Source organism: Mixophyes fleayi, chromosome 8 (genome assembly GCF_038048845.1).
Source record: "Mixophyes fleayi isolate aMixFle1 chromosome 8, aMixFle1.hap1, whole genome shotgun sequence".
Taxonomy (NCBI): domain Eukaryota; kingdom Metazoa; phylum Chordata; class Amphibia; order Anura; family Limnodynastidae; genus Mixophyes; species Mixophyes fleayi.
Window position 1 is genome coordinate 23,565,341 of NC_134409.1, and position 144,179 is coordinate 23,709,519.

Here is a 144,179-nt window from a genome sequence, read left to right on the forward strand (position 1 = left end):
TAATGAGGGTGGATGAGAGACGCACAACGGAGTTGCCGAGTTGGGAGATATTTTGAGACAAGAGAAGAGATGTATGTTGGTGCAGCCTTGTTGATGGCCTTGTAGGTTAGTAAAAGTATTTTATATTGGATTCGGTAGAAAACAGGCAACCAGTGTAGAGACTGACAGAGTGATTCAACAGAAGAAGAACAATTTGCAAGGAAAATCAATCTTGTTCCAGCGTGCAAAATAGATTGTAGGGGTTTGAGTCTGCTTTGGGAAAGACCAGTAAGGAGTCAGTCAGTAATGAAGACACCTGTGCTCCAGCCAAGAGATATGGAAAACATGCACTGTTAGGGGTCCCTGAGGACTGGGTTTGGGAAACACTGTTCTATGGTGTTTGTAAGATATCATATGGAGATTGTGTGCAGAATGGAAGTTGTATTGGAAATTGTAATGGAATCTGGGATACATTCACACACACATTTACACGATGAAAGTATTTATACACATATAAAAAACAGGTCAAGGAAACTTGATAATGTATTGGACCATCTGTACTACACTGTTTTATATTATGTGTAAGACTATTATTGAAGATTTTATATTAAGAAGAAGATATATAACATCTCAAATGAAGAGTCATCTGTATGTAATCTTTCCTGATATAAGTATCAAGTCACTAAGATGTGTTGTCTGTATTCAGCGTACCGGCAGCAATCTGCTGCACCGGTGCAGAGAGAGCTGTGTTTTAATAACATTGGATTTGGAACATGCAGAGGTAAAATACTAGAGAGGAAATCCTTGTTAGTCAAATTTCACTGATTCGTTTCCCATTCAGTCAGAAATGAAGACACTTATCAAATGTTTATGTCCAAATTATTTTATTACCTAAAAAAGAAAAATGAAACAAAACCAAAAGAAACATGTTCCCATTAAATTGTGTCCTCATTTATCTATCCACCATATGGTACTGGCTGCTTGAATCATAGGCAGCAGTGAATAGCGTCTGCTGATTGTAATGTTAATATGTCTGGTCTGAAAAGCGCTTCCAAAGCTAAGATATGCAAATAATTCAGTACTTCACCTAGTTCACTTGTAAGCTTCTTTTCCAAAAATCATGTGCAACTTGAGACGTCTATTTAAATCTTTCTTGATACGTGCAGAAAAATCAGTATTGACTTAAAGTTGTTTTTCCACTGGTAAAATCTAGGAGGCCAGTGATTTAGCTGCACTTTGTTGACTGCCCATTATATGGTGCTTATTATATGAGCAACATAACTTTTTCGTCTTAATCATATTGGTCTGATGACTTTAGATAACGGTCTGATGACATTAGATACCTTCCATGCCCAATCATACTCTCCTACAGCCTTATTTAAACACTTTCTGAAAACCCATATCTTTAATAGAGCTTACCCTACTCCCACCTATACTACCCACACTAATGCACCCTCACAACTATCCCCATCTCCACTCTAAACCACATTTGTTTCTCTTGTTTCATCTGTGCCCTTTTCCAATTACAATGTGAGCTCTCTCATCAGCAGGGCCCTCCATACCCTGTGTTTTCATGTCTGCATTTGTTTTGTCAACCTTGTATGTCCCTGTTTTATGTATGTCCTGTCTTCCTCTTTGTCCGGCGCTGAGGAGCACTGTGGTGCCTTACGAATCTACAATAATAATAATTATATAGGTGTTAAAAGGTCACATTGAATTCCTTGGGGTTCTTATTAAAATTACGCTTCCAAGTCGTACAGGACACGACATACTGCAGTCTTATTGCTATCACGGGAGTATTGCAGGCACCAAGGGATTCATGGCTATAAGCAGTTATCTCAAATCTACACACATAAGGATATCACACTATTTGTTTTTTTTTAATCATTCGCTGCTGTTCCACGTAAGAGTCTGGTATGTATACATGGAACACATATACAATGGGGTTAAGTTATTAGTGGTGTACCACAGGGACTGGTATTGGGCACTGTCCTTTGTATCAATGACCTTGTAGATGGCCTGGAATATAAGCTCCTATGCTTGCTGACAACACTGAGGTATATCGGGTCGTTAACACAATACAGGATAGTAATTTGCTTCACAAAGATTTAGACAAACTGTGCAGCTACATGGCCGATAGAATTTAAGATAGATACATGTAGGTTTATATTAATCACACATTAAATACAGACACATGGGATACAAAAGGGGGAAAACTGAAATAGAAAAGGGTCTTAGGAATACTAGTTTACAGAAAGCTGAAAAGCAGCACACAGCGCCAGGCAGCAGCTGCAAAGGCAAATAAAATCGTGGGTTGCATAAAATGTGATGCAAACATAGTATTTCCATTTTATAAATCACTAGATAGACAACATCTTGAATATGAGTTACAATCTTGGGCACCACACAGTAAGAAGGGCATAGGAAAGCCCGAGAGGGCTCAGAGGTAGGCAACCTCATTGAAAAAGGGAAAGGAAGGTTTAAATTATGAAGAAGGGTTAAAAAACTAGATTTGTTTACTTTTGAAAAAAAGACACCTTAGAACTGCCCTAATTAATATATATAAATATATTCAATATCAATACAAAAGCTTGGTCAAACTTCTCGTACCAATAACCAAACAAAGGACAATGGGTCAATAATTGCGAAAGATAATTTCCCCATGAGCTTAGGAAAGGGTTCTTTACTGTAAGAGCGGTTAAGTTGTGGAATTCCTTACTGCATGAGACGGTGATGGCAAATTCACTATAAGAATATAAAAATGCTTCCATATGGTATCTATAGCTATAATTAGTAGAGAACATAATGGGGGTGATTGATCACAGAGATCATCTGATTGACATTTTTGGGGTTGGAAAGTCATAGCTGTCACACTGAGGATTTTGATTTGCCTTCAACTGATTAAACACAATTAGAATTTATTACCAGTTGAACTCGATGGACTTTTGTCTTTTTTAATCTTACTATGGTATACTTGCAGAACATTTTATTTAGCATAACTGTTTGTAATATTTTACCTCTTTATTAGTTTTTATTAACCGTTTATTGTTTTCACTTCATCTTTTGTTTTCCCCGACATGAATATAACACCAGCATTCATTTAAACTCCCTTATTATGTAATATATCTGCACTGTGAAAGATGGAGTGTAACTGTCCTCTGACCACAATTGGATATGGTCATACAGAGTGGAAAGATGTTTCAGTTGCTGGTAACCAAAGTGGTAAGAAAGATCACAAGCCCCCAAACATATGTCTTGCAGGATACATATATAACAAAGAGATGATTCTAAAAACTCTCTGTCGGTGTAATTTGAGTTTTATAAATTTGTTCTATGAGACAGGTTATTTTGCTTTGTCGGTATGATTCCCGTTTACCAGACAGGTGATCGTATCTGATGATACAACAGACATCAGTCTCATTCCACCTCCAGGCGCAGGGCAGTTCTGTGAATGCACATAGGACCTGGCGAGCTCGCCAACGTAGCGCCAGGTTACACATTAGTCTCCAGCTCACTGATCTCTATCGTACAGTGATCTTTATCTGAGCATTTCTCTGACGGTTCAGGGACTTCGGGCTCAGAGTCCACCTGGACCTGGTGAAACTCCTGAGCAGTATGAGAGAGGTGAGGGGCACTCCGACTCTTCACACATCCATTCCGCTGGTAGGCCATGATCTGGTGGATGCTTATTGGTTTGGTCTCACAGATCAAAGGAACCTGGATAACACACAAAGCAGCTATTGGAGTAGAGAAAGCACTTACACATGTCACTTCTGATTAATAATCCTTACACATACATGTAGCTTCACATTTCAAGGAACACAGACAGAACCTGAAGAATTCACACTCTAAATGTTTTAATAAGAGACGTCCGAGATTCTTTCGCTTCCCGAAACATTCTCCTGACACTGAAAAAGTTATTCAAAGGTCGCCTTATGTATAATATTCTCTTTCTAGGTCTGTTCCATTTATTTCCACTACTTGACAGTTTGTACCCCAGCGGAGTGACTAAGCTTGCCAGTGTTCCCTTGTTACTGAGCTCATTAACACACAGCCCTTTGTTTCCTTCCTATCCCACCCTGTAGATCGTGCCGAAAAGGGTAAATTAACTCCTACCCTCATTGAGTAACTATTTTATTTCATTGTAGGCACGGCCGGGGGTTAACCAAATCCCGGCTGTATGCAGAATCTAGTAGATGAACAACTTCTTTTATCCTGCAGCTCAGAGATTTAGGGTCACTCCAAAACACCACTCACTGTAAATAAGTCTCACTGGATGGAAAAGGTTAATATAAATATATCTTGATTTCCTGTCAGAGACGCCCAAACTAAAGAACTTCCAGATTTCCGTTCTAACTCACAACAGGTTGAAAGATCAGTCAAAATAGACCCAGACATGAGGAAATAAAAGCACAGACACAGATGGAGGGGAGAGGGTGAACGAAATATATAGTAAGGGTGGGGGGGATTTATTCTGACAGGCAATAGCAATAGTACAAAGGAAAACGATGAGGGGAGACCACAGATTTCAAGAGAGATTGGATGTATTGTTGCAGGCTACAAAATGACAGTACATTTGGTCCAGTTAAAGTGTAATCATAGGTGGGAGTTCAATTGGCCGCGTTACTGTATAAAGTAACGTGGAACTATTACCATTATTACGGTAATAGTGCGCTTAAATACCATTATTACGGTAATTTTTGCTCGCAGCACCCTGAGCTGCCAGCAGAAAGCTGGGTTAAATTTACCATAATAACGGTAGTAGGATTAACGCTGCGCTAATCTGGGGGGAATTGAATTCCCCCCATAGCTTAAAGAGAGTGGAGGAAGCGATTTTAGTGGGCTGAACCAACATCCACAAGAATGCAATCTATGGATTCCCTATCAGCCACTGCCTTCTGAGGAATATTGGTTCAGTCCACAAAATGGCTTCCTCCAGTGTGTCCCTCAGTAATGCCACTAGTTCCTAGTAAGCAGGTAAGCTGCCTTACGATGAAAATTTGGGTCCGCCCACACAATGGCACCTTCCACTGAGCTTCAGTAGTGCCCCAGTGATGTCACGGCTTACTAGTTAATTGATAGGTTACATTCTCATAATTATAGATTCAGCCCATAAAATGGCTCCCTCCATTATTATTATTATCATTATTATTATCATTTATTTGTTAGGCGCCACAAGATTTCCGCAGCGCCGTACGCAAAGCAAACAGTAGACTATACAGGGTATAACAATACAGAACAATAAACAAAAATACCAATGCTTCAGAAACTCCAGTTAGGTCAATGCAGTAGAGGCAGAGTAGAAGAACAGGTGTGGAGACAAGAGGGAAGAAGGCCCTGCTCATTCGAGCTTACATCCTAAGGGTGGGTGAACGAAACAGACACAATTGGAGGAAGTTGAAGTGTGGGGAGAGGGACCGGGAGGAGAGAGGGTAGAACGTTTGGAGGAGATGCGGGTTAGGTAGAAGGTTGGTAGGCTTTGAGGAACAGGTGAGTTTTGAGTGCTCGTTTGAAGGAGCACAGATTAGGAGAGAGATGGATGGAGCGAGGGAGGTCGTTCCAGTGGAGGGGGGCGGCACGGGAGAAGTCTCCATTACATGTAGATGCTGTGTGCACTTCAAATTTATATCTACAAGATACCTAATTAGTGTAAGTAAATTTATATATACATGGAACTTGTATATACACATATAAAGGCTTCATTGCAGGTCATTTATGAAGCGTAAAACATCAACTCCGCAGTCCAAAGCCAGATCAGGGCCTGATGTGCTCCTCAATGTGAATGAGTGCACCAAGGTTTCCGTACGGGTTTACAGAGCACAACAGCAGCGGCTGCAGAGGAGCAGACGTTTCGTGGATTGAAGGTGTTACTAGCACAGTAGGGAAACGGTACACTGGTGCGTCTAGTTTTATGACACAGGGAGAAAGATTTACATTTGCAGAGAGAGATTATTTAAATGAGATCAATGGGTGGAAAGGGAGCATTTTCAGGGGCGTTCCTTTCCACTCCACAGAAGTACTTGAATTTTGCGCCAACTCAGAGATGGCCGTCTGTGGGTCTCATACTGTTAATGGGACAGGTTTTGCACTTCCATATTACACTAGGCGGGGAAGTGCGCTTGTAGCAGCGCCCCAAGAAATGTAATACAAATATTCACACACACACACACAAAATTGTCACATATAATAAAGAGGCAAAACTGAGCAGTGTTTTAGGAAAAAAAGCAGTAGGATGTTTTCACTTTTACAAAGTGCTTTTCTGGAGATTTCTATCCTCTCCGTACACCAAGGTCACTTCTAGTTTGCGGCAGCATCTCCCGAAAGCGGAGAGTATACATGCACTGTGAAGTGTGCAGTATAGACCATAGAGATGCATTGGTGCAAAACTGAGGTGTTCTGCAGAGCGTTTCATAAATTACCTTCACTGCATGTGAGTTGAGCCACTTTTATTTTTTTTTAATGTAACTATTTTTATTGACTCTGTAGCACTTAAATCGCTGAAAGTTACAAACTGATGCAATTCCAGCGCAGGTATATCTGTACATATGTGTCATTTATACAAAATGCCACATGGAAATGTGAGGCCGTACATATTAATATAATACATAAATAGAACATCTTAATAGAGTGTCAACAAAAACAGGCAGCAATTAACAAGTATCATGCGCTATAACGTGTTGTCTGTAGTACATTCAGTTGGGGAGAGGTGCAGCAAGTTCCATCATTACCCCATCCCTCCTGTGTCATCATGGGGGGAAGGGGGTGGGGGGGGGGGGAGGGGTAACCTGCCTAGTCAAATATCAAACCATGTACCAGCTCTAGTAATTAATCCACTCTTTCCAGGTCACTTATTTTCCCGAAAAATAGCTTTACCTTTACCTCATCACTCTGCCTGGCAAAATCCTTCCTGCAGATATGGGCCATGATCCCGGCTGCCAAGGCGTCTCCAAGCACATTGATCATGGTCCGGAACCTGTCTCTGGGAAAACACAATTTTGCCAATTATTCTTCAGCTCTATCAAATTCATATCTTGTATGCAGGTGACTTTCTAGGCACTTCGGTTTTTTTTTATATATATTTTGTACTCTGCCTTAAAGTCTAAAATTCTACATGTGGCTTTATGTTTTGTATTGTCTGTTAAATCCCGCGCTCCACCAGATTTCCATTTGCTGCTGGTTTGTAACATTTCCCAATAACATTGCCAGCAACACATTTTCCTTTTTATTTGATGATGCCTTTTTTATATGTTTTTAAATGTTACAATGCAAGAAATTAAAAACAATGCTACAAACAATGAGAGCACACATAGGCGTTGACAGTGTAGATGGATAGATTTGGACGAAAACTTCACAGAGTGGTAACACTGGATCCCAGAAGACACATTAGGTGGTTGAGATCCCGGTCAGACCTCCTGTTAGTGTACGCTGGGCAGAACTTACGCTGGGCAGAACTTTGACCCAGGGAGCCTGTTCTGACCCATCCACTGGATGGATTTGGATGAAAATTTCACAGAAGGTGGCAATTGGTCTGAGTTGCCTATGAAAAGAGAGTCCCTATAGATGAAATCACTTAAATGGCAGAAGTGTGTGCCTCTATAAGCTCACACTTACCTGCATGAGTTAATGTTCAGTTTCAGGCCGACCAATGACTGTCTCGAGGGAGTGTCCTGTTTTTTTCCATACCTCCTCTCTCACTACCTGTCCGCCTTATTCTTCTTCACAAGATCCCGCCCATTTGCACCACATAGCGTTTTAGTACTTTGAGTGACTGTATTAACCCATGTTATTTCCATCGTCACAGAGCAGGCACAGTTGGTAGGAAGGCACCACGATCAGCGGCTGATACACACGGCGCTATCGCTGACTGGCCGTAGGTCACTGCCCCCTTCGAGGTAACGGTAACTCTTGGTCCCTTAGTGAGGGGCATCCTTTGACCTGCTTAGTGAGGGCACAGCATTGTGGCATTAGAGGGGGAGCATTCACTCTGATGTGAAGTTTAGCGCCGGCCAAGCAGTTAGGGATTAGTTCCCTGTGGTTAGTGGATTCACGGCGGTCTCGCCATCCACGCTTGGTTGGGAAATCAGTCTGGTCAGCTGTCCCGCAGTGCTCTTTCTCCGCCACCAAATTATTTAATAAACCTTTGACCTATAAAGCCACTTTACAATGTCTCAGAGACTTTATTTTAGATAAGTTAGTTTAAGCTAATGAAGGTATTTGTGAAGGGGAAGAATGTCATCCATGGTATGCAATTTATTGGAGTGTTTGGGGTCAGATGTACCACAACGGGAGGTTGGTGTACACTGGGCAGAATTTTCAAACAAGGAGCCTCTTCTGGGCCTTCCACTGGATGGATTTGATTGGCATCTTAGCTGCTAATTATTTTTAGAATGTTGACAGTTCCGTCCAGGGGCAGGCTGGGCTGGGGGCCTGGGGGGGCTACCTTGGGCTGGGTTGAGTCTTGCCCCCCAGGTTAAAATTTGCCAGCCCTCCCCTGGTTACATCCAACTCATTGATAATTTAATAACTTGAAGATTTAAATCCGGGCAACGTCTGGTACTTCAGCTAGTTGTTAATAGATTTCAAATTGGCCCAAGAGTGTGCTTGCCGCATCTGTGTGCTTTTGGTAGGGAAATTACATCGCAAGCCCCGGGGACTGATGAGAATGAATAAAAAGTATCTGATTATACAGCGCTGCCTAAAATGTTGGCACTAAAGCTACATAAATGAAGGATAATAATTATATTATTTATTATTCCAAGTAAAAACAGTTTGGCTGTGCGGCTAGAAAGCTCAACTTGTTCCTCAGAAAAGCACAGATTGTGTTACAATAGACTATAATCCCATGGCAAGTCCGGGAACATGCGCCCTGAGTGGTCTAACATCTAAAATATAGATTATTGGGCTTAATGACTGTGGAAAGGACCGTCACAGGCACATCAGTCCAGACATCCTCAGTACGTGGTGGGATATCAGCAACATATTTCCTTTGAAATCCGTATTTATAACTCCCACACGATAACATCTGGCCCACATAACATCAGCTGTGGATGAGTAGGGTACGGAGCAGACAGCTGTATGTAGAAGGATTTGCTATTCCCTTGTACGTAAATCAATCACGGTATCTAACACATTGTTAAGTAATTGCTTTAATGTCTGCACGTACTATATGTGCTCAGTCTGCTGTCATAACATGACTGCAGCCAATATAAAGTAAATCCTTTGCTGGAACGCTCATGAATTACGTCCCTCCGTATATGATAGAGAACAAGTGTTGGGACAGATTCACTGACAAACTCTTAAGCTTGGTTCACACTACAGACTTGTCACCCAATTATCATGCTCATCACACAATAAACAACCATTGGTAAGATATCGCATCAGTGTGTACGCTACCACAATCATGTTTTATCAAACCAAAAAACCAAAACACATTGTAATGTTTGATTTGGTTTTATAAACTTTCTAAAAATCACGACCAACGATGGAACGATGTCTGGCAAATGGAAGTGTGTTCACACTCATGGCCAGCAGTGTAGGCAGATCTCTGTAGAATGTGCAGTCATGGGGCCTGATTCATTAAGGATCTTAAATTAAGAAGTTTCTTATTTAAGTCTCCTGGACAAAACCATGTTACAATGCAAGGGGTGCAAATTAGTATTCTGTTTTGCACATAAGTTAAATATTGACTGTTTTTTCATGCAGCACACATATACTTGATAGCTCATTTGCACACTGAAATTTAAAGTTGATATTTGTGTGCAACATGAAAAAACAGTCAGTATTTAACTTATGTGCAAAACAGAAAACTAATTTGCACCCCTTGCATTGTAACATGGTTTTGTCCAGGAGACTTAAATAAGAAACTTCTTAATTTAAGATCCTTAATGAATCAGGCCCATGATCTTTTCAGCAGATGGTTATGAGAGGTGAAGAGCACAGATCTGAGTAAATCATGTAGGTGTGTTCACATAAAACTGCATGCACATTGGGACTTTCAATCATTTGTAAAATCGTTACAGAAATCGCATCTGCAGTAATTTTCTGTAGTGTGTACCCAGCTTTACTTCACTCTACAAACGAGGAAATCAGGCCGCAAAAAGGATTTGATATGCCGGATATAAAACTGCTGGCAGTATACGATGCATTGGCATTAACCTATGAATTTTAGCTCCTATTTGTACATAAAACCATTGGGATTGTTATATAATACGATTGCTAGTAAAAAGGGCTACTTATTGGAATAATTGCAACAGAGTAATCCAAATGATGTTCACTTGAGGTGATTTGAAGTGCTAAAAAGATGCATGTATACAGATTTTAGCAGCAAGCAATGAATGTACATTGATAATACTCACAGCGCCCAGTCAACTGCAATGATCAGAGTGATGTCATCAGTGGGCAGACCAACAGAGGTTAATACAATCACCATGGTTACCAAGCCAGCTTGAGGAATCCCTGCCGCTCCGATACTGGCCGCTGTCGCTGTGATGCTGTGAGAGTGAAGCAAAAGGCAGACATGTCACAGGAAATACTATATACAATTTGGCGTCTGGATCTACATCTATTTTTTAAGTTTGCTGTTTGTTAGGCATTGGATTTCTTAGCAATAGGACATTTCACCCTCACAGGCTATCAGCATGTCATGTAATGGCAGAGGGGGCAGAAGGAGAGGGAGGATTTTACAGTGCGCAGAGCAAATGGATCTCAAAGCCTCTCTGCGCACTATATCATGTGCCATGTGACTGTGGTTGCCATGGCAGCCACATGACTGTGCAAACCCTGCAGAATTATAAATCTTTGATTATCAAACCAAGGAAAATATTTATTACCGAGATTATTCTTATAACCTGTCACAGCGATTTATGTTAAAAACACACCTCATTTCTGTCATGGGATTCCTGGAAAAGCACAAATATTTGCACTCACCACATCTCCATGTAATATTGAGTTTGGCTACATTATTTGTCTTCAGTAATTTAGTTCTTACCAGCCTCTGCATTAACACAATCCAGCAATATTATTTATATTATTATTTGTGCAACAGCCAAACATTACTTCTAATCTTAGATAGCTGATACCTATGTATTAAATGACTGCAGAAATTGTACTAAAGTTTCAGTTCTGGGTGTATGTACAAAAGGGAATCACAGTTCACCTAATTTGGACATAATTTCAAAAAAGTAATTGCAATGTACACTGAGTTTTAATACATAGGTGATTTTTCAGCTATGGTCTATCACAGTGGAAAATTAATTAGTTTATTTGCACAGGCAATTTATGAGCGAATTTCCGCTGCTCTCAATTGCTGTTAAATAGTTTTTTACTATTCTAAATAGTTAGCTTTTTTTGGGTAGTGACTCACCTGATGGTAATGAGCTGACCAAAGTCTAGCTCATAGTTGTTTACTTGTGCGATAAAGATGGCGGCTACTGCTTCATACAGGGCGGTCCCGTCCATATTGATGGTGGCCCCAACCGGTAACACAAACCTAGCGATACGTCTGTCTATGTGATTGTTCTCTAGCAGACACTTGAATGTTATGGGCAGTGTGGCAGAACTAAGGAGACACAAACAGGTGATGAGATAGGGATTGTCGTAGTGATGCCCCACAAGAAACTACCTGCAATGTGCATAAAGTAGAAGAGATTCCTCACAACTTGCAAACAAGTTTTATTAGGTAATAATAGCATTCTATGAAAAATTACACACATACAACCGAGTATATATATATATATATATATATATATATATATATATATATATATATGGGTTTGGACAAAAGACTGAAATAGTAAAGCAAAACTTGCATAATTGGGAGCAGTTTCGGACCTCTTTATCTATGCAGTTCAGTGACCCATATCTATGAACTTTTAGGGGTATATTTACTAAACTACGGTTTTGAAAAGTGGAGATGTTGCCTATAGCAACCAATCAGATTCTAGCTGTCATTTTATAGAATGTACTAATTAAATGACAGCTAGAATCTGATTGGTTGCTATAGGCAACATCTCCCCTTTTTCAAAACTGCAGTTTAATAAATATACCCCTTAGGCTTCCGTGCACTACATCTAACATCCCTCCCCATTCCAGAGCTATGCAGAACTGTAGCCTGCCATCAAACAAAGATTTTCAAAAGGAAACATCCCCAAAAATAAATAAATTGTGGGATGAAGAGGTTTAATTAAGTAAACAAAAAACCAACAAAGTTATTTCCGGTTTATTATTTAGCTCAGTGTTACCAAACTTTGATTTACCGTAAGTAAAATTTTGAAAGAACCACAAACTTTCACATATGTCAAATGGAATTTATGCCCTCCTTCAGTAAAGCATTAAAAGCGTGACAGTACTATATTTAACTTTAGCATGCTGTGAAATAAAACTAATAAAAAACAGCTGGGTTAAAACGTTGGAAACCAGAGTAACATTATGTAACATAATATAAAACAGGTAGAGCGCCGTTAGTGCACACATGACATCACTTCTCCTTGGGCGACTGTAGATAATTACGGAGGAATCTACACAGCATCTCAAAACTCAACAACAAGCTCAATGTACAAAAAAAAATAGAAAACCAAAATCAGACTTAAAATATACTTTCACTCAATATTATCAGACTTTTGTAACATTTACGATTTGAGATATTTGGCATCGTATTCACAACTGCTTTGCAGTTAAGGGGAAAGTTATTGATGTTTATTTACTGGCTGAAAGAGACAGCAGTATTCTTCCAAAGGATTACTGACAAGAAGTGTGCTGTGCATAGGTTAAAATGCAACCCCCAAAATCCCAGCTTTATCTCAAAATATCCCCGTTCTGCTCCTGTGACTGTGTTACTAGTTATATACAAACAAAGTTGTATTTTAGGTTTAGTGGCAATTTAAAGTATGATTATAATGGGGGTCATCTAATAGAGGACTCGTATATGCTCAGAACATACATAGGAAAAGATGCTTGTAAAAAAAAAAATAAAGTATAGAAGTGGTTTGCCATTGTTCTTGGTAAATTCTAAAGTTATATAGGTTTTTCATTTGTACACAATGTAATGATATAATGATGTGTTATATACACAAGAGAGAATATTGTCTTGGCAGTGTTATTAATCAATGTGGAATTCTCATTTTCAATACAAAATGTAATTGAATACAAACACAAACACAAATATAAATTCAATTAAATACAGACATCTGTTGTTTCCCATGTAAAATCCAAAGGGAATATTATTTCCTGCACTAGCCTAAATGGAAATGGCAGATGAGCAATGTGAATAGGGGGCAGCAACTTCATATAATAACAGCCTCTAATGATTTCAGTACTAGAGGGGTCAATAGACAATCAGCCTATCAGCAGCAGCTATGGGCTGATAGTAATCATCATCATGGTGTATCTATGCACCAGCAAGAGATACACCCCCTAAAAGGCGTATCTGCACAAGTGTCCACGTCAAATTGTGTCCCAGTTACTTACCTGCACCTCTCTGCCCCTGTTCTTCCCCTTTCACCTCTCCAAGGAGACAACTTAGGTGGAGGAGGTCATGTGGAACTATAAGTTTGTTATATAGCTTTTTTTATTTGATACGCATATATACGTGGATGTGATATCTATAAACTAAAAGTTCCACTGAGTAAACATGAATAGAGATTTTTTCAGGGAATGACCAGGGAAATGGACCCGAAAAACAATCACTGTTCCGCTCTGATTTCCAAGAGTTAATACAGACAAAATCATAGGGAAAGAGGGTAAACTCACACCTGGTTCTCCAGCTACACTGAGCCCCATATTCCTACTGAAAAACAAAGTAGAACTATTTAATTTATGAGACTGTTGGGAATCACTGGTACACTGTGTAATATAGTACATACAGCGAAGGGATCTATTATTCGGAATGTTCAGGACATAGGATTTTACAAATAAGCCCCCACCCCCGTCATAATTACGAGTACAGTGCTTAATGCAAAGCTACATTATAAATGACCTCATTCTTTCCCAGACGGCTCCTAACATCCCCTGTTCCTCACTGTGTAATCTCTGCTGACATTGAGTATGGGAGGGGTGCAGTATATCTAGGGGGTGGAATATGACCAGGACACTTACTGCAGTGAGGGGTGACATGATACACGTCAATGACTGCATGTGGGGCCCTCTACCCTCCAAAAGGGCCACACATTACACTTTATCTCAGAAATAAGTTAAAACTATACATTTAATTAAAGAAAGAGACATCACATTCCCTTAAAATAGATCCCGCATGCCACAGAAATACCCACACTTGCCTCTTAAATACTGCTCAGAACACCCGCAATGTCCACCCACCAAAAACACCCCAAAATGCTTTGTAGAGCTCCAATTTTCAAAAACACCTCTTATATATCCCACCAGTCCTAAAACACCACTCACCTCTCAAATTCAACATGTCCCTCAGATTACACATAAAATGCTCTTCAAACACCCCAATAACCCCTCATTGTGAGGACCAGTGACCCATTATTACCCTAATGACTAATAAAACAGTGCCTAAAAATTCCTTTCCTTGCTGTAATGAAATAAGCAGGAATCATGCAGCTCTTCCCAGTGGAGGAGGGAGATCATGTGTTATAGACACTTCTGGTCTTTGGTACAAGGCTGAGAGATCACCGTGTGTTGTGTGGAGGAGATGTGTGATGCAGGGGAGATCCGGCTGCTCCAGAAAATAATAAGATCACATTCAGACTTATCCTCTATTTTATTACCTACTTTATCTTAAATATTTTTTCATGTATTATATTGGCTGAGTAAACCATGTCCATGTTTACTGTTCGCCATGGTGTGCTTTGCACACTGTAAAAGTCTCCCTGGTTTTCATCATCCCAGGATGACATCTCTCGGTGGGCGTTATTAGCGGTATGTCTTTGTGATCCTGATCCAGAAGACAAGGTAATTTGGGAAAGGGAGGCTGAATCCAAACACTGATGGCACACCATTGTCTACCTCTGGCCACAATGAATCCCATATATTAAAAACCATCTAACACAAATTGTTCACTGATGAGCCTGCTAGGGAATCCCTCCCTCTACTCTTCTAAGTATGCACGGAGGCAGCGCATCTTTGTGAGGCCTCATACTCAGAAGACCAGAAAGGTGGCCTCTTCTGAGCATGGGCAGCAGTGGCACATGCTCGAGGAGAGCAGGGGCCTCGAGATGGTGGATCAACTTCGACAGGCCATCCCCCAAATTTTGCTATGGGGCTCGGCGATGCCGTGTGCCACCCTTGTTGAAAAGCTTTAGTTTCTAGACCAAAATTTCCACTTTAACCGCTGAATGTACCCCATTATGGTTGCCATGTGTGAGTATTTTATGACAGTGGGATTAAAATGTCAGTGAAGATATTTTTGCTTAGTGGTTCTGTTTAGTGCAGTCCACCTCAGCCACAACATGGACTGTCTGTGAGATGTAACTTTGCCTAGTGAACGGGGCACCAGAGATACCACCAAAGACCTGGGTCTTATTACTACCAGGGAGTTTTGGAGGGCAGAAGATACTAGGGGGTAAATTTATCAAGCTGCAGGGAAAAAGTGGAGATGTTGCCTATAGCAACCAATCAGATTCTAGTTATCATTTATTTAGTACATTCTACAAAATGACAGCTATAATCTGATTGGTTGCTATAGGCAACATCTCCACTTTTTCAAACCCGCAGTTTAGTAAATATACCCCCAGGAGTCAACCTGTGGTCTATTTGATAATAATAAAAAGGCAGATTCCTTCAGAATTTGTCTAACATTGTGTCACTATTTATAGAGATTTTGAGTCCGGTTATAAAATCAAATCAAGCGATACGATGAGCTTTGGTTCGATAAAACATGATCGTTGGAGTATACACACTAATGCAATATCGGAACTAACAGGGGTTTATTGTGTGATTGACACCTGTATTGTGTACCCAGCTTTACTCAATAAGAGCTCAGGTTGCTGGCTCCTGCTACTGTTCTCACCCTTCCTGGTTAGATGAGCGGCTGCACCAGAGATCAAAGGGGGTGTCCTGGTATGTGTATTGCTGGCCTCTGGGTCCATCAAATCTACTGGACATTTAAGGCCTGCACTATATGTTTGACACTTTAGAATTTGTTATATGCTGGACAATTAGAAAGCTCTATTATACTATGCTGAGTGGTTTATACAGCCGGTCAATGGGGATGTATTACATTCAAAACAATGTTTACTTTATTATTATATACTATATTATTTTTAATGTGGTGCAAACCAGGAGGAGCACAGTTACTGTAGTAACTATTCACAGAACAGACCAGCCCAGCCCTAGTTTGTGTTCCAAACCCATCCTGCGTTCATGCCATTATTTGAATTACACTACAATTTACATGGCCACGCGCCTATCAAAAATTTGCATATAGTATATTTATCTTTTTTTTTCCCCTGAAGGACTGAAAACTGCCCTAATGCTTGGTTATATAATATATGTATGTATGTATGTATGTATGATATGATCATCAAGCAGCTGTAATTATACCTTTTATAACGTTCTGGTTTTCGGATCTCTCTGGATATCAGATTTAACAGTCCATTCTGAGACCCATTACTGTCACTGCTTTCTGTCTACAGCCGATTTGAATATGTCACGTCATACCGATCCCGCACTGACATCTCATTACTTAAAATTTTGAAAAAATTCTATTTTAACAGGCAGAATATATTAACAGTCCTCCAGCTAATATGATATTAGCCAGAAGAAACTAGATACTCCAGCTTTGTTTTACAGATGCCAGACATACCTTGAGGGTCACAGAGGAGCATGAAGAATATAGAATCTGACACATTCCATTTAAATAAGAAGCATCAGTGATGGTCTATGCAGAGTAACATTGTAATTACACCATCATACCTGGAAGATGTGGCCAGGGCTATGAGCAGAGCCTGCAGCACCCCTCGGATAAAGACAATGGGGTTCTTTTTGGTGATAAGTAGGTACATGAGGGGGAGGATGAAGAGACCATGCACTACTAGACCACACACCACAGTGATGGCATAAAATCCAAGCTTCTTCCCTATGGCTGTGGGGTCATCCATCTCCAGGATCTTGCCCGCAATAAGGAAGACAATCCCGAAAGGGAAGTACCTGCAGGGAATAGGGAAACCGTGAGCACCGTTTCGGTTTATCAATACTGTAAAGTCAAAACTATCACTTTTATTTTTAGGATGTCAAGCAGAGTTGGGAAGGGAGGGGGGGATTTTTTTAAATCAAGAATAATGGAGAGAAAATACACCCCCCAAATATCACATAAGAACGCCAAACTTACCACACAGCAACAGCCACAATCTTCATGACGGATTCATTCAGGCACTGACATACACTGACGAGAGGGACTCCGCTTGTTCCCATGCGGCCCAGCATTATCCCTGAGGATACAGGTAAGCTGTACTATTTCACCACACACCTCACGATGTAATAGGTCTATGTTTTCAAAATATAATCAATAAAGGAATACCCGACAGTCGGAACTAGTGATGGTTTTGAAAAACAATGCTGGGACTGAAGAGAACCCTGAAACCAAGATTGTAATCTTGCAAAGAGGAGCTTTTACAGTAAACGTGGTACAAGGATAGTCTACATATGGGCAGTTTCTGTGGTGTATCATGGTACAAATGTCACTGAAAGTCTCAAGAAATCCACATTTACTTCAATGGATACATTGTGATATCTATCTACAACCCACTATAATCCAAATAAAGATAGAAAAATAGTCAAAAAAGATTGGAGGGTTGATTGATGATGATGAAAGGAAACCGGAGGAGCCCGGGTTTTGCAAGAGGAGATAGAGGAGTTCCTCAAAAAGCTAGTCAGATACCCCATTTGAAATCTCTGCCAAAAACATGTGACCACTTGGGAAATAGCTGGTGGACTTGTGGATTTCTAGGATGCAGGAATTAAACAAATAGTGGAGCTAAGAATGTTCTCAATAAGTTTGTTCTGGTGTTTAGTAGACTCCTAAATTAGGAGATGAAGCTGAGTGAATTTTAGGCAAGGAGGAATCATCACTGTTGGTGGTGGATGAAAAGAACATGACAATGGAAAATTGTGACCGTTAATATTTTAGGGGAAAAGAGGAAAAGTTCAAGTGAATTAAAGGGTTATAAATGTGATAATAGGTAATATTGCCAGGTGTAAATTTCCAGCAAAGTATCGTCGGACCATGATATTTATGTGCTGAGCTGTAAATTAGACATAACTGTATATTACCAAAATGTACAACACCGTCACGTTCTACCAAAAATAATATAATTTGTAATTTGTATCAGAAAGAGACACAGCATACCCATGGTGGCAGAAAATATGACAATGCCCAGTACGTTCATCCCCTCACTGGTTCCAGGCTCTGACTTGTAAATGACATCGGGGGACGGGGTGATATCCAGGGCAAAGTTCTGTATATGTGATCCATTCTCATCCTGGATCCCATAGATGAGGATTCTGTGAGTTATACCCTCCGAGGAAGTCGTCTTCCCATTCTTTACCACCGGCACGTTCTTGGTGCGGTACTAAAAGAAAGATAAGTATATATGATTGATTAATATAAAATAAAATGCAGATTCTGGCTTTCATCTGGGACAGCTACCTAAGGGTAGGACAAGTGTCCTTGAGACAAGAGGCTCAACGTGGTGCTAGCTGTCCAGTAGGTTTATTACATCCACTCAAGCGAGCCACACTCATACATACACTGCGTTTTCTCCTATATAGTGTAAATGTTGAATTTCAGTGACACATGGGTATCATGTAGAGTCTGACTCACCTGCTTAAAAGTTGCCTCCACGAGATTTGAAGGAAACATGTTCCTAGGTAAAAGGAATTGAAATAGTTTTCAGTATCAAAGAAACAAATATTTAAGAATAGTAAAATAACATAATCCCCTCATGTTATATACACAATAAAAATAAAGAAGTCATGCTCTACAATAATACAGACACATGCTCTTTATGCAGTCCAATATGATAAAAATGCATAGCTGGTATAACACATAAAGATGCCTACTACCAATATAGATTCAGAAGCATCAGAAGCATATGCAGTACATCCGCATTCTGCAGAACTCTGCCATTTTGCTGGTTGTCTCTGTGTGATTTATAGTGGCAGATCTAGGCCAGCTGATGTCCCTTTAACTGTATATTGCGCTCAGACCCACTGTTCAGTGCCTGAGCATCATGTTTACTTGAGCTTGTCCAGTCTTTGTGTCTCTACCAGTTGTTTCTGTTCTGACCATCCGTTACTGACCTTGGCTTGTTTAGGGACTGTGCTTGCTAGTGATCCTGACTTTTGGCTCTTTGTACTGATGACCTCTGACCTGTGTGCTAAGGCCATCACTACCACGTCCGTCCTTACTAAGCATGCTTAGTAGAGGAAACAAATTTCCATCCCTACACGCGTGTTATCCGAGGTCAGGGACTATGCATGATGTCCACTAATCTGGGCCTTTTCCCTGTATAAAGAATATATATATGAAAGTAGATTGTTCTCATAGTCTTTATAGCGTCTGTAACATGGGTGTGACCAAATGTAATGTCCGCTCGGCACTTTCCTACTGCAGAATGTATAAGAATGTGTAAATATTTCAGACTTCCTACATACACCTGTAGCTAAACGGGGACCGTTGGCACATGCCTAGGGCAACATTGCTGAAGGGGCAGACAATGGATGGATTTATGTGGATTTTATTTACTTTTTCTGTTTTCAATTTTCTATTCTTAAGCTTTCACCAATCACCTGATTTTCCCCACTAATAAATAATAGAGAAGATTAGTTGCCAACTTTTACTAATTTCCACGTACAGTTCTAGATTTCAAGATTCTATGTATCCCTGAAGATGTCCCTGTTTTTCAGTATTGATCAACTGCACAATACAATTCCTATTTTTCTGCATGTTAGATGCAATTCTTACCATCCGTTCTTGTTGTTTAGGCTTTAGAAATTAGTATTTATTGAATAGGAATATTTAGAATGCAGAAAAGTACACTGTTATCACATTCGGGAAACATGACATGCTGGGAATTGTAATGCTCCAAGATACGCTGAGACTGTATTACATGTAACTATCCTAGGCTCTCCGGCTCAGCGGCAAATGGCCCCTAGAAAATGTTTTAAAATGTTATGCCATGGACAGCGTCAAATCTAAATGTGGCCATACTAATTATTAGATGGTCAATTTATCCCCACATTAGAATCAGTTATTAATACAATGTATAACATTCTACTGGAGCCATGGGTAACAGGGACATGGCTGATTTGTTCTGGTGTACAGATATTTTGCCAGTCAAGCTACATGGTGCCATTTGCGGAAGAGCAGAAGTTTATACTGGATGGTACGAGGAGCTGAGCGAAGCATAGAGTAGACATAGCAGTGCAGTCCAAAAAGTAGAATTATTTTTTTCAGGTTATCGTAAATTTTTTATTAAAATCATTTAGGTTAAAGAAGATTCCCCCCCCCCTTCCCAAGCTACAGTTAAGTAAGTTATGAATGACTATTTCCTAACAATTCTATAAATGTAATGTTTATATACTATGACAGTACTTTGCACACCTGGGTTTAGCTCCACCCCTCTTGCACCTCAATAGGAGGAGTTATAAGAAGCAATGATGTCTATGTATCAAAGCAAATGTGGAAGAAAGGGAGGAGATTTCCCACTCTTTATTGCATATACGCTTCCTGGGTGGCTAATCAAATCATTGGGGGCATGGCCAGAGAAGGAGTCATGGCAGACCAATGGCAAGCACGTATGGTAATGAGATGAATCATTACCATGCCGCTTGTCACTCCCTCCCCTCTTCCCATTACAGTAATACTCAGAACTGCATTATATGTAATGCCTATATATTACATATGGAGTTGTGGGGCTCTTATGTACGTTAGTATATAGAGACCATTATGTTTAAGATAAAACTGCTTACTTACAAATATATGGTTTCAGGGAATGACTATATGGAGCAAGAGCCATAGGGACAGCATGTAACAAATATGGTCATCTACAGAATCAGAGAACTGTTTGCATAATTTTCTCAACACTCAGTGCTATATACTCCTCCTTGGACAACCTCTGACAAACCTCTTCCATTTGATGAACCTGCTGAGTTTTACATTATAACTCAGCCACGGGCTGCGCAGTTACCGGATCAGGTCCAGCAGAGCGTCCGCCGAGCTCATAACCGGCTTCCCACTGTGTCCTGTGTTCTCTTTCTGGGCCGCACCCCCTGGGTGGATGATGGATACCATGATGATTCCCACAATAACAGCCACAAAGGTGGTCCACAGGTAGTAGGCAATGGTGATAATGCCCAGGCGACTGGATGTCTTCGCGTCAAGGGCAGCCAACCCTGACATCAAGCTAGGAATTCACAGAGAGAGAATCAGGTTATTATTATTATCCATTATATATATAGCGCCAACATATTCCACAGCTCTTACGGAGAATGTTTATCTATTCACTTCAGTCCTTGCCCCAGTGGAACTTACTCTGAACTCTCTATTACACAAACACTAAAGACAATTTTGTCAGAAGATAAACAATCTATCAGTATGATTTTGGACTGTGGGAGGAAACCTGACCAAATGTAGAGCGTCAACATTCTTGGGACTCTTTAACTACATAAATGATCTAATATATCATCAATCATAGTCATGCAATAGAACCTTTACACCTTTGTAAGAATATGTATCTGAGCTCAAATATCAATGAGTGCAAGTAATTGTAAAGTAGGAATAGTCCCAAATGTGCCAAGTACATGATTCATCATTAAGTACAGGAAAAATCTGGTTGAAGTCACTGTTGCTAAAGGCATACTTACCAACTTTGGAGATCTCGCCTCCAGGAGGGGAGATCTCCATGCTGCGTCTTGAAGGTGTGGTCATGTGAATCACATCATTAGGCCCCACCCCTCTGCTAAACTGAACCAAATTCGGCCTATTACAGCAGGGGTTGGGGACAATATGCTGCAATTAGACCCGCCCCCACCCACTTTACCAACAACGCGGGCAGTATGCGGGAGGTTGCCCTGCTCTCCTGGCAGTCTGGAGTTACTCCCAAAAATTTGTGAGTCTTCCGGAGATTCCGGGAGAGTAGGCAACTATGGCTAAAGGATCTATAGCCAGTGTCTAAGGCTAAAGGTTCACTTACATTTTTTCAGCAGGCAGTGAATGTTAGATCATTGTGTTCAATAAGGACAAGATAATGTACAATTTGTGTGTTACTTTAATATTGTAGTACTCAGTGGTCGAAGTGGGGGTGTATAAGGTGGTATGCCATACCGCCACTTCTCCTACTGCCTACATTGTAAGACTATCAAATTCCATTGACTGACATTCCCATTACCTTTTTCATACCGCCACTTCAAAATGTCTATACCGCTACATCTATGTTTCTACTTCAAACACTGGTATCACTATAACCACTTAGATGAAGGGCAGATCCCATTTAGGTTAAATTAATGCAGAAACACAGATCATTATAAAGCATAACCCAGTTTTCTTTCTCTCTCTCTCTCTTACTATATGTAAGGGCTCAAGTACAGGAGAGCCAGTTATTATGATGACCACTGTGCAAAACTCCTTTGTACACAATGACAGGTCTGTGCAGCGTGGGACTATTTTCTATAAGGTAATGGGAAATGAAGCAGGATGCTTGATGGAAAATAGGTGAACACTGCACATGAAAATTTCTATGTACAATAGGGACTAATGCAATGGCAGTTGTGTGCAAAAGCCCTACTACAAAAAACGTCTGTTGTCGGTTATTTACTGTGACCTCTGACCTTAGTTAAACAGTTTTAGAACTTTGTGACATTTGAATAAAACATATTGGATGCTGAGCCTTTATCTCAGTTGTAGTGATGAAAATTTTGATTTTATTATTTTCTTGTTAACATCTACATTTCTAATTACAATATGACAACGAGGTGTGCACAGCATTTGTTTCACAAGCCCGAATAGCTGAGAAAACTGGCAGAGAGTTTATAATTTGACCTGTGAACTAATGGTTTCTGTAATGCTTTCCCCGTCTTTGCACCTGTTTCCATACAATACATTGTTGTGTTTCTACACTTGGACTTAGAAAGAACACAAATCCCATGCAAGCCACCATCTGGACACTGAACTGAAAAACACGTGGATTATTGAAGAATCTGCCTGGCTCGTTTGCACTGATCAGAGATACTAATCTCCCCTGAAGATAGATCCACCACATCCATCTTACTGTAAACACGACACTAGGGAATACCTAGCTCAAGGAAGGAAATCTCACACCATATGTGACCCAGGGGGAAACCTGGCATTCAGCAACAAATCTCACATCCTGCGTGACTCCTGGTAATACCCTGCAGAAAGGTTTACATTTCACACTTTCTATGACCCAAGGGAAAACCTTACACACCATCTGCATCACACAGGTCTGATCTTCCTCTCTCACTGCATCACTTTGCAAATCCCCACACTGCCGTCCATGGGATCACCAGATTCCGATTTCAATTACTCACCTTTACCTACCAAGCCCACAACAACTTTACCTCTTTATACATCTCAAATCTCATCTCAAAATACTTTCCCACTCACCCTCTTAGATCTACCTCTGACCTGAGCCTTGTCTCTGGTGACCACTGCTCACTCCCACCTCAATGTCACAGGGAGAACACAGTCTCTAGCTTGAGGAGGACGAACAGTAACTCCTAAGCCATCCTCCTCACTGTTGGTTGGGAGGTGGCGTTTTCCCGACCTCTGGGGGACAAGATTTCAAATAGTGGCCTGAAGCACCACAATAGATGCAGATTTTGTGCTTGACCCTCCGTTCACGCTCAGCTGGCAAGAGCTGGGTCCTGCCCAATTGAGGGTTCTCCTTAAGGGGGAGAAGGAGACCGGATTTGAGGTGTATGATGTGGCTTGATATACTCTGAACCCCTTTTCTCTAAATTTCTTTCTCGGAACCTCAGATCAATTCGATTGCACAACGTGATCAGTTCATCCAGGTTAGTGGGCAAGTCTCGTGTGACTAACTCATCCTTAATGCGGTCGGAGAGACCTTGCCAAAACAAAAGGCTGCCACTAGTGCATCATTGTTCCATTTGAGTTCCGATGAAAGGGTTCTGAAATGGACCACGTATTGTCCTACAGATGATTGGCCCTGTCGCAAACACAGGATGTCGGCAGCGGCAGATGATGATCTCCCAGGCTCGTCAAATATTCTCCAGAATAGGGTTAGGAACACCTTGATGTTGGACAGAATGGGATCAGACTTCTCCCAGAGGGGAGATGCCCAGGCTAAGACTTGTCCTGATAGAAGGGAGATAATATAGGCAGTCTTAGTTCGATCTGTAGGAAAATTAGTCGGCTGTAGCTCAAAGTGAATACTGCATTGGTTCAGGAACCCTCTACAGTTCTTTGGGTCTCCATTGTATTTGGCTGGCGTAGGGAGAACTCTCACCTTGATACATTTACCCCCTGGTGTTGTTTCTCTGTGTACCGGTTACTGCTAGTCTCCCTTCATTTTGCTACCTGGCATCTGCAATAAATTCTTACTACTCTGAGCTCAAGTCCTGGGGGCATCCAAGCACTTGTGAGAATATTGCTTTCTACTGGAAGGGCGGCTTACTATAGGTAAGGACCTCTCCATTGTCTGGTTCTAAGGAGCACTATTACTACGGTAAATGTGTGCAGTCTTACCGTTAGTACGTTAATTTTAATGCTGATGTTTGCTCGGACCGCAAGCAAAAATCTGGGTTAAAATGACTGTATTGACAGTAATACAATTAGCGCCGCATTATTCCTACACTGATATGGCCGAATTGAATCGGCCCCTAAGAATGTATCTATGTCAGTGGGAGAAATTACATCTGCAAGAACAAAGAGAGGTGAAACATGAGAGGGAAGGGGCAAACTGGCATTGCCCAAATACAGTAAGAATGCGCTAGACTCCATGGGGTAGATACCGTTACTACAGTAACAGCTGCGCATTATTGTTGTTACTACGGGAATTCCTCCACTGATTTTTGCTCGCAGCTTTCTGAGCCGCAAGCAAAAATCTGCGTTGAAATTACCGTAGCAAAGGTAATAGTGCGCGGGTCGCGTTGTTCTTAAGAACAACAGGGAATTGAATCTACTCCAAAATGTAGTATGTAGAGTGGGCAGCAGCCGTAGATGTGCCTGATGATCATCAGCATTTTGTGTCAAAAATGAACAATAATTTTTAAAAAATGAGAGTGCCTCCAAAAATGCCAAAACCAGCATTAGGTTATACCAGCCACCGAAGCAGGGAAACCCTCAGTGTGGGGTCTTCCTGCCATGGTGACAAGCAGCTCCTGCCAGTACGAATTCAGGCCCAGCCAGCACGGGGCTGATTTACCTAGGGGCATCGGGCTTGCAAAAAAAAAAATGTGCCCGACCCATCTAGGATTAACCCCTCTCCCCTGCTGTGGTCGGTGTAGGGTAATAAGTAAACAATAGATTTATTTTACGAAGACCAGAACTTTTACAGCAACATGCCAGCTGTGCCAGCCTGTCCCTGGTTGAGAAAATAAAGAGGGTTAAAGAGGGTGGCGTGGAGAGGGGTTTTATTTCTATTAAATGATTTTGAAAATCTGCGAGTGAGTTCTATTTACATTGTTCTCTGGTGCGCCACAAGACCCTGGGTGCCAGGGCATGCTGGTGGTTGTATTAGCTGTCAATGTATTATTTACCCCGCTTCCCAGGATTGTATTCGCCTTTGCAGCTGCTCCCTGGCAATGAGTGCTGCTACTCAGCATTCTCTCAAGTTTTCCATCTCAGTTTTCTTCTCATTTCAATCCATGTAATGGATTAGTTATTACCACGACCAAGGTACATATTTCCAAATCTACATCTACATTAAATGTAATCTTCCATTTCACAGCCCAGTTTGGCATTTTGTCTAAATGTTTCTGTAACAAGTTACTATTCTGCAATGTGTTAATAAACCTACATAGCTTAGTGTCACCAGCAAATGTCAATTTACATTCAAGGTCATTCACAAGGTCATTGGTAAAGGGATTAATAAGGACAGGGACCAATATTGATCCATGTGAGAGACCAGTACTTTAGCCCAGTCTGAATATTCTCCATTTATAACTATCCTTTATCATTCAATCAGTACTCTACCTATGTACTTTTTCCCCTAGAACTAGTACTTCCCAGATTGCTATAAGATACAGTATTGAAAATACTTTACAGAGCTAGGCTGCATTTTTTTAGTCATGACTCTCCCTTTGTGAATAAAATTATAAAATTGTTATCTACAGTATATTTCAGAATATAATGCACAAGAAGCAAGTGTAATTTTGCCATTATATAAATCACTTGTTGGACAGCATCTTATAATATGACATACTGCTTTGGGTGCCTGTGCAAAAGAAAGACATTTGGGTACTTGAGAGGGTTCAGAGTTGGGTGATCTTATTCATAAAAGCAATGGAGGGGTTCAATTATAGTGAAAGTCCTTACAACCTGGGGCTGTTTACATCGGGGAAAAAATAACTTGGAGGTGACTATATTAATGTTTTATATATTCAAGGATAATACAAAGATTTGTCTGACAAGAATGGACTGTATAGGTGACAAGGGGGGCATGTATTGAGACTGAAGGAATAATGTTTTCACTGCTAACATGGTAGATTTTTCAGTGGTAGTTACATACTGTACATTGCAGAGGGGGTAGTAATAGCAGAATCCTTGGATGGGTTTAAAAAATTACTTGGATGCCTTCCTTACAGGGAACGGGGTCAATAGCTCTGGACATGATTCATGTTCAGACTTATGTCCGCTTGTGTGCCGTATCGTAATAGCTCTGCGCATGCTAAGAAACTACTGGGATTTCCTTCCTCAAGATGTAACCTGCTCCTCCAACAAAATGTGAAGTTTACCGAATATCTATTGAACAAACCGGCTGCCTGTCCCTGAAATGGTTACGCACCTCCTAGCTGTAAAATCTCTGCTGTTAGTTCCTGTTCTCCGCATCTGTAATTAGAATGACCCCGGGTCCCTGGTATACTTCCCAAGCACAACTTCCATGTTTGTGTTTGAGGTCGCTCATTGATCACTGAGCTCGGGGCTCCATGTGACCCTGCTGTTTGGCCCAAAGACTGAGCAACTAAACATGTAGAAGGTGGTCCTCCAAGCAAGTGATTAATGTGTAGCTCCAGTTGTTAACAATCAGCTTGAACATACAGATACAATCATGTGTGGCACAATCCTCTGCATACATGGACACTACCACTCACAGAGATGGGCATATGAATAAGTGTTTGTATTGCTCTTAGAAAATAAGTATTGTGTTAACAATACCATGATATGCACAATAACATTGGGCCTGATCATCAAGGCACATATCTGCTGATGTTTTGCCTATCATGCGTAAAATCACTCTGTGCATGGCCATAACCGGACCATACACAACTAAACGCAGCAATTCAGCTTCATAAGCAAAGGGCACTTACTACAGTCAACGATTTCTGGGAGGGAACGGGGTGGGGAAATGGCATTCGCTCATTGTCAATGTACAGTATGTGCATGCCAAAGTCAATCTTGTTCCGGCTACAGGTCTCGTCTAAGTGCTGATTACTGGTGATGACAGTCTTGTATGCATGCTATAATATGTTTGCAATCACGAGCAACTGTAAAAACATAATTATGTTCAGTAGACATTAAGATCATCCTAATAAATGTATTTCGGGGAAAACAAAAATATTTTTTTTAAATTATTTTGTAGTGTTTTATCATTAATGGCTATGAGCCCGATTCATTAAAGAAAGTTAAGAAAAAGTAAGTAAGTAAGTAAGTAAGTAAGGCAAAACCATGTTGCATTGGAGGGGGAGGTAAATTTAAAATGTCATGGCAGATTTATAGTTGGGGTAGGGCATGTCCTAGATTAACTACAAATAAGCTATCAAGTATTTGTGTGCTACATGAAAAAGCAGCCAGTATTTTCCTTATGTGCAAAATAATAAACTAATTTGCAGCCCTTGTATGGCAACATGATTCTGTCCAGAAAACTTGAGTAAGAAAACTTACTCAGTTTTTTTGCTTAACTTTCCTTAATAAACCAGGCCCTGTATTATTAACAGGTGACATTAATTAAAATTTTTTTTTTCTGTGTGTACTTTTGCAAATTTATATTCCACATAGCTATTGGCCGTATTCTGCAGTGTCTTGTGTTGTAGAGCAGAGCAGACCCGAATTCATCCGTGCACATATCAGATTTGTTCCTTGTTGAATTCAGGAGTGTGCAGAGCTGATTTACGTGCATGTTTAAACAAACACGTTACGCTCAGGATGCATGCCTTGATGAATCAGCCCTTTTGACTTAAATTGTTGTATTTCAGAGACACTGCTTGTCACGATGTCCTGTTACTATGAATCCTGCTATCTGATTTCTAGAAATGTTCACCCTGTGTCGTGGTGCCTGACACCAGCTGGACAGGTGATACATACTAATCCAGCTTACTCCTTGTCTTACTGCATGCATCTTGTTTGTGTGGATTTGTTTTAATGCTCTTGACCTTTCACGTAGTTCAGTGCCAGCTTCTGGACACAGTATTAGCAATTAGTTAATGCACTATTCTTTGCTATTTATGATGTGTACCACCTGATCTAAAGTCAATAGGTCTCATCACACAGTTAATTCAACTTGCTATGGGATTCTTCACAGCAGCCAGGTAAAGCAGATGTATTAAGGTCATTAATCAAAGTCCTGTTTGCAAGTATGTACCTACACTGTCCCCTCTATGATGTGGCAATTTGAAAATTATAATATTATGCATTGAATTAGTGAGTGGTCAGATGTCTCTGTCCCTGCAGTAATTGGACAGTTCCCCGCTTGATGTCAATAGCAGTATAGTCAACAGGAAATCAGATGTGGCAACAGTATTCGATGTCTGAAGTAATACACCTACATATGTCCTCATCTCTGAGGAAGCCACTGCTGTTTCATATTTTGAGTTACACGTAACCTTAAGATACCTTAAGAAGAACTTCATCTAAGGGTGCTTGGAGATACCGGCAGGCATGTGAGCATCCACCTGCCCGGCTCCCTGCCATACCTCCCCCCGGGGTCGAGCGCCACATTGTCGCTGTCAGCCATCTTGATACTACTGTTTACAGTACTTGATTACTGGCTCCACCAGCTCCTTCGGACTGAAAACCATATCACTTTGACTGCTATACCTATGGTACACTACCACTTCTGCCAAAACCCAAAGACAACGCTCGGACTTGATAAAACCTGAGGCCCTCTTGGATCAGAGAAGTTCTGAGGTTGTCAACATTTCTCTGTCATTCTACCTACCTTTCCTGAGCTCCTCTGGCTGTTTTCCATGCTCTCCTTGAAGGAAGCATCGTGTGGTGGACCACGTAGTGGATGGACCTCCACCGGCTCTCCCTGGACACCTGACTGTCTTAATGGACTTGGAACTGTGACATCTGCTCCCATGTCTATGAGATCCCAGCGGACATCTTCTTACTAACTGTATGTAAGTGGATGCCTCAGTGCCCTATACTTTTTCCCTGCTCCCTGGAGAGGTCAACACTCTGTCTCTTTCAGTGTGCTTGACTTCTTCTTGCTGGCCCTCATTTTCTATATGTTATACACCGATTGACATTACTTCTGGATTACCAATCCTCATTCCTGTCAGTAATTAGATAACCTTGTTCTCTACTGTGATATCATTTACTCGGGATCCAATTTACTTCTACGACTTGACTTCTATGTGTATATTACTACCCTATTTGTGTTTATATGGTCTACACTATGTTGGACTACGTTTGAGGACATATCTGGATAACCCATATTACTTCTTAGGGACAGTTTACATCTGCTTGGTTCACTATTGCCACCTAGTGTTCACTGTTGACATTATCGTCCCAGCATCATTCAGCTGCTGTCCTCTTACAAGACCTATTTATTTACCTCTTCAGTGACTGTTGCCCCAGCACAGTAATCAGACACTGCATATGGACTAATTTCTTCACAGCCACTGTACTGGATACTTTCAATGTGTTTCTACAGGTTTCCCCTGATTACTAACCACAGGAATGTACTCCATCCTCCCCGGCATCCCCTTCCTCTATCTTCCAGGGGAAGACAGCCTGCTCTCCCCTAGTATGCTAACTACTCCCTCCGCTATAGACGCGGCTAAGGAGATGTCTCTCATTATTATGCCTTTACGTGAACAAAACCTTAGGGAAATGTAGACCTCCATTGCCTCTGTACAGACCTCTCTATCTTCCATAGCCTCTTGCCTTGATACTAATGATAACTGTATGTCAGACCTTGACCGGAAGGTCAGTGACATTGAGGACTCCCACACTGAAGCCCTTAATCTTATCCTTTCTCAAAGGAAACCATTCACTTTTTAACTGACAAAGTCGATGACCTAGAAAACCATCATAGCTGTAGTGTTTATCAGGCTCCCAGAATCCATTAAGGGACCAGAGCTCAATGATCTGTTACAAGTAGAAGCATTGCGGATTTGTAAGGACAACTATACTATAATTGTCGAGAGCTCATAGGTTAGGGTCAGATCGACATACTGTAGGCAACACTTAAAGACATTAGGTCACCAATTTCAAAGGTGTTATGCTAAGGTTCCTTACATCTTGTATCTCTTGTTATATGTATTACATTGTTGTTTTTCCGCTACTGTTTTTATTCCCTTTTACAAATTCTGGAGGATTTGTAAAATTGTATGCTTGGAGTAACATTGTTTTGTTACAACATTCCAGGCGTGGCCATAGCAACCGTCACATTGTTCATCATGGTCAACAACATTTTCCCTCAGCTAGAGGATACCCTACTATGTCCCGCACACCACACAGTCACTCCCCTCCTCGTAGTCTCCACCTTGTTTCATGCAAAGTAGGGGACTGAATAGCCCACTTAAACATCGCAAAATCTCTACACATCTTATATCTCTTAAGCCAGTTGTAGCATTTAACCAGGAAACCCATTGGTTGGCTTCACAGGGTACCACTTTGCACGACTCCTGGATCAACAGATGTATTTCTGCACCCTACAGGCATAAGAACAAGAGGTGTGGTGATTCTCTTTCGCTGGCACCTCCAGTATGATGTTACAAGCCATGGTGATCAACAATGAAAGGTTTACCTTGTTGGATATCTATGCCACGAACTCCCCAAAATTGAGAATTTTACACCTCACTTTCCGAACTTCTACATCAACGAGACTCCCCCAATTTAATTGTATGTGGCGATTTCAACACTATTGCTAACCTTAACTTGGACAAATCGCACCCGCTGCCCCAATTTGCCGGTTCCCAATGGGAGCGCAGACACCTTTTGAGAAATAAGCACACCCTTACTGACCTGTAGAAGCCCTGTAATCCCACTGATAATACAGACACTTTTCACTCCCATTCTCACCACACCTTTTTGAGGATTGACTACTTCCTGATTGATAATCAACTGATCCCCAGGCTACAAACTACTAATATTAATAGCATATTGTTGTTTGATCTGTCTCTATCACGCAAAGGGCCCACACAGATGTTCCTGGTCAATTCACTTGGAGGTTTCCCTATTATTTAAACCAATCAGAGGATTTTCGTGATTTCTTAACTTCCAAATGACTTGAGTACGTTGATGATAATTTATCTCACTGGGATTCTGGTGAGAGGTCAAGTGATATTGTATTAACCAAGAGAAAATAAGACTATCACAAAAAATATGACCTCTTACACAAAGCCATGACCAACGCTTTTACAAATTATATGCCGAACCCCAATGACGCTACGCTCGCTCTTAGAAAGCATCTAACTCTCCAATGCTTGACTTAAACTGGTTTACTCAAAGTATAATAACAAAGATGGGGAAATAAATCGGGTAAACTACTCGTGAACATGATAAAAACACAGAAACAACGTAATCAGATAAAGGGCATCAAAAACAGGCAAAATATGATATTGTCTTTGCATTTCACACCTATTATGAATAGCTTTACATTGTTACCCCAGATGACCCTGCCTTACATTTTAAAATATTGCATGATGCAAGATTACCGTCATTACCTCAGCTCAAAGTGAGTTGTTGATCACCGATGAAGAAGTAATAAGTATAAGTACCATTTCAACGCTTCCCAATAATAAATCACTGGGACCTGATGGATTCAATGTTGAATTCTATAAAATCTTAAGCCCACATATGACCTTTTCTTACTATTTTGTACCAAAAACTGCATAACGAATGCCCCCTTTAGTCTACTTTTATTGAAGCCCATCCAATTTTTATATTGAAACTTAAAATGAATCTGGAGCTGATCTCACCCTACAGACCAATTACTTTTCTTAACCTAGACTTTAAAGTCTTTTCCAAAATTCTAGCCAACAGATTACGCTTCTTTCTACCTAGTCTTCTAACGCCCCATCAACTTTTGTTCACACATAGAAGTCTGTCAAAGGAGTTAGTACCGCGATTGCTGCTATTTTGGCAGCGTTTCAGTCTCATTCCTCTATGGAGAGGCTACTGAGCCTTGGCATTGAGAAAGCATTTGACGAGGCTTCCTGGATGCTTCTTCAAAACATAGTTGTACCCAGTGCCTTTGACCACACTTTTTCACAGTTTATCAAGTTCTTGTATGATTCTCAGTTACCTTTCTCAGCGTCAAACACTACATGATCAGTCAGTGATTGGTCGGAAAATATTAAGCAGTATGACCAACCAAATGAGCCGACAATCGACACTTTGGAAGGACTTTCGACCATCATGTCACTATACACACTAAAGCTGGGTACACACTACACCGTTTTCATCCAATAATCGGCTCAAACTGCCGACATACGACCGCTCATTCAAAAGTCGGGTCAGTGTGTACAGTTACACGATGGTCGAAAGTCTGCCCAAGTGGATGATTCTCGCCTCATTTGTTTGGTCGTACCGTTTAATATTTTCGTTCCAATCTCGTTTCCGCTGTGCAGTGTGTATGAACTTCTGACGGATCCACGACAATCCTCCGATACTTCCTCGACCTGGGGGGCGTGTGTATGTAAATTTTTGATGTCAATCACAGTCCCACGTGGTGCGGAATCTGCACATCAATGTGTTTTGTATTGATGTGTATTGCACCTGTCTGGCTGTAGACTGTTACACGTGTAGAAAGCACGTGGGTTATTACCCTTTGGATGTTTGTTGGCATTCATTTTTCATTTATCCTCTATAAAGTTTCAAGTTAACTATAGTGCAGGGTCCGCCCCTTTATGCTGTCTTCGGTATCTCGTACATTTCCCCGAAAATGTTGCTGCAGTGTGTACGGAATTTAAATCATTGTTCATGACAACATGGCTGTAAAAAGTCGCTAAAAGGACGTCCGCTCTTCCGTTTATCATCCTAAACAAGGCTAGTGTGTATGCAGTCCATGGACCGAGCGATCGGACCATCGATCGCATGTAAAATTGCTCGGCATAAAAAGTTGGTCGAAATTTCTGTAGTGTGTACCCAGCTTAACTCGACTTCCGACCGAACAGTCGTATGTCGACTGATTTACCCGATTATTGGATGAAAACACTCGAGTGTGTACCTAGCCTAAGGTCAATTTGATAGCAGCCAATTAACCTACCAGTATGTTTTTGGAGTATGGGAGGAAACTGGAGCACCCGGAGGAAACCCACGCAAACACAGGGAAAACATACAAACTCCACACAGATAAGGCCATCAAACTCATGACCCCAGTGCTGTGAGGCAGAAGTTCTAACCACTGAGCCACCGTGCTACACCAAGTAAGTACACAGCATTCACGTGACTATGGTATTTTGTGATTCCTAATAATAACATTACTTTCAGAATAAACAGTGTTTTCTACCGCCTTTCTCCAAACAGTTTCTGTGACATGCCATTCCTAAATCCCACAAACCACTGGTATAAGAATCTATATAATTTTCACAGGCAAAAGAACGGTCTCTCCCTCAGAAGTAAAAGATGGATGGGTGAAACTTGTTACATACAGAAGTGTGTTTGATACCACAATCTTCCAGCATCCATGTCACATCACTCCTATATGCTGGTGTTAATGCTTAGATCAGTGATATAATCCTCCAGAATGTCCTGGAGATTCCACAATTAGGGGAAAACCCTCCAGACTCCTATCGTCTGCAAGGGAGCTTACCTGTGTGCAAGGCGGACGAGGATGTGTGACAATGGTCGGGAATTGAACCCATGACCCCAGTGTTGTGAGCCAGAAGTGCTAACCACTTAGCCACCCTGTGTCTCAGAGATAATAGATGCAATCCGGTCCAGTTTATAATAAAGGTTCTATCAGAGGGGATGTCCCAGCAATAACTCTAGACTGAAGTTTCCGTGGCTTGCTGATCGGCATCTTCTGGATTCTCTCCCCGGGTGAATTGACAGCGCATGCACATCACTAATACTGCGCACGCTCCAAAAACGTCATTAACTACTGCGGTACTATGGTCATAAAGTTCAGTTAATAATGCTGTTCACACCGTCTACAAACTACAAGCTACGAAAGGTTCATCTTTTCGGAGCTTGATAAGTCACTCCAGATCGCAGTCCCCATTGCGTTTATTAAATTGCTCCGATACTTATATATATTTGCTGTTTCTGAATGTTTTAAGGACTCTTAATATTGCATTTCCAGCATAGTTTTTAGGATGATTGCCCGATGAAAGGAAAATCCACTCCTGGTAACAAGCACTTTATTTTTAAGTTCTAAGAAATGTATCATATTTATGCCACTTTTTTAATTTAACAACAAAATATACATGCTTTTTCACTGGCGGAATTCTGCGCAACGCCATAGTGAAGTAACAAAGGAGCACATTTATCAATCATCGGCAAAAATGAAAAATAGTTATCAATCCTTATCGCATGGATAAGGATTGAACTATTTCTCAAATTTATAAAAACGGATCACAGAAACAGCAGTTCCGAAAAACTGCTGTTTCTGTGATAAAAAAAATCATACTTACCCCCTCTTCGGGACGCGCTGTCTCAGGATCTCCTCCAGGTGTTCTTCGCTCCTCTTCATCCTTCAATTGCGCATGTGCATTTCGCACAAAGATCCCTGCTCTGTCTCTGCAACGATCGTTGCAGAGAGAGAGCGGTGAGTGACAGGGAGGGATCATGTGATCCCTCCACACATGCGCTGTCCAGCTCTGCTCTTTGGAGCACAGCTGACAGCATTGGATTTTTTAAATTATGATAATGTACACCAGCTTCATGACAAGTTTCCGAAAAAAAACAAAAACGGAACTTGTTAGATTGCGGCCAGGAGCAGTCACCATACTGTTGAATGGTGACTGCTCCCAAAAGCGAAGAGGAATGCAAAGCAGCAGATATCCACGATATCTGCTGCAGTGCACCTTTCATAAATATGCGGAGGACACAGAGGGACCTTAATTTCACGGTTTAGTGCACTATCGTGGTTTCTTAAATATGCCCCAAAGAACTGTATCCATTAAACGTAGAAAGATAATCTTCCAATTTATTAGTGCTGCTGTAGGATATGAAGAGAACTTTTGAAGACATTTATATAAATATCACACAAGCCCATGCAGTCCACCATAGACATAGCTAAAACCAAACTCCTGGGTGTAATAAAACAAGCTCCGTTATTTCTGAGATGCGAGCACAGGCTGAATGTTTTCCTCCAGACTCATTGGAACCATGCAATTGTCTCTCATTACAGATACGTCCCATGTGTATCACATTTTCCCATAGTCTGCAGTTTCAGAGACCGTGAATCATGAATCTGCACAGCCTCAGCCCCTCGAAAAATTCTTCCTGGATTTAATGTTCTGGAAAAATGTTTGTGGTATTTTTTAGAAGATCTTTAAGTTGTTGTTTTATAGATTGCCTCACGTGCGGAATATTATGGAAAAATGTGGAGATTAGTGACTAGCCTTTCAGTGTTGGGCGAGGCAGTAAGTGTTTTGCACAATATTTATTTAAGCTCTACAATTAAAAGGAACATATAAGAAAGACTGAATTCCATCCTCTAATTATATGCATCTGGATTCACTAAAACATGGGTTTACAAACTGTGATATTCTGGAAATCAAGAAATTCATGTCATAGACTCACTAGTAGAGATGATCAAATTATGCAAAGCAGTTTGAAATTCGAATGAATTTGGACGGTTTGAGGGTCTCAAACTTGCTGGCGGTAAAAAAAATGATGCCTGTTCAAGCTCAAATTACTTTATTTTATTGTACTTAGAATGTTTTTTCTTTTTATTTGTACAGTGAACATTACTGTGTTTGAATTTGAAGTCAGCATTCTTATGTAAAACCGTTTCAGCTTGAACCTGTTTGAGCCTGGTCGCTTGTCTTGACATTTGTTTTTCTTTTAGATGTTTTTTATTTTGTACTGTATTTTCAAAAAGAAACAGACATTGAATTATGTTTTTTTACAAACAACAATGTAATCTGAGTACGGTGCCTTATGTATACAGCATACATATACATACAATCAAATAATAAAGACATTAATCATCCATATATATTCATCATCATTAATTTATTTATATAGCGGCACTAATTCCACAGCGCTGTACAGAGAACTCACTCACATCAGTCCCTGCCCGAACAGAGCTTACAGTCTAAATTCTCTAACACGCAGACTAGGGTCAATTTTGATAGCAGCCAATTAACCTACTAGTATGTTTTTGGAGTGTGGGAGGAAACCGGTACACCCGGAGGAAAACCACGCAAACACGGGGAGAACATGCAAACTTCACACAGATAAGGCAATAGTCGGGAACCGAACTCATGATCCCAGTACTGTGAGGCAGAAGTGCTAACCACTGAGCCACCGTGCTGCCCATAATTTAGTACAGCAATTCAAACTTATACAACACTATTGCAAGACAACCAAACAAAACATTAATAATTAAAATTGTTGAATCCAGTTAAAATATAACTTCCACAAAAATACCTATGTCCACATACCAAGACAACACAAAGTAAAGGTCATAGGAGCGGTAGGAGGATGGAGGGACTGAGGAAGGAGAGGGGAGAGGAAGGACGGGAACATACCAAGGTACAAGGTCTTAAGGGAATGTTTACCCTTCTCCATTAGTCAATGTTATTCTAAATATCTATATAAGTACAAATTAGTAGATTGAAATATTTTTATGATTTTACCTTGAGCTTCAGAATCAAGCGTTTAATTTTAAGGTCCCTATTCTGTGTAGAATTTTAACACAGACTTCTCTACATCTGGGTATGCTGCCGTTCTATCATAGTGTAAGGCTGGGTACACACTATAGGTTTTTCACTCGACTATTGGGCCAATCACATGATAAACGACCATTCAGCCCGATATTGCATCAGTGGGTACGCTCCAACGATTATGGTTCCAAAGCACATCGTATTGTTTGACTTAATTTTTAAACCAGATCAAAAATGTTTTTCAACGATGGAACGATGTCGTTCCAATCCTGCAGTGTGTACGCACTCGCACCCAGTGTCCATAGATCTCTATGGAGTTTATAGAGTCACAATCTTTTCAGCAGATGGTTATGACAGATGAAGAGCACAGATCTGAAGGTAAATCTTGTAAACCGTGTTTAGTGTGTACACATGAATCAGTAGCTGAACGGGACTTTTTTTTTTCTTCAGTTGTTTGTAAAATCATTAATGATATCCCATCAGATGATGTCTGCAGTTTGTACCCAGCCTAAGATGTCTAACAACTAATTCTTCAATTCATGGAGAAAGGCTGGGGTTGGAGAAGTCTATTTTCTTAGAATAATTTGTTTCACCACCGACATTACTACTGTAAGTAGCGGTTTAATATCCGCTGATGGAAGTTCCAAGATTCAAATTTACAGAAGAGTATAGAGAGGGGCAGGCTGGGCATCTGCCCCCCGAGCCGGTCCCATAGTGGGCTACCTTGGACTGGATCACTGGGCCACTTGCATTTTTTTCCTTTAAAATAGGCTACTTCGAGTCTTGCCCCCCAGGCTAAAATTTACCAGCCCTCCCCTGATTTGTAAACACGACTTAAAATTCAGTTACATAGAAAACAAATACTTGTATTTGTTTTCTATGTAACTGAATTTTAAGTAGTGTTTACTGTTTACAAATGATATCACATAGTCCCAGAATTGTTTAATCTTTATGCGTTCCCAGAAATTATGGAAGAATGTAGTTTGCTCCCTTATGCATTTCAAACATCTACGGTACCTGTCTCTTCTTCAACCATATGTTTTCTCTGGACCTGATAAACATATGCCCTATTAAGCGTCTTTAAATGTATTTCCTGGAGCTTTGCCGACTGTTTCATAGAGTTTCAAAATATCTTAATAATATCTCAAGGTTTTGTAGTTCAGGAAAGTCTTTTCGCTGAGCCTTGTAGGTGTCAGCCAGCTTGCTTTAGAAACTTACAATAAATTTAATATATAAAAATACCTAATTTTATGTTTATAGCCTTTTAAGAAGTGCAGTGTAAGTTATCTAGTTCATCTGGGGTAGGCCAGATGGGTTTATTTTGAGTTAGGGACATAGTATAGGCAAAAATATAACATCCCTCCTGGATCAAATATATCTTATATTGAGGCAATGCCCTTCTCTCTCCATTCCAGAAAAAAAGTTTGTTTTGCATTCCAAGGACAAAATGAAGGTTTCCCCATATTTTTATATATTTTGAATTTTGGTGATTATGTTTTGCAGATGTCTTTAAACCATACTTGCCAACTCTCCCTGAATGTCAGGGAGACTCCCTGAAATAAGGGTGATGTATCTCACTCCCTGAAGAGTCTGGCATTCTCCCTGATGCTGAGCCAGTACAAGACGTGGTTGGCTTCGCCATCTGTAGCATGATGATACAGTTCAGAAATTGTGTCCTATGTCTATGTATTGATGCCTATGGAGGTGGCCATTTTCATAGAGACCAAGGTTTAATCAAAGACTGACAGGTAAGACAACATGACTTCAGTAATGGAGACAGAAATGTAAAAGACACTTCAGTCTCTAGAGATTCATTAGCTGCTTTTCTTTAACGCACAAGTGCCTACTCTCCCGGATTATCTGGGAGACTCCCGCATTTCTGGGAGACCTCCCAGTTCTTGCCCCCGCAATAGATAAGTTGGGGGGGGGGGGTTAATGATGCAAATATTGTGTTTTCTTAGCCCCGCTCCCTGCTGTAATTGGCCAAAAATGTGACAATCATTTAGGGAACGGGGACAAAATGATGCGATTTGTCAAGCCTCGCCGTCACACGACCCACCTCCCCCGGGATCTCCCTGAAGCCAACGAGGAAAATTTGGCAAGTATGCTTTAAACAAAATATTATCTAGCACCGATCTAGGTACACAGGAACTCAGCATATGTAATAAAGCTTCTGCAGAATATGGATGGAAGAATTCACAATCTAGTTCCTTATTAGTGAACTGGTTTTGGTCTAATGGCTAACTTGCTATGTACCTAAACAGCGCAGGTTGTGTAAATGTTACAATGTTGGGAGACTTATCCCACCTCCCTCTTTACCTACTAGTAGTTTATTTCAAGCAATTCTTTTTACCTTGCTATAAATAATGGGTAAACATTTTGGAACAATAGTTCTTGCCTGCTTTGGTCAGGGTTATAGGAAGCATTTGCATTGGTAGGACAGCTTTGGGAAGATTACAGGTTTAATCAGGGCATTCCTTCCTAGCACGGAGAGATTTGTGTTCTTAAACTTTTTAAAAGTATCAGTAATGTTACTAATTATTGATGAGTAATTATACTTATACAAATGCTGAAGTAATGTTGGGATATAAATTCCCAGATGCTTTAATTTGTTTGACCACTGTAAATTGAGATAATGTTTGGTCTAAGTTATATTAAAGGTGGTCCAGCATTAGATAACCCCTTTTAAGAACATAATAACATATAATTTGTATTACAGGATTTAAGGAAATGCCAACACTTATGTTTTCAGAAACAGAACACTCTACCTGCCCCCTCCGAAAAGTGGACATGGTAGCCTCACTCTCGGGGCGTGGCCGCATAATGATGGGTGATGCCACAACCAATGGGGGGGGGGCACGGTCCTCTGGTGAGAACACTCCATTGCTGCCGACCCCAGTTCACTCACAGTGGTGGTAAATGAGACCTACCCCACCCAACATTCCCAGCAAGTAAGGACAAACGTACTGGCTGCCGGGACGGCCGAGCAGAACCCCACAATCAGGACTGTGCCTCCTATATTGAGACAGTTGGGAGGTATATGAATATTGAATTGGTTCTCATGAATATCGATTGGTTTAGCCCACGAGAAATTGGTTGGAAAAAAAGTTGAATAAATAAATATGAAAGAAAATTAAAATGTGTTATGTTGATTCTTTATTGTTCTTTCATTTTACATTTGTAGACAGCCTGAAAATAGTTATAACAAAATGATATTGCACAGTAACATGGAATAAGGTAATATAACTGGAGTACATACTGATATATATCTTATACATTGTCCTGCCATGTATATACTGATCCTACACTCCACAGATACATATAGTGTATAGTTAAGAGCCATAATTTTTTTTAAAAAAGATAAAGTATGCAAAAATAATCATGACATCAATACATTACATCTTGACATGCAGTATTCCAGCCATAGTTCTTCCTCCTGACAGAAGGGAACATTCCTGTCCTTCACTCACCCCTTCCAAACCTTCACATTTCATATTTATTTGCACAAACACTCATATGTTTTATATTACATTACTCCCTTAAAATGGCTAAGGTTATATATATGGCTAAGGTTATATAACCTAGAATCAGGGAAACCAAAGTGCACTCATTTACATTAATGAAATGTCTACATCTCTGTACTCTGCTCTCTCTCAAAAGATTTTTTTCACTTGCAAGCATTTCTTTAATTTAAAGGTGCGCACCTTGGTTTCATTGATTTTAATTTGTTTTTTGGGGAGTCAGACCTCTTCCCTCATAGGTTGCTGCACACTTTGAAAATGAAGACTTGGGAAGGTCTTAATTGTAACACCCTGAGTACACTTGCTGCTACACAGGCTGGGGACTCACCTACAGGAGATACCTTGACGTTGGCAGGTGAGCTTATCCCAATATAGCTGTATTGTGCACAACATTCTCCTTCTTTTTTATAAGTATTAATATTATTATTATCTTTTATTTATTAGGTGCCACAAATAGTCCACAGTGCTGTCCATAGAGCATGGGACAAAACAGAACACAGCATACAGGGCAGTACAAAAACAAACTCAGGTAAGAACAGATGCAGAGGGCAAGGAGGTGGAAGTGAACTACAGAACAAAAAGAAAATAGGAAAGGGATGGAGGAGAGGTGGGAAGGGAACTAAAGCAAGATGAACCTGTGCCCAGCAATGTGGGCACAGCTAACAGGATCAGGGCAGTGATGAAGATGCGAGGGCAAGGGAGGAGAAGAAGAGAACAAAGGGCAGGGGTCAAGTGTCAAGGCGCAAAAATGAGGCTGGGGAGTCGTAGGCAGAGGTAAACAGTAGGAGGACATGAGGTTTAGAGGGCCCTGCTCAAGGGAGCTTACAATCTAAAGTGGAGGGGGAGACTTACAGGAAACACAAAGAGGGGAGACATGGTTAGCGGACTAGAACTGTGAAGGGAGAGATGAACAAGAGTGGGTAGTAAGAGGAACGAAGGAAGAATGAGGGTATGGTAGAGGTTAGTGAAGAGGGGTAGAGGAGGGCAGGGGAGAGGCTAGACAGAAGAAGACTAGTCATTACTGAACAGATATATCTCATATGGGAGTGAGATGTGGTAACCAGATGGGAGGTGAGGCGGCGGTCATTGGCTGACCTAGAGGGCTACAAGGAGTATGAATGGAGATTAGAGAGGTAAGGAGCAGTGGAGGTAGAGAGGGCTTTGTATTGAGGGTGAGGAGTTTGAAAAGCATTCTGTAACGTAAAGGGAGCCAGTACAGTGCTTGACAGAAAGGGTAAGCAGAAGTAGACCGGCGAGAGAAGAAGATTAGTTGGGCTACAGAATTCAGTATGGACTGAAGAGGAGCGAGTTGGTAACAGGGGAGGCCAGTAAGGAGGAGGTTGCATTATTCAAGGTGGGAGAGGAAGGGTTAGATCCGGGCAATATTGCGGAGATTGGATGTTGGGGGTGAAGGAAAGAGAGGAGTCAAGAATGACACCCAGGCATCGAACTTGCGGAGAGAAGAAGAGATGTTGGTATTACTAATAGTGACAGAGAGGATGGGTGGGGTGGAGTCTCTTGAGGGAGGAAAGACTATAAGTTTAGATTTGGCCATATTGAGTTTAAGGAAATGTCAGAGAGGCAGCAGGACACCTTAGTGAGGAGGGAAGGGGAGAGGTCAGAAGAAGAGAGGTAGATTTGGGTGTCATCGGCATAAGGGTGGTACTGGAGGTCAAAGGAACTGATAAAATCACCCAGTGAAGAGGTGTAAAAAGAAAAGTACAGACAGCGCCCTGATGGACTCCTACAGGAAGTGGGGAAGATGGGGAGGAGAAGCCAGAGAAAGAAACAGAGAAGGAGTGGTTAGAGAGAGGAAGTGAACCAAGAGAGGACAGTGTCAGAAAGGGCAATGGTGCAAAGGGTGTGCAGCAGGAGAGGGTGATCAACTGTGTAAAAGGCTGCAGATAGGTCCAGATGAGAAGGGAGTAGTGGCCTTTAGATTTGGCAGACAGAAGATTATTAGTGACTTTAGCTAGGGCAGGTATGTGGAGTGGAGGGTGCAGAAACCAGATTGCAGAAGATCGAGAAGGGAGTTGTCAGAGAGGTATTTAGTGAGACGGCTGTAGCCTAGCTGTTGAAGCAATTTAGAAGCAAAAGGGAGGAGAGAAATGGGGCGGTAATTGGACAGGGTGGTGGGATCAAGATTCAGTTTTTAAGAATGGGTGAGACCAGAGCATTTTTGAAGGAAGAGGGAAAAATTCCAGCGGAGTGACAAGTTGTAGAAGTAGGCTAGGTGGGAGCAGGCAGTAGTTGAGAGGGATCTAAGGAGGTGGGACGGAATGGGATCTAGGAGGTAGGTAGAAGAGGGAGAGGACCTAGGTAGAGAACAATTTCCTCACCTGAGGAGGGGCAGAAGGAGCACATAGGTTGATGGTTGGAGGGCAATGGGGGGGGGTGAAGCAGGGGGGATATGAGAGTAGTGGGAGGAGGTTTCGATTCTGACGGCATCCATTTTGCTGGTGAAGAACACTGCAAAGTCAGAGGCAGTAATGGAGGGAGGAAGGGGAGGAGGGGGATGGGAAATTAAGAGAATTGAAAGTGGCGAAGAAACGACAGGGGTTGCATGACTAAAAAATTATGATAGATTTGAAGATGGATTGTTTGGCAATGGAGATGGCAGAGCTGTAGGAGGTGAGGTTGAACTTATGTATATGCTGACATAATTGGTGGCTTCAGTTAAAATGTCTCTGTGTTCAACAAGCAGTGGCCCACACAGAATTATTTGCACCACACATCACATATTTCTGTCAGGTACTACTACTACCATATTAGAAATCAAGTGGTTACTGGAGATTTTATAAATAGACAGAAAAATAGCGCTGTAGGAAATGGCTACAGGCATACGTTACTAGCAGTCATTCTTACAAATGAGAATAAGGGATTGGTTCTTAAAATAAAAACAAACTTTAATACACGTCACCATAAAAAATACACATACATAAAATCAAAATACAATTCTGCATAAAAACCTACTATTGGTGTTTAGGCCAAAGCTCCTTTATACTCGCTCCCCTACTTCAAATATGGATTATATATTCAAACATAGACCACCTGGGTACTTAAAGTTCAACATTTTCTCTTCATGAATCCTCCATTATCATAGTTAGAGAACCACATATATCCCAAAATGGCGACAATGTGGTGGAGATCCGATCACAATTACTCTCTGAGAATGAGCCATTGATCTTAAAAGTAAGTACTCCAATAAGTGCTTCAAACTAGGTTGCTCACCTCAATAGGTGGTTGTATAACAGCATCCTAGTTTCCAAAAAGAGACTGTATCTTACCAGCAATTGATCTTAATTTCTACCCTTCAGAAGGATCAATTCTGCGTGAGATACCGCCAGTGTTTTGTTCAAATGCTCACTCCACCAGCGGCACTGACTGTTACCTTCTCACTCTTCTGTCCAGAAACAGGTTAACATGTGTAATCAGTTCCACATTAAAAGTTCCTAGCTCTGCAGGGATATAACAGGAGCCAGCGTCCTCTCCACTGTAATTAATCGTTTTTTCGTCTAGTTTAAACAAAGCTCCAAATCTTCTCCGAACCTTAAGGGGGAGTATCCCCAGGCTAAAGGGGAAATTCTTTTGATAGGACTCCTGTAAGCTCAGTTTCATGTAAACAGATCTGACAAAGCTCATCCAAACAGCTTTGAAATTTCCTTTCCAGTGTACTGCTCGCGTCAACTCCTTGCATGCATGAGAAAGGTAGCCAGGAACTTAAAATCCCCTTCTGCAGCAAAAATGTGTCCCTGGTCTGGAGTTTAGGGACATCTGTCCTTGCGGGACCCCCCTGGAGATTTTAGGTCACTTTTGGAGGGTCTGAAGACGTTAATTTCAAAATGTGAAGGTCAGTAAGAAAAAAGGGGAAGTCAGTTGATTTTAGGGGGGTGTTGGACAGTTAGGTCATCAGGTACAAGCCATGGTTTGGCTCAATCTGGTCTTTCAGGAAATGAACGGGAAGATTGGTATAATATTCATCCTTCTTCCATTGGAACAAATGGGATGAAACAAAGGAATATTGTAATTTGAAGAGGAGCATAGTGGTAGATGTAGACATATCTGCAGGTCTTTTTTTCTTTAATTGATCGTTCTTAATTGGCTATGCGCCTTTTCCCGCCCAGTACACTTCCCGAAATCGTAGGCTGTAGTAAATGCCCTTTGCGCTCATAACAGAACAGGAGTGCGTTCCGCGAACATATCTCCCGATTCTGGCCATGCGCAAAGTGATTTTACATACGATACTCTCAAAATCAGCAGACACATGCCTTGATGAATCAGGCCCTCAGTGCACATCTGCTGAGTCATATAGGGCTCACACCTCAGAAGCAGTTGTTCTGCTATTTCACGCAGGTGAAAAATGACATTGTGAGCAAGTTCTACTACTGCTCTTCAAGCTGTTATCCACCAACTTCCCCTCAATATGTCTGTAATGCTGCCCTCTACTGGTTTAACTGGTTGTTACAATAACACCTCCTTCAAGATCTTGTATATTCGTTTTAAGACCCTAACACACACACACACACGTCAATTTAGAGAGCAGCCAATTAACCTACTAGTATGTTTTTGGAGTGTGGGAGGAAACCTGAAAACAAACGCAAACACGGGGAGAACATACAAACTCCATACTGATAAGGTCATTGTCAGCAATCAAACTCATGACCCCAGTGCTGTGAGGCAGAAGTGCTAACCACTAGGCAACTGTGCACATTTATACTATGCTTGCTGGGAAAGGGTTCACACATTGCCCGTCCAGGACTGCTGATCATACACCCCCGTTTGTGACATACTTGCCACTCCATATTTTACATGCAGACATATGTTGTCTCATGTAAGCATAACTTATGAACATACGCACAAAAAAATGTGCATACATACGTCTGTATGCAGATTAATCCGCATATCACACCTAGGACTCCTTACACTTAGAGGCGGAATGGAGGAGGGAATGGGTGGGCAAGTGTAGACCACCTACACTAATGGCGTGTTCACGTAATTACGTCCTGGAAACAACTGCAAATACACCTGTCAGCAGCGTCTGCTGGCAAGAATGAAAATCTTCAACAAGGTATAATGATAGTAGGTGGAGTTTTATACTGGATACTTGATTCAGAATTGAATACTGCTAACAGCTCACCAATATGGTCCTTTCAAAATAATTCTATGGAAATACACATGTTGCCTAATCACCAGGTGCCTGACAGTTGGAGCCTACAAAACACAGTATCTACATAAGATTAGATATCACCATATCTACACAAGACTAGATTATCTCTTCATAAATCATAGACATTTACACCTACTTCAAGAATCTAAAATAGGGCAAACTACATGGTCTGACCATGCTCCATTTTCGCTCGTACTGTCAGCAGAATGAGCTTTTGTTGCTAAATCTAGATTGTAAACCAATTAGAGAAAACAATGGATGATTATATGGCTATAAATAATACTCCAGGAACGGCAAAGACTACAATTTGGGAGGTCCACAAATGTAGATAGAGGGAAATGCATCCAATTATGATCCATGCTAAAGAAGCAGCAAGAAAGCCCTTCTTCCCAAAATTAAATCCTTAAAAATAAAACATAAATGACCTGATTGTGGGCAGCAAAGTGATCACTTGACAACTCATCGTTATCACAGTCTTATCAATTCACTAATTACTGAGGCATAAGGTACTTTGTTCCTTATACCTCATTTATGTCAGTAGTTCACTGTGAATTGGGCAGCACAGTGGCCTAGTGGTTAGCACTTCTGCCTCACAGCGCTGGGGTCATGAGTTCAATTCCTGACCATGGCCTTATCTGTGTGGAGTTTGTATGTTCTCCCTGTGTTTGCGTGGATTTCCTCCGGGTGCTCCGGTTTCCTCCCATACTCCAAAAACATACTGGTAGGTTAATTGGCTGCTATCAAATTTGATCCTAGTCTCTGTGTGTGTGTGTCTATATTAGGGAATTTAGACTGTATGCTCCAATGGGACAGGGACTGATGTGAATGAGTTCTCTGTACAGCGCTGCGGAATTAGTGGCGCTAAATAAATGAATGGTGATAAAGGAGCATATCTGCCGATTTTGTGCGCATCATACACACAATCCCTGGGCATGCCCAGAACGGAGAGATACACAACTAAACACAGCAATGTTTGATGCATCTTTGTACGCAAAGCACACTTACTACAGCCTACAAATTCTGGGAAGGAACGAGACAGGGAAGGGGTGTTCTCCGTTAGTCAATGTACAGTAAAGGCATGCCAAACTACAGCGCACGCAGCCATGGCCAAATCAAGTTTAGGGCATCTCAAAGTTATTTTTTTTCTGCCGTATCTCTTGCTCCAGCTACATGGCTAGTCTAAGTCCTGATTACTGGTGATGACAGTCTTGTATGCATGCTATAACATGTGTTTGCAATCAGGACTAACTGTAAAAATGTATTTTATGTTCAGTAGACATTAAGAACATACCAATAAATGTATTCCTTGGAGGGTAAAAATATTTTTTAAAAAACAACTTTTTAAAAAAATAGTTTTGTCATTAAAGCTTATATTATAAACAGGTGACATTAATTCAACAGTTCTTTTTTTCTGTGCATTCTTTTGCGAATATATAATCCACATAGGTATTGGACGTATCCTGCAGTGACTTGTGTAGTAGAGAAGAGCAGACCTACATCCATATTCATCAGCGTACGCATCTTCAGATCCGCTCCTTGTTGAATTCGGGAGTACACAGAGCTGAATATTTGTAACTCAATACGTGATTGGTTCATGTCCAGATCCTTGTATATGCAATTCTCTTTGCCCTCATCCCTTTTTTATTTGACCAAATTGGGGAAAATCTTACCTATACCAATCAGCTTTATGTGAACTATTTAGCACTATGCATCATTTTTAAAAGGTAACACCTTGATATTGAAAATGACACGAGTTTACCTCAATTATACCAATCATTAGCATTCACCACATGTATACGGGATATATGTGATAGAATTTATTATGTGACTCATTCATGTCACTGCTCTTTAACCATCAGTTTCCAGACTGATTTCTATATGTGCAATTGTTCCTTACTTACTTAATCCAGTTGCATTTTGAACTTCTCAGTACTGTTCTATTCTGACTCATACAACTAACCTAATGCCTGCACTGAGTTAATGATTATAGGATGCACCTGTCTCACTTCACTAATTAAACCAATCAACATTGGACTACGTGCACCTTCAATCAGCGGTTGCTTTTTACATATACTGGTAGGGACGGCCAGTATATATACACACATCCCTGAGGAAGCCCGTAATCTTATATGAGGGCGAAACGCGTTCGATATATAACAAACTTTATCACCAGAGACGTCTATCAAACAAAAGCAAAGAGAACAAGAGCTGGTTTAAGCTGCGCACAATAAGTCCCAAAATTATTGTCCAAATTGCATGAAATACCCTGTCTATATATTAAAATATAACCTTTATTAATATATTAAAATAATTGTATTAGACTATCAGAAAAATATTAAATAGTATTAATTAAAATATAGGAAGGTGCTTAGGATAAATGAACGTTTTAATAATTAGTATACATAAACTATAGAATATGTCAAGCTTAATGTACCATACGGAATAGATGAATATATGTAAAATCATTAGAAGATTTTCAATATATATATTGATTTACTGTATTACGCAATATTAAGTATTGACTTTAGAGAGTATTTTTTATTCTGAGCTAAACACTTGGTGGTTCGCGGTTTTTATATATGAAGAACTAATTAATCTATTTTTTACCCGCTGGTGGATCATGGCACCATGTGTTCATTCCTGGACATACAGGAAATATTTGCTTAACCATGAGCTTTGGACATACACTGAGATCAAACAGTTTTTAAATAAGCTTAACAAAGAGAAAGCTTTGGGCAGGAACTGAATCTCTTTGAGACACCTCTTTATCAGGGCGCAAATTGCAAGTGAAAATTTGTATGTGTAAGGACGCTATATTCAGAGGTGAAGGTGCGTCCAGGTCTGAATGAGTCGCAGATGGGTCTGGTTGACAACAGACACTAGCAAACGTGTACAAAAAAACATTTATTTTATATGTTAAAAATTCATTGCTAAGAAACATTATTTAAACTTGAACAACTTAGCTAATACAACAGGTGCAACTTCCTGTACTAAAAAATAAAAATTAAAATCTATTTATCATTGCTATAACACACAAATCTTAATCTATGGGCGAGCGACTACTAACGTCTCAAAAAGCATTGGCAAATAATTTGTAAACCTCTAATTACAAACGGTTCACTTGCTCCAGTGTTCGTCATCATCTGGTACTTACGCTTACCTATAGCCACCTGTGAATAAAACCACAGTTTCAGAAGGTATATGTGACTGTGTCCCAGTCTGAATTTGTACATGCCTTTACTGCACATTGTCTGGAATGAACACCCCTCTCCTCCATCACGTATCTTCAGTCGTAAGTGGCAAAATGTCACAGGTCTGAAGTATATGTTCCTGAGCATGAGCAGTCCGAAAAAACGCAAAGATACGCCACGCAGTCAGACATGAGTCTCACTCTGAGTCAGGGCCACCATCACTATATGTAATTCGATTACAGAAGATCAATATTCCAGTCTTCCTAGTGAGAGTGTAGCAACTGGAAAAAGGGTCTAACTATAGATGAAAAGCAATTGGAAAACATTTCTGTCACTGACACACATTACAGTATCAGTGGCTTAAAGGTCTACACAAAATATTTACAGGGCTTCCGAATGAATGTTGGAGGTGTGGTTAAACCCAATGCACCTGCCATTGTCTGGTGGGAATAATCAAACATTTTGCCATTTGGGCAATCAACAATCAAAATGACTAAGAAAATGATAGGGGAGGAGGTGCTGTGTTGGCCTCACAAGGAATCTGATTTGCAGATCCAAAAATGTCATTTATAAAACACTTAAATAATGCAGCCAAAGCAATTATACCAGTCCATTGGCAAACTTCACATCCCCCTGCTTATACAAGACTGGTTCAAAATAATTGGTATGTTTATGGAAAGATATCCCCCTGTCAGCTCCTTATAGATATTCTGGATGAGTGGACACTTGGTACTATTGGTTGGAATTTAAAGGATCAGTCAAATTTCAATCTTACATTAGCCGCTCCTAAGAACTTGGTTGGGTTGATGGGGCTTCTAATATATTATAGGCCCAGGGGCTAATAACGAAATATGGGTCTTGGTGGGGGCTAATAGTTTCAGATAAGGCGACTTAGGGGGGTGGGAGGATGCCTATTTAGTAACTGTGGCTGATTTAATGTCAGGACTGGTTGGGGCTGGGAAGGAGACCAAGAGAGTGAAAGCCTTTCCCTTTTTCAAACAGGCTGTCAACATACCAGCATACCTCCCAACTGTCCCTATTTCAGCAGTCCTAACAGTCCTAATTTTAGGGCATGGTTCCGCCAGGGGAAATGTTTGTCCCGCAGGTGTGAATGCTAGGGGAAGGGATGTATGTAATAGGTAGCCTATCGCTTTACAGTGCTATAGAGACCTCAGGGGGGCGTGGTCACACCCACTTGTGCCATGGTCACACCCCCTGTCCCACCGCCGGGGACAGACATGTTTGGTGGTATGTACCAGGATCCAGACATGTAGCAAGAGAGCTTAACACACAAGCAGCCAGCAGGTAATCAAAGCTGCAACAGACAACCTGATTTCGGTGACCTGTCTCGCACAGTCAGGACTTTAAAGGTGAAACCAGAGCTCTCCTCCTCCGACACCACAGCAGGTAGGAAAATGTTTGGGAAATTCTTGTGGCACACATCAAGGGGAGAATGGGGGCATTTGTCACATGGGAGACGCTTCCCTGATTACATATGTTGCCCCACCATTCTCCCCTTGTTATATATGTGGGGGGAGCAAGCACACAGGCCCAATAAATAAAAAACTCTCACCTCTTTGTCTGTTTTACCCAGTTTGTTTCTTACTTACTGTATTTGTCCCCAATTATAAAGCACTACGGAATATATTGGCGCTATATAAATAAATGATAATGATGATGAATAAATAAAAAACTCCCCTGGTTCTCCCAATTTATAAATAGTATCATGGCCAAATCCCTACTCTTGTCTATAATAGGACTTTGGGGTGTGTGTGGGGGTCTTCCCTAAGACCCCACTGTTTTATTTGTAGGGCCCTGTACTTATTGATTGGCCTCTACTAATCACCTTTGATACTGTTTAAGTGTAATATCCCTTCTGTCGTTGGGTATGGAAATCAGATTACAGTACTAAGTAATGTGCACACACCTTCCCACGACTGAAGATCATGTGGATGTGTAGGGGAACCACAGGGACATGGTTCAAGAGCTGTGAGCAGGTTCATCAATTAAATACTCCAAATAATATCCTCCGGTACAATATAATATATTGTACAGGAGGTAGACATGTATTTTTTATTTCAATACAAATAATTCAGAAGTTGCTCACTGTTCACAGCCATATTTCTGTGAAAGTCTGCATGCAACTAGTTAATCAATTAACTGGTTAGCAGAAATTTGTGCTGCGAACTTCACTTTAAACTTTCCTTTATGCAATTACACATTATATTTACATTATTACATGTTTTTACATGTTTTTCAAATGTTTAGTTCCACATTAACCACTATCACTAGCATAAAATGTACGTTTTGGTTTAGTACTAGATATCCATAACAGTGTCTGTTTATTACATAGGGGGTGCTTTGCTCCATAATGTTTCTACATAATACTTAACTATCCTTTTTCAGTAAACAGCAGATAACAAAGTCTGTCAGCCAGCATTATAACATGTATGTGAATGTATAGCCAGTAACAGCTGTTTCCAAAATACTGACATGATATTATTAATCTGACTTAAATGTTAATATTGTCACGTTGTATTGGATTGGGGTTTAAAATTATTATAGATTAAAATAAGACTGAGCGTTGATCCCTCTCCCCCACCGAGCCTCCAGATGCTCATGTCCTGAATGTGCTAGTTTATTTTGCTGACAAGATTGCTGTACACAGCTTTATGCAGAATTCCCTGTTTTCGGAAGTCAAAAAGGGTCATTTATGAAGCTGTAAAAATGTGGGTGCACCACTCAAATTCTGTTCCTTCCCCCTTTGTGGTGCCCTGCATGCCTTCATGCACACTTGTGTAATGTTGTATTTTGAGTGGTATTATTTAGGGGATCAAAAATACTTTGTTACCTTCCCTACGTTCACAAAATTAAATTAACATATAAAATATACCCTTTTATTTTATTCTGTGGCTTCTAAAATAAATGGCAAGCATGTGTATTTTATAGTAGGTTTGGTATGTGTTTTGGGCCATAATAATAATAAATTACATGAGTATATAAACGCACACACACACACACACATCGATCGATGATAGTTAAAACCTTTCAATAGAGAATATTCAGCATATACATGGATAGATAAAAGATAAACAGTGAGTCTAATAGACAAAGCAGCCAGATGTAGTAATGTGCAGTCTATGTTCTAAACCACATCAACCTCAAAACAGGTGCTTAACTTAAAGTCTCACACTAATCATTGTTGAAACAGATGACATATATTCCCATATAAGTGGCCAGTTCACTTGGTTGACAACAATGGGCTAGATTTACTAAGCTGCGGGTTTGAAAAAGTGGGGATGTTGCCTATAGCAACCAATCAGGTTCTAGCTGTCATCTTGTAGAAGGCACTAAGTAAATGAAAGCTAGAATCTGATTGGTTGCCATAGGCAACATCCCCACTTTTTCAAACCCGCAGCTTAGTAAATGTAGCCCAATGTGTTTATTGGCGACCCAGGTTTATGGGATCTCCATGCAACTGTTCATGGATAACATGACAGCAGTTCAGAAAAATATTTTTCTAATAGCTGCATATTTACTGAGGGAACTCAACAAATTGACAGATTTGATCTTTTGCCACTTGAGTTCCATGGACAGGGTGATGCTGAAAACTTCTTTTTTCAAAATATAATACACACCTTTGGAAGTCTAGATTTGGGCTTTTTACAAACCTTTCCAATGTGCAAATACCTCTCTTCTTCTCCAAAGTATGGGCGAAGGAAGAGAGATGTGAGGTCCATTTCATGGAGGAATTTGGGGCCTTTCGTTAGCCAGCCCTGTGGTCTCCCTACCTACCCACCAGCTGATGCTAGGTATAATCCTATGTCCTTACAACTAAGCAAATTAGCAGTTTGTAAATTCCTGCAAACTTGTATCTTCCTCTTCTATTACCTTTTCCTATTGTGTTGGGAACGCAATGGAGCTAAACATGGCTCATCAACCATTTAGAAGACATGTGAGTTTCAGACACTACAAATGAAAGGGCCACATCCCTAAGCAGACCCTGAGCAATGATGAGATGTACAGTTAATTAGTATTAATAAGAAGTCATATGTACTAATTCCCCTCTGGCTGCTTGTCTCTCTACCCTATTCACCTTGTGGAACAGGGTGTGGGAATGATAATCACATACTTATCAAGAGGTACCTCCAACCATATGTTTACCTATACAATACTATAAAGGAATAATATACCTATTCAACTATAATACCACAAAAAGCTCTACTTGTACAGAAACAAAAATGCTTTGGTTGAGCACAAAAGGAGAAGTCACAAAATCAGGATACACCTCAGGCGGTGTAAAGGGTATCTAATGATCTAATGGAGCTCTTATATTCATTCAAATTGACAATTGGTGTAATTTCAATTTAACTGATAAAAATCAAAGTATCAATATGACCGATAATCTGCTTTCACATGTAAATATCAACAATTTCCTTTAATTGAAGTCAGTATGACGTTTTGGTAGATACGTTATAGTTTATTGCAATACATTTCTTCTTGCATACAGATGGAATTACTAGTTTTTGCACCTGTCTGTGTATATGTTTTAGAGACTGCCTTATACGGGAGACTGCCTTGTACGGAAAACTGCCTTATACGGAAAACTGCCTTATACGGAAGGCTGCCTTGTACGGAAGGCTGCTTTATACGGAAGGCTGCCTTATACGGAAGGCTGCCTTATACGGGAGACTGCCTTATACTGAAGGCTGCCTTATACGGAAGACTGCCTTATACGGGTGACTGCTTTATACTGCAGGCTGCCTTATACGGAAAACTGCCTTATACGGAAGACTGCCTTGTACGGAAGGCTGCCTTATACTGCAGGCTGCCTTATACGGAAGGCTGCTTTATACGGAAAGCTGCCTTACACGGAAGGCTGCCTTATACTGAAGGCTGTCCCTTTCGGAAGACTGCTTTATACGGAAGGCTGCCTTATACGGAAGACTGCTTTATACGGAAGGCTGCCTTATACGGAAGACTGCTTTATACGGAAGGCTGCCTTATACGGAAGGCTGCCTTGTACGGAAGGATGCCTTATACGGAAGACTGCCTTATACGGAAGGCTGCCTTATACTGCAGGCTGCCTTATACGGAAGGCTGCTTTATACGGAAGGCTGCCTTATACGGAAGGCTGCCTTATACTGAAGGCTGCCTTATTCGGAAGACTGCTTTATACGGAAGGCTGCCTTATACGGAAGACTGCTTTATACAGAAGGCTGCCTTATACGGAAGACTGCTTTATACGGAAGGCTGCCTTATACAGAAGACTGCCTTGTACGGAAGACTGCTTTATATGGAAGACTGCCTTGTACAGAAGGCTGCCTTGTACGGAAGACTGCCTTCTATGGAAGATTGCCTTGTACGGAAGGCTGCCTTATACGGAAGACTGCCTTATACGGAAGACTGCCTTGTACGGAAGACTGCCTTGTACGGAAGGCTGCCTTATATGGAAGACTTGCCTGCTTCTGCTGTACAGATGTAGCAGTATTTGTTAATACACTTGGTGTAACTTGAAGCATAACTGTATCAGAAGTATATAAATATAATTAAGGAAAATCTAGAATTGGATCCATAGTATATACTCGTCAAAGTCACAGTAAAAATATATTTTGCCCTAAGGAGCTTGGCTAGATGTCCAGTATGTGCCAGATAATGTTTATTTAGCTCTGCCCACTCATATGCACTATGTAGTTACATACAGTCAGTTATTATTAGCCATATTTGTTGATATTTCAATGCATAGAACGTGCTGATGCTCCAAAGAACATGGTCCCTCTTCTCAGATTATTTGAGTAACCAAATGTGCATGGAAAGAACTTCCTACAGTCATGTTCGGACTTCATTCTTGTTACTTTTAACTTTTAAGTTTTTCCCTATTGATACAGTTTACTTCATTCATATCTTACATGGGGTCTACATACAAGTAGCCAATGACAGCAGCTTTCTGATGGTCTAGCAAAGCCGCTCTGTTTGGTTAATTGTGGACAGGCTCCTGGCCTGTCATTCGCATGCGGCCCTGCTAGGAGCAAGTTTTGCGTCTTCTATCGGGTTTGTTTTATTTCCCACATTGTATCAATGAGGCTCATTGATATACTAAGTGGGGTGTATACCAATTAGCCAATCAGAGAGGCTTCCTTACATGAAGCCGCTCCACTAGGAAGTTATGTGTCATCTATTGGGGGTTTTTGATTTTTTGACACTAGATTAATGGGGAAGAAAGAAGAAGGAAAAGAAGACGAAAGAAGAAGGTCCCCAGGGATTTGGGGGTGTAATTAAGAGTACAACATGGGACTGGGTGAGTCTTTATTTCAAATACAGGAGGACTTTAAGATATAGTGATACTCATTATCAACATGGATCCTTGCACTGTGGATCTCTGAACCAGAGGATGATTACCAGCAAGAGTTATGCTTTGAAACAGTCGTAACCGGAGATAGGGCTTACGCACAATACACCCATTTCATGGGGTGCGACAAGCTTATGTGCACACCTTTACTGTACTTGAGTAACACATGCACGTCCCGTTCTACCTCTCCAGGCAGAGGGAGCTGTTAGTACAACTTGCGTGGATCTCAGTATTCCATTACATGCCCAGTAAAAGAAAGCAGAATTTTACACTTCAGAGTTAGACGTCCAAATGAAGCCCCTAGTATCTAGCAGTTTACTCATCTCAATATAGTGAAGTTTAGTTATCTCATTTCTAGAGCTCAACATCATAACTTGAGATAAGGTCTAGCACAGTGATGGGCAAACTACGGCCCGCGGGCCAGATCCGGCCCACTTAGAGGTTATATCCGGCCCGCCAATATTTTAAAGAATTTCATTAAAATATGCATAAAATTATTAGGGCCAACCCTGTGTGTCAGAACCTTCATTTTTATGCCTTCCCAGCTATTTCCTCCATTACACTTCATTCTCCTTCCTAAAAGGACACTTCGTATGTCAATCAACCTGCCCGCCCCCTAATGGCTGAAAGTCATGTGAGAAGAGATGGGTTGGGCCATATACTAAGGCGGATTTCGATTGGCTGCTGTGTTGTCAGTTAGTGGCTCACCAGAAAGACGGATCTGCAACATGCTGCTGAAATAAGTGCTGTGTCTGTACGATCGCTGCACTTATAGGGGCATATTCAATTGTCCGCGGAATTGCCGAAAATCATGCAGTCCGCGCACGATTACCGATATTACGGTAATCGTGTGCGGAAAAACATGTAATACGGTAATTTACTCGCTGGATTTCAGCTCGCAGCTCCCTAAAAAATAGAATTAAATCATAAATAAAATCACCATTTAAGATATGCTATGTTTACATGGCTTGGGATAAATGGTAACACTGGAAGGTTGAGTAATCTCAAGAAAATATCTGAATATTGTATTGGATGGAGTATATCAATGTTGCACACTTATTTTCAAAATGGAAGAAAGTTTTCCCAAACGACTTCAATGTCTTACCTGGGCTTACAATAACCCCGTCATATTCCATCTTATATGGCAGCTGTGGCAGTGGGGAAGCAGTGTGACAATACACTTTGCTTCACTCAACACAAAGACAAAGAACATTTTTAAACAACTCCCACCACGTAGCAAATAGAGGAGGAGATCCTTCAACATTGTACCTAAATCCAGGAGCCTCTAGGAGCCAATCTGTTAAGTCCTCTTTAAAATCATTAAATATAGTTTCTATTCAGTACTATTGAGTGGATTGACTGAATTTAGTACCACAATGTACTATAGGTCCCAGTTCCAGGTAAGGGAGGCTGTCTACCCACCACCACCAGATTTTCCACATAAGGGTGCCCAATGTGGACAACTACTTTAAATTAAGGGCAATTCCAAAGTAAAGGATGTAACTCTCAGGTACAATGTTTGTGATAAACATCTGGAGTTCTTCAAATTTAAAATGCTCATAAAGAAGCAAATTTTACCACAATTGTATCTACCACTGGTGACTAAAAATATGAAGTGTGAACAAGTCCCACCATTGTTGTCTGCTGTATATAATAATACATAGTTTAAATGTAACGGATATAACCGGGGTAGGACACAGCAATTTCTGAAATAAAATACATGTCTGATTTCTCTGAAACTACAACAGATATTTATTACAAACATTTTTTACAATAAAGTATAAACCACACAGATTGTTTTAGTACAGTTTTCAGGAAAGTCATTCTTATTACCTTGACAGTATTTAATGGAATGTATGTGTAACGGACATAACCTGAAAATCGTCACGGACGTAATTATCAAATACATTAATCAGGAAATGATAAAAGGCCCCTTGTATTAACTGGTACAGGGTCATTTACCTTTCTAACAATGTTTTCAGATGGGTACCATATCTCATCATCTTGTGTTGGCCATACCCACCCACCTCTGGCTGGATGCATCACCCGCACACAGAACTCTCCATTCTCATTTATATCAGCGACAGTCACATAAAATTCGTCATTGTCATACTTTACTACAACAAAGTCCTCTTTCTTAGCCGTGACATTTGCATCAACACTTTGTTGTACATCAGTGTATGTCTGATGCCTGGCAGCCATTACTGAAATAAGACAAAATGGCAGCATGTCATGTGACACACTGTTACCAACCCATGTATTAAACTACTATAGACTATGACTGATGCACTGGGAAATTAATTTTATGAATATCCCAACTTTTTTGTTTTATGACCCATGTCCACTTTTTGTTGGAATTGCCTTTACATTTGACCTGTATGGGATGAACACAAATGTATACTTCCTAGAAGACAATAATTACAAGGGGCCAAGCACATGGACCAAATGGTCTTTATCTGCCAGTGAACCTATACTGCTTCCATGCACTGCAGCAAATGCACTACTGCAAAACGTGGCTCACAAACAACAAACAACAGTGTGATATATTAAATATTTCAATAAACTTGATGAACATTTTCTAATACCTTCCTTGTTTGCAAAATTGCATCCAGATAGACAAAAACATGTTCCACGAATCATCACACAGTCATGTGGGCATATTTGAGACAAATCTTTATATATTAGACCTGCGTTAACACAGCCCTAGTTTCGAGGTCTGAGGTGTAACAGAGATACCATGTTCTCCAAAATAGAATAAGAACTTAATTTTGTCTTTTTACCTTGACACGACAAGGGGCAGGATCAACATCTTCAGCATCCGCATAAGGAGTTCCCCAGGGAACTGAAAGTAACTAATCTCCTGTAAGACACAGGACAAAGAGGGGTCCATTAGGGTCATGTGACTCCAACACAGGTCTCACTCATTTGTTTTTATGTGACTGCCTAGTCTATCGGAATGACCTATTATTTTAATAAAATGTATGAGAAGCATTGCTCACTCAGCATTATTGATGTAAATGCTAAAGAAAATGATCATTAAAGGACCAATAAACACCAACAAAAATCACTTTTATTAATATACCCCTCTCCAAAATTACCCAGTGATACATCTCACCCTCCTTCCACTGTGCAGATGATTAGGAAAGTTCATGGAGTTGGAACATCGACACCACTGCTGCCTGTTTGAGTCAGGAGAGAGGATCACAGTACTGGACTAAGGGGGTCTGACAGATTTTGGTAATGCAGCCCCAAAGTGGAATGCTGCATTTTATGTTATCTTAGCGAATTCTACCCATTTGGTTGGTAATCTTCTTTACCCTGTCAATTCACAATGTATCAATTCACAAGGAACTACTGACATAACAGAGGTATAAGGAACAAAGTACCCTATGTCTCAGTAATTAGTGAATTGATAAGACTGTGATAACGATGAGTTGTCAAGTGATCAGTGAAGTTCATCAGATAAATACGTCCGGAGAGAATGAAGAACACACGCACACAGCACTGGTGTTCTAAGAAATTTGGTTTACTAAGAAAGAGTCATCACTTTTTGAGGTACAGATTACATAGACATCACGCTGTGCAGAGTGTGCAGCCTAAACTGCTTTTAGTTTTATTTCATACTTCTTTGTTTTTAAGCAAGAGAAACAATCTCGAGTTAACTCTTTCAACTGCATTCTTATGAATAATGGTTATGCCTACAGAATGATTGCATCCTTTGTCAGTAGGTGATGGCCACATGAACAGAAGATGTTTAGAGACATTCTAGACACTCAGTAAATGCTCAAGAAGCGCTAAAGTTCGACCCCTTTAGCAGGCTGCCAAAATGGATTTGGGTGCTGAATGTTAAGTTATTGTGATGTACAATCAAAAATCTAATATCTACACTAACATTCACAAGTAATAACATATACAAAAGTTTCTACAATTTGAGATATTTAAAATTGTAGATGCTGGTGGTAACTAGCCGAGTGTAATTTTCCTTGGTACTGCTAGCTTTATATACTGTTAATGTCTATAGTGCAGAGAGAAACAGGAAATCATATGAAACATTGCGGTTGATCTATTCATTATAGAAGTCCATAGGTAGATTTCTACAATAGGCTGAGATTGTGTTGTCCTTATCCTAAGTAATTAGTCAATAGGCCTGTACCTTGGTATTAAGATGTATACTTCTCAACATTTCAAATGGTCAAAGGGGGAAATGTTAAAGTTGCATTTGTTATCTCTAGAAATGGCTTGTCACTGTGCTAACAATCAATAGCTAGTTGTATTATCGTGAGACAATCCAATTATTCAAGCTGATCATTCTTTTTTTATAGAATGTCAAAGTATTGATGTTTGTGGTGACAATCTAACCAATAAAATTAAAGGACGTTGGTCAAATTGATCCAAATCTGATTGGATTAGGTGGAAAATTTGCAGCCCAAAGGATCAGATTGGAGATGACTTGATGAGGATGTACTGTAATCATCCTAATAGCTCAAATGATGCTACAACTCTCCATTTTTTTTATATACTGCAATTGTTTTTGTGTTCTCAGTCCAAAATTATGAGTGTGATCCGATTACTGATGATTGGGTTTAAAATGATTGGATTGTGATCTGTGAGCCTCAATTGTATATTGATATGATGAACAGAATCTGTTGTGTTCAGAAATGCAATTATTTAGAGAAAAAAATGTATGCTTGTGGAAAGCCCTTTCAGCAAATTGGTAAAGAGACCTCTTCATTTAAGACATACCTCCCAAAATTTGGAAACTGGAACATTTTAGGTAACACCCTTGCCAAACCACACCTTCAATTTGATAGGTTCAAACTCTAAATTCCATAGCCAGACCCTATTGTTGCCCACAAAAATCTGGAGTGTATACATTTGTCCTCCACCCAAATAGATTCTGAATCAATCAGATGGAGAGAAATACATTAACTTAACAGTTTATTTTTGTACCACTGATTAGACACTGACCTATATTTAAAAGCATAGAAGACACGCACACAGATTATGCTAATGTTAATTTGAGTTGACGCAGTTCCTGACTGTTAACCCTTACTTGCCCCATTGGTTGAGGGTTGTCCAATGAAGTCAATAAGTGCAATTGACCAGCTAGCAATTTATGGTAAACACATAATTATTCAGCTTTGTACTGTGCTTGTATCTGCCAGTGTTCCTCCAGAGTAGAAGCTGGACAACCCAGTCAACAGAAACTGTGATACTGACCTGCTCAGTGAGTCGCCGGGTCCTGAGGAAGAATCCCAAGAGACATCCCACAATAACGGACAGTACCGAGAGAATAAGCAGCCCGTTCCTCTTGCATACATCCTTAGCTCTGGCCAGCACTGCGTCCAGTGCACCTGCCATGGTGCCCTAAAAACGTCCAAGGGAGGATCAGTGTCCCACAGGGACTGAGCTGCTCTGGTAAAAGCCAACTCACGTTCCCCAGAGATCAGATCAAAGCCAGCACAGGCTGGCCAACCTGCAAGGTCGCCCCTCACCCATAAGCCACGCAGCCTGCAGCTGGCATTACTGTCCCAAATTAATACCCCCAATCCTATTACTGACTTCATCATTAGGAGCCTGAGAGGAGATTAGGGAGCTCTGGATAATTTGAAAAGAATATGACAGCACAAGAATAGACGATGTAAGACAAGAAACACACAGGGGGGAGCTCTCTGTGATTGTAGCTAGAAAACAAAAATAAGAAAAAATAGAAAAAAATGCGTATTAGCTAAATAGTAAGCACAGTGTATGCTATATTACAGTATTGTTGAAAATTATTAGTTTCTTGCAGTATTAACAGTCTTGGGGGGTATTAAATTGACTGCAATATTTTATTTTTCCTGCAGCGTTAAAAAAAAATCCTGCGCTGGTTTTTACCTGCTAGAGCGACTGTTTTTAGTTTAACGAAGTGTTAAAACTCGTGCAATTCAATTGAAAAGCAGGTAACGCTGCCCCGTGCGTTAATCATTGGTGCTTGCGAATTTTTAGGGGAGTGAAGGAGAGGGTTTAATGCGGTCATGTATAAAAAAAAAAAGGATTGGCATACATTTGCATACATTAGGTTGCATTACACAACCTTTCTATTTTATAATATCTACATACAGGACTTTTTTTTTTACTATCGTCTATACCATGTCAAAACACATTAGTATATACATATTAGTACAAAAAACATACATAAGTATAATTAATTAGTGATTTTTGTGTTTTTTTATCTCTATGGTTTTTTTTTCATTCTTTTTTTAAAATAAAATCAACTTTTTCATGTTATGCATTACTGATAAACATAATTTATCTTTTTTTTCATTATTACATGATTTTAATTAGTAGTTTTTTTATTTTTTTATTTTTAACACACCCCAAAGAGGTGCGAGATAAAACAGCATATTGGCCTGTTTAACGCACTGCGTTAAAAAACAACTGAATAGCTTTTAACACGGCTGCCTCTCGCACACCCTATACTTTCAATAGATCTTTTACTTGAGCGTGATTTGACCGTTTGAGCAAAAAAAAATGGTGCGTTAAAAATTTAATTGAATAGCGGGTAAAGTTAACGCACTCCAAAATGAAGAAAAACCGAGTTAAAATGATTTTTAACACGGTGTTAAAAAATATCTTGCAGTCAATTGTATACCCCCCTTGGGATCACTGGTTCTGAACATGCATCACTGGTTCTGAACATGCATCACATCTAAGCAAGGAATTTAGCATACATTCTCATTATATTCTCTCTCTCTCTCACAATAAGGACATTTCCTGGAACAAATGTCTAGAACATGGGACTGTACCTGGAAATTAGGGACAACTGTCAACTAATGGTAATCATAGAATACTGCTCCTGGTCACTATGATAATCAACCCAGACTGAAAAGCAAAATATAAAATGCACAGCTCAGAAAGTGCCCTGGTATATCTATATCATGTGACTATAATATCCAGAGCAGCTTTTCTCCTAGGCATATAATTGCCATGGTTGGTAAACAACCAAATTACCGAGAAATTCCGTGGCAAATAGGTTGTGTACTGTGGTAGTGGATGTTCACTCTTAATCTAGATGTCATTTTTGGTATTTAAGTTAAGAGTGGTCATGTAAAGTGGTACTGACAGGGACTGTACCTTGCTGTAGTAATGACTTATTTGCTATCTGTCCTGCTGAGGAATTACAAGGAGCTGTATGGCTGACTAATGTCATTGGACGTATTAATCTGTGCTGTCAGTCATGTGCTGTTTGAGTAGAAATATGGAAGCTGCATGCATCCACCCTGTATCCGGAACACACGAGTGTGGGAAACGTTTCCGGGGGACAGGATTACGCGTTGCACCTATATTTGGCTTGAAGCCGGGCAGGAGAAGAGGGCAGGGGCAAAGGTAAGAGGGAGGGGGTGGGGAAAGTGGGACAAAGGTAAAGGGAACGGTTTAGAGGTGACAGACGCAGTGACAGCTCATAGGACCTGGCTGCAGGAGCACACACATCCTGGTATGGCGGGGGGGCAGTATCTGGCAGGAGCAAATAGATATGGGGGGGATCTAGGTACCTACCGGAACATAAAGAGTGTTGCACACCTGTCAGTGTTAGGAAAACAATGAATGGTCAGGTGCTGGGGATCTAATGACTGACTTAGTTGTTGCTGAATGTGTATTGGAAAACTAAATTAAAGCTCTTATATATAGTTTTCATAAGCTGAGACACACTTTGAGAGATTTAAAATAATATTAATGGAGTATTATTAATGAAAAGAAAAATATGTCCAACCTAAGAGTTTTATGGAGTTATTGTTTAGTCTGCTGTACTGTGTTCTGCAGTACAATGTAATGTAATGTGCACTGTGCTGTAAGGGTTCTCTCTCCTGTCCGAAACCTGTTTATATATCTGCATTTCTTCCAGATTTCACAGATCCTGTTGACCGAAAGTAGTAATGGCTCGACTCCTGGCAAACTCATGTTTCTGGAAAGGGGGTTCATCGTGTGCACCGGCTTCTGTCTTACTCAGGGCATACAGTTCTGTAAACAGTGATGCAGACTATTTGCAGAAAAGCATCGTCCCAACTATGCACTTCCAGAAAAGTCTACCCAGGTGGGAATATGGATTATTAGAGGGTGAATATTTTTAATGGAAACTGTTCAACAATTGCTGAAGTCATGCAAGGCTTCACTACATAATAGCTTTCCATTGTATTTTCCTTAAGACATCTGTAATCACATGATCTATTTTGATAGTATGATTAATGTTCTGCTCCTGTTTCTTCCTCACTTAGTTACCTGGGCTGGATTGATTAATTAAATCTAATAAGCATGAGCATCTTGTATAAAACTTCCCCATTGCTTTCTGACTAGGCAGACTATCCCACAAACAGCTTGGGTCCTGAAGGTGGGACTGCACAATATTGCTACTTGTTGGGGTGGCTGTCTTTGTTTTTTGTGGGACCTGTTGAGCTCGGCTTTAAATATAGTTTAATTAAGGCTTTGCTTTTGAAGGTAAATTCTTAGCATTTATACATACAGACACTAAGGGACTGATAGAGCTTTGCTGCTAGACCAGTGTATTTCTATTTAACACTTTAGTGTAAGGTTTGGCCAGTGCATATGTGAGGAAGAATTGGTGGGGTGGAAGGTTCAGCTGTCTTCACCAGTCTATCTCTAAGTTTCTATATAGATGCATGGTTTCTTTTGTATTAGATTAGGACACACCGATCTTTAAAAAGGGCAACTCTGTTCTCCCTCCATTAATGTCTTAAATTGATTTTAGTATTTGCACATTGATTATTAATTAAGGGTTAAGTGATCATTTTAGTAAGATTTTCTTTTAGTCTATCTTGATAAACCCCCTGATATTTCCTCCCTATTCCCATTTTCTTCCATGGCCGTTATCTACCACCTAGCGCCCTGGTAAATTCCTGTAGACTTTGTCTTTAGGTCCCCCCCCCCCTTTTTTATTTCTCTATATAGATACTGCTGATATTGGAGTAAATTTGTATAATCAAAGGCAAAACAAGTAGGCAGACATAGACAATGCAGATCTGTATTACGCCATTACTTCCATATACAACATGTTTCTGGTTCAACCATTTGTCACTATATTCCCAAATCTTAAACCCTGTCGCTGTGGTTAGATGGCTTAGAGGAGAACACCAACAGTTTACTGCAGTGTGGTTTGTAGATAGACTGTATTGGGACTGATTAATTGATTGTATATCTATACTAATTAGCTATTGGTTTCTCAAAATTGTTACAGGATTGCTGTATTCTTATATAGTTGTGCTAACGTGAAATCCTTTCCTCATGTCTCCCAGGCTGCCAATTCCTAAACTGGAAGACACCATAAAAAGATACTTGAACGCTCAAAGGCCTCTTCTAGACGACGAACAATTCAGGTACAGGATCTATATCTGGGAAGTGTGGAAGGTGATTAATATAGTTCATGAACTGGTTCTAGTACTCAGAACCAAAAACTGTGGTGATATCTTTCAGGAACACGGAGCAGCTGGCGCAGAACTTTCAGAACGGGACAGGAAAACAACTGCATGAGGAGCTGGTGCTGCAAGATAAACAGAATAAACAGACGAGCTACATCTCTGGTAAGAGTCCCATGGCGAATGAGAAATCTCCTTTCTTCATACATCGAAATATGTCAGCCTGATTCTTTACTAAGAGCTAGCTCCAGCCAAGAGGTTTGTTATACACTAGGGGGTTGAGTTACTAAACCTTCTAAACAGAAAAGTGGAGGTGTTGCCATAGCAACTAACAGTTCAGATACTATCTATCATTTTCTTGCTGTGGACAACACCTCCACTTTTCCTTTATAGAAGTTTCCACCTCTAAATGTATCAAGCTGCGAGTTTACGGCAGGTTTGAAAAGTGGAGATGTTGCCTATAGCAACCAATCAGAATCTAGTTATTTATTTAGTACATTTTACAAAATGATAACTAGAATCTGATTGGTTGCTATAGGCAACATCTCCACTTTTCAAACCCGCTGTAAACTCGCAGCTTGATACATTTACCCCCCAGGTGTCATTTGCTAACATAGTGGAACTGTGCCATAACCCTCTACAACCTATCGCATTTATTAGTTCATTGTCTAAGTCCCAGTTTAATCAAAACTTGTGGTGATACTGATTGTTTGCTAGTTAGTTAGTAACATTTGCAGTTTTGCAATTCGGTTGTAAATAACCACCTGCATAAGACACGGCTAGCATCTGTTAGTGCGTGGCCATTAGAAAATGCTGTGTGATAAAATCTTAAATGTATTGTTATCCTTTTTTTATGTCATTTTCATATTAACAAAGATCTGACAAGTATAAAATCAGAGCAGACAATAACACATTTATAGCGAGGATATCTACAATGTAAATACGTTAAATTCTGGCACGTTAGTAATTTAAATATATATTTGTCAGTGTTGCAAGATACTTTTGCAAATTGGTTCATCTGTATTTTAGGCTCAGTGGGCATTTAAATAATGATCATCTTTACTACTGTTTTGTATGACTGCCTTTTCACCTGCAAGATAACAATTTTCTACATCACTTGCAGGTCCTTGGTTTGACATGTATCTCTGTGCCCGTGACTCCATCGTGCTTAATTCTAACCCCTTCATGTCCTTTACGCCTGACCCAAGGACGGAGTATAACGACCAGCTTCTCAGAGCCACAAACATGACCGTGTCTGCTATGCGTTTTCTAAAGACCATTCGAGGCGGTTATCTGGAGCCAGAGATTTTCCACCTTAATCCGGCAAAAAGCGACACACAGAGGTTTAGGAAGCTCATTCGTTTTGTGCCCTCCTCTCTGTCCTGGTATGGGGCGTACATGGTCAATGCGTATCCCTTAGATATGTCGCAATATTTCCGTCTCTTTAACTCCACCCGCCTGCCAAAACGAAACAAGGACGAACTGGTGACACATGAGAAAGGAAGACATCTGCTGGTCCTCAGGAGAGGGAACTTCTATGTATTTGATGTATTGGACAAAGATGGGAACATAGTGAAGGCATCAGAAATTCAAGCCCATCTCAAGTACATCCTGTCGGACTCTAGCCCCACTCCAGAATTCCCCTTGGGGTATTTGACCAGTGAAGACAGAAACACGTGGGCAGGTGTAAGGGAGGAGCTTGTAGACAATGGGAACCAAGAAGCTATAAAGAAAGTAGACTCGGCTGTGTTTTGTTTATGTCTGGACGACTTTCCTATTAGAGACCGTATTGACTTATCGCACAAAATGCTTTATGGTTCTGGTTCGAACCGCTGGTACGATAAGTCGTTCAGTATCATCATGGCAGAGGGTGGAGCGGCAGCGGTTAACTTTGAACATTCTTGGGGAGATGGAGTCGCAGTCCTACGGTTCCAAAATGAGGTCTTCAAGGACAGCACAGAGCGGCCGGCTGTATCCCCACAGAGCTCTCCTGCTCCAGTGGACTCCAGCAAAGCTGTGCAGAAGCTTACCTTCAACCTGAATGACTCTTTAAAAGCTGCAGTAACTAATGCTAAAAATAAGTTTGATGCAGCAGTGGGTTCGCTCACCATTGAAAGCATGGAATTCAAGAGAGGAGGGAAGGAGTTTCTGAAAGCTCAGAAGCTCAGCCCTGATGCCATATCGCAGCTCTCCTTCCAAGTGGCTTTCCTCAGGCAGTATGGGCAAACAACCGCCACGTACGAGTCCTGCAGCACAGCAGCCTTCAAGCATGGCCGGACAGAGACCATCCGACCTGCTTCTACTTATACCAAGAAATGCTCGGAGGCTTTTGTGAAGAATCCATCTAAATATAGTTCAGCTGAACTCAGGCAAATGCTGAATGAATGCTCCAAGTACCATGGACAGCTAACTAAAGAGGCGGCAATGGGTGAGATTAATATTCCTATGGTAGAGATCTAAGGATACTTGCACACCTATGTGTTTTATAAACCACACTAAACCTGGTTAGAAAGAAAATATTTAAACTGGTTACAATAATAGTCATTATGTCAGTACACAACATTGAAGGTATTTACCACAAATGCATTGAAAGTGCATTCAATAACTGCCTGTGCTTCATCATCATCATTTATTTATATAGCGCCACTGATTCCGCAGCGCTGTACAGAGCACTCACATCAGTCCCTGCCCCATTGGAGCTTACAGTCTAAATTCCCTAACATACACACAGACAGAGAGAGAGACTAAGGTCAATTTTGATAGCAGCCAATTAACCTACTAGTATGTTTTTGGAGTGTGGGAGGAAACCGGAGCACCCAGAGGAAACCCACGCTAACACGGGGAGAACATACAAACTCCTCACAGATGAGGCCAATGTCGGGAATTGAACTCATGACCCCAGCACTTTGAGGCAGAAGTGCTAACCACTAAGCCACCGTGCTGTGTTTCAGTGTGTTACAGAAAACGTGTATATACCCTAAAACTTTGGAGACACGGCTATACCCAAGCTATAGTAAACCACAAGAAAGTCTGTGTACATTTGGTGCGAGAGAAATCTCGGTGGTAATGGTATAGTTAAATATACCCAGAATGAAAATTCAGTTTTGGGTTGAATCCTATAATTTATGCATTATCACAGACTATGTTTTACAAGATGTCGGTGATTCTCTTGCCAAGGATCAGCAACACACTATCAGCAGGAACGAACAGTATCGCCCGACAATTCAGACATTATGTGATGTTTTAGAAAGGTCAAGTAATAATATGTGTATAAATCTATAACCTATGGAACTTAACCCAAAACTGAATCTTCAGCTTTGGGTGGAGTTATTTAATCCAAAATATTTGTACTTTGACTGTAGAAGAACACAGTCTGTGGTATAACTGATCCCTCTATGAGAACGCACTGAGTGCAGAGACAGACCTTTCTTCTCCCCTTAACTCCCTACAGCCTGGATAGCTGTACACACATTCTCTCCTATTTTTCGTTGCCTAAGTCCATATCGTCCTAAACTTTTCTGCTTTCTTCTGTAGGTCAGGGGTTTGACCGTCATCTCTTTGCCTTACGATACCTGGCCGCTGCCAAGGGAATAACCCTTCCTGAACTCTTCCAGGATCCAGCCTATGCACGGATCAATCACAATGTCCTATCTACAAGCACCCTGACCAGCCCAGCCGTGCAGATTGGAGGCTTCGCTCCGGTGGTCTCAGACGGGTTTGGGCTGGGCTATGGCGTACACGATGACTGGATTGGTTGCAATGTGTCTGCATATCCAGCCCGCGATGTTAAGCAGTTTGTACAATGTGTTCATCAATCCCTGGAGGACATTTTTAAAGTACTGGAAGACAAGCCTGTGAACAAATAGACGAAACACTGAATGATGTAGTGGCCTTTTCACTTAATCTTACCTCTGCAGTCTGAGCTTAGTCTGTACACTGTTTCATATTAATAGTAATGCAGCACACCCAGGTTCTGGGGACATTATGGGAGCTATAGGCTTAATCGGGAAAATGTACCAAAGTTCAACTCTTCTTATTGCATTATTTCACATGATTTGGTTGGTCAAGCTGGTAACGCTATTTTATAGAGTTCCAGTGAGCAGACATTACAGTCTGAGAACTGTGGCTTACACAACCTGTATGTGAATATTTGCAGCATTAAATGAATCCTGTTTCATATGCACAGAGGAAGCAGCTGTGTTCTGGGCTCAATTAATTCTGAAAATGCATGTGATCCATTTACTAGGAGCTAGTGATGCTAGTAAGGCAGGAGACACTCTGCCTCCGTGATCTCACTAGTTCCTAGTGAATTGATTAGGCTGTATTCTCGCGTACATTCATTCAGCCAAAGAAGTAGCTACTTGTGACTATAAGATTGGTTCACTTTAAACACAAAAAGAGTAGATTTACTAAAGCTTCCGAAAAGGAAAAGTGGAGGTGTTGCCCATAGCAACCAGTTTGTAGCTATTATTTAGTACATTCTATAAAATGATAAACGGAATTTGACTGCAGATAAGAACCACTTGGCCCATCTAATCTGTTCAATTTGTAACCTATAGTAAATTCAAACCCTATTCTGATCATTTAATCTTTGTAGGGATATCCTTACAATAGCTAGAATCTGATTGCTTGCTCTGAACAACACCTCCACTTTTCCTTGTAGGAAGCTTTAATAAATCTACCCCAGAGTCGCTCTCCTGCCTCATATCTGTAGTGTGGGGTAATGTAAAGTTGTTTCTTGGTAAAGCAAGGTAGCTATCCTACCATTTTTCGTTTAGCGGGCACACAAATATTAATAAATTCATATGTGCCAAGTTGGGGAGCATGTGGTTTAGGGTTCTTACACACAGGAGCTTCTCATGTGCCCAATCAGCCACAGGGAAAAAACAATGACTAACACACACCTCACTGGGGATCATTGAAGCCCAAGAAGAATGGGTGGACATTACGCACGCACTTTACCAATGCGTTTATCACCTGCCATGTTTGCACTGACTCCTCAGGCATACTGTCAGGACGTTCTTGGGGGTTTATGAGCTTTATTGTGATGTACATTTTAGCAAGGTAGCTAAAACCACGCAACAGACCAATGGTGCATAACATGATCCTGTGTGTACTAAACATTATCAATGGATAATATCTATATACAGTATTGTGAGAACAGCGTGTATCAGTACAAGTCCTCCAGTGCTGTCACTCACTCTTTCAGAACTAGCGTGTTGGGACAGTGTTAGACAACCAGAGGCTCTAGAACTATGCAACCCAGCAAGCACTACCAGCCAGCAATCGGCATGACCGGACACAGTGTCCTACAACAGCATGAAAGCCACAAGTTACCTGCACCGTTCTTAGACAAAACCTACATACTTTATTTTATGACTGTTAATATGAGGGCTAAGATAAGGTGCTATAACAGCAAATTAAACCAATACTCTGTGAATTTGCCATTTAACGAATTGTTCAGTGTCCTGTATTAGGTCTTGCATAGGGCAGCTCTTGGCACTGTACTTTTCAAGATTTTCTATATATTTATGAAAAATCTGACATTAGCCGGAAATATTCAGCCAGGCATTTCTACACCTCCATTCCAGCATTAAGTGGGAGAGAACATTATATGGGTCATTTTATCTATAGCAGCAACAAATCCAAATAATAGAATTTCGGGAGAATTTTTAAATATTCAAGATGAAGCCGTTTAGATGCAGATTACTATCATTCTAGAGGTGTATAGGACACCTAGAAATAAACATGTCTGTGTACACAGGGCCTGGAGAGGCAAAGGGATGTTTCTATGTCTGAGAACAACTTGCACCGAGATTCACTGTAGATATAAAATAAAGTTTCTCATAATGTCCGAATATGCAGGAAGTTTTGCACACACATATTTGAATGTATCAAGGTGCCTCCCAATACTGGATGAATGTTAATTTAGGACAATACAATTTCTGACCTACAGATGTCCACCCATCTTGTTTTAAAATTTGATACCTAATTCTAGGAGGATGTTCAAACATTTTATCTAAAATAATTTTTTAGTTGTCCTGTTAAAAAGTAATATTTGAATATAACCCTGTTAACTGTTTCAACACCGGGATAAACTAAAAGCCACCTGTCAAGTTGTAGTGTAGTGAATAGAGAGGATGGGTGTGTGGGAGCCCAGACTGCTACAAGCTGTAGGAGTCCACTGAATTCTCTGTTCTGCAGGTAGGCAGATTAAAGGACTCTTGGGGGTATATTTAATATGCGGTGGTTCCGTACAACTGCTGATTCCTGGAGTTTTGAAGTCGTTTTCTTCAAACGGCAATTTTATTACAGACAAAACCTGATTGGCTTTGTCTTTTATAAAAGTGCCGTTTTAAAAAAAAAATCTTTAAAAACGCTGGGAATCAGTGGAACCGCCGCAGAGTTATATCTGAATTGGCTTCATGACTGTTAGTAGTTTCTAATTTATATTTTTACTTTATTATTGTTTATTCACATAACACAAATAAGAATAATAAAAAAAAATGGTATTTGTGCAATATTAAAGTCTGATTATTTTTTGTATTTGCCTTTTTGAATAATTTTTTCACATTACATTTTTCGTCTTTGAAATTTGGGATTACTGCAAATTAACCGTTATGAAAAAGTATCATCTCCTTGGGTAGATGTGGAAGAGACAGCGCAGGAGGAGAAAACAAAAATAAAATCACCCAAGAGACAGTCACACTTGACAATAGGAGTGAATCTTGGAGAGGAGCGGATCCCTTCTTGTTAAAGTTCAATTATTAAATGGTCTTATTAGTTGGTGGTACATAATCTACTTCAGAGAAGTGAGTCATAGCGACCGATACTTTGGGTCCAGAACAATAGGTTAAGAATCTCTGGATTACAAACAACTAACAGATGTGTTTACTTTTGCACCATTTCGCCAAGAGAAGATTAACATTGTGTAAATCATATTGTTATCCACTTGAGAATATGGATACAAAAGTATGTAGACTTCTACTAAAACAATTAAATAAAGTATAGATGAAAACACATAACACACACAAAAAACAACTGAATAGAATCCACCAGTTTTATTTCACTGCAGTTTTGGAACCAGAAGACTTGAGGTATTTACAGATCTGAATAACTTGTGAGTTGTGTAACTGAATGTGAACGTTCAGTAATGTCCATACTGGATGGTAGGAGAACCTCTCTGGCGCTTGGTTTACTACTGCAGCTCTGCACAGGCCCAAGTGTTTGAGTTCAGATCACACCAACTATTAACATTTTTTAAACTGATGTGACACCTCGTAGACCCCCACTGATTCCCGCGCCTTCTCGTCATAATCTGTCCAATCCTGCGGGAGAACAAATGGTTGTCCAGATTAATGCACCTCTGGTAAATAGATCATTTGTTGCCATTCATCAGCAGTAATTAATAGCATAGTTGAAGATTAAACTCTTACACAACCTGATATAAGTCTAATTGAACATACATGCATTAAATAGACTAGTTGTTATTACAGTTGTGATTTTTTTTTTATTGTATTTCCTTTGTCAGTTTCTCCTATGGTTTTGTCTTCAACAGACATGGGGGGGATCTGGATATTTCCACAAAATTTGCTGAATCAGCCCAATCACAATGCATGCTGGAATTTGTAGTTCAGTGATAGCTGAAGAAATAGGGGCTGCCTCACATCGATACAAGAATTACCATATTCATATTTACATTATAATTTTTGTTAAAAATATGCAAGTATATTTTGTAAATATTTGATCTGCAAGTGTTCATTAAATGATAACAGTTTGGTAATAAGGGGTCTCAGCTTCCTTCAATCCCCTCAGCATGAATATAGTGCTGGTGCTATCGCTGCCTATAGAATATTTTTCAGGGGTGAGGTTGCCAAACTAAACTAGATACACAACCAACCCCCCACATTACTGGTTTTACCAGATAGTCCCAATTTCCCAAGGGCAAAACAGGCTTGGCCTCTCAGAGTGGAAGACTGGAGGTATGGCTGGGGGTGGGCGTGGTCTGGGCAGATTGTGGGAGTGGCCAGTTTATGCAGATGTAATTCCCCCATTAGCTGCCCAGTGATAAATATGCCACACAAACCTTTTCCTGTAAGTTAATGTCATTGAAGGGCGTTCCAGTGTCTGCTCCTTCAGCAGCAAACCCAGCCTGCAGGAAGACACAGGAGCAATTCTCAATCATTACACAGATGTTCACAATACATAGATACATTGGAATAATAACTCGCCTATTTACCCAGACCTCTATGTGACCCTCTACTAAGACAATTGTATCATACAGTGAACCCGATGCTTGCTGCAGTGTAACATTGCAATGTATCCTCATTTCTATCCTTTATATAGATATGATATATCTGACAACAAGAGGGTATAACAGAGCAGAACACAGTATTATAAACATACTGCATCCAAGCGAAACCAGTGTTACATGAAACAGCTAAAATAAAAAGAGGGGAATGGGGGCGAGTGCAACTGTGTCTTTTTAACCCTATTTTTTCTTAGCCATAATTAATCAATATATTATTTATACAGTTCATCAGAAGCCCATTAACCTACCAGATGGACTGTGGGAGAAAACAGGAGCACCTGGAGGAAACCCACAAACACAGAGGGCGTATACAGGCTCTACACGGATTGTGCGCTCATTAGCGTATAACCCGTAGCCCCAGTGCTGCAATGCTAACCACCGTGCCACCTTACTCATATAATCACAGCCAAGAAGTCACAGGAAACTAAACAGCACTCTAGATGTACATGGAAACTGGTACAGTCCTAGCTGGTGTGATTTAAATATGACCTACTGGCAAATATGACATATGGTACAGAACTAACAACCACGTTGTGTAACTCAATATAAATATCTCTTGATTCTCACAACCCCACCAGCGTTCCCTTCTACGTAATAGATTATTTTTAGTTACAACACGGTAATAGAGCAGAGACTAATCTGTGATCCAATAAAGGGATTAGGGTACAATCTAAGAGCGACTTGAGAAATCAAAAGAGTCCACAGAAATTGCACCCTTTATTCTTCCCGTTACCATAATGTGCATTAGTAGGTGTAACAATTAAAGACCAGAGGCCTGCTGGGACTGGTCATACAGTCTCTGCTTTCCTGAACGGAGTAAAGCTTTCTTCAGCCCTCTCCTGAAATAACTCCCTACAAGTCAGATGTCAATATTTACTGTGCCAATCAATTAGATAATGATATCTGTGCATGAATAAGGAAATCCTAAAATCATGGATTGTTGGGTCATTGAAGAGACTGTTTAAGGGCATAGCATAGAGGTCTCTGACATTGATAAGGCAATTTTTTGCACTTATTTTTGTGGGTGATGGGCAACATTCAATCACAGGTTTTAGAAATACATGATCCCCATGGCACCCAGAGTCATGCCCACAGATAGTGATAGGTTAACATGGCCACAGCTCAAAATAACTTCATCCTGCTTGTGTTGCTCGCATTTTCCTTAATTCTATATCTGCTCAGTGAAGGGAACAACAAGCACATCCGCAAAATGTACCTGTGGTTGAAAATCAATAGGTTCCAGACCTCGACACTCAAATTCCACTATAGTCTTAAAACGGTCACTATCTTCAGCCTGAGTAAGATATAAAGCCAACAAAAATAGATTACAATGGTGACGTAACTGTCATAACACCCAACCAAGGTGAAGAAATGTATAATACAAAGTCTAGCCCCTCAGACAACTCACTTACATTGTACGGCTGCAGTGAGGTGCTCAATATATCTGCACAAAAATAGATAAATGGGCAGGTTAATACACTAATGCCTCATTACTGATGTCTCTATGGCACAGGCAAGCAACCAGCGACTCTCCAGCTGTTGTACAACCAGAGGCTGGCAAGGCATGCTGGGATATATAGTTACACAACAGTTGCAGCACTGTAGGTTGCCCATGGCTGATCAGTAGGAAGAAACCCACTGCTAATTGCATATAATTATAGGTATATATCTTTTCTTACAAGTTACCCACCAACAACATGTTGAAACTGATCTGCTGCAACTGTCCTAAATGTCTGCAAAGTACTGAGTTTTCTGGGGAGTAAAGAAAGCTCTGCCCCTTCCCCAGTAACATCATCCTCCAACCCCTTTGCCTAAATGATGTAATCCCTAGATTGAATGCACTGATAGGCCAGGAGAAGTACAACATCACTGGGGAGAGGACAGTTTTCTTTACCCATCAAATGCTGCCATAAAGCCCAGAGGGCAGAAACTGGCAAGGCTACCAGCAATCAGAAAACCTCCCTTTCAGCTTATCAATATGTACCTATTGTTAGTATGTACACTACAGAGAAGCCTGGCAGCACATACACAGGGAAGTTAGTGAATACCTGAGACCCCCTGAGCCACAAGCGATATGCAGAGAGCCCCTGATGTCAGCACTTAGCACAATCACAAGCAATGTAAAGAGGGTAACAAGGCAGTGCATGATGGGAGATTAGTCTCTGTATGATGGGGGTTGTAGGTTAGTCTCTGCCTGTAAAGCAGTGAAGGATCCCTTGCTGTGATCCTTCCCCAAAATGTTATATCTGCTGGAGTAAGGGGGAGGCAGAAGGAAATATAGGTATTCAAGCATTTCAATGTATATGCCTTTAGATACATTTTAATAAACTGTCCTTTTTAAGAATAAAGTGTTGGGGACAACAAGTTACAAGAGACCTTTAGCCTCTGACAGCAACACAGCATAAGCCTTATTTTGGCATTACGATGGAAACTGAAAGAGACTAGGGAGTAAATGTATCAAGCTGAGAGTTTTCCAGCGGGTTTGAAAAGTGGAGACGTTGCCTATAGCAACCATTCAGATTCTAGCTATCATTTTGTAGACTGTACTAAATAAATGATAGCTAGAATTTGATTGGTTTTTCAAACCCGCTGGAAAACTCTCAGCTTGATACATTTACCTGTAAATCTTTAAAAATAAATACCGCCTTTCATTATAATGACAAGTATTAATATTAATATATTACTTGGTTTGTAACTGTGCTAAGTTATAGTTTTCTACAATCTTTGTATTAATCACCATGCATGAAATAATTCAGTTCCCAGTGTACATTGTGTTATTCTGGTCACCATGCAGATTGATGTGACTCACCTATGGAGTTCTCTCGGGAGCACAGCTTACATTTCTGTACCATACTGGCACTGCCTCTCCCACCTTTCAGAGGGACACTGTCCTGCAGAGGATTGGATGGGATAAAGGTGTAATCACTAGCACTGACACACTGCACTGCAAAGGTCTACAACACTGACAGTGTACTCAATCATTACATCAATAATAATACACTCAATGCAATCATCAACACATTGATAGGTGCAAATTAGAGAATGTTTTTAAAATCCATCATTGCTGATAAATCTTTCATACCTTGCTACAGGGAAGATAGATAGATAGATAGATAGAATAAAAGATAGATATACTGTATAATAGATAGATAGATAGATAGAATAAAAGATAGATATACTGTATAATAGATAGATATACTGTATAATAGATAGATATACTGTATAATAGATAGATAGATAGAATAAAAGATAGATATACTGTATAATAGATAGATAGATAGAATAAAAGATAGATATACTGTATAATAGATAGATAGATAGATATTTGGCTACCGAAAGGCAATGACATAATGGCATTAAAATGCCTTTAGTTTACCAGAGCTGTGGAGTTAGTGAAATACTAATTCAAAGCAGTTTTCATACTATATTGCTACTTCTTTAACCTTATCTCATCTTAGCTTTGTTCCACTTCACACAGTCTTCTCCTATACATTAAGGGCCTCACTTAGAGCGTACACCCAGGTAAAGAGTGCAATGTAGCACCTTGGTATAACCACCTCATGCTGCAGGCCAAATTTATAATGTGAGAGTTGGGAGTCTGTGTGTCATAGCTCAACTCTAAATCTCAAGATGCCCAGTATCTGTGTGCTACATGCAAAAGCAGCCGGTGTTTGTCCTGTAGGCGACAACAATTACAATGGCACCTTTTGCATCCCAACATGAACTGAACACATTTTACCTGGATTTGTGTCTACGTGGAAACAAGGACCCGAAATATTTCCTAAGAGGGATCTCTGACCACTCCCCATAAGCCAGTACCTTACAAAAGTTTTGCTAATTTGTAAGATGTAGAAGCTTAGTCCACCTCGCTAAATGTCCCAAAACATGTCAGAGAAGTTTGGATTATTAATAAGGGCTGGGCCGGTCCGATGGGTGGGCGGTATGCAGTGATGAGGGGTATAATATTTGATACTATATCAGGATACAGGAAGCACAACAAATGAACACAGAGTTGGAGGAGAATCTAGTCAAGGCAGAGCTGGAGAATATTTTTTCCCAGTCACCTGAATATCAATTGGATAAACCTACACCCTACACTTATCTGGAGGTCGTTTACGAAATACAAAACGGCAGCTATGCAGTGCAAATGCAGATTTGGAATGAGCAGCGGGACAATTAAATTTTCCAAGAAGATAATCCAGTGGGTTTTGTACCATCTGTGGTCACCAGATCTGCGGCTATCCTGAGAACACACACGCTGGCTATGATAAAAAGACTAGAGTTGGACGCATAAGTTGTCATGTGTCAGCCGATATGGGGCAATTATCCTGTTGTTGCAGCGTGTGGCTTCCAAACCAACTGCAGTGTTAGATAATAATAGTCCTACAATATGACAGCATCATCAAGGGTAATGGAAGAAAACGTGGTCAGCAGATGACTGCTATTGACAGTGTGTGTGTGTGGTCGTCTTCTGACCACACTAACAGACCTTGTTCCATTCGGTCACCTACATGTGCCGCCACATTAAACGATTATGCCGTTGCTTGACTTTTGGGTGAAGCAGCAGGGATGGCCTGTGTGGCCACCTTAAAAGTATTGGAATTAAACAGATCAGGTCAATGCAGCAAAGTACATTATCATTAGACCAGGATAGGTCAATAATCACAACAATGGTCAGAACAGGCAGCAAGATTCAGTGGTCAGGATAAGGAGCGTTCAGGATAATATGAGACAATCGCAGTAGCCTATCTTAGTACATATGTCTCTGTATCCAAATCTAGGTATAAAGATATAAGCTTCAAAATATGCCTAAGTGATCACATCATCCTATGTAACTTTAAGGCCATATTTAAACCTCTAATGCCTAGTAATACATGTAAGTTTTCCTGACGTAACAATGAATATATTGTTATTAATATTCTTTTATTTAGTTGGTGTTACATTGCAAAACCTCAAGAATAAAAAATATAGAAGACAATAAGGCCGGATTGCGTTATTGCCAGTGGCTCACATTACAGAGCATTCTGTCTGCATCACTGACACGTAAAGCAATACTGAGTGCACTCTGTTACTGCTTGATGTGTACAGCGCTGCGGAAATTATTGGCGCTAATAGGTGACTACTGAGACAGGATTTTGCATGCAGTTGGCGAGTGCTTTGTACCTTTGTAATGGTAATGTAGCAAAGGTAATATTCTTGCACCCACCATCAATGTGATGTACTGCCACTTATCCGGGACTTCTCCGCAGTTTCCACATTTCAGCTATAAGAAGAAATATCAAATGTGTTTCCAAATCTACATACATTAAGATTAAGGTCTAATAAAGCATCATGCAAACAAATTATTAGAAAATACAATTATGATCTTAGTATCACAACTGAGACCTTTACATGACACAGTAACCCAGATGTACAATTCATTTTGCAGAACATGCCGAGTTTACAGTAAGGGGATACCAATGATGGAGTTTTCTATTTGCCTGGCAGATTCGTTATCTCCCTTGGCCTTAGTTGATCATGCGGGCTACAATACATGATGACTGGTGCTGCCACTGAAAACTCATGTCCGCTTAGGTTTAACAACTGATTTACCAGACTTGCACTTGGCACCAGTCTGGAAATGTCATATGTATATAACTGAAGGCAAATATGGTGGGATAATTGGGACAAGTGGATAATTGTGAGGGGCATACTTGGCAGAGGTTGGTAAATGTATTGAGCGTTCCAAGTGCATTCTGGGTAAATGTGTTAAGCACTGAAAGGCTTGCCGAATAAACGTTCTAGGCATGGCTGCTACATGTTGGGTATTTTGTGGCAGCACGGTGGCTTAGTGGTTAGCACTTCTGCCTCACAGCACTGGGGTCATGAGTTCAATTCCCGACCATGGCCTTATCTGTGTGGAGCTTGTATGTTCTCCCCGTGTTTGCGTTGGTTTCCTCCGGGTGCTCCAGTTTCCTCCCACACTCCAAAAACATACTGGTAGGTTAATTGGCTGCTATCAAAAGTGACCCTAGTCTCTCTCTCTCTCTCTCTCTATGTGTGTATGTTAGGGAATTTAGACTATAAGCTCCAATGGGGCAGGGACTGATGTGAGTGAGTTCTTTGTACAGCGCTGCAGAATTAGTAGCGCTATATAAGTAGCTGATGATGGTGATGATTGTTGAGCACATCCACCCCTAACAATTTTGCTCATTACACATTTACATTCCCACATTTATTCTTCAAAAGATGCTGGCTATTAACGCTTGGCCCTGGTTTCAAACTTTTCTAGAAATGTGTCCAGCATTGTTGTATAGTATAATGAAACATATATTTTATATATAAGTGAATGATGCATCAGTGTTGCTTGTAAACAGAAAAATAAACACACTGCCAAGTTTTAAATGGCCGACTACATTGTTCACCTTAATGTAAAAACGAGTTAGCAACGCTAGTTACAGTGACCATGATTGTCTAGCACACGATGGCACGACATCATCACCAGAGATCTGTCAGCACTTTTGTAAAACAATTATCCAATAGGGGATAAGGGCTTAAAGAAAATTGAGAATGCCAACAGAACTCTTTTGATAATGCAGTACTGTCACAAACACTGTGACCACTGCAGCCTGGGCCTAATTCTTCAAGATTATACACTACATGAGGTTTTACCAAGGTACCGGAGGAAAGCATTCGACGTGGAAGGGAAGCATTAGAACAAAAGGATATAAACCTCAAATGTGAACAGGGCAACCTTTAATAAAAGGAGCTGCTTTGAAACAACATGTTGATTTTGTAGAGCCCCACATAACAGACATGGCTTTATGCCGAGTGATAGTATTATATACTTATAATAATCATGGACACATGCTGTCTATTGGCCGATGATTTTGAATTGAGGCAGCATGTGAAAAGCATTATGTCCTCTCACCTTCAGGAACCAGCGGAAATCTTGCCCCACTGGTCGCAGTCGAGTGACATTTTCCAGATTGGCCTTGAACTGCAGCGCAAACTTCTATATTTAATAACGAGACAAAAAAAAAAATCAAAATCAAACTATAGAAAATCCTTATATCCGTTACATGTGTCTGTTGAACGTATTGCGGACTCAGTAGTTGATTGCATAATGTCTGTGAAAGTACATTGTCTTTGATAACAGATGGCATATCATATTATTTATCCTTGGGTATTCTATACATATTCAGTAGAGGTTACTGCACATGTAAGATTTTATCTATTTTTTTCCCATTTTCCAGTAAGGCTTACATTATGCCTGTGTGGATAAACTGCATATTGACACAATATAACAACATATGGATACTGATTCACACTACTGGAAGAGCAACTTGTCTGCCTTTTCCAATATGATTTGTAGTCTTCTTTGTGTATTATCCTGTATTGTAAGCTTCACTGAGTTAGGGACTGAGGTGCCTAAATAAAATTATCCACAGAATGTGATATATTAAGGATGATCATTATATGAATAGTAATATGCATGCCAGTATAAATGTCTACAAAAAGTAAACATTTTGGGGAAGAGGCAGTTAGTGTTGTCAGGTCCATCACAGAAACATAAAACACACATACTGCATTTGCACCATGGTTGTTAGTTCTTCCCCATGCATGCTGGAATAATAACAACTGAAAACATATAGAACACATTAGAACAAATCTGTAGCCTGTGTGTGTGTTCTATATGTCCGTTAATGTTTATTTTACAATGTTATTACTCGTGTACTATAGTGATAACGTATGTGGTGCCACATAAAGGCATAAACTTAATTCAATTAATGTGCATTTTCCTGCAGACTGCTCATCTAGCAGCTGTTTATATCACTATGAGCATACACACAGTCATGCCACAGTATTGCAATGAACACTGCAATAATTCACTGATTAAAACCTATATTGCACTTACCACCATGACGTCAGTGGGCGCTTGCTTTACGGCCGTCAAATCTTCACTTGCCGTAAAGCGACATCACGTGTCTAAAGTTTGACAGACTGGAACGCAAAAACTTTGTGAAGCAGGACAGCGCCACCTGGAGGAGCCGCTTGTTAGTGACATGAAGTCTATTTCAGAGGTGGAAGCATCTTCTGATCACACCTGAGCTCATGGTGAATGCGCCGTGGATAATATATTATAATATAATTCTCTACCAACATAGTTAGAGCATACTTACTTTTTATGGACAAAAACATACTGGCAGGTTAATTGTATGCTGACAAATAGGGAACTAGTGACTGTGGGTGTGCGAGATGGAATTTACACTGTAAAATCCAATGACCACATATTCTCTGTACAGCGTTGTGTACTATGGTTGGTGCTATATAAATAATAATAGACAAGTGTTAATGAGGCAATGTGAAGGTCTTAGTCTGAGAGACCTGAGCAATCTGTAGATCAAGGCTTTATGTGTTATATGGAGGCACCCCAGACAGCTTAGCAGCTATTACTTAATTCAATTGATTTGATATTTTTATAATAGCAAGCATAGGCTTTATAAAATATATATATATATATACGTTCATATGGTCTAACAGAAATAAATGCAAGTTTCCATAAGCCGTGGTGTGACTGGCTCTACTGCTTCCTGTAGGACTTTGTGACCAAAACTGACATCTGCTGAAGTGGTCACATTACCCTGTAAAATTCAGGGAATGTGCTAGGTGAGGTCCATGTGGCCGCTTTACAGACTTCTCTTAGTTCACCTTCTACTTCTCTGCTTCTACAACAGGCTCCTCACCCGTCTTATCCCCACTACCAGTAGGAGTCCCTCAGGGCTCTGTCCTTGACCCTCTGGCCTTTTCTTTGTACACCTCTTCGCTGGGTGAACTTATCAGTCTTCGGCCTCTAGCAGCACCTCTATGCCGACGGCACCCATATCTACCTCTCGTTTCCTGACCTCTCCTTCATGCCTCACTGGGATGTCCTGCTGCCCCCTTCTGCCATATCCTCCTGCATGTCCCAACGTCTCCTTAAACTCAATATGGCCAAAACTGAACTTTTTGTCTTCCCTCCCTCAAGAGTCTCCTCCCCTCAATCACTGTTAGCAATACCAATATCTCTCTTCCCCAAGTTTGATGCCTGGGTGCCATCCTTGACTCTTCCCTCTCTTTCACCCCCCCCCAATATCCAAACCATCATCCAATCCTGCCGCTTCCATCTCCACCGCATAGCTTGTATTAGACCTTTACTCTCCAATGATGCTCCCAAAACGCTCATCAATTCTCTAATCATTTCCTACATTGATTACTGCAATCTGCTCCTTACTGGCCTCCCCCGCATCCGTCATGCTTCTTTTCAGTCTATACTCAATAACCTTGGCGAGACTAATCTCACCTTTCTACCTCCCCTCTCTGTCAAGTCTTGCACTGGCTCCCCCCTTTCTGCTACAGAATCCTCTTCAAACTCACCCTCACCTACAAATCCTTAACTCTGCTGCTCCCTATGTCTCCAACCTCATCTCTATGCATATTCCCTCTCATCCTCCAACATCAACTAACGACCACCTCCCCAGCCCGTTGGTAACCACATCCCACTCCTCCCTTCTGGAATGATCTTCCTTGTTCTACCAGGCTATCTCTAGCCTCAAAACCTGTTCAGTATAGTCTATCACTCCATTGTCTAACCTTCCTCCTGCCTTCTTTATCCCATCTTATATGCCTTCTTCACTAACGTGTAGTATTCTCCACCTTCATTAATCCTCCCTTCCTCAAACCACCCACTTCTTTTTTTTACCCCCTCCAGTCAGCTTTCTAGTTCCCTCACCCCTGTGTGCAGGGGAAGGCTGTCAAATTTTATCCAGCCTATTAGGAAGATTTTAAAGTTAAAAATAAAAAAATGCAGGTGAACCGGCTTAATGTAGCCCACTATGGGACCAGCCCAGGGGGCAGATGTCCCCCTGCCCAGTGTGTGCCACCTCCCTTTAGATTGAAAACGTTCAACCTCCTACTCGTTACCTTAGGCATGACAGCTTCCTTTTGTCCAGTAAGAGAACCTGCTGTTTTGAGACCCCCTCCTGTGTAATAGGCACCATAAAGGCTCCCTCCCTCCCAGAATGTGGCGTGTGTATGAGAGGGCAAAAGGGGATCAACCCCTGGATAAATATACAGATATGGAAATCAGATAAAAAATCTAGAACAAATCACAAACAGAGCAGGCAGTAACCTGACTATTTCAGGAGCTTAGGCTCAGCTTCTAATCCAGACCTAGGAGTTTTTGTACCAGTTAAGCCGTCTACCTTTAATAATACAGTATATGTGAGCCACAGAGGGATTTCAGCACCATTTGATTAACTTAATCCAGTAAACCCATGGCCCTGAATATTTTGGCTGACAACAATGCTGTTCAAGTCAGTAAAGAAATTTGGCTGGCACCCTTCTTGGCCCAGTCCAGAGGGACAAGAATTATGGTTATTGCTCTGTACTGGATTTGATGCTTTTGATCACCATACGGAGGTCTGAGGATGAACTTTACACTGCGTCCATGGAGCCACTAGTGCACATTACAACTGCTATAGAGCCCAGGAAACGGCTGACAGTGATCTGTATAGATGACCTAATGATCACATTTTATTACCATTAGACTTGGTGGTGACACCAGTTTTGTATGCAGTTTGTGAGACAGGAAGCTACATAGATTATAATGGGCAGGGAAAGGGGTGAAACACTGCAATAATTCCAGCTACGTACTGCTGGAGTTTTGTGGATTATTTCTTCACATGTCAGACGTCTACATGGAGGATCTCACATTTCTCAGTACTAAATTCTCTTTCCCTGTTATGTGTTTATTAGGCTTGATGGATGAATATATTTCTTTGAACAGAGACTTTCAGTTTAGTTTATTTTATGCTAGGAAAGCATTCAGCCCTGAACTTGGAAAAGGAACTCAAAAATAGAGATTACATTCAACACAATGTGCCGCCTATTATGATATTTCAGCCTGAACATTGCCTCAAAGTGTCCGAGATCTGAGTCTCTCCCAAAGTGGTGGACACATGTTTATTCATTTGTCTTAGAAAAAATGCAGCGAGTTCAACCTGTTTAATACCTAACGCAATACCACGAAATGACTTATGCCATCCATAATTGTCCTCACATATTTGATCTAGGGCACGTGGACAAGACGGGCCTTATTCTTTAAGGAGAGCAAAACAAAATGGAGTAAATTTTCTCATGGACAAAACCATGTTACAATGCAAGGGGTGCAAATTAGTTTACTACTTTGCACATAAGTTAAATACTGGCAGCTTTTTCATATAGCACACACAAATACATAGCTTTATTTTTACACTGAAATGTAAAGTTGATCTAGGACATGCCCTACCCCAACTATAAATCTGTCCCCACATTTTAAATTTTCCTCCCCCTCCAATGCAACATGTTTTTGCCAAGGTGCAAAGTTACTCCTTTATTTTGCTTAACTTTCAATAATGACTCAGGCACAATGTGTCCATTAACTTATAGACAGTCCACTATTGTTAATTATAGTCGAGTTACATGTCTGAATGGGTAGTAAAACGAGTTCCATGCAATAAATAGCACGTTCTCAAATACATAAACAGCGAGAGAGAAGTGAATGCTTTAAGATTACTTCAGTATTGGACAACAGATCACAACACTTCAAGCCTACATGTGTTGTGGTCAAACAGAACCAAGAATAAGGTTTGTGATTATTAATAAACTGTCAGGTACCAACAGTGTTTACCCCACTGTTAATCACCAGAGAATCATGGGAAACTCCAACAGCACTAATGGCAATAACCAATTGATGCAAAGAAACTTTCCCTGGAATAACATGCTTTAGGGTCACACAAAACAGTCTAAAAAATTTTAATCAACATTTTAATAAAGTGAGTCAGGTCCAGAAAAATAAAAGATACACATTAAAAAACAAAACCCTCAGAATTTTCATCCAAAGTAAATATAATAAAATGAGCTCCTGTTCTCCCAGAGAACTAAATGGGTTTGATTTTGAAGTGAAGTCCAATCAAGCTGAAGACCAGACACTTCAGGTCCTGTACGAGGTAATAGAAAACTCTTAGTCCCTCCGGGTCTCTGAAAAACAGACATATAGGCTTGTGTTAACAGGGTTTTTAGGTTCTGCATAAAATGTACTGCAACATTTCATTGTAAAATATAACTGTACTTGAATTGCATGCTTCTATAGAGAACCTGCATAGATTTTTCAATACGCGTATTGGTATTTATAATACCAAAATTATAAATACACCAGCGACGCTGAGCGTATTAGAGAGTGAACCGAGTACATACACACAGATCTCCCCCTTATAGCATCACTTCCTTACAGAACAATCCATATTCTGACAGGAGACCTCAAGTGGTTGAAAGCAGCTCAACCTTCTATTAAAGGATGGATGGTTTACAGTTAACTCTGCATACTCAAGAGTCAATTCTGATTATACAAGTACCCACCTATATTTTTCATTGGTTAGCTACAATCTAGAAGAGTGGGTCTAGTATTACCTACAGATAGAAGGAGGCTCAGTTTCACTTAGAAGCCAGCAAACTGTGCTTACTGTATACCTAGTACAGGAGTCACCAGACTTTTACTGCAACCCATCCAGCATTAGAGATTAGTTATACCTCTAGGTGCACAATGAATAGATGCGTTCCATGTGCTAGGATACTGTTTTCACTATGATATGGAAGAAAACCCCAATAAACAAGCATTACTATATCTCTATCTACACACACCCTTTTCATGGTGGTTCTGTAAGTGATATAAAACAGTTTAATAACATATCTTAAACTAAAGAACAGTTTCACACTAATAAAATGTTCTCTTAAGCGTATGAAAATTATTTTGTCAAGAGTTGTCCAATAAAATAAATATAACAGTCCCAGTTCATATAATGCTGATAACCAGGGGCGGATCTAGACTATTGATATACCCGGGGCGATTTTAGGGGGGGCGCGATTTAGGCCCCGTCCCCTTTCTGATATCTAAGGCTGCCGGCGGCTGCACAGTATGTGTGCAGGTCCGCTCGGCAGTGTGCTGCCCCGCTGCTCTGATTGTGTTTAAAACACAATCAGAGCAGCCGGGCAGCACACTGTCACTACCGAACGGACCTGCACAGTGTGCAGCTGTCTACAAAATGACAGCTAGAATCTGATTGGTTGCTATAGGCAACATCCCCTCTTTTTCAAACCCGCAGCTTAGTAAATCTAGCCCTTAGAGCCACTTGATCTAAGTATAAAGGATAGATCTCTCTATCTACACACACAATGTCTTTGTGAGAAATCCTTTCATCCTATTTTTTCAAAAACAATATCCTAGAAGAAGAAATTCATTCACTCCATGTACGCATAGGGGGATAAATTATACTACTAATAGGGCTCAGGAATTCCATTGTTTCTACTCTCTTATCCCTAACAGGCAGCAGAACAAAAGCCCACAACCACACCAGGGCTGATGCAGATATATAGATATATAGATATATATTTTAGTGTATAAAACAACCAATCCAGATAACATTATTAAAGTCTTTCACCATCTGCAAACTGATCCACCATACAGACCCTCAGTGGATACGCAACCACATGTACTTCAGTCTCATTTGTAAGATGAGATTTTTGACCACAAGTTTTTTTTTGGGGTGGGGGACAAAACAATGGAGAACAACTTACTTTGACTGATTCACATCTATAAGAGAACCGATTTTCGATGTTGTAAAAGATATGTGTTCATCCCCAATCACAATCTCCAGCTCCTGCAATATATGAGGAAGAAAGTAGTTTATGTGTAGAAATACAACTCCACAATCTTCAGATTTCTCCTATAAATCCCTGTACATTGCTTTATAAATGAACAGTAATCATTTGAAAATGTAACAACTCTAGATCATAATGTCAATATACAGTATGTACAAAGCTTTCTCAAAGAAACAAAATAGAAAAAATAGTTTAGGTTCTATTCGTCAACTTAATCCTCTCTGGACATTTCAGCTTTTATTTTTACCCAACTTTTTAATCACTGTCAGATTTACCTGCAGGTGAATCAGACAGTGAATAGACACCACCATGTATGACTCGTGCCTGGCACATCTGGCCCTGCTCTCAGGCAGTGCGGGTCTCACGCTGTGGGTACTGTAAGGGTAGAAGGCACCAATGTGGCGAGAACACGTCCACCTTAAGCATCATCTATGTAAGAGCCTAGACATGCGTCAGGATGGAAACAGAACACACCTGTCGACCAACTCTGTCAGGCGGGGGCCACAAGGCATCGTCTTCTTTTGTGATTTCACTGTCATCTATGATCCGCTTCAATTCCTCCATCACACTCTTGTGTACATATGCCTGGAATGAGAGATGAATTAAAATATATTATTCTGTGGGGTCCTCCAGTCACAAAAGGAAGAAAATTTAGAACAGGATTATTCTTTTATACACAGGACTAGTTAAGTGCCTAGATTTAACGTATCATCCTTTTAATGGTTTTCCTTGTGACACGGTCCTACAACCACCTCCCCACATATATTTTTTTCAGTTACCTGCTGTAATAATGGGTATAAGTGGAGGTCTGCCATCCTATGGACACTTAATAGAACTCATACTACCATTATATGAACACGCCAAGAGACAAATGCATTGGTAACTGGGACACTAGCCAGCAGGCATGCAGAAACAGATGTTAATCACCAACCGCTCCCATCAGTCCCCCACCCATTTCATTAATGCTGCATTCCTACAATTAAGACTTACCTCCTTTCGGATCATAACATCATTCTTGTAGTTACTGTTGTTGGCATAACGAAGTTTACCTGTTAAAAAAAATAAACAAATAATTGGGAGACTCAGTAAATAAATTGATATTTGCCTTTGAAGTTAGTATGCATTTTGGGAGTCTACCTTGATCACAATAGTCATGAAGTAAGCACGGCTACTCAGTGGTCCACTTTTAGATAAAGTGTTCTCGCAGTTTTAACAAACAATATCCTTTGCACCTAGCATCACTTATACAAATGTCTTTGTCTTATTTAGTAAAGTATACATGCTTGGGGTTCAAAATATACAATTATTTTATAGAATGACTTTATAAAATTTTTGGGAACTGGATACACTAATATCAGTACCAAGCAATTCGCACAACTAAAGTAAAAAAACAACAATGACAATCTTAGATAATATGTTGTTCTCTGGTTCTTCTGGACCAGTACACCATGCAGACCTTTGGCACTCTTGGACTCCGTTGCACATGTGACTGACAGGCAGTACAATGTTATAACTCTCTCACAGCAACCAAAACGCCTATCTCCCATCTAGACCACTGTAACCTCATCCAGTCTGGCATGTCTCACCTTTCTACCTACCAATCTCCTACCCAGTTCCTCTCTTGTTGGTTCAGACTGACCTTGCCTACACATTAAAACCCCATCAGATATTAAACAAGATCTTATGTCCTTCTGTTTTTTCCTATTGCACTGAGATGTGCGCCACTTGTATTACCTTCTTGTGCTTCCATATTATGATTTACGTTTACACAATATTTTATTTAGTTCATTATTTTGGTTTCTGACAAATTTATGTATACTCTGTAAACCCCCCACTGTACTGCAGAATAGCACAATAAAAACAATAATTATAATCGGAATAAAGATTCATAGGTTTAATATTACGAGTTATTTCTCAAAAATAAGTATTAGCTGGCAGAAACGGCTGCAGATTAGTATTAAAATGCTGTCCCAGGGCAATAAATACCCTCTACCGCACAGACCCCCACCTGTTCCAGTGCGTACCCTCTACCGCACAGACCCCCACCTGCCCCGGTATGTACCCTCTACCGCACAGACCCCCACCTGCCCAGATATGTACCCTCTACCGCACAGACCCCAACCTGCCCAGATATGTACCATCTACCGCACAGACCCCCACCTGCCCCGGTATGTACCATCTACCGCACAGACCCCCACCTGCCCCGGTATGTACCATCTACCGCACAGACCCCAACCTGCCCAGATATGTACCATCTACCGCACAGACCCCCACCTGCCCCGGTATGTACCATCTACCGCACAGACCACCACCTGCCCCGGTATGTACCATCTACCGCACAGACCCCCACCTGCCCCGGTATGTACCATCTACCGCACAGACCCCCACCTGCCCCGGTATGTACCATCTACCGCACAGACCACCACCTGCCCCGGTATGTACCATCTACCGCACAGACCCCCACCTGCCCCGGTATGTACCATCTACCGCACAGACCCCCACCTGCCCCGGTATGTACCATCTACCGCACAGACCCACCTATATCTGTTCCCCGCCCAAATATATCCCATTTATAGGGCCTATTTATAAACCCACCGCCTCCAGAAAGCCGCAGTCCGCTTCCCTCGGCTCAGCCTCACACCATACCCGGTGACACACAGCACCGGCCCTCTACACCAACTGCCGGCTCCCTCCCCGGTCCTTACCGTCTGGCCGGAACTCAAATTCCAGGAACTCATGTCCAAACTTCCCTTTGTGACCCACGTAGTAACGGAGATAAAAGTCGCTGCCCATGATGTTCCCGTTCGCGCTCCCGAATGACGACACCAAGTGTGTCGGTGCACACAGATGACGGGTGACGTACAGCGACACACTGGCGACGTAGGGAAAACGCGGCAGTGATGACGCGTTGGTGGTGGAGAGAGCCGACCAATGGGAAGGAGGGCGGGACTACGATCGTCCTATTGCGTGTTTTAGCGCGTTTTTCCAGCTCACTAGAGGTTGCATTGTTCTGTACGTTTTGTCCCTGTTACCATTAGAGAGGTTATGTGATTGTTACATTGACGTCGGTAAAGCTTGGTCTGCTGGAATATGGCCGCACTCCATAAATAGCCCAAACCGTCCAAGTGTGACTACAATTAGGTGGATAATCTCTTCCTGTTGTTGAATTACAATGGTTTCTCTCTCTTCCACTTATAAACAGACCCTCCAGCAGGACTCCCTCAATGTTTTCCAAATTCCCATTTCACTTACTATAGTAGCTGCTGAAATAATTCATTGTGGTTTCAACAGTAAAAAAACACTTTTCACCGTAGGTAGCATAAAGAAATGTAATAGAAAATTAAGTGGCACGTGAGGAAGCATAGTATTTTGCATACCTCCCAACCAAACTTGCTTATGCTTTCTTAACAGACTGTGCTTGTAAAGAGGGCAGGGACTTGGTGATGTAATTTGCGTCATCATGCTCTCTCCCACCCGTTGTGTGATGACATGATGTTATTGCACATTTAGGGGGCAGGCTATGATGTTGCAAATTGTACTTGACCAAAAAGTAAGTAAGTGAGTATGCGCCAACTGGCCTGTTTTAGTCAGTCCAGATCTGAGTCTACTGATCAGGATTTTATGTCCCGATTATAGGACAGGTGGTGTTTCTCCTAAGTGCTCCATGTGCCAGTGGCATTGAGGGGAGTTTATATTTCTGCCCTGTTACCCATTGCCTTCGAGACCATTAAAACACTGGCTAAATGTCAATCCTACTTACCATGGAATTTCATTGCACTGCTCTCAAGATTTTCAAGTTGCATTACAGCATTGGAAACGTTTTGCCTAAGGTGCCCCCTTCACTGCTAGCCAGGGCTTGGAAAATTAATAAAACTTCCCATTTTTTAAACCATGCATGTGAACAAACCAGAATAACAAAAGGCATCCCAAAAACATTTCTGTATTTGGAATCAAGATGGGGCATGCCTAGCACCTCTGAAGCATAAGGAAGCCCTTGACTCTCTTACTCTCTCCAAACACACCCTTGCAGTGCCAGGTTAATGTGTCACCCTCAATTGGTGGCTCTCCTAAATATTTGAAGGCTGTGGGAAAGCCTGATTGGGCGTGGTAGGGGATGCCCCATAAGTGGGGAGCAGCATAGGAGAAGTCTTGCAGGCAGGAGTGAGAAGTGGTTACCAGAGACGAGACAAGTCGGAGGTTGGAGATAGATCTAAGAGGGTGAAAGAGAGAGTATTTTGATATGAGATTTGAGATGTATGCAGGGGAACTGTTGTTGAGGGCTTTGTAGGTAAGGGTGAGTAATTTGAATTTTGGAGGACACAAGGAACCTGTGTAGGGATTTGCAAAATGGTGCAGCAGATATGAAGCGGTGAGAGAGGAAGATCAGTCTTGTGGCAGCATTCAGAATGGATTGAAGTGGGGATAGCAGATACCAGAAGATTGCAGTAGTCAAGATGAGAGAATGGATAAGAGTTCTGGTAGCATGTTGAGTAAGAAAATGGCGTATTTATTATTATTATTATCACCATTTATTTATATAGCACCACTAATTCCACAGCGCTGTACAGAGAACTCATTCACATCAGTCCCTGCCCCATTGGGGGCAGGCAGTCTAAATTCCCTAACACACACACACACACACAGACAGACAGACAGACTAGGGTCAATTTGTTAGCAGCCAATTAACCTACTAGTATGTTTTTTGGAGTGTGGGAGTAAACCGGAGGACCCGAAGGAAACCCACGCAAACATGGGGAGAACATAAGGCCATGGTCGGGAATTGATCTCATGATCCCAGTGCTGTTAGGCAGAAGTGCTAACCACTTAACCACCGTGCTGCCCCATATTCTTGCAATGTTTCTAAGGTGGAGTCGACAGGACTGGGAGAGAGTCTGGATGTGAGGAATAAAGTAGAGGGTGGAGTCATGTGTGACACCAAGGAGACTGAGGACATTTTGTTGTTATTAACAGTGAGGGAGATATGAGGAGAGGTGGTGACTAGATGTATCCATGTTTATATTTTTGTATATTATTTTACTATTTTCTAGGAATAACAACATCAACATAATACCATAGTTGCCTATTCTCCCGGAATGTCCGGGAGACTCCCGAATTTCTGGGAGTCCTCCCGAACACCTGGGAGAGCAGGGCAACCTCTCGGTTTCTGGTCCTCTCATTACTTAAGTGGTGGGTGGCGGGGCTTAGGACGCGAGTCACGCATCATTGTGGCTGCGCCCCCTGCTGTAATAGGCTAAAAAAGTGTGCTGCCATATAGGGGGCAGGGCCAAATGGCGTGATTCACAGAGCCTCGCCCCCACATGCCAACCTCCCCCCTGATCTCCCGCAGGACAGCTTGCCCGAGTTGGCAAATATGCATAATACATGCAAAAGCAAGGTTGGGGATGTTAAAGGGTCATCATTGAGCATGGTCATATGATAAGTAAACTTTTATAATCATTACAAAACATAAACTTGCAAAACTGCAAATAATTATCTTCCAACAGTAAATAGGCGTCATGGAGGGACAGTGTTTAGTATTGCTGCCTCATAGCACAGGGACCATAGATTCAATGTCAACCAGGGAGCCATCTGTATAAAACCTACATGCTCTCCCCATGCTCATCTATGACGCAAAAAATATATTCCTGTATTACAAGGAGCTGCAGCATCAAATTATGGGATTGTTCTTCCATTTAGAGACGAAAAACAAAAACAATTGATCTGAGCTTATAACATATAATTGTATCAATTATTATTCTCTATAGAAATTCCAAATTATAAAAAAAATATATGCTTGATTAAAAATAAATTCATAAAACATCAAAATGTGTTTATCGACTTAAAGCAATCGCTACAATAATATTCCAATGGTACTTTCAGAAAAGTTTATGTATCCCCAAAAATGTAACAATACACTTGATATTGACCAGACCCGTGAACTCTCATTCCCTGGAATTGATGACTGCCTTTATGTCATAAATATAGTAAAAACAAGGTTCTTCTGAAATCCAGAGTCCCAAACAAATAGATTGTAGAATATATGATTTCAATGTTCCTGAATTAGTTGAAAGGTGTGATGTTGTTGTAGGGTTTGCTGCAGGAGAATGCATGTGCTCTATTGTCACAACCTGCACTCACCTGAGACTACTTGACATGTGTGTGTGACAAAGAGTTAATCACAGCACAACCACCCGGTGTGTCTACAAATAATTAGATCAAATCTTTTTATATCACATGCTCACAATTAGTTTGAAATAGCCACCACCAAGGTTTGTTTCAAGAGCTGGCACTCTTGCAGGAAGCCTTCAGTCAGTACTTGTCCTATCTCAAAACTACTATCAAAGTGGTAGTGGCTTAGCAGACATTTCGTACAATTGCAATTCATTTGAGCTCCATCAAATGATGTCAATAATCTGCCCCATCTGGTGTTATTACCCATCGAAATCAAACAGGGAGGCACTTACAACCCAGCAAGCTCCTCCGTAACTCACATCCCACTGCAAGGTGTTTCACCCGCGGTCCCATCTGCTGCCTCCTGGTCCCTTGGGGTAATGTAGCAGGAAAGGCAACTCTGTTGTGTATCTGGGGCTATTAGTCCCACCACCTAAACACAGATAGACTACTGCTGGCATCTTCAATAACACCAGCAAATTTGCAACTCCTAACATTAATACTTTTCACCACTTTGAACAAGGGGTGAACAGTCCCTCCACATAAAATAAACTGATAATACATGAAGCCATCCAATTTCAGTCCAGCCTATCTTCAAGTTACATATTACTGCAGGAAGCCATCCCTGGAGTGACCACTGTTCTCAGGGATCGTAGCCGAGATCCCTTCTGCTGATTTTTGTTTGCCCTGTCCTCTGTGGAATTATCCTCATCCTACTGAAACCCCTTGTTGCTGTTCACAGAAAAGTAGCTGCCTTGCTATTTAGCACTTTCACCACAAGAGAGAGCTCTAACTCTAATATAGACATCTCACAGCACGTCCAAAATTGCATTGCTAGATTATATATTCTTTCCTGGTTTTCTTGCAATGAGGGAATTGCCTGATCTTTTACACGGAGTTTCTAAGTAATTTTCTTCTGCAAATCATAACCGGTTAAAGTTTCTGACACGTTGCCTCATGGTGAGCTATATCCGATATATGCTTAATGATATCTTAATTATTTTATAATCTTTCCAATTTTTTATGTCTGGTCTGGGGGCCTTCTGGTCTCAGGGGGCCTCAGGTCAGCAGGAAAACAAGTTTAAGATTAGTTGCATCTTTTTTTCAAAATGCCCAAGAGCCAGGAACCTAGTTCTCAGAGGCTGATCACCTTTCTCAAAAACGACCAACCGATCTCTGCACAAAAATTGGCTCCTCCATCACCTGCAAGAAACAAATTGGATGAGGACAAACTAATCACTTATTCTAGTATTTATGTTGGACACCCCACACCTATTTGATTTTTTTTTGGGGGGGGATAGGGTTAGGCGGGCTGGCCCGGGGGGCCTCAGTCTTACCGCTATTAGGGCCGCGGGGTAGGACGGCCGGCCACCCCCCGGATGCAATATACACATTTTCACCGGCGGCCGCATCCCGAGTCGTGTGATGCGGCCGCCTGTGCGCCCCCCAGGCTGTCATCTCCCAGTCCGCGCCTGGGGTCAGGGGGGAATACTTTCTTCAGGAGATACAAGCTCTATACTCTGCTACCTTGGCTGGCTAGGGTCTTGGTGAATGGTGTGGTCTCAGGAGCCCACAGTATCACTATAGGCACCAGACAAAGGTGTTCGCTTACACCTTTCATATTTTCTCTGGTCAATATGCCCCGGGCCCCCCTCTGTCAGGATGCCTCCCAGATCAGCTACTCTAAAAGGGTGCTAGCAGAGGGGTCAGTATGGTTCTTGGTGGCTGGTTCCTTCCCCAGGACCAGTCACCTGCCTTCTAGTGGCCGCGGATTAGATTGGTCCCACCTCCTGTGTGTGCTTCCCTCCAATCACTGTCACTGACAGGTGCCGTCCCATGTGTGCCGAGCGGCAAGAGCTCCTACACAGCGCAACTGGGACACGGTACGTGTGAGGGTAAGGGGGTAGCATGTTATTATAATGTATGTGTGTGGTGTGAGTGTGTGTGTGTGGGGGGGGTATGTTACTATAATGTGGGAGGGAGGGAGGCTATGTTAGTATACTGTGTGAGGGAGGGGGGGATGTTACTATACTATACTGCAGGGGTTGTCAACCTTCCTCTATCTTTTCTTTACAAGCCCAGGTATGCCAGATTTTTTATATATATATATATATACTCATGCATTCTAGTCAAATCAAGCTACTTAAGGTGTTAAAAAGGTTCTTGTCATGCATTTGGGCCATAGCCCAGGCCTCAACCACCAACCACTCCCCACTGTCACCCCCGGCAACCACCAACCACTCCCAACTGTCACTTCTCCTTCAAGAAATATATATATATTTTTTTAAAATCTTTATAAACACTTTTAACAATTAACAAATTAAAAACATCTTAGTATACCAAATTTCAGGCCTTTCTGAATTATTTTTTTCCACACACACACTAAGAATTTAGTAGGTCAGTGTATAACTCCGCCCAGCAGGTGGCGCTGCAGCTTGGTTTTATTTTTTCCACACACACACAGACAAACACACGCCACTAGACATTTATATTATAGATTATATATATATATATTTTATTTTATTGATTGGTTCACTATTTAATAGTGGAATTTAAGATGGCGTGATTGGACCTTTAATTTAATGTGGGAATGTTTGGGGAGAATAAGGACTATTTATTAATTGTGAATAGGATTTTTTTAATGGCAGTGATGGTTTGAGGAAAATAGGTATATTTATTGCTGGAGTGGGGGGGGGGGGGGGGGGAGAGTCTCTACTGTAATTTGGGTGGGAGGTATGGTGTTAATTTAATGGTGGATTGTGGGTCGAGCCAATTCAATGGTGGGTGTTATTAATTTATTTGTAGGGTGATAGTGGGGCTATTTTAATTTAATAGTGGGACCTATTAAGTTAATATGGGGTGACAGGACCTTTCATTTAATACTGGGGTGGTTTGGGGCTATTTATTGAATGTGAGGTTAAGTTTGGGGAGGAGGGCTATTTATTAAATGTGAATATGAATTATTTCATGTCTGGAATGGTTCTATTTCTTAAACGAAAATGCTATTAACTTATTCCTGGGGTTGTTTGGAGGGAGGGAAATGTGTTTATTAAATGGGAGTACTATTAATTTAATGTAGAGGCTGCTTGGAGTGAAATGGGTCTATCAAAAGTGAGTACTTTAATTTTAATGTTTGGGACTGGAGAGAGGCCTCATTATTAAACCTGGGTGCAATTGATTTAACACTGGTGGTGTTTGGAGTTTTCCAATTTACATATACCCATTATTTTTCCACATAGGACCACCAACATTGCAGGATCCAGACAAGCAGCAACTAAAGACACCAGCAGCCACAGGCGGTGAAAGTGACAAGACAGATAGGAGAGAGCAGGACATTCTGCCAACTGTCCTGAATCTGGTGGTGCAGTCCCGAATTTGGGCGACTGTCTCGCTTAGTCAGGATTTGATCCGACAACAAGGACAGTTGGGAGGTATGTCCCGCTTCACACTGTACTGCTCGTGAAGACAGAGCTGCGTGCACCTAACAGTAGTGCACACAGTATTGCATGTCTATTTGTCTAACATTTTCTAAACTTATAACCATATTACATCATAGGGGCCCACCCTGTCTTAAGTACCCTGGGCCCCCCAGAGCCATGACGCAGCTTTGCACCAACCCTAAGAATCTGCTGTTTAATGCAACTTTACACAACGGAATTTTCTTAAAGTTCAGTTTTTAATTCTAACATTTCCGGTTCTCAAAGAGAACAGTGCTGGTGGAATAAGAATCAGTACTGTGTGGGTTGTAATAAGATGTTTTGTGTTTCTGTTCTGATTCAATTAACACTGCCTAAAACTTTTGCTTAAAGACTATATAGGAATCATGCAAATAATTACACACAACACAAATACGTAGGGTAAAAAAGTTTATTTTTTCTATGTAGAAACGGGTCATAATTGTACAACAAGTTAAGTATATGGGTTAAGACATGGTATTTATTTACAGATGTCTTTCCTAACTTCCAGCAGTAGAAACCACAGCTCACTCCACACACATTGTCCACCAACCGCTGGAGTGTTTTCTTCCACACTCACTTGTGGCAATGTAGGGGTTAAATTATTTAGATATATATAAAAAAAAAAAAAAAATCTTAATCTTAAGGGTAACAGCAGACAGAAGGTCATAAGCCAGAGTTCAGGTAAACATTTTATCTGTATATATAAAAAAAAACACAAAATGTGATTTAAGAAATTCAACCCTTATTTAAAAAATATGAACAGCTTTGGTTGACCTGTACCTATGTTGGTTAGATTAATGTAAAGTGCCCTCATACAATGCCGGGCCAGCCTGCAATGCATCCACTCACAGATTTGCATGACATGTGCTGCATGTAACTACATACATATATACACACAGACACATTCATACACACGCAAACATATATAAATATACATACACCAACATGCAGTAGTTGGAATTATATCTGTGCTCATTTATAGATATAGAGGTTAACATTAACCCTTTCTATAGCCCTGCTGTCAGCAATAATGTTTCAGCCATTTTGTTTGACTGAAAAAGTTACGTGCTCCAAACAAGAGCCCTGTGAATATCCAACCAAGTAATGTTCACTGAGAAGTGAACGGGCAGCTGGAATATTATACTTGTGTTTACTGAAGAAAACCCCCTCACGTTCTCATTTATTTCTGACCTGAGCCGAGTGACTAGATGCCACCATGTTTTCCCAGCATCCTTTGCATCTACAGTTTTAAGGAGTTACAGCGAGTGAGGATAACCTGTCTTTTGAGTTCTATTTATATATAAATATGGCTTTAAGAGTTGTCACTAGCAAAGGACAACTCATTACAGATAGACCTGCATAGGGACTAATGGCACTGAAAAGTGGTTAGGTGGTACAGGAGGAGGTAATGAAGTTAACACCTGTTAACAATGTATAGAGTTACTAGGGCCCCACGGTACTAAAACATAGTGAACTAGTGATATAATGCCACTCAGAGTTTTTTATTTTCACCACAGCATCCCCTCATTGAACGTGAAATGTCCAGCTGCTGCTCCTCCATTTTGATAGTGGACTAGGAGTGTGGAGTTGGGCTATGATGTCACAGCCCAGTGCTGCTGCTCCTCCATTTTGGTAGTGGGCTAGGAGTGTGGAGTTGGGCTATGATTTTACAGCCCAATGCCACACTCCCAAGGGAAGATGCAGCCCCACCTCTCTAAACAAGGTAAGACGGGGTGAGCAGCCCCTGTGGTGGGGGCGGGTGGGATTAGCACCCACACAGGTCTTGCCTATAAGATCCAGTTTTAGTTGCTGTATATAAGGTCACTGGATTTCAGAGAAGGGTAATAGCAATTATACCAAGAGAAAAACAACAAGGAATTCCCCATATTAACTGATAATAACCAAGCGGAAGCCATGTTTTGTGTAACCTACTCTATATGTAAACCAGTGATAGAAGCTGACCACCCTCCTCACCGTAAGCTCAACTCTTGCATCATGGACATTTAAACCTCAAAGAATAAGGGCAGGATACTATATTCTATTATCGCCTTTAATGGCGTGCAATTATGCCACATCTGTAATTTTATGATTGTTTCAGGGGTGTCCCTCAATTGTCAGATACAGTGTTCAAAAATATATGGGGAGATGCAATTAAAATAAATCTGGTGTGATTTATAAAATTTGTAGTGAACATATTTTGAGAAACCTCCCATAAGATTCAGTATAAGGTTGGGAGTCACTGCGTCAGAGCCTTAGGGAACGTGGGAGACACTGCGTCAGAGCCTTAGGGAACGTGGGAGACACTGCGTCAGAGCCTTAGGGAACGTGGGAGACACTGACAAAAGGGATATATTTATTTAGCAACAACACAATCTATAATAGTTTACATTTATAAAAGCAACCAAATGAATGGACAGGTTTTTAAGCATGTGAAATAACGTTCCACATAGCATAATGTCACTCCACAACTAGCGCTTCTGATATTTTACTATTTTACTGTTCTTAAATGTTGCATTGTACGTTTCTCCTGCTGTAGTACTGGGGCTACTTAACACCACACCAACGTTATATATCATATTTGTAAATCTGTCTGATTTATTCACTATCTAGAATGTAAATCTTTGTATTGCATGTAACATTTTGTTTTTTTATATACCTATTAGCATAATGTTTCACCTGTGTCTTATATAAACATCCCTAATGTGTTTAATGTGTGTCCAACATAAAAATATGGTTAAAGTTGCAGGAATAAAATAGATCTTTGTAAAAATAAATGAGACAAAATCCTATGTCATATTCATGGAATGATCTATATTTCTTATCAAATGTATTAATGTCATTGTTATTTCCCAGGAATCATGCTGCCCAGGGGAGGGCTGGCAAATTTTAGCCCGGGAGGGCAAAACCCAACTCGACAACATATTAGGAACATTTTAAAATCTCAATATCATTACATTGGGTTACCATTTGGCTGGTACTGTACCAACCTTGCTGATAAAAATGGGGCTCTGTGTTTCTACCTATTAATAAGAGTGGCACCGTGTTATTAATAAATAACACTGAAATGCAGCTTTTTCTGTATAACAATAGGCCCGTTTGTCTTAATTTTATACCTTCTTTTCTGACATTTTACACCCAGACAGAGTCTTTGTAGGGTCTTTCTGGTTGTGTATTACTGCAAGTGTTTAATTCAAGTTTTTACTAATGGAAAGTTCCCATACTGTATATTCAGAGCTGGATATATTTAGATAAATCATTTTTTTCTTCAAATTAATAAATATATTTATTTTATTGTTTCTGTACAGCTGATATTACATGCTGGAACAAGCAGCTTAACACAATGGAAACTGTGGTCGATTGTTAGTGACCTTGTGGGGATTTTTTTATGCTACTTAAACTTTTCAGGTGTTTTAGACTTTTTCCTCCGTTTGTCCATTCCCAGATTTTACCTCATCATTTGTAAAGCAGAAGTAAAATGGGCATTTTATTGTATGATGCATAGTAAGGTCAATATTTTTTTCAGAAAAGGTAGGTCGCAAATCTATCGCTACGAATCCTATTTTATCACTCTGAGATTAGAGCAATATGAGGAGAACATATAATTGTGACAATTGGGGGGGATTTATTTGCCACCGATGTGGCGCGGGGACATCGTGCCAGGCACAGCGGCGGCAATTACGGTAGAAATCTCCACTCATTTTTGAGCAGAGATTTCTTTCAAATCTCCGCTGCAAAGTGTCTGACTTTGATGACACACTGGAGTTTCTTAGCAATCAGAGCCCTCTTGGCGAATGTGATATATGAGACAAAATGGAGTTTAAAAGAGAAACTCCGGGACATTTATGAAAACGGTTCTCCCAGGGGAGAAAAAAGCAAATGTCTGATTGGTTGCTATGGGCAACATCAGATTTTCTACACAATTAAACGTAGAACAGTTTCCCTAAACCTCGCCAAGTTTATTTAAGGCATTATTGTCTGTATCTGGAGTAGAAAAAAACAAAACAAAAACACACTTTTATGCAACTATCACAAGAGAGCTGTTTAATAAAACTACAATAATAAAAAAATATAGATCTAAAAATAAAACTGAAAGTGCCATCTTCATTAAAGAATGATATTTGGGGATATAATCAGATGACATGGACAACTGCCCACAGTTCTCTGACGCAGAAGGGACTTTCCAGAATCTGTAGCCTTAGAACATGTATTTTAATGCGAGATTTAGTGCAATTTCCTGTAAATAGCTTGGAAACATGATGGTTACTGGTTAGTGATGCCAACAATTCATTTTTCACATCAGGAATGGCAGGAAAAATGTTGCGACATCTCCTAGTGGCTGTGTGAGGGGGGGGTCACACAAATATCCATGTTCTGCCGCACAAGTGGTTTTTTTTTTTTATATTCAACAAAAAGAGTGGGGGCACACAGTATACCAATTAAATTACTTTAGAAATGGGATGTCCTGGCCAATTCGAGACTGTTGAAAACTCTAGTGCTGGTATGGGTTTAATTTATAATACAATATTTTTAGAAGAACCATTCCAGCAATCACTCAGTCGTTCACTGTAGCAATCGACAAATTGTAATCCAGCTCCTAAGAAACTTCCACCAGGATTCTCTACTAGCCTAAACCACACAAACATACCTGGAAAACACCTCATATTTAACAACCAGCAGAAAATAATATGTATACTAGAATGGCCTATCATCACATACAAGTGAGTAATCTAGATGGAACAGTGAAGCATGTTTCTTTTGGATAAATAGTGCGATCGAACACCTGCAGAGCGAAAATCATACGAACACTGCACGTGTAATAGAAAACACCTATTGCAGTGCAACACGGTGGGAGTGAATAGCACAAACACACCATGTGACAGGCCCTCGATTGCACACTTTGCCCCAAAGGAAAAATGCTCCATTTGTAGATTTGTTGGGTGAAACTGAAATGATGCTAATAATTTTATTTCATTTCAAGTGCTCAATAGCTTGCAGCAGGTTATAGATTAGCCCTGTGTAAGTAAAATAAGATGCACCTCCCATACGCACACAGGGAGAGTTATATTCAACAATCTTGATGTTATTGCTTGTGTGGCCCACACAGAATTCACTTTAACCTACAATTTACAAAAGAAAATGCTAAACTACTTCTTAAAAGGCACAATACGTCTTCATTAATCACTATCAATTAACATAAACCAGTGCTACCCGTTTACTCAGCCTAATACAGCATTGGAGCTCAGCTCACTTTGTTTCTTTCCCAATGGGGATCTAGAGTGTAACCATTACCTACACACACACACACACTACAGGCAGCCATTTTGTGGGCAGGGCCAATATTCACTAAAATGCGGCCTATCACTTCATGATGAACCGGTGACACTAGGAAACAGTGATATAATGAAGGTAGCTTTGTGCTTCAAGCCTCAGTGAGGACACCAGTTCCAAGTGAAATGACTGGTTCCATTTTTATGAATATTAACTCAGCTGACAAAATGGCTGCCTCCATTGTGTGCAGACTCTGTATACACCTAAAGATGTTTGAATCAGCAGTGCCCATCAGAACACGACTATCAATGTTGGATATGGGAGTGCTCTGTAGTCCTTTTCTTAAACCACACACAGACACGCTCACTCTTCCAAAAATCAATCTTTAGAATGTGTTTGTGACACACTTATTGGTGTATATTCATCATTCTACTAAGAACATAAATATAAACGTACATAAAAAAAGCATAGCTCCTAAACTGCTCATTAGTTAAATACACAACTGAGCACTTCAAGGTGTAAATTCTGGGGTTCCAAGATTACTTTGTATTCATTTCTGTTATAACATCATTTTTGTTTTATTCCCAATATTTTAGTAGGTTTGTTTATATTTCCAATCTACTGGATAATAAGTTTTTCGGAGAAAGGGAACATAGAACTTGGAACAGTAACAAATAATTAATCTCTCATTAACATCAACTGAACCCAGGCAAATCCTGGGGTTCTACCCAAACATATAAATTCAGAACATACATAAAATAAATACTCTCAGCCCTCTCATATTTACAGAGCGCACCTCCCCTGTCCCAAATGCCCCAAACACGCCCAGGTTATTAAATATCCTACAAAATTCTAAGTTTCAGCATTAAATTATATATATATATATGTTGATGGAGAACCACAAAGTTTTGTTAAGTTATGTACAAAAAAACTTCTATAAATATAATATTTTAAAACTGTAGTTTGTCCCAAGAGGCTGCTATGTACAGTGAGCGAAGGGGGGAGAGCCTGGGATCAAGTAAAAATCTGTATAAAAAAAGATTATACGTACAAACCTTGACATCCTTTGGATGTTTGAAACATGGAATTTTTGTGGTTATCCATCAGCAAAATAAATAAGAAAAAGGTTCAGTTTATTGTAGAAAAATGCAGAGTCAAATTTCTCCTCTGTAAAACAAGATCTATGACATGCTGTAATCCCAGTGACAAGCGGGATCTGCGACATCTTACATGTGACAAGAGCTACGGCTTGTTAAAGTCGCCCAGGTCTGGCGGCACGGCATGTAATATGGTGTATGCTTGTCATGTTCACGCTGGGAAGAGACAGGATCAGCGACAGTCTTTGCGACGCTCCTCACGTAGTTGAGAATGTGTTCAGTCCTCAAGGTAAACCGTCGTCTTCCAGGCTTAGTGCCACTCGCTGGAAAAAATACGAAATGTGGATATTACGAGAGGCAGGAATAGAACAAAGCGACTACTGGATGCTGAATCTCCATGCTGAGCAAAGATAACACACATCAATCAGAAATCTCAGCTGGGTGTCTGCCAGGTGTACCCTGCAACCGGCAGCTCCTGGTGAGCACAAGAGATGGCTTACAAACTTTGATTTTTCATTGCATAGTACAAAAACATACAGTAGAAAAACAGCCGAACGTTCCTGTTTGGAGAAGTCAGACCCAGAATTGTAATTTTATTAATCTTTATTTTTAAATTATTGTGTCTGAATTGTTGAAAGTTAAAAAAGAAACAAACATTCTGATACTATATAAACTCGTATCTCTAGATATGAGCTCATATTCTTATGTTTTTATCTAGAGATACATTACCGGAACTTCCAACCCAACTACTTAGTAATGTAAGAAACCTTTAGGTCACTTGATATATAATAGTTTAAAAAAGGTGAGGCTGCATCTGAGAGGCAGAGGGCTGAGGACTAAGATGGTGAACCACATGCCCCCCCAAACTACCAGTCGGAGATCAGTAAATCATCAGTGGCATCGCAAATCAAAGTGTTATAACCGTTACTGTTCTACAATAGCCTATGATTCTGCAAACTGCAGTACTCACAGCTGGGTAGACGTGTCCAATCTGCGATGTTCGGCCAATGTGAATCTCTTCTTCCTCCTCCTCTTCCTCTTCAGTTGTTTTCCGATAGACCGGATTATCAAAGTTCATACTCTTCGTATTCTTTCGTTTCCAGTTCCTCCAGATGAGATATCCAGACAGGCAGAGAAGGGCTAGGACAGCTATGGAAGAGATCGATGTAACAGTAAGAACACCGGTAGAGAAAGCACCTCAACGGACAGCTATGGAAGAGATCGATGTAACAGTAAGAACACTGGTAGAGAGAGCACCTCAAGGGACAGCTATGGAAGAGATCGATGTAACAGTGAGAACATTGGTAGGGAGAGCACCTCAAGGGACAGCTAAGGAAGAGATCGATGTAACAGTAAGAACATTGGTAGAGAGAGCACCTCAAGGGACAGCTATGGAAGAGATCGGTGTAACAGTGAGAACACTAGTAGAGAGAGCACCTCAAGGGACAGCTATGGAAGAGATCGATGTAACAGTAAGAACACTAGTAGAGAGAGCACCTCAAGGGACAGCTATGGAAGAGATCGATGTAACAGTGAGAACACTAGTAGAGAGAGCACCTCAACGGACAGCTATGGAAGAGATCGATGTAACAGTAAGAACACTGGTAGAGAGAGCACCTCTAGGGACAGCTAAGGAAGAGATCAATGTAACAGTAAGAACATTGGTAGAGAGCACCTCAACGGACAGCTATGGAAGAGATCGATGTAACAGTAAGAACACTGGTAGAGAGAGCACCTCAAGGGACAGCTAAGAAAGAGATAGATGTAACAGTAAGAACATTGGTAGAGAGAGCACCTCAAGGGACAGCTAAGGAAGAGATCGATGTAACAGTAAGAACACCGGTAGAGAGCACCTCAACGGACAGCTATGGAAGAGATCGATGTAACAGTAAGAACACTAGTAGAGAGAGCACCTCAAGGGACAGCTAAGAAAGAGATCGATGTAACAGTAAGAACATTGGTAGAGAGAGCACCTCAAGGGACAGCTAAGGAAGAGATCGATGTAACAGTAAGAACACCGGTAGAGAGAGCACCTCAAGGGACAGCTACGGAAGAGATCGATGTAACAGTGAGAACACCAGTAGAGAGAGCACCTCAAGGGACAGCTATGGAAGAGATTTATGTAACAGTAAGAACATTGGTAGAGAGCACCTCAACGGACAGCTATGGAAGAGATCGATGTAACAGTAAGAACACTGGTAGAGAGAGCACCTCTAGGGACAGCTAAGGAAGAGATCAATGTAACAGTAAGAACATTGGTAGAGAGAGCACCTCAAGGGACAGCTAAGAAAGAGATCGATGTAACAGTAAGAACATTGGTAGAGAGAGCACCTCAACGTACAGCTAAGGAAGAGATCGATGTAACAGTAAGAACACTGGTAGAGAGAGCACCTCAAGGGACAGCTAAGGAAGAGATCGATGTAACAGTAAGACCATTGGTAGGGAGAGCACCTCAAGGGACAGCTATGGAAGAGATCGATGTAACAGTAAGAACACCGGTAGAGAGCACCTCAACGGACAGCTATGGAAGAGATCGATGTAACAGTAAGAACACTAGTAGAGAGAGCACCTCAAGGGACAGCTAAGAAAGAGATCGATGTAACAGTAAGAACATTGGTAGAGAGAGCACCTCAAGGGACAGCTAAGGAAGAGATCGATGTAACAGTAAGAACACCGGTAGAGAGAGCACCTCAAGGGACAGCTACGGAAGAGATCGATGTAACAGTGAGAACACCAGTAGAGAGAGCACCTCAAGGGACAGCTATGGAAGAGATTGATGTAACAGTAAGAACATTGGTAGAGAGCACCTCAACGGACAGCTATGGAAGAGATCGATGTAACAGTAAGAACACTGGTAGAGAGAGCACCTCTAGGGACAGCTAAGGAAGAGATCAATGTAACAGTAAGAACATTGGTAGAGAGAGCACCTCAAGGGACAGCTAAGAAAGAGATCGATGTAACAGTAAGAACATTGGTAGAGAGAGCACCTCAACGTACAGCTAAGGAAGAGATCGATGTAACAGTAAGAACACTGGTAGAGAGAGCACCTCAAGGGACAGCTAAGGAAGAGATCGATGTAACAGTAAGAACACTGGTAGAGAGAGCACCTCAAGGGACAGCTAAGGAAGAGATCGATGTAACAGTAAGACCATTGGTAGGGAGAGCACCTCAAGGGACAGCTATGGAAGAGATCGATGTAACAGTAAGAACACTGGTAGAGAGAGCACCTCAAGGGACAGCTAAGGAAGAGATCGATGTAACAGTAAGACCATTGGTAGGGAGAGCACCTCAAGGGACAGCTATGGAAGAGATCGGTGTAACAGTAAGAACACTGGTAGAGAGAGCACCTCAAGGGACAGCTAAGGAAGAGATCGATGTAACAGTAAGAACACTGGTAGGGAGAGCACCTCAAGGGACAGCTAAGGAAGAGATCGATGTAACAGTAAGAACACTGGTAGAGAGAGCACCTCAAGGGACAGCTATGGAAGAGATTAATGTAACAGTAAGAACACTGGTAGAGAGAGCACCTCAAGGGACAGCTATGGAAGAGATTAATGTAACAGTAAGAACACTGGTAGAGAGAGCACCTCAAGGGACAGCTATGGAAGAGATCAGTGTAACTGTAAGAACACTGGTAGAGAGAGCACCTCAAGGGACAGCTAAGGAAGAGATCGATGTAACAGTAAGAACACTGGTAGAGAGAGCACCTCAAGGGACAGCTAAGGAAGAGATCGATGTAACAGTAAGAACACTGGTAGAGAGAGCACCTCAAGGGACAGCTATGGAAGAGATTAATGTAACAGTAAGAACACTGGTAGAGAGAGCACCTCAAGGGACAGCTAAGGAAGAGATCGATGTAACAGTAAGAACACTGGTAGAGAGAGCACCTCAAGGGACAGCTATGGAAGAGATTAATGTAACAGTAAGAACACTGGTAGGGAGAGCACCTCAAGGGACAGCTATGGAAGAGATTAATGTAACAGTAAGAACACTGGTAGAGAGAGCACCTCAAGGGACAGCTAAGGAAGAGATCGATGTAACAGTAAAACCATTGGTAGGGAGAGCACCTCAAGGGACAGCTATGGAAGAGATCGGTGTAACAGTAAGAACACTGGTAGAGAGAGCACCTCAAGGGACAGCTAAGGAAGAGATCGATGTAACAGTAAGAACACTGGTAGGGAGAGCACCTCAAGGGACAGCTAAGGAAGAGATCGATGTAACAGTAAGAACACTGGTAGAGAGAGCACCTCAAGGGACAGCTATGGAAGAGATTAATGTAACAGTAAGAACACTGGTAGAGAGAGCACCTCAAGGGACAGCTATGGAAGAGATTAATGTAACAGTAAGAACACTGGTAGAGAGAGCACCTCAAGGGACAGCTATGGAAGAGATCAGTGTAACAGTAAGAACACTGGTAGAGAGAGCACCTCAAGGGACAGCTAAGGAAGAGATCGATGTAACAGTAAGAACACTGGTAGAGAGAGCACCTCAAGGGACAGCTATGGAAGAGATCGATGTAACAGTAAGAACACTGGTAGAGAGAGCACCTCAAGGGACAGCTAAGGAAGAGATCGATGTAACAGTAAGAACACCGGTAGGGAGAGCACCTCAAGGGACAGCTAAGGAAGAGATCGATGTAACAGTAAGAACACCGGTAGAGAGAGCACCTCAAGGGACAGCTATGGAAGAGATCGATGTAACAGTAAGAACACTGGTAGAGAGAGCACCTCAAGGGACAGCTAAGGAAGAGATCGATGTAACAGTAAGAACACCGGTAGAGAGAGCACCTCAAGGGACAGCTATGGAAGAGATCGATGTAACAGTAAGAACACTGGTAGAGAGAGCACCTCAAGGGACAGCTAAGGAAGAGATCGATGTAACAGTAAGAACACCGGTAGGGAGAGCACCTCAAGGGACAGCTATGGAAGAGATTAATGTAACAGTAAGAACACTGGTAGAGAGAGCACCTCAAGGGACAGCTATGGAAGAGATCGATGTAACAGTGAGAACACTGGTAGGGAGAGCACCTCAAGGGGAGGGGAGGGGGGGGTGTGCTGGCAACATAGTGGGAATACTGGTAGAAAAAACATATCTAGAAGAAGGTACATTGTTACAGCTATGGGAAGAGACTGAGCATAGTCCAAACATTAGCAGGGAAGACGAAACAATGAGATCACTGTTATTCTATAGATCTTACTGCTTAGTCTATTTGTAATACCCAGTTTTGTTTTATCGCTGTGTTGTTCCCAATTGGAAAGCTCTGTATTGTATGCTGACGTTATACAAATACATGTTAATGATAAATGAGAATAATAAGGTTGATAAAAACGAACGTCTAAAATTTCAGTTCAGGAGGTTAAAGTAGCACAACCGTTGGATCACATTTATAGAAACAAGCTAATTGACATTCGTTACGGGGTCTGTGCGATGTTTTTTGTGCAAAGTAATGCAGGAACTGCGACGTGCGTTATCTTTATGCCACTATGTTTGGTGTAAAGCAGGCCTGTCCAACCTGCGGCCCTCCAGGTGTTGTGAAACTACAAGTCCCAGCATGCCCTTCCAGCTATCAACTGGTTGTTTACTGGCAAAGCATGCTGGGGCTTGTAGTTTCAGAACATCTGGAGGGCCGCAGGTTGGACAGGCCTGGCGTAAAGGCTGCATTACTTAAAACATTTTTTAGGATGTGCTTGTGCAAACTCTTTTTAAGTGTTGCACTCGCTAGCACAACGGAAGCATGCCCATCCCTCACATAACTATGAGGAGATCAATCCTTTACACCAGAATATCTGAGTGCCAGCTTTATCCAGGTACCTCAAACACTTAGGCTGGGTACACACTACATGGTTTTCAGCCGATTATCATGTGATTGGCCTGATAAACGACTGTTCGGCCTGATATCGCATAAGTGTGTATGCTGCAGCGACGTATGAATATCGTTCCAAAGCACAGTGTATCGTTTCATTTGATTTTTAAACCGCGCTAAAAATCTCATTCAACGATGGAACAATGTTATTCCAATCCCGCATTGTGTATGCACTCAGGACCGGCAGTGTCCATAGATCTCTATGGAGTGTGCAGAGTCACCATCTTTTCAGCTGATCATTATGACAGATCAAGAGCACAGATCTGAAGGTAAATCTTGTAAAATCTGTATAGTGTGTACACATGAATCTGCATGATAGAGGATCCTGTCTGCGAGAATGTACATTCCAAAGGGAGGGGGAATCAGAGACAATAGGAGCAAATGGGACAATAGATACAGTGGCTCCTAGATGATGCATATAGTGTTCTGAATGATAAAAAGGTATTTATGAGAGATGCGGGGACAGATTTGGATATATCACAAGTTAACAGAAGAAGGAAAGCTATAAAAATGATTGAGAGATAGACGAGATTTTATTTTTTGTTGACAATTTGAGGATATTACATTTAAGATAGAGAATGAGCCCAGAGGGGTATATTTACTAAACTGCGGGTTTGAAAAAGTGGAAATGTTGCCTATAGCAACCAATCAGATTCTAGTTCTCATTTATTTAGTACATTCTACAAAATGACAGCTAGAATCTGATTGGTTGCTATAGGCAACATCCCCACTTTTTCAAACCCAGCAGTTTAGTAAATATACCCCCAAGAGTGATAATTAGTGGGGGGGTGTAGTAGTGAGAGGACAATATAGATCAAGGGGTGTGAAGCAGGATGTAAATGATTCTGTAGTTCAAACAATAATGCCATGGAAGGATAGCAATAAAACCAGTTTAGTAAACATTGTTAGACAGGGGTCAGTGAATATGTAAGGAGGGGATAAGACAAAAGGAGCAAATTAAGTAGAAAGATCCACCCTGAACAGATTACATTGTCCAGGTAGAGACATGAGCAGGTTTAGGAGATAACAGCTGAAGGTTTATTGTTTGTAGTTCTCACACTTGGTGAACTGTGGTGTTTTACTTTTAACTGTGAAGTTAGCACACTTGGTGAACCCCCTAGTGTATCTCATTACTGAAAACAGACACATATGGGCTGATCAAAGCAATGCAAGTGTTGAGAGTAAGGCTGATTAAAGCTGGTTATTGGAGAGTCATAAAATTTGCATCACTGACCGCAAAATTTAACAATTGTGAGTTCATATTTAAAGCAGATCAGAATGCATACATAGAAATTACAGATTTTAATTGTACACAGAAGTTGCAGGTCAGAAAATACGGCCGCTGTATTTTTACAAGAACTCCCCGATGATTTTTTCTTGCGCCCCCTAGAGGTGTGAAGAAAAATCAGCGGATAATTTACCATAGTAACGGTAAAAATGCGCAGCTGCCATGTTCTCAGGAACATCACGGCTAATTGAATCTCCCACCCAAGGTGGAAGGGAACAGGTATTATTTTTGCAGTCCGTCCGTTTCAGAGAGAGCATCAGCCCCACATCAAGCTCAGGAAGCCATACGGATAATTCTACTATAGTGAAAATCTAATTCAAAATACACACTGTATCTGGACTTCAGTATTTTCTGGGCTGGTGTGTAGGTAGGTAATGCAGGCCTAATAACAACACACCATTGCAAGGTATTATATGCACGGTGGCCTAGTGATTAGCACTTCTGCCTCACAGCGCTGCGGTCTTGAGTTAAATTTCCAACCATGGCCTTATCTGTGTGGAGTTTGTATGTTCTCCCCATGTATGCGTGGGTTTCCTCCGGGTGCTCCGGTTTCCTCCCACACGCCAAAAACATACTAGTAGGTTAATTGGCTGCTATCAAAATTGACCCTAGTCTCTGTATATGTTAGGGAATTTAGACTGTAAGCTCCAATGGGGCAGGGACTGATGTGAATGAGTTCTCTGTACAGCGCTGCGGAATCAGTGGCGCTATATAAATAAATGGTGATGATGATTATGATGAACTATGTAAGAAGAGACAAGGCATTATGGTGTGTATTCATGATTCATGACGTTCTCTCTCATATTTTATCTTAATGCGAAGTGTTATGTCACAACTATGTGCTTGTGGGCCAAATACTATTAAAAAACATCATACACTAGGAATCTATGGAGGGCATCACATTATTAACTGAACCATGTGTGTGTTTCAAGGCCTTGCTTGAAGCATGAGCCATGCAGGGATATGAAAGAGGTGTTTGTGAAACATTACTACAACCAGACTGGTTCATTGTACATGAGACATTAGACAGTGACCATGCTACACAGACGGTACAAGGTCTACACACCATGTACACAGACTACTCACCAACAGGCACAGCTACACCAATCACTGCAGCAGTCAGCGTGGACCTGAGGTCAGAATCTGCATTCCCATCTGTAAGGAGGAGACAATAAGATTTAATGCAGCACTGTCCAAATTAAGTTACACATGTGATCCACAGCTTATTATAAAGGTGATGTCACACAATAGATTCTATAGACGTTTACTGCAGGCTGAGTTTCACAAATCGCCTCGCTTTACCCAACTCTCCCCTACAGGGAAGCAATAGTCACAGTGTACCTACCACAAGCTGCTAAACATCTGTGTATAGAAAGAGGAAAGGAACACACACAAAAATCCCCCAGCACACTGTTGTCAGCCAGTACAAAGAGGAAATAAAACTGCCTCCGATGTATAAATAAAATGCATGACTTCTGTATATGATTTATAAATAGAAGTCAGTTTTATTTAGTCTTTTTACTGACTGGGTCAGCACGGTGGCTCAGTGGTTAGCACTTCATGAGTTCAATTCCTGACCATGGCCTTATCTGTGAGGAGTTTGTATTGTCTCTCCGTGTTTGCGGGGGTTTCCTCCGGGTGCTCCGGTTTCCTCCCACACTCCAAAAACATACAGCTAGGTTAATTGGCTGCTATCATATTGACCCTAGTCTCTCTGTGTGTGTACATGTATATGTTAGGGAATTTAGACTGTAAGCTCCAATGGGGCAGGGACTGATGTGAGTGAGTTCTCTGTACAGTGCTGCGGAATCAGTGGCGCTATATAAATAAATGGTGATGATGATGACTGACAACAGTGTGCTGGGAGATTTGTGTGTAAAGCGCTACGGAATCTTCTGGCGCTATATAAATAAATGATGATTATGATGATGATGGTGCTTCTTTTGTAGATAACCCTCCCTTTTGAGTACCTGCTGTTGATGGAACTAACATTTTGAGTATCTCTATACAGAACGAGCCCTCATGGTCATTGCCTCTAGCACTGGCAATTATCTATCTCTGTCCCTAGTGCAGCAATGTTAATAGTCCTTTTCAATGTAGTGATCTCAACGCTCAGTCCAGGTTAGGTCAGGGCATAATGTGACTGGTGAAGGATTTGGAGTTTTTGCCAAGAGCCTAATTTGAGCAGAACCAGCATTAAGATAAGGCGGAGAGATGGGGCTCCTGGTGAATGTATATTTCTAGCTGGTAGTAGGTACACTTTAAATTAGAAGTCAGGGGAAATTACAACTTTGTTAAGGACCAGCACACATGGGCACAACAAATATCTCCTCTGTACTCAAATTAAGAAAAAAAATTTAGAGGAGTCACTGACCCCCCCTTAAAATATCACCAGAACAAAGAGAAGTAGAGAATTTACACCCTGTCAAATCCCTCACAGTTATTTGTAAATCACATACTTTCCTCTGCAGCGATAACCTTGAGCTCACTGGTTAAGGTCCCTCAGTATTTACAAGGTCACTGACAGATAAAGCAGCAGACGTGTGTCTGGGCTACACTAATACCATTACTTCTAGAGGTGTCAGCTGTGGGAAAAGCAATTGACAAGTCCTGCCGAGAAGGGATGTGTCTGCTGATGTCTCTGACAGAACCATCAGGATAAATATTACAGTGCTAAGGGTGGGATGTGGTTACATCTTCCAACATCATAGGTGACAATAAACCTGCATGAGCAACTAGCTGACATGCATTAATCCAGGGTTTCCCAAACCCAGTCCTCAGGGCTCCCCAACAGTGCAGGTTTTCCATATCTCCTTGCTGGAGCACAGGTGTATTCATTACTGACTGACACATTGTAACAGATCCACAGGTGGTCCTAATTATGTCACATGTGATCCGGAAAACCTGCACTGTTGGGGAGCCCTGAGGACTGGGTTTGGGAAACCCTGGATTAATCTAATGAAAATTACATATTCCATAGAAGAGGAGGAATGGAATTTTCGCCTTAACTTGTCTGTAGAATTGTTCTTCTTTGTCCTCCATATTCTAGATAGTTTTCCTACCATTTTTCCGTCACTTCCACTCCTCCTTATGGCTAATGAGTGGGTGTGGTTTAGTGAGCGACACAATAAAACAGCAGTTTTATAGAATACAGGGAATTTTACTCTTTGAGAATAATAGGGAACGAGTATAAAAATCGCAGTGATGTCCGGCAAACTGAACTGAACCCATAGAGAGGCAGTGAGAGTAATGTATCCAGAGGTGGCTTCTGCACAATACACTTTATCACTGTAAATATAATGCCTGCAATACATTTCACTTATGTCATCTGAAGCTGTATAGTGTATGGAGCTATCCCAGTCTCTTGCTTACAGTGCTGATATACACTGCTGTTCCCAGTAGTCATGATCTGGATCTCCCCGCGGCTGGACACAGAGGTAGTTGGGAGGTTGGCGGTAGTGCTGGAATGGTTCCGTCTTATCGCTGTAGTAGTAGTGGATGTAGTGGAGGGAAGCCCTGGAGTAGTCTGAGCATCTGTAGTAGGATCTGCAGCAGGGGGGTCAGTGGTGACAGGGGGTAAAGTTGGCTCAGTAGTAGCCGCTACTGCAACTGATTAAATAAAAAAACAAAACACAGCAACAATAAATAAATGGGGTCATTGATACAGATATTACAATTTAAAAAAGATTTTCTTGATTTATACAAAAACATTACATGTAACTGTACCTCCCCATCAGCCTACATGTCCTTTCCATTAATCTACTTAATCCCACTACCACACTGCCCATAATTAGCTACTTCTGTTACCCGCCCTTCTACCCCCTTACCTTTCTTACAGCTGCGCATGTCTGGCCCCAACGCCACGCCGTCCGCACAGGCACACGTGTATTTGGGGGAATGGGCAGAAATCTGCGGAGCCGCCAGGCACAAGTACTCGCAGCCACCGTTCGGCAGAGAGCCTTGGTTGCAGGCATTTACAGCTACACAAAAACCACAATTAGATTTAGGACTGCGAGTTATGGATGTAATGTAAACACACAACAGTGATCACCAACAGGCCGGGAGCACCTAATATTTATCATGGTTAAGAATTGACAACATTCAACAAACTCATCAGTTTAGACTAGAATTAGGCAGCCTCAGGCTCTCTAGCTGTTGTAGATCTGCAAGGCCCAGCATGCCATATGCCACTCTTAGCCTCTGCTGGCAGAGCATGCTGGTACTTGCAGTTCCTCTACAGCTTAAAAGACACAGGTTGCCAGTGACTGGTTCAGACACATGGCTAGTAGTATTATTATAATAACACAATTATGTTCTGAATACATTTAATTTAAAATAGATCTATAATGAAGGTGTGTTGTTCTTCTGTGAAATGTGGCTTGTTAACATTCACAAACATCTGTAGAATCTGCGATATAACAACTGGACAGAACATCCGATATTCCAGATGGATGGGAAGCATTTTTATTTATTTTTTTTAACCCCTGACTTTCTGAGCAGTAGACTATTCAGTTCTCTTGAAGTGGGTGCTTGGGACAAGTCTGTCCTGGGTGGAATACATGCATTACTGTACTGAACTGTACTGCATACTGATCCATGTTTTAATGATTAATATAATTTTTCTTTTAAAAAAAAAAGAAAAGGTAATCTAACATATCAGATGCTCTCTCCTTGTATTTTAAATCCCAGTATATCAATAATACACCTATAAATATACATTAAAAAAAAAGAGTAACAACCAACCAATAATGTAACTCAGTAGTTATCATACAATAAAGTTCTTGTACCTTTTGGTTGTTTGAGCTGATGGACAACGACAATATCATGAGGATTGTTGAGATTCTCAGCCAAGACATAAATCTCTTTTCCGGTCTGTCTGTTGGCACTGAAGATGGCTTCATTCTCCAGATCTGTCCAAAACACCTTGTCCTGGAGGGCAGGTAAGAGGGAGATTAATGCTGGTCACAGTTATGAGGCCCAATATCACAGTGTGGGTGCCCAATAATACTATAGAGAACAACTCGGTCATTATCGGACGTGTGGGTAGATGACTGCAGATGGCGGTCATTGGCCTGTGTGTACAGTCATCTTTTAACAGCTCCCAGCGACACCGGAAGGATTCTCCTACAGTTTTGCCACTTATGTTTGAGGCCACATAGAACCGTGAATATACTGTGTGTGGCCATCTTAAAGCTGTGTACACCTTGGCATTAAAATACTGATTTTGAGCAAGATGCTTATATACACTTTACATACGCTTGGCTTGAACAAGATAACAAATTCCTGTTTTTACCAAGACGCGTGTTTAATAAGACTGCAGACTGAATGCATTTGTAAACACATATAAAATGCCTATCAAAACACATACATGAACACAATGCCGCTTAATGTGCTTTCACATGCAGGAAATAACGTATTGCAAATGCCAATGCTTATGGAGCCCTATCGAGAAGGGAAGATTACATGCAAGAAATAGAAAACTGGGAAGCAGTAAAAAATCAAGATGTAGAGGAGATGACAATAGGGGAAACTCCTCGTAGATTATTGTACATCTTATCACTATTATGAGATATGAACACTGACAGATATGACATTCATAAAAGTAGATATAGATATTATTCTGCATAGAGAAGAGAGTTTTGCTGTTATTCAATGAGTAGGAGCTGCTACTGCCAGTCCTCATGCTGCGTACGACAGGTTCAATTTAGGATTTGTGTATCAGTATTTTTGCAGGACTGAAAGTCCAAACAGTGCTACACGATGCTTAGAAGAGAAGGGTCCTCCTGAGCACATGGACGTGTATCATCAGGTCTCCCTATCCACACTTTGTCCACTGATCTCGTATTACTCCACTGATCTCGTATTACGCCCCTGGGTTGTATCAAATAGAAATTACATTCAGCAATTGTAGTGTCTTGCATTTAAATGTGCCTGTCCATGACCATAGAATCAGCAGGCCCCACCACCCTAGAGCATGGACTTGATTTGCGTCATTGTGCCTGATGGGCAGGGCCTGATTATGCAAATTACATTATCATGGTCCCGCCCCCACTGCAGGAGGATGTAAATTATGTACAATGACAAGGTCTGTTTCCAATTTGGCTAAATTAGCTTAAAATATATCTTTTAAACAAAGTATTTCTCAGGCATAACTATAAATAATGTTTCCATACATCTTTGATATATACCAGCATTGTTGCCATACTATTGTATCAATGTACGTCCCTCTCACCTCAAACACCGCCAGACCAAAAGGGTGACTCAGTGTGTCCTCTGAGAAGATGAGCAGTTTCCTGTTGGAGCCATTGAAATCCACGCTGGAGAGGGTGTGTAGTTTTGAGTCCACCCAGTACAAGCGATGAGTCAGCACATCTAATGGAAAGAGAGATGGGATAATGAGCCGTGAGGAACACAAGGGCATGGAACAGAAATACAGCAGATGACGCAGCACATGTGGAGATTAGGAGAACAGTGATCGAGACAAGGAGAAACTCACTGACCTAGAAAAAAGACTAAAACACAATTATTAGAACGTTCCTGTTATATAACTCTACAGCTAAAGTAACGCTACAGCTAAAGTGTGCCTGTCACCCGCATGAAGTGGAAGCAACAATTTTGTGGTCTAAATCAATAGTCCTGAGAATATCGCCCATCATTCAGGGACATCACAATGTCCAAGTGACTTATAGGGTGGTATTTTCTTGTTATATTGGTTTACTGCTTTGGAGGCTTACAGGTGTAGCATGAGTACAGCGGCTCTAGCAGAACAGAGGCGATTGGAGCACCCCAACGGTAGAGTCACTCCAGCTGAGGGTGGACAGCCGCAGCATAACAGTAGAAGTAGGCCACTCGCTTCCCTTCTCCTGTAACGATCTCAGAGATGTGGGAACTGCCACCTATGTATTCTACATACTCCGTGTGCGGCTCTAATACAGTGCGCCACTATGCCATGTCATGTGATACTGTACAGGAGCCCCTTCCATTAAGAGCTATACAGTTCATCCACTCACCTAAAGTGATTCCATTGGGCCACTCAATTTCATCGGTCACCAGCACCTGCCGATCGCCCCCGTTCAGTCCCGCTTTTTCAATTTTAGCCGGGTCCCCCCAATCCGACCAGAACATGAACCTAAAAGGGACACAGCAACATCACTAAAACAATGCATTGGTTCATGCTATAATACGTGTAACATATATGACAGCTTGGGTTACAATTCTTATAAACACAAAGGGCTACATATTACATTGTACCTTCAGAACAGACTAAGAACACACACATAAATTGCAGATCCGTTAATTAATGTAGCATTAAACATTTTCCAGTGACCTATACCCAGATATACTATCAGAGATAGGAGAAATGGTCAGTGGGACAATAATAGCCTGGATAGTTCCCAAACCTGCCCTTTATGGGAGGGTGTTGTAGAAACTCACATGAGATCCTGTCTAGAATTTGGAAGATAGCATGTGGGAGATCCTTATACCAAGTGGAGGAAGATGTTATAGGCTGTGCGATAGGGGCGACCACTCAGGGCGCAATGCTGAAGGGGGGCAGTTTAGGAATATTTTAGGTTCATTTGGTTAAAATTGATGGCTAGGGGGGGCTGCATTTTTCTTTCGCGCCCCAGGCGCTAAAATTTTAAGTTATAGCTCTGGCCTATACTACAGCACGGTGGCCTGAACATAATATGCGGCAGGGACTGGACAATGTATTAAAGTTAACAGAGCAGGATATAGAGAAATCTTGGAAGAATCTTGCTGCAATCTACAAGAAAGTTAGGATTTGGGAGAATATTTATATGCCAATAGGACAATGACTTAAAGCATACATCGGAAACCACAGTGAAGTTACTTAAATGAGAAGAAAAAAAAAAAATTCTTGTTATAGCCACTGTATATAACTCCTATAGTCTGTGCACAGTATACCCAGGATTATAGTCTGGCTGGGCAATAGCTGTGACAGGTTTTACAAAAGCAGTTACTCAGCCTAGTTAATGCTTTCCTCCATTTGTGACAGTGATATTTAACACACTGAACTATAGTTACATGTGAAATCCACAACACCAAATCAAGTCACTGTTTTGAACTGATACAAACAAACATAGTGTGACTTACTTATAGACTGTACCTAAAGGGGATGTCGACATTTGTACAACCCCTACAAAGAGCACATGGGGTACCCCCCAGAAATCTCCCCCCTTAGCTGAAACTGAGAGCTAGCGTTGAACCACACTCATTCTCCCATAACTCTGCAATAGAGCTCTACTATAGACCCACCCAATTCTTCAGCATGGAGAGCTATAGCCAGAGCTGGCTGCAGGTAGTAGGTATATCCTCCTATAACTGAGGACATTTTTGATTAAATTAATTTTGTCATATGCCTGCTTGTGTGCAAGAGCTTCAAAAATGTAGCAAGGTTTAGATTTAAATTTCTATTTTGAACTGCTGATGAAAATTCGAGTCTGGGTGGAAGTAATCTGGGAGCACGAGTATCTTGGAATAATTCAAGGACAAAGGCTCTACAGAATATACTCAGCTATTTGTACATGCCGTACAGACCATTCATTTCAAAATGAACAATGCATCATATTAGATTATAACCAAATCACCCCACATACAGGCCCACCCAACATTCAGCAGTAACATGTTCGCTCACACATAGACCTAACCACAACAGAATCTTTTCAATATTATGGAGGTACATTTTTAAATAAATTGCAAGACTAAAATACAGTACATCATTTGCTTCATAAGCACTTGAGTATTTTTTTTATCAATCCATATATTGATAACTCTTAAACATCCTAAGCATATAAACATATAAACATAATCTGTTTATTCAACTTCCGTTTTAAACTCACTGATTATCCATATTACAAGTCCGTCCATGGGGTATATTTACTAAACTGCAGGTTTGAAAAGATGTTGCCTATAGCAACCAATCAGATTCTAGCTGTCATTTTGTAGACTGTACTATATAAATGATAACTAGAATCTGATTGGTTGCTATAGGAAACATCTCCACTTTTTCAAACCCGCAGTTTAGTAAATATATCACCAAGTTTTGAATATTTTGCAAAACCGCTGATTTTTGTAATTCAGAAAAAATATATAGAGCTATACTATGATTGTTATTCACAGTATGAATGAAGCACAAGACCAACTAATAATAACCAAACATTTGTTTAAATTACACTAGATTGAAGATAACATTGCTATATTGGTTGCTATGGTTACTACACATTCCCACTTTGTCAGCAAATAACGCTCTTATAACATTTTAGATTTAGGGTATTCCCCGTGGCAGCACCCACCCTGATGTGGGGTCGACAGCGATGGCTCTTGGTTCCCCCAGACCCTTGTTGAACAGAGTTTTCCGCCTGCAGCCATCAGTGGTTGCCACAGAGATAGTCTTGTTGCCCGAATCTGTCCAGTACATGTTCTTGTGGATCCAGTCCACAGCGAGACCCTCGGGAGAGTGAAGATGGCTATCAATCAACACAGCATGTTCTGTGGGGTCCGCAGCACGGTCCACAGGGGCACTGCAAAAAGACAAAGTTAAAATAAACTTCAGGGAAGCTGATTGAATTCCCTAAACATAACATATAGACTATCTACAACAATTCCTAACCGTGATATATCCTCCACCGGTATCTGTGCTTGCAATGATTCATATAGCATTTAGCACTTGACACAGTTCATTCCTGTGATCAATATATCTGGTCTACTGTTTAGAACACCAATTTTAGTCTTATGTTGCATTTCCATCACTTCCTTTAGATTGTTGGGGGCGTGGCCTGATTGTAGTGCTGGAAGGACTTGGTTGAGCTTAGCGTAAGATAGGCATCTATCTGTATAAATCAGAGCCTCTCTCTAAGCTAAACAATCATGTACATGAAACGGCTATCACACAGGACATTACAGCAAGAAGAGTGTGTGAAACAACGTAAAGCTCTTACCTGTAAATCTTGCGATGGAAAAGATCGCACCAGTAAATCTTTTTGCTGATCACTTCTACATCCAGAGACACAACGTTTTTTAACTGTGAGGCGAGACGTGAGTAATCTCTGTGCACCAGGTCAATCTGATGGAGCTCGTGCCGGTTTGTAAAAATCAGGTACGGGCTCTGCCCTGGAGGAGACAGGAAGTGAATCTATGATCTCTTCTATGTGATAAGTTCTATATTCAGGAATATTGGCTCACACCCCTACATAGAGGCTGCCTCAATATATAGAAATGATTACTACACTGGAACTTGGCTTACAAGGTTAGTTAGTTCTACAAATAACAAAAAGTTCAACATATTTTTGTTAGGAAAATGTGACCAAATGTCAGTAAATACCAAATGTTATATTTTGAGACCACCATAGCCTTCCATCCTGGTAGATAATATAGCGCCCCCTACCTTGTGTTAGAACTTACTACACTAGTAAAACTGTGTTTAATATGTTACAATTACCGCCATAAATATTGCGCAATTCATCTTAAAGCAATAATAATAGCCTCCGGAGGGTACAAATTGCAGCATCTTCTGATTGGAGGAGCTGGGCAGATTGGGCGTTCCTTGTTGAGTACAGGCTAGGTGAGTGTACCTACTTTGAGATTTAATTTTGAAGGACAAGATTATTAAATAAAAGGGTAGGAAGGCAGACTTAGGGGCGTTCCCTAATTTACAGCATTTCCTCCCTGCAAAATCCCTTAATTTTTATAGTTGCTCAGAAGGTCCCAGTATTTCGGCGTCGCCCTATATTTTCCATGGGACATGAGTTGCTCCTTCTGGGAACACTTATGGAAAAAGTGTACTTCTACCAATGTAATAAGAACATTAACACACCCAATAGTGACACGTGAAATACAGTCAGCCCCAAATTCCCTCGCTCCCATGATTAATTCCAAACACCAATACTGCTACACCGAGCAGTATTTCCAGAGATAAAAGGAGAAGGATAAATGAACAATGGGATAGTCCTAAAGTGTCAGGAGACCGGACTTTAAAGAAATATTTTAACGCTTTCTAACGTTGCAAGTAGAAAGACTATGCACTTTTTCTGTATTTAGAGAGAAGTATTCCACTCCTTGCATATTGTATAACAAAAGTTATTATACCCCACAGAGTCCTTGACTTGTTGCCCATAAAACAACCCAAGCTATTCCCACCAGGCTTCTAGATAGAATATGGGTTATATTTACTAAATTACGGGTTTGAATAATGGAGATGTTGCCTATAGCAACCAATCAGATTCTAGCTGTCATTTTGTAGAATGTACTAAATAAATGACAGCTAGAATTTGATTGGTTGCTATAGGCAACATCTCCACTTTTTCATATCCAGTTTAGTAAATCTATCCCTCTGTCTTTTCTTACAGTCCTGTTCTCGGTTGTATCTCTCAGCTTCTCGTTCTTCCCCACCATCCGCTACCCACACCCTTCTCTTTAGTAAACTCACCAGCGGCCTTGCAGGATTTGGACACACTGTCCATCTGATATCCCTCGTAACATTCACACTTATAGTCCCCTTTATAGTTCACACAGATCTGGCTGCACGCATCCGGGTTCTCACACTCGTCAATGTCTGAAATTAAACACAATACAACAAAAAGATGAACTGTAAATTAGAATACAATTTCTAAATAGCAACTTCTTGGATACTGTTGAGTGAAAAGTGGATTCTGGAAGCTGAGTGAAAGTCAAAATGAATTAATGAAGCTAAGATGATGGTTAAAATAAGGCTCTTATTATATCCTCTGTAGACACGCTGAACTTATGTCTGGTAGTGTCTCTTCTAGAGGTTAAATGTTGGAAATCGTAAAGCTTTTCCTGTTATGTGACTGTATGTATTGTTATTAACAAATTTACCCTGTTGATGTCATCCATGCCAAAAAAGGAAAAGCTCTGGTCATAAAGGGCCCGAGTCATTAAGGAAAAAAGGAGTAAATGTTCTCTGGGACAAACCATGTTACAATGCAAGGGGTGCAAATTAGTTTATCATCATCATCTATTTATATAGCGCCACTAATTCCGCAGCGCTATACAGAGAACTCATTCACATCAGTCCCTGCCCCATTGGAGCTTACAATCTAAATTCCCTAACACAGACACACACACACAGACAGAGAGACTAGGGTTGATTTGTTAGCAGCCAATTAACCTACCAGTATGTTTTTGGAGTGTGGGAGGAAACCGGAGCACCCGTAGAAAACCCACACAAACACGGGGAGAACATACAAACTCCTCACAGATAAGGCCATGGTTGGAATTGAACTCATGACCCCAGTTCTGTGAGGCAGAAGTGCTAACCACCATTTTGCACATAAGTTAAATACTGGCTGTTTTTCATCTAGCACATAAATACTTAACAGTTTTATTTTCATACTGAAATTTAAAGTTGATCAAGGACATGCCCTACCCCAACTATAAATCTCTCCCCACATTTTAAGTTGACCTCCCCCTCCAATGTAACATGGTTTTGCCCAGATACAAAATCACTCCTTTTTATGCTTTGCTCTCCTTAATGATTCAGGCCCAAAGGGTTTTAACAAAGAACTGATCTTACTAACTCCAGATGCTCTACACATAAGCAATGTCTTCATTTAATTAACTTGAGGATTATAGAAAGTTTTACTGTCATGGGTATATATCATCATTTATTTATATAGCGCCACTAATTCCGCAGCGCTGTACAGAGAACTCATTCACATCAGTTCCTGCCCCATTGGAGCTTACAGTCTAAATTCCCTAACATGCACACAGGCAGACAGAGAGACTAGGGTCACTTTTGATAGCAGCCAATGAACCTACCAGTATGTTTTTGGAGTGTGGGAGGAAACCGGAGCACCCGGAGGAAACCCACGCAAACACAGGGAGAACATACAAACTCCACACAGATAAGGCCATGGTCGGGAATTGAACTCATGACCCCATTGCTGCGTGGCAGAAGTGCTAACCACTAAGCCAATCTTTATGGACAATTTATGAGATTGTTCAAGATATGGTACTCAAAACAGTCAACAGATTTCCTGGGTCCTGTAAGAAGGATTTCTGAATAGGTACTAATAGTCTTGTAGTAATGCATACTGTGCTCATTATAGAACTTGCTCCTGATTATTATTACATTTGGATAAGTGCAGCCCATGGGCTATATAACCTTTATCTATAGTCATATTGGGATGTTTATTCCTATATGATTGAGACATCCGTGCTGCACATAATAAAGATTTGCCTTTCATTTGACTCTGTGTTCAGCAATATTAATGTTCCTTATCACTGTATACAGCGGTCAGGGAGATGTATGGATTCACACAACGTCTTACATACACTGTACAGATGATAGAGCAGCCAAACACAGTAATTATATTAATAAAGACTGAATTGAATTTCTGAAAGCATGTGTGTCATGGATTGTAGACATCTGACAAACATGACTCCTAATTACCATGTTTGTAGATTATCATACTGTTATTTAATCTCTGTTCTCACATTGCACAGTATAATGCATAATGCACAGGTAACGTGTAAGGTGTGGTTATGAAAACCCACACATGGATCAACCCTTTCCTACAAGTAAAATCATTTATTTAGAAATAACTAAAAATTCTCAAATCTTTTAAAAAAAAAAGGGAATTAGAGAAAACATATCTGTTATATCATTGTTTTCACTCTGTGTGATATATATATCACACATTACTTAATTGTCAATGTTGTTATTTTACTATATTGCTTTATGTCTGAAATAATGTCTACGATATATTGTGCAACGTATCTCATGATTCCTAAAGCTAAATATGAGATCATTTGTTTTGTTTGATATTTGATTAGGACTCACTGTTAAAATGTCATGTGATCTGCAGATTATATAAGGCAACAAAGATCGATGTATGATCTACATTACATGGTCAGTACTGTATAAGTACAAAATTAATTGAGCATATATTGGAGAGACTTTTAGTTTTTTAATTATTCCATAACAAAGGCTTTACAAAATAGCCGGTGGGATTATGCAAACAAGACGTGGCTTCTTTTGATGCCATTCTCTAATAGAGTAAAAGGCGTCATCAGCAGCATCCTACCCAGATAACGGCCACCAGAAGAACTGCCCCCTGCACACATTTATTAGAGTAATTAATGCAGAAATCAGGCTGTATATGTAAAGATTCACACAAACAAATCAGTGGCAGAAGTGGGCGGAGTTAGGAGACTAGATGCCACCAATTTAGCTACTAGAAGAGGCAGGTGAAGGAGTGAATATTGATAATGACTTTTGTCCAATTAATTCAAAAACGAAGTCTCTTCAGAATATGTTCTTTTATTTATGTATGCGCAATACAGACCATTCAATTCAAATAGAATAATGGTAACTTCATATTACTTTTGCAAGCATTCTTATACCTCAAAACCACACCTAATTACGTAGATAAAAAGCATCATAAGACATTAGCCCAATAACATTACTCCACATTTCAGGAACTATCAATATCTCCCCCTCGCCCCCCAGATATAGGCATTAATCTTGCCACATTTTATCAGACGCTAACTTCAACATCTTACTGTACCACAACTTCTCTATTCCCGGGTCATGGAGGGCACATTTCCTTTAGATGTGTTACTTGAGCAATACTTTTTAGACATACCCTAAGCAATATGTCTATAAAATAGAAAAAAAAACAGCTTAATTTGCAATATCTGATTATGCGCATAGCTTCTTAACCATCCTAACTTATGTTATAACCAGCCTTTATTCAACTTCCATTTTGTGTGAATTGATTATCCATATAAAATATGGAGCAGAAGGGATGCATTACTGCCCCCAGCAAGCTTCCTGGAGGCCAATACCACAGCCTTTATTAGTGTGCAGAGCAGAAAATAAATACTCCTGGTGACCTTGTGGAGAAAACTGTGTGCACTTCTCAATCCCAATATGTGGAACAAGCAGTAAGTAGGGGAGTGGGAAAACCAGCAAAGTCCATGAAAATCAGACTCCTGAAGTTAAGTAGTCAATATCCAGACGAAGCATGATGTAGGGGCAGCACGGTGGCTTAGTGGTTAGCACTTCTGCCTCACAGCACTGGGGTCATGAGATCAATTCCCGACCATGGCCTTATCTGTGAGGAGTTTGTATGTTCTCCCTGTGTTTGTGTGGGTTTCCTCCGGGTGCTCCAGTTTCCTCCCACACTCCAAAAACATACTAGTAGGTTAATTGGCTGCTAACAAAATTGACCCTAGTCTGTGTGTGTCTGTCTGTGTGTGTGTGTCTGTGTGTGTATGTTAGGGAATTTAGACTGTAAGCTCCAATGGGGCAGGGACTGATGTGAATGAGTTCTCTGTACAGCTCTGCAGAATTAGTGGTGCTATATAAATAAATGGTGATGATGATGATGATGATGATGATGGAGAACCACTCAGAGTCCCTGTACCTACCTGGCAGGACACTGCATGTAAAGGCTATTTCCTGTAGCAGTGTGTCTAGACCTAGGAGTATTACATTGTCCTGCCTGCCACTAGTAAAGACCACACACACTCCTAGTTGTCTGCACTGACACAGGACAGTTACAAGACATTCCCAATGCCAGTAATATTTTACACAGAGATACGTCTGATATGTAATATATCAGAAATAAGCCGCACTGTCAGCTTGTGGACAAAAAAAAACAAACACCTGGGAAAAATGAGTGGCAGCAAGCACATAGGTATGGCTCATGCATTAAGCAAATAACACCCTAACATGATCAGGGTCTAGTATAATTATGGCTGGTATGGCTGCAAGAGAAGACGAGCCATATACAGCACAGATATAATTTATGCCTGCAATAAATTCCACACAGAGGTATCCTCCACAGTGCAAGCAAGACATTGGGCACAGAATGAGCCTGGCATGGAAAAGCCGACACAGTGGAGGTGATGGTAAGCACACCAGTCCCCTCTACTGTCACCATGGCAGCCAACGTGTGGATCCTTTGGGTCTGTTCACAGGGCTCAGAACAAAGGGGCACAACTTACACTGTAGGGATTAAGTCCGTAAGACATATTTAAGGTATTAAATGAATGGAAAGCTATATATTGGGTACGGGAGGAAAAGAGGAGCACATTCATTAGAACTTATCTTTTAGATGTTAAAAAACCAAAATATAAACAAAACATTTGCTCATATGATTACCTCCGCAGGTCTTTTTGTCGATTAACTTGTATCCTGTGGGGCAGTCACATTCATGTCCCACTTTCAGGTCTCTGCAGATGTGCGAGCAGCCGCCATTATTCATCAAACACTCATTGACACCTAGAAGACATACAACCATCTATAGTGTAACAGTTACAGTAGTCTGTGTAGAGGAGTCGTAACTGACAACTCCACTGCACAATTCTTAGATGCTATTTTCTATCAGAGTTAAGTCAAAGCACAAAATTCTAGTTGGCATTACATGTAAACTACTATTATAGTAAGGAGAGAGGAAGGGAGTGTAATCACACAAAATCTGTGTAGAATGTGGCAGATTTATAATGAACACAAAGAGTTAGACGATAAGGAATCAAAGAAGATCTATTGTATGCATTGTACACTATGTATTTGGACATCTAACAAATTTATGAGCTTTAGTGAGATATTCCTAATTATATTATAGACTAGTGAAGCTGTGTCTTTGTAATAAGGATTTATGTGCTTATGTCAGTCTTGAAGACCGTATATGTGACCTGTAGGTGTCTAAAGAAGAGAATTCCGGCTTTGTTATCTGGAGTATTCTGCTGTTCGCTGTAACCGGCGCTCATATGACTGATCTGGTAAGAGTTTGCCTTTTCTTTCAGTTTCACCCTCCTTTCCAGTTTGATACGTTGAGCCTAGTTAAAAGGTGCACACCGGGTGATCACTGCTTACTCACTGTGGTTTTGCACTGGGACTGCCTGTACTGCGGGTAGAACTTTTTTGTGTGTGTGAAGATTTATTTTGCATTGCTAACAGCATGGATTATTAATATTCTCCCCAGATGTGCATAGCTGAGTATGTCTCCTTAGAAGTATAAGGATGGGATCCGATATGCAGCATCTCTGAGCTGGTGCACAATACAAGTCCTTACACACACACACACACACACACTAATTTCAATGATCAAGCTCATGAAAATTAATTTTCACTGTGGTACTGCTCACCAGTGTACTCTGTACTTGACAAGCAATCACTAAGCTCTTGCCAACTCCTCCCAATGGTCTGTGCTCCATAAACCTATGCCCTTTGGTGGAAACCAAAGTGGATGCTGTGCACTATGTGGGACCTTTGTTTTGTGGAACTTTATAGGACAATAGATTGGGATAAGGCAAGTTATTTGGACATTTTTAAGCAGGATTGGGCCCCGTTTATTATTTTTACAGAAAATTAACATATTATTACTTGAAGTTAACGGCGTCTGTAGAGGTCCCCAAAGGCTGCCTTTTGGGTTCTGGGTGCAGAAAACAGCAGGATAAACAAATCCCAAATATGTTAATTTAGGTGTATAAGAAGTCTGAATTATACTACAATTATGACTATAATCTTTCCAATGAGGAACACGGTGACTAATTTACAAAAATCAGGAAATTGGGAGCCTGAAGTATGGTGCAGGAGTGTCAGCATTGTGTGATTGGAACTCACCACATTCATTTAGGGGTTCATCCGACCAGTCTCGGCAGTCTTGGCGAGAGTCACACACTTTATGGATCTCAATACATTCCCCGTTCTTACACTGAAACGTTCCGTCTGTATCGCATGGTACTTTCACAGCTGGACATACAACATAGGATTTATTAGCAGTACAGCCACCAGCTACAACAGTATTATAAACTCTTCCTGTGCTTGGTTTATTTACGCGTTTAATTATAAACATATTTGTTTTATTAAAAGGAACTCACCAGTGTGACATCCCGCCTCATCGCTGCCATCGGAACAATCTCGGACTCCGTTACACTGATACATGCCATGTACACACGACCCATCTCCACACTGGAATTCATCAGGACGACAGGTAACCACCGCTGGGAGAAGAGATAAATAATTATGTGTCTGATTGGCCCTGAGCATTAAACAGATCACAAAGTTACACACAGATAAGTGATACTAAATAAGAACTATGAGTCCTTCTGACAGAAGAAAATAAAGTTAGCTGGTAAGGGGATTACCCAATCAAAAGTCAGTTACTGGAACTTTTAACCAATCAGAACAATTGGTTATTGGGCATTCACTATAATCCACAGCTATTGGCAGGATTCGCCAGGCCCCTGAATGCAGCCTCCATGGGCTGTATAATCTGACTGTACTCACGGCAATCCAGCTCATCGGATTTATCCTTGCAGTCCTGGTCACCATCACACCTCCAATTCAGATGAATGCATTTGCCGTTGTTACATTGGAATTCCTGCGCATCGCACTGCGTCACTGCCTGCGGCTGACTCTTTAGACCGCAGCGATCCTCAGATTCATCAGACTTATCTGCGCAATCAGCATGTCCATCACACACCCAAGTTTCAGGGATACAGTCACCCTTTCCGCAACGGAATTGCCCTGGTTTACAGGTGATTAATGCGCAGTTCCGTTCATCGCTGGCATCACCGCAGTTATCAACGCCGTCACACACGAAGCTGGCGCCTACACATAATTTATTACTGCACTGGAACTCACCACGGGGGCAACCTGCAGAAAAATACAGAAATAAGGACATCACTTTACAATACGATTAAAGGGTAACTCCACACATATTTGAAAATTGTGTTTTGGATCAATAACGAAAATAATAATACATAGGGGGTCTGGTTTTCCTCCAGATCCAGTGGTTACCCCAATGTATCCTCTCCTTGCCCCTCATTGACAGAGTGTTGTCAATGATTCATATTGTGACAGGAAAGAGAATTGCACAGAGACGGGACATTGATCACACAGCCGTCTATTTGGAGATTAGTGATGATATTATTGTCACATGACTCAATCTGAACGTATTCCATGATGAAATTAATAATTATCAGTAAGCACAAGACACACATGTAGGATCATCTCACACAAGCCACTTGCTTTATTACAAATTGAAGTTTGTGTATTACAAGGAATAATCATCATCCGCTATTTATAGCAGCGCCACTAATTCCGCAGCACTGTACAAAGAACTCCCTCACATCAGTCCCTGCCCCATTGGAGTTTACAGTCTAAATTCCCTAATATACACACAGACCGACAGACTAGGGTTAATTTGATAGCAGTCAATTAACTTTCTAGTATGTTTTTGGGAGTGTGGGAGGAAACCAGAGCACTCGGAGGAAACTGGAGCGCCGGGAGGAAACCCAAGCAAACACGGGAAAAACATACAAACGCCACACAGAACAAGGCCATGGTTAGGAATCCAACTCCTGACCCTAGTGCTGTGAGGCAGAAGTGGGCAGCACGGTGGCTTAGTGGTTAGCACTTCTGCCTCACAGCACTGAGGTCATGAGTTCAATTCCCTACCATGGCCCTGTTCTGTGTGGAGTTTGTATGTTCTTGTGTTTGCGTGGATTTACTCCGGGTGCTTCGGTTTCCTCCCTACTAGTGGGTTAATTGGCCCCTATCAAATCGGCGTGTGTGCGTGTGTTAGGGAATTTAGACTGTAAGCCCCAATGGGGCAGGGACTGATGTGAATGAGTTCTCTGTACAGCGCTGCGGAATTAGTGGCGCTATATATATAAATAAATAGACGATGATGATGGTTCTAACCACTAAGTCACCGAATAATGTGCCTCTTACTGCAAATTAAAAAAGAATCACCTCAGAGTTCTGCGATTGGAATACAATCTCAAGGCCACAGGTGGCTTTTAATATCCTTTATATTTGGTAGTAAAATGGTACATTATTACACAAGAAATATATTTACCTCAGCAACAGGGCAGTTATCACCAACATCAATTAACAGAAATATACAAATAACATTCTAGGTGCAGAAAAAGATACTCTAGCAAAAGTTTACGGGAACAGAAAAGTGAGATTATATTTCCCTAATAGACACATCTGTGCTTGTGGTGCACCTGCTCATACCAGTCTATTCCAGCAGCACTCTTGATATGGTCATATAAGATACCAATTATGTTTTCTCCGGAAATGTATCTTTTCATGCGAGATAAAACAGTATGTTCTGTGCCAAGAGAAAGGAACGTTCTAATTAAACACAATCATTTATCAGCTTTCTGGAATGTCAAGGTTATTGCACAGACCAGAATGTAGTCTCAGAAGAGACAAAAACACACAGGAGAAATATAGGCCCAGAGACAAAGGCTTTATCCTGTACTGAATAGGCACAAGTAGCGTAGAGATCTCATAGATGGAAACACATTAGCAGCAGAGACGTGAAATACATCCTGTACTTCATTACAGACTAGTCGCTCTTCATTATTTTTCAATTCTCAATCTTGTTTATTACAAGGGTTGTTTTATTCTGTGGGCAAAAGAGGCAGTTGCTCAGGATCCACCAGCGTCTTAGGCCCACCTACGTCTAATTTCTCCCCATAAACCTAGCAACACACTCCTGACCTAGCAATGGAGCGCTACATAAGAAAGCCAGCAGCACTTAGTTCCCAAGGGCTGGAGCGGGTAACTAAGGATGTCCCTGGCACTCTTTATTCCTGCAGAAGGGGCACCTACTAATGACAGTCTATAAACTGCAAGATATCATCATCACCATTTATTTATATAGCGCCACTAATTCCGCAGCGCTGTACAGAGAACTCACTCACATCAGTCCCTGCCCCATTGGGGCTTACAGTCTAAATTCCCTAACACACATACACAGATAGACAGACAGAAAGAGAGAGACTAGGGTCAATTTTGATAGCAGGCAATTAACCTACTAGTATGTTTTTGGAGTGTGGGAGTAAATCGGAGCACCTGGAGGAAATCCACGCAAACACGGGGAGAACATACAAACTCACACAGATAAGGCCATGGTCAGGAATTGAACTCATGACCCCAGTGCTGTGAGACAGAAGTGCTAACCACTGAGCCACCGTGATATGAATAAAAACAGCCCGCGGGCTGCAACTAGGGCTGTGCTGATGGGGTGGGGGGAGGGGCGCAGTTTATTAATATTTTAGGATAAGTTGGTTAAAATTAAAGGCTAAGGGGGGTGGGCAGATTTTCTTCTCGCCTCATGCTCTAAAGTTTTAAGTTATGGCTCTACCAACAGCGGTCATACAAAGGCTGAGTTGTTATGCAGAGGAGTAGGATAGGGCATAGACCTTATGAACTTTGGCTGTCCGTACCAACTCTGATTTATGACGAAGGGGGCTCCGATGCACCCGGGCTATGGAATCTGTGACGCTGATTTGAGTTCAATTCCAATTACCATGAAACAATCTTTTTCAATCAGGTACCAAGCACGACTTAATGATTTTTTTTTTAGGAAAGGTCGACACATTTATCAGATATCCTCTGAGGACCAAGGAATACTGTGTCTTTAGAGCAGTGATGCATGCTGTCTGATACACTGATTTTGACATTTTATTAAACTTAATATGCACCTACTGCACTGGAGACTGTTACATGTTCTGTTTGTTTTTCTGAGTGAGATGTGGATCACCTATTTACCCCAGTAGCAGTATTTGGGGTGCGTTCAGTTTTTAAGGATAGCACTGGTTGCTAAAACAATTTACTTCCATGTACACCCACACAGTTAATACATATTAAAAAAAATTATAATATTTAAAGCATATTTCTAAGTTGGTTATTTATTTTCAGGTAACTGCCGCTTTCACTTATTGGAGCCATGAGAACTGCATTCTGAAACAGTTTTTCCCGGTCTTCTCCATTTTATATAATATAGCAAATATTTTCTGATCACCACCTTAAAATGGCTGCTGATGTGGGGGGAGCGCGGGAGGACCAATGAGCTGCTGCAATCTGTGATTGCAGCTTCTTATTGGTCTACACGGTCACACACCCCTCCACAGCTCTACACAACCCCCGGCATTTCTCCAGGACTGTGAGATGGACAACAGTGAAAAATGGCAGCATGTGAGAGCCTGGGCTCCAGCGAGGGAATCACTAGGTAGGGGGAAATTTATTTATTTATTTTTTTACACCCTACCTGGGGAGTATAGCTGTAAACATCAACTTTTTAGTCAAACTGTGGCTTATATCCTTTTTCCTGTTTTTTTTTTTTTATAAATCCCACGTCTACACTCTAGAATTTAGAATCATTAATACACTGATGAATGGCAAATGCTAGTTATTTGCTTTACCTCAACTTGCGCACCTATTATGTTGTGATATTCATCCATTCAACAACTGTGGGCAACGCAGTGGCACAGTGGTCAGCATTGCTGTCCTACAGCACTGGGGCCATTGGATGCCAACTAGGGTAGAATATAATGTTCTCCTCGTGTTTGTGCGGGTTTCCTGTGGGTGCTCCAGCTCACTCTCACATTCCAAAAATATACTGGTAGGTTAATTGGCTTATGACGAAATTGACCCTAGTGTGTATTTTGTATGTGTGTGGTAGGGAATATAATTTTGTAGACTTCACTGGGGCAGGGACTGATTTGAATGATTAACTATTCTCTGTATAGCGCTAGTAATATGTAGACGCTATATAAATAACGGTTAATAAAGAAATGATTCATATACCCAGTTGCTATATATCTTGTCATGCAGACAATGGGACAGCGGCCTCTCAGCCACCAAACTGTCGGCAGCTCTGTACAGAAAACAGAGGAAGTGATTTTTGTGTCTAATGATTTAATTAATGTTATAAAGAAATGCAATCAATAATTTCCACAGGGGAAGTTAAACTGTCAGTTTTCTCCTAAAAAAAAAAAACCAAAATAAAATCTGCCACATGCAAAACCCATTTTGTAAAACGGACACAAAAGATAAAATAAGAAACAGCTGAGTCAATCGGTGCAATAAATCTTCTCTTCGGTATTTTCTCATCATCATGGACAACAGTAGACTGGGTGCTCACATTTGCACACACAAACACGTTATTTCTGGGTGTCATATATAAGGGAATCTCCAGGAATTCTTATTCCCCAATTCTCTGGCATCTCCGTGGAGGTAATCTTACTTCCAGTGATCTGTTTTAATGCGGAAACTCATTAGGAGTTTGCGTTTAATTCAGTGATTTTGCAGTTGTAAAAGTCAGATTATATTGTGATGCAGGGTGTTTGGCATAGTTCATAGAAAGAGATAGACCATACTTGCCAACTCTCCCGGGATGTCCGGGAGACTCCCGCATTTTGCGTGAGTGTCACGGACTCCCGGGAGAGTGTGGCAATCTCCTGGATCTGCCCACTTCCTAGTGAAGTTGACAGAATTGGGTCCAAAACGCCACCTGCAAGCCCACCTTCCCCGGCAGGCTCCTGGATCATACTTGCCATAAGTTGGCAAGTATGAGATAGACTGGAAATATTGCACGCGGTTATACAATACAACTCTAATCATCTCATCGATGTGCAGATTTCCTTCCGTCTCAGGGCTAGATTTATCAATCCTTCTAAAAAGGAGAAGTGGTGGTGTTGCCCATAGCAACCAATCAGAATCTAGCTATCACATTCTAGAATCAGTGGGGCAGCAGTTGCTGTTAGCTGCTATGGTATCACTTAAACAGAATAAGGAACTAGTTTAGGTGGTGGTGTTTCAAGACACGTAGTGCAGAGCTACAATGCATTCTGGTTTTATTAGTAACCTGGCTAGTACACTGGTTTGATGGTGATTGTGTACTAGTAGATGGCTACTGTGAATTAAAAAACAAAAATACATATAAAAAAAAAACAAAACAAAACAAAACACAGTATGTATTTATAAACACAGTTTGTGTTATAAATACATGTCTATTGGCTAAGCCTAGAAGCGGATATAGTCTAGATCAGTCAGAAGTAGTGAGTTAGTAGTTTTACAGCTGTCTGGCTTTGTACAGTCCTTACCAGTAAATATAAAAATAGACCAAAAGACCAGTACAATAGTTCATTTACCTTCTTCCTTTTGCCACCCACTATCGTTACATGAATGTACAAAACGACAAATTATATCAAACTGTGTCAACAGCAATCATGTAAATACAGACTTATACCAGACTTTTATAGTATCCTGGAATATTTGGGGGTGTTAGAGAAAATAATTATTGTAAATCGCTGAAGTTAGTCAGTCAATCTTTTATTTCACATCGATGTGGACAACTCTACTCAGAGAGTAGTATCCCGGGAATCAGTAAATCACATTAGTATATACATTTCAGTAAGCCCCTGTGTATATGTGTATATATTATATATATATATATATATATGTGGTGAGCTTTGCTCTACATTATGATTGTACAAAAGCTTTTCTCTAAGGGGCTATATCAGATACACAATCTTTGCTTCTAATCCTCATTGGTTATTTCCAGATCATGCATATAACATCTGTTAATTTAAATGTCTTTGTAAATTGCACATATAGTACCCCCTGAACAGGGGAGGGCTGGCAAATGTTAGCCAACTCAGCAGCCTATTTAATTGTGTAAAAAAAAAAAAAAATGCAGGTGGCCTAGTGACTCAGCCCAAGGTAGCCCACTATGTGACCGGCCAGGTGGGCAGATGAACCCTGCCCCCCAGCCCAGCCTGTCCCTGTCCCTGAAGGAATAATTAGCAATTCTGTTGAGGTCTGTTCAGTTATCACAAACCACATTTCTCTAGGCCATTTTAACTTTGAAAGGGGTAGTATTAGACATGTTTTCCATCTATGATACAAGCATAATGTACTGCTTGATACAATATTAACTATAATCCATTAATATTGTGTCAATCAGGCAGTCTTCCTCTTCAGCAGGCTCCCGGATTTCAGGCAGTCCTCCCAGACTGACAAGAAATAGCGCGTGCAATTCTGCTGGATGGTGGAACCCCCTACACCAGTGTTGGCTAACCTGTGACACTCCAAGTGTTTGTGAAACTACAAGTCCCAGCATGCATTGCCAAAATATAGCAGCTTATTGCTGGAAGGGTATGCTGGGACTTGTAGTTTCACAGGTTAGCCAACACTGCCCTATACCATATGTCCCGATTTAGACAGGACAGTCCCGATTTGAGGGTTCTGTCCCACCAGCAGACATCTTGCCCCATGGGCCAGAAAGTTGGGTACCATGTCCCGTTCACTGTTACTCTGCACAGTAAAGCAGCAGTGCACATACGCTATATGCACCTGCCACTGGTGCGTGCTCCAATGAATGTATCTGGGGGATAGCAAGAGGCCACCTAGGCACTTTAGAAGTGCCAGGCACACCCCCCCCATTGTGATATAGTCTCATCCATTTTGGTCAGAACCTTTTAGATTTCTGTCCCGATTTGAGACAGCTGGAAATTGGGAGGCGTGTGCGTGTGTTTTGTAAAAAGCTTTGATAACCGTGTTCTGTCTGTCTGTATACAGCACGTATAGCCAGAGCATACTAATGTCCAAATCCAAACGTTTCTTGAGATCCGCTTTTACTTGAATACGGGCGTACAAGTTTTGTTTGTTTTTGTTTTTTAAAGCAAGTTGTGTTCACATTGCATTGGAAGATGAATCAAGCTCTATATGTATTTTTTTAATCAACATTACAATTATTATTTAAGGTCTGACAGTATTCGAGTTCAATGCTTCTACTGTACACATAGAGGCTTGTCATCCGTCGAGAGCACTTATTGCTCAGTATTGTCCTCACATATAAAGCCTCTATGTGTTGAAAACACTAAGGGGCATATTTACTAAACTGCGGGTTTGAAAAAGTGGAGATGTTGCCTATAGCAACCAATCAAATTCTACCTGTCATTTATTTATTGCATTCTACAAAATGACAGCTAGAATCTGATTGGTTGCTATAGGAAGCATCTCCACTTTTTCGACCCTGCAGTTTAGTAAATATTCCCCCAAGTTCCAAATTTCTCTCAACATCTGTGGCTGAAAATGAATTCATTAGAGAGGCACACAGGGTGTGTGGAGGGCTAAGTATCTTCCAAACTGCAGGGCTCCAAGACAAAGATTTCTGGTACCTGGGGAGAGGGAGGTTAATATCAACTGATGGGGCAGCACGGTGGCGTAGTGGTTAGCACCTCTGCCTCCCGTCCATGGCCTTATCTGTGAGGAGTTTGTATGTTCTCCCCGTGTTTGCGTGGGTTTCCTCTGGGTGCTCCGGTTTCCTCCCACACTACAAAGACATACTGGTAGGTTAATTGGCTGCTAACAAATTGACCCTAGTCTGTCTGTCTGTGTGTGTGTGTTAGGGAATTTAGACTGTAAGCTCCAATGGGGCAGGAACTGATGTGAGTGAGTTCTCTGTACAGCGCTGCGGAATTAGTGGCGCTATATAAATAAATGGTGATGATGATGTATTTAGTTCCTGTCATAAAGAGTCACCCAACAGATGTGTGCCCTATATATAGGAAGTCAGCTTGTTACAGTAACTATTGCACCGCAGGATATTTGCCTAAAGACACATAACAAAAGTTACCTCCTTTGTATCAACAATGATCACATTTCACTGTTACCCCTCCCAGATATCGTCCTCCCTGTGAGATGGGCAGGCAAAGCCCTCCCAGGGGGGAGGTGATGTGTCCTGCACTGGGTGGGGTGTGGTAGGGGGATTTCCTCTGCTTGCTGTAGGATATGGTTAATGCCACTTTTGATTTCTGAAGAGATCACACTGCTGAAATCCTCAGCATAGCTGGACCAAGTTTACACTGAGCCAGTCACTTTCTTTACATGCTGTAAACCATATACTACAACAAAGCAATTACAGGACTACAGCATACTTACCTACTTTCTTCAGCTCCCTTCCGGGAGCCAGCCAGTGGAGGGGGGCGTGAAGGGGCGGGGTGACCGAAATCGCGTCATTTCGGCCCCGCCCCCTGTGACGTCATGACGCAAATTGCGTCATTTGACAGCGGGGGCGGGGCCAAACGCCGCGATTCACCGGGAATCGCGGCGTTTGGGATCTAATTCTGCCCACTTCACTAGGAAGTGGGGCACTTCCTAGTGAAGTGGGCAGAATTCGGGAGATTGCCACACTCGCCCGGGAGTCCGGGAGACTCTCACAAAATGCGGGAGTCTCCCGGACATTCCGGGAGAGTTGGCAAGTATGGACTACAGGAAGAAAGGAACAGAGTTATCGGATACAGAAGCTGAGATGTATCACACAAGCAAGTGAGTCATCCATACCAATAAATCACTATGGTGTAGTATTTTTTTCTTTTTTTACTTTTACGGTTAAAAACAAAAATATTGACAGTTGTAAAATGCATAAGGTGGTGTCACACGTGCGCTTTTCCAGCTTCAGAAGCGCTAATGCCTAAATTTATAGCAGTTATATTGCAGCTTAAAAATAGCAGCACTTTTAAATATCACAACTTGAAGAGGGCTCGAGTCATTAAGGAGATTAAAGCAAAAAAAACAAAAAAGGAGTAACTTTGCTCCTGGACAAACCATGTTACAATCAAGGGGTGCAAATTAGTTTATTATTTTGCACATAAGTTAAATACTGGCTGTTTTTTTTCATGTACCACACAAATAATTTATAGCTTATTTGTACACTGAAATTTAAAGTTGATCTAGGACATGCCCTACCCCAACTATAAATCTGTCCCCACATTTTACATCTACCTCCCCCCCCCCCCAATGTAATATGGTTTTGCCCAGGTGCAAAGTTACTCCTTTTTCATGCTTTGCACTCCTTAATGACTCCGGCCCAATGTATTTCATTGAGAGCATTATTGAGCGCTTTAGACACTTCTGCAAAACGCTGCTGTGACCGTTTAAAAAAACAAAACAAACAAAAAAACGCTTCAGCAATTACAGGACTTTTGTAATATGTTTAAATATGAAGCATAAATATCGATGTGACACGAGTTTCAGTAATCCTACTTTTGTTCAACTGCCCTTGTTTTAAAAGTATTGTACAGTAATGTTTTGCTGCGGAGCCCGTACATCCGCTATAATCCCCATCATGCCACATTTACGGACTGATAATCGTGTACTTTTTTGCATTTTAAAATTTGCCCTTTTCCATAATTATTAATTTCTAATGCCTAGAGAATAAGAATAGATAGTAAGGAGTATAAAACAACAAATATTGTCAACCATGCAGATAGAGAAACATGTTATTGTGTACTTGGTCAATATTAGAAAAAAATAAAAATAAATTAGGGACATTTTCAGGGATTCATTTGGTGCTAAAATCTGATTCCATGACTAAGAAATTAGGGACAGAGGGGATTTGCCCCATATTTCCAAAATCTATAATTATGTAAAAGAAAATGAATAAAAAAAGGACTGTATAAAACGTGGTGACAAGTCAGGTCTATAACATATAAGGAATTAAAAAATTGCACTTTATTGATTGAATTTTAAAAGTGTCATAAATAGGGCAGTGTGAGAGGGGCAGCTGCCCAGGTCACAGACATGAAGGGGGGCACCGGGAATCAATATTTTATGTTAATTTGGGCACAGCTAAGGGTTGGGGGTGGGGAGGGGCTTCACATTTCCTTCTCACCTCAGGTGCTACGTTTAGTAAATATACCCCCAAGTGTTTCAGCATCCTGAAAAAAAGGCTCTATGCCCTTCTCCAAAGCAAGGCACACCTATTTCTCTCATTTTAATAGTCTCACACCAGAAAATGAAATCTTTTTACGCTGCTCCATTAATTTCCTCTCATCGGCCAATGCAAATGCTGTCACTCCAATGTACTTAAGTCATGTCACAAGCATCAGTTTGCACTGGCGTGTGGATATTGCGGCCTACATTGGACGTTTAGGCTCTACGGGCCTGAGTCATTAAGGGAAGTAAGGCAAAAAAAAAAGGAGTAAATGTTCTCTGGGACAAACCATGTCACAATGCAAGGGGTGCAAATTAGTTTATTATTTAACACATAAGTTACATAAAGGCGGTTTTTTCATCTAGCACACAAATACTTGATAGCTTTATTTTTACACTGAAATGTAAAGTTGATCTAGAACATGACCTACCCCAACTATAAATCTGTCCCCACATTTTAAGTGTACTTCCCCCTCCAATGCAACATGGTTTTGCCCATGTGTAAAGGGACTTCTTTTTTTATGATTTGCTCTCCTTAATACCTCAGGCCCTATTTGTATACTTGAATAAATAAATGTAAAAAGAACAAAGCTCACTGAAAACAAACAGACTCTCCTCCTATCTCACTTTTTAAAAACAGTGTCTGGTATAATTGTTACTTAAATAACCTAGCCTTTTTATTATTGATTTGCAGTATTTGTAGTTTTGTAAATGTGTTTATACAAAACAAGAGTCATTATTTATCTTCGAAACACCCTGTGCTTTATGTCTGCTGCACCCTCCCATTAACACTCATGTGCAGCTACAAACAGCATCCTAAGAGCCTGAAGGATCCTGGGAGTTGTTGGAACATAAAATTATTCACTGTGGCTAAAAGTACAAATGCCAGTGGTGCCTCAAATGTACAACATCTCTCTGAAACTTTATACAGCATGATCCAGCAATCTTGGAAAATAGATATCAGATGTGTAAATAACCAGAATTAAAAAAATACATTCCTGCCCACTACATCCCTATATACCTATTTGAAGTAGTATGCTTAAGCTATATGGGTGTATCCATTATCTCACCTGAATGCAGACCATAGTCCTCATTTAGTTAGGAATACATTCAAGTAGAAGTTGTACCTGGGCAAAACCATATTGTGCTGCAGGGGAAGACAAATTTAAAATGTGGGACATATTTAGAGTTGGGGGGTGCATTCTAGACAACTCTAAATTGCAGCTGCCTAGTATTTGTGTGCTACATGCAAATGCAGCGAGTATCTTCACTGAATGCAAATAGAATTGGATTTACACCCTTTGTATCGTAACATGGTTTGTCCAAGTGGATGTATATTACATAGGTGATGGCTGATTACTTTGTCATGAACATGGATATTAAAAATGAGTGAGGTACACTTAATAGTGAATAGATATAGGTGACAGATGGGATTATTCCAGTCACATTGATTAGATATAATATACAGCAGTGGTGTAAGTGGGGGAGTATATGGTGGTATACAATACCGCCACTTCTTCTGCTGCCTTCACTGTAAAACTAATCAAATTCCATTCACACACCCATTACATTTTCCATACTGACAATTATAAATTTCCACTTCAAATACTGATATACGGAACATATTATTTTAGTCACAACTGATATTGCAACTCCAGCTATAAGTCACAAAATCTTAAATTTGTATTCACTTTTAACAGACTACATTACCTTACACCGTATTCCCAATACATTATTTATATTACATAGCTATTTCCCTAGTAAATCACATTCATTTTGCTCAATTTCACCCATGTCCATTACGTACAGTGCTTTTCTATGATCCATATTGCATCAGCAGCAAGATTTTGAGGTCTAATGTTCTACACAATGATAAGTTATAACTTATTACATCTACAAGCATTAGGCTTTAAGTTATATTTTAGGTAGATCCGCAGTTGATGTTAAAGCTGCGCATATGAAAAGCTCAGCAAACAGCGTATCCATTCGTGTGACAAAGCATTATCCAATCTAATCAACATCTAATAGGATCTACAGAATCTTATCTGGCAGGATGAAAAATTCTGTTGGCCACTGACCAAATTTGTATGAGATCAGGAGACAGGATAAATTGTTGAATGACCTTAAGGATAATAGGATATTGAGATTACGGGTAATGTCCAAAGTTCTCCTCGCTATAGTTAGACAAGCCGGTCACATACACAGAGATATCTCTGACAATATTGGCAAATTCTGCAGATATCATGCTTGTGGCCCTGAAATTAATGGGATAGCAGAGAATGATCTTACAATCTGGTCGATAGATTGTGCGTTTGTGGCGGTCTGCTGACCAAAGTTAGAAGCCATGTGATCATGTATGGTCAACTTGGCAATGTATACTGTTGGTGCTTGGGTCAAGTGACAGGATCAGACCATGGGGCATATTCAATTGTCAGCCGAGTATTTTATTTAGAGCGTGTTGAGTCATTTTCCCGCAGTTTTTCATCATTTTCGAGCGGGTTAACTTTACCCGCAATTCAATTCCATTGTTAAAACTACTTTTTTTTTTTCAAGAAACGGTCCTCTCGCGCTCCAGTAGACGGTCTATGGAAAGTATAGGGTGTGCGAGAGGCAGCCGCGTTTAAAGCTATTCAATTGTTTTTTAACGCGGCGGGTAAAAACAGGCAAATCTGCCGTTTTATCTCGCACCTCCTTGGGGTGTGTTAAAAATAACAATCCTCTGAAAAGTAGTTGAAATCATGTAAAAAGTATGGAAAAAAGTTAAACTTATGTTTATCACTAATGCCTAACTTGTGTAAGTTGATTTTCTTGTAAAAAAAAAAAAAAAAATGAAATCACTAATTAATTATATTTATGTATGTTTTTTGGTACAAATATGAATGTAGTAATGTGTTTTGACATGGTATAGAATGAATGTATGGTAAAAAAATAGTTCAAGTTAAAAATATGCTAAATAAAGTACTGTAATGTATAATGCAATCTAATGTATGGAAATGTATCCAAAACTTTTTTTTATCTTATACATGACCGCGTTAAAACTCGCCTTCACTCCCCTAAAGTCTCGCGCACACAATTTTTAACGCACGGGGGCAGCGTTGCCTCTTTTTCATTTGAATTGCACGAGTTTTCCCGCTGCTCAAACTCCAAACATCGCTATTACCAGCAAAAACTCGCACGGGACTTTTTTTTTATTTATTTTTTAACGCTGCGGGGACAAAACCTCGCTGACAATTGAATATGCCCCCATTTGTGTGTGGCCACCATTATAATATGGGATAACCATGGTTCAGTATGTAATTCCACACTTTTAAACAGCATGTGTCCCTTCAGGGGTTATCATTTCGTTACTGCTACTACAACTTGAGTGTTGATTGGGAACTGTGGTATAAGCAGTGTTATGGCGATTATCTATGCAGTTTCAGCCGCTGATATGTACCCATTTATTTAAACGGATCCCAAGGCCTTAATAGTTGATAATACTTTAGTCTGCCAGCACTTTTTCCCCTCTAAGAATAACTTCTAAAAGCTTAATATGAGTAGGGTTCTAGAAAGCTGGCTTTGGAAAAATTAACCGTTAGTCTAAATAAACTGGTATCACCAAATGCTACAATACTTACAAGTTAGCGTATTATAATGTTGTATATCAAGGTGTAGCCATATTCATACACTTGTAAGATTTTTTTTTTTCATTGTAAATGTATACATGCTGGGTATATCTTGTTTTCTATTTTTTTTATACACTTACAGTAAATTATATTGTGATATCACAGAGAACTTTCTCTAGATTTGCCTTTTCTTCTTCTCCTTTATTTATTTTTCTTGAGCGGAGGCTGCCATTTTGTTTGATATGGAGAAAGTCTCCACAGATTGAAATTATGATTACTATTATTCATGAGATTGTAGCCTATTCTATTCACTAGAATACAGGGACAGCACGGAGGCAATTGGTTTGTTTCAGCCATAAAATAGCAGCCTCCAAAGTGTGTAGGTGACGGAAGTAATTTAACAAGCAATGATATTTGGACAAAGATATATCAGCCCATGTTTACATCTTCATGTTACGTATAAAGTTGTTTCAATATAGGAACATTATGATACTTATGGAAGGGTCAGAAAGTATTTGTTGTTTTTTAGAACCACAAACCAACAACAAGCACTAACTACTCTTAGGTATAAAAGACTAAACACATTCTCTCTGTTTCAGGAATCCAGAACGAAAGACCCTTATTGCTCTGAAGATTAGGGTTAACGGACTGGAAGTAGAAACCAAAGCAAAACCTGATCCTTACTCTTTCTACACCATCCTAACCGTGTATCCAGGAGAAGAACTGGGCGCCAAAGTAGAAATTCCTCTGAAAAACGGTTACCGCAAAGCAATTGGTAAAGTGGTCGAAGGGAACATTTATTTTAACGGCCAACCGACCAGCGGGCAGATCATTTTTGTAAAGAATTACACTACAAACATAATTGGATGGAAACAACTTCATGACCTAGGTCTAATGTCGATCAATGAACACAGATGTGTGATTGATGTACCCCCTGTGATAATAAAGGGTGAACGAGACCCCAACTACGCCATACAGCCAATATTAAAAAAGGGGCATCTGATAGGACATGCCCATAGGGTGCTTAATAGTTGGGTGAGAGAAGGAGTCATTGAAGAATGTGATGTAAGTACTGTTTGTAACTCTCCCATTAATCTAGGTAGAAAACTTAATAGAAAAGTGAAAATATATTTTAACTTTAAAGATTTGAATCTATGTTCGTTAGCGGAGCCTCCCCACGATAAGCTGGACAGACCTAAGGCCATTGCAAATATAACTCTGGGGAAATATTACTCTGTTTTACAGCTGTACTACGGAGAATGGCAGATTCCTCTAGATACAAACACAAAGTACAAGACGGCCTTTACTTTCCAAGGTCAGCAATACGTCTGGAACAGATTACCTGGGAAATTTAAGAACTCTAACATTATACTCAGTAAAACCCTGGAGAAGATACTAGATCGTGCTGAACTGCCCCAGAACATTAGGAAACGCGTAACATTCTACTCAGATACCATGTTAATATCTGCAGATACAGCGAATGAATGTCACGAATTCACCAGGAAGTTGCGGGAACATCTAGAGGACAATGGTTTTAAATTGACCAGAGATCTGCAAGATCAGATCTGCAAGTCCAAGGTGGAGTTTTTAGGTAGAGAAGTAACTCCGGATGGAATTCGACTGGGACAAAATTATATATATAAAATACAAAATATCTTCTCACCACAAAATGAAAGGGAGTTACTATCAATTCTTGGTCGTTTAGAAGACGCAAGGCAATTTACCCCAGGATTCGGAGTCTTGAGAGAAAGTTTGACTAAACTAACAAAGAAAGACCAGGAATGGGTCTGGCGCGTCAAACAGGAGGAAGCTCTCTGTACTTTGATAGAACAAGTGTTGAATAACAGTACGTATGTTCCTAAGATGCAAGATGATGAACCCTGTACCGTGCAGATATTTTCAAAGGATGAATCTTGGATGGCTGAAATTTTAAACAGCGTCAAGAAGCCCTACCGGAGCGAGAGCGGTGTGTTTGATCCCACCAAGAATAAAACGGATTTGGCCATTCAAGAGCTCAAAGCCATGGCGCAGGTTTGGAAAAAACATGAATGTTTGAAAGACAGAGACGTGGAATGGGAAGTGGAAAGTCCAGATGTAGCGCGCTA

At 40.8% G+C, this 144,179-nt stretch overlaps 5 protein-coding genes and 1 long non-coding RNA gene across 10 annotated transcripts in view; 1 reads left to right on the forward strand and 5 right to left on the reverse strand.

The window, feature by feature from the left end:
- Positions 1-846: 846 nt before the first annotated feature.
- Positions 847-61,095, reverse strand: SLC1A7 (solute carrier family 1 member 7). The gene is made up of 11 exons (XM_075182105.1): positions 60,595-61,095; positions 58,155-58,234; positions 21,126-21,341; positions 18,758-18,800; positions 18,284-18,506; positions 17,267-17,366; positions 16,852-17,085; positions 11,342-11,536; positions 10,335-10,469; positions 6,859-6,958; positions 847-3,696 (listed from the first exon to the last, which is right to left on the reverse strand). Exons 1-11 carry the CDS (start codon positions 60,733-60,735, stop codon positions 3,472-3,474), a joined length of 1,692 nt encoding a protein of 563 aa, XP_075038206.1. The 5' UTR covers positions 60,736-61,095; the 3' UTR covers positions 847-3,471.
- Positions 61,096-62,058: 963 nt separating this feature from the next.
- Positions 62,059-71,312, forward strand: CPT2 (carnitine palmitoyltransferase 2). Of its 3 annotated transcripts, none has more exons than XM_075182117.1 (6): positions 62,059-62,192; positions 63,260-63,448; positions 64,665-64,745; positions 64,843-64,949; positions 65,908-67,212; positions 68,319-71,312. In XM_075182117.1, exons 2-6 carry the CDS (start codon positions 63,291-63,293, stop codon positions 68,648-68,650), a joined length of 1,983 nt encoding a protein of 660 aa, XP_075038218.1. In that variant the 5' UTR covers positions 62,059-62,192; positions 63,260-63,290; the 3' UTR covers positions 68,651-71,312. The 3 variants fall into 3 exon arrangements, with proteins under 3 accessions (XP_075038218.1, XP_075038217.1, XP_075038216.1); XM_075182116.1 differs by lacking the exon at positions 62,059-62,192 and adding an exon at positions 62,641-62,742; XM_075182115.1 differs by lacking the exon at positions 62,059-62,192 and adding an exon at positions 62,764-62,851.
- Positions 71,313-71,830: 518 nt separating this feature from the next.
- On the reverse strand, positions 71,831-81,100 carry CZIB (CXXC motif containing zinc binding protein). The gene is made up of 8 exons (XM_075182125.1): positions 80,993-81,100; positions 80,006-80,089; positions 78,302-78,358; positions 75,905-75,986; positions 74,508-74,539; positions 74,312-74,389; positions 72,871-72,936; positions 71,831-72,112 (listed from the first exon to the last, which is right to left on the reverse strand). The coding sequence occupies exons 1-8, from the start codon at positions 80,996-80,998 to the stop codon at positions 72,035-72,037; spliced, it is 483 nt and encodes a 160-aa protein (XP_075038226.1). The 5' UTR covers positions 80,999-81,100; the 3' UTR covers positions 71,831-72,034.
- Positions 81,101-84,893: 3,793 nt separating this feature from the next.
- On the reverse strand, positions 84,894-89,665 carry MAGOH (mago homolog, exon junction complex subunit). The gene is made up of 5 exons (XM_075184023.1): positions 89,517-89,665; positions 87,802-87,860; positions 87,286-87,396; positions 86,728-86,810; positions 84,894-85,134 (listed from the first exon to the last, which is right to left on the reverse strand). The coding sequence occupies exons 1-5, from the start codon at positions 89,602-89,604 to the stop codon at positions 85,035-85,037; spliced, it is 441 nt and encodes a 146-aa protein (XP_075040124.1). The 5' UTR covers positions 89,605-89,665; the 3' UTR covers positions 84,894-85,034.
- A 7,170-nt stretch (positions 89,666-96,835) lies between these two features.
- LOC142099048 (uncharacterized) lies at positions 96,836-98,856 on the reverse strand. Its single transcript, XR_012678465.1, has 2 exons — positions 98,756-98,856; positions 96,836-98,691 (listed from the first exon to the last, which is right to left on the reverse strand). It is a non-coding gene; the product is annotated as an uncharacterized LOC142099048 (long non-coding RNA).
- Positions 98,857-98,953: 97 nt separating this feature from the next.
- The window catches only part of LRP8 (LDL receptor related protein 8), a 120,131-nt gene continuing 74,905 nt past the window's right edge, over positions 98,954-144,179 (reverse strand). For all 3 annotated transcript variants that reach the window (XM_075182114.1, XM_075182113.1, XM_075182112.1), the window contains 15 exons: positions 128,237-128,605; positions 127,828-127,950; positions 127,571-127,699; positions 126,107-126,226; positions 121,403-121,528; positions 119,916-120,087; positions 119,271-119,498; positions 116,967-117,085; positions 116,189-116,328; positions 114,744-114,885; positions 113,784-113,936; positions 113,329-113,565; positions 111,043-111,111; positions 103,776-103,954; positions 98,954-103,128 (listed from right to left, as the gene is read on the reverse strand). In XM_075182114.1, the coding sequence (XP_075038215.1) occupies positions 103,090-103,128; positions 103,776-103,954; positions 111,043-111,111; positions 113,329-113,565; positions 113,784-113,936; positions 114,744-114,885; positions 116,189-116,328; positions 116,967-117,085; positions 119,271-119,498; positions 119,916-120,087; positions 121,403-121,528; positions 126,107-126,226; positions 127,571-127,699; positions 127,828-127,950; positions 128,237-128,605 (2,345 nt within the window). In that variant the 3' untranslated portion in view covers positions 98,954-103,089. The remainder of the gene's footprint in view (positions 103,129-103,775; positions 103,955-111,042; positions 111,112-113,328; positions 113,566-113,783; positions 113,937-114,743; positions 114,886-116,188; positions 116,329-116,966; positions 117,086-119,270; positions 119,499-119,915; positions 120,088-121,402; positions 121,529-126,106; positions 126,227-127,570; positions 127,700-127,827; positions 127,951-128,236; positions 128,606-144,179) is intronic.

Coding starts and splice junctions, on each gene's coding strand:
- SLC1A7 (XM_075182105.1), bottom strand. CDS start 60,735: ATGGCAGGTGCACTGGACGCAGTGCTGGCCAGAGCTAAGGATGTATGC. Junction 17,086..17,266: donor ATTGTGGCTGTTGCTGTGTG/GTAAGTTTGGCG, acceptor TATTCCCTGCAG/GTACTTCCCTTTCGGGATTG. Junction 10,470..11,341: donor GGTCAGCTCATTACCATCAG/GTGAGTCACTAC, acceptor TCACTCTCACAG/CATCACAGCGACAGCGGCCA.
- CPT2 (XM_075182117.1), top strand. CDS start 63,291: ATGGCTCGACTCCTGGCAAACTCATGTTTCTGGAAAGGGGGTTCATCG. Junction 63,449..64,664: donor TTCCAGAAAAGTCTACCCAG/GTGGGAATATGG, acceptor CATGTCTCCCAG/GCTGCCAATTCCTAAACTGG. Junction 64,746..64,842: donor CTAGACGACGAACAATTCAG/GTACAGGATCTA, acceptor GATATCTTTCAG/GAACACGGAGCAGCTGGCGC.
- CZIB (XM_075182125.1), bottom strand. Junction 75,987..78,301: donor GGCAGTACATCACATTGATG/GTGGGTGCAAGA, acceptor AATCCTCTGCAG/GACAGTGTCCCTCTGAAAGG. Junction 74,390..74,507: donor CCTCACTGCAGCCGTACAAT/GTAAGTGAGTTG, acceptor TATCTTACTCAG/GCTGAAGATAGTGACCGTTT.
- MAGOH (XM_075184023.1), bottom strand. CDS start 89,604: ATGGGCAGCGACTTTTATCTCCGTTACTACGTGGGTCACAAAGGGAAG. Junction 87,397..87,801: donor ATGTTATGATCCGAAAGGAG/GTAAGTCTTAAT, acceptor CTCTCATTCCAG/GCATATGTACACAAGAGTGT. Junction 85,135..86,727: donor ATAGATGTGAATCAGTCAAA/GTAAGTTGTTCT, acceptor TCTGTTTTTCAG/AGACCCGGAGGGACTAAGAG.